Below are 144,179 nucleotides of genomic sequence, written 5' to 3' on the forward strand. Positions count from 1 at the left end.
GTATGACTGCCGCGATGTTTCCAACGCAGTTTTACAAAATCTGGACAATGATTTTAAGCCGTACTGCATGAATGCCTATTGGACAATATCCAGTAAGAATTTCTGTGATTGAGTCAAGATCAACTTTGTTAAGGACAAGTGGTTAACTAGATCTCTTACGTTCTACTCTAGGCCAAAAGGATCTCGCAGTCACATAGAAGCTAATCGTTGATTTCAGTGCCGGGTAGAGAACTAGTACATTTGATAATAAAAAAATGCTTTTTATAGCATGCAAATCAGAGGATTACCTCACACGGACCTTGTACATTATTTGCCACACTGAAATTTGACAATACACAAACTTCTGCGGTTTTTACGGAAATTTTAAGGCTCTCTTCCTGCTTAACACTTTCGCGAGTCAATCCATTCATTCGAGTGGACCGCTCCTAACAGAATTCCACAGTTTCTCAACTCGCCAGCTCCAAGGGCGCTCGATTATATTCTGTTTCCAAGTATAGAATATCCAATTTCTATGTTTTATCGAACTGCATTAACTTTGTATGCGCAGATATTTCACTTAAACTCCATTTAAATTCTAAGTGCTTGAGCGCGATTATTTGCCGAATTGTTATTGAAGTCAAATGTCTTTCTCAAAGCTTGAGCTTTAAAAGCCATTTGGAAATCATGTCACAAATCTGCTAATAAATTGTTTAATCTTATCGCACGCGTTGCGAATCGAGCGAGGAAATGGCAAAAAATGCCACTTCACACACAGAGTTGCATTTGCGCGGCATTTAATTAAGACATGAAATATGGTAGTGCCATTTGCACTCCAACACAACTGCAACTAAACATCTCTGCAGTTGTACATACATAAGTTGCATTCTGATGGGTTTAAACTCAAGCGAAGTCAACTAATCTACACCAAGTGCCTTTCCACTTCCATATTACACAATCGCTGATATGCTTGCGCTCACAAAGGAATGCGTCAATGGTGCAGCCGGCGAGAGACTCTGCGCGGACATATCCAAGCAGACATGTCGCATGCAACAAGACGCCGCTACATATGTATGTGTGTGTGTGTGGTACTCATAAGTGGGGGCCACTTAAATAATTTTCTCGCTTGTTTACACTGTCACAATGTTACAACAACAACAGCGACAATATATGATGTCAAGATGTTTATGGCTAGCGTTCTTGTTGTTGTTGTTATTGTATAATATATGCTGTTATTGGCATAATATTGTGCATTACACTTTCATTAGGCAAGCACACAGTTATACATTAGATGACATGCAATTCCGCACACACACACACACAAACACACTCGCGCATGCTTAGAAGAATTGCGCGTGTATTTGTGTGTACAGCCATGTAAGTGATGCGAAGTACCGGTCGGCGCGCAAATACCACCTTGACTACTGATCACTCCAATCTGACGCTGCACCAGCGGTCGCCACCACCACTACCAGCAACAAACACCATCGCCGCACAGTGGACGCCTTAATTTTTGGGTGAACTTAAGCAGGAATTGACGCAGGATTTCCATTTTTCGTGCTTAAACAAGAAAAAATCGTTAACTTCACAGGTTTATTTCTTGTAGAATAAAATCTATATGCTATGGTGTACCGATCTGAACAATTTGTTCGATGATTGTATCGTTGCTTTAAACAATAATCCGTGCAAAAATTCTTAGAGACATTTTGTCTAAAAAAAAGTTTTTCATACAAAACTTTATTTTGATTGATCAGTTTGCATGGCAGTTATATGCTATCGCAATCCGATATCGGTGGTTCCGTCAAATGAGAAGCTTCTTAGAGAGAGAAGAACGTATGCATGATTTCGGAATGATATCTCAAAAAGTGAGGGAATAATTCGCGTATATACAGACAGACGGACATGGCTAAATCGACTCAAACTGATCATGAATATATATAAATATTTTTTTGCGGCCACTGTCTCTGTTTCTTTCCGAACTCTGCCAGCGGGCAGGAATTACAATTTGCTCGCGGTAAGGCATGCCTGTCGTAAGAGGCGACTAAAATCCATATGCCCCATGTCTGTTTTTCAGCTTTGCCAAAAAATATCAGCATACTTATATCAGAAATAGTACTCAGCATGCACTGCTATAATAAACTTCAATAGAAAAAAAAACCAACCAAAAGAATGAGATTCCTTCTAATGAAAAGACATTTGAAGTTCAAGCGACAAGTGTCACCAGTCAATTAGTTAGATGGATGCTCCACTGGCAGTACCCATATGGTTTTGCCGGAGCCATAGGACAGCAGAGGTTTTAAGGGGTTGCATGGGTTAAAAAAAAAAAAATAAACAGTTCTTTTATTGTCTTCTATAATGTATCTTATATTGTTCTAAATTCTCAAGTTGATACCAGTAATAGTTTTGGAGGTACAGCTATAAGTCACTTAAAACTTTAAACGCGTTTTTTTCGAACTACTCAACCGATCTTAGTGAAATTATACATAGGTCTTTGAGATATAATTTACAAAGGTTTGCAAGAAGCCTTCACCAAAATTTACGTTTCTTTTAACGTCTGCCATAAATATAATTTTCACTTTATTTATTCTTTTCTGCGTCCAATACCTAGTTAATAGTCTTAACTTAAACACGTATTTTTTTCTTTTACTTTTGATGATCCGTTCAGAAGTTCTGCTGTCAACGCCTATTCCCTTTTCCTCGAGAGAAATGACGTCGTAATAACCGAGTTTTGAATATTTTCCTTTAAAAATTTCACAAAATCTTTATCAAATATGTATCTTTGAAATAATAAAATGTCTGAGTAAAATAATTCCTTTTTTTTATGCAAAAAAAGTTATTGAAAATAGGCCATTTTTTGCTCGACGAAACCCATGTAACCCCTTAAGTCGGCCTCGAACCCGACCAAAGTGGTTACTGTGTCCATTCCAAATAAACGCTTGCAAAAAGCTTGCATTGTTTGGGGCAGTGATCCGTTGTGCAATTGGGGAAAATGTTGTAATTAATACTAAATTTTTGCTACCCCTAGCCCACCGTGCAGTAGCGCGTCGGGCGACGCCATTGACTTGACTTCCTGTACTAACTATCTTGGCGGAAAGCTGACATTTCACATGCGAAAATAAATTAGTTTTCCATGTTGCTTTGTCAGTTATCACAAGGCTATGCTTGTTTTATATCGGTGAATTCTAACATTTTCGACCGCTGCTCAGCCAGTGGTGGCAGTAGTGGGTCCATCGCTGCGACGGTGGTGTCTGCAACTTGTTGCTCAGCCCCATCGGTTTGTTGGTCTGTTTGTCGTTCGGCAAATATTATTTATAAATATGTATGTACATTTGATTGTGCGTTTTGGATTAGCTGCGCTCTGCCATTTTTGGCGTTCCAGTTTTGTTGACTTACCGCAAGTCAAAGCGCTATTCTTAGGCACCATAGACCACTTGCAATAGCTGCTGTGACATTGCACTCGGCTGTATACGTACATATATACATATATTTACATGTTGTTACACACATTTTTACCTGGATTTGCCGCACGCAGTTAAAATAAAGTGTCTTCTACGGCTGCTTAAGATGTTTTATGACCAAAAGATTGTGGTAACGCAATGGCATTGCTTGAAAGCATTAGAGATATTAGCCGGCAATGGCAATGGCAATAGTGGGTCTTAGCGCGGCAACACGCTGGCATGCCGGCACGCATGCGCTATTTATCACACACACATTCACAAGTGTGTGACAAGTGCGCCTAGACGCGCCAACCATGCGCTGTGCGTATTATAAAGTTATGCAATCAGCTACGCATGCGCGGTCGCGACGAGTCACGTGAATGAATCGTAATCAATTTCAAGCGAAAAGCAATTTGCTAAATCGGTAAGCGTTATATTATATGTGTGACAAATTGTACTACGGAAGGGATAGCAGAAGTCGCACAGACACATAAATATGTATATGTGTAAATAACTGGATCGGAACCATGTTTTTATGATTCAAAAATAATGAACTGGTACTTATTTTTATCGTTTCGACCAGATTTGCACAGTGCTAAGAGCTTTGGAAGCAACGGTTCATACCTCCGCCGACGCCATGCCAAATTAGTCGAATGCGGCTACGAACTGCTGCTGTTTCGACTGTATTTTCCAGATGTGGTCACGTGCGTTTTTTTTATTGTTTCCATAATGAATAAGTTACACATTGGACAAAAATTAAAGAAGAAAAATAATGTGACCTACTTTACAGAACTCCAGAATATATATTTTTTAGATAGTGCAAAGAAATTGGAGGCACGCTGGTTCAAATATATCGCGCCGAAAGAGGACTAAACCCTAAGTTTACCAAAATTCTCGTTTTCCTTTAGTAAGCTAAGTACTTAAAGACTCGCCCTCGTATATGACACATGCACAATTCACACACACTAAACAAGCATATTCCGCTCTTTTTGCAGTCATTGACCTTGTTGAAATTAAAATCGATGCATTTCTTATCGTGATTGCATCTATGGTTCGTGATGCGAGAAATCCATCATTGATATGACTGTTTGCAGTTTTGCAGTTGTTTTTGCACTGCGCTCTCATTATTTGCCTCTATGCATGCGTGCAGTGTTGGGTGGCCACAGTGCTGTCTTTGACAGCGGATTGTATTGTCTGAGCGCCGATTGTGTTAATCAGATTAACGAGACTTGGCTTGATGTGTTGCAGCATGTGTGCGCCGTCGCAAGCACAGGAAGCTGAGCGATAAGATCGAATTTGTGCATATTTCGTGAAATTGATTTTTTATAACAATATGAAGGCATTAAATATAATACTTATGTGATTTCGGCCTATTGATTGAAGCGTGGTCATTAGAAGTCAGACCAATAAAAATGACCTCGAAATATTCTATTTTGAAATTTTCGTAATTTATGGGTTTACGGTATATTTGCTTCAATAGTATGTAGGAAAGTGGTTGCGATACGAAAAATCGACTTGATCTAATTCTTTCTTAAAGCGTGGCTCAGTGAAAAACTTCGACCGTTTCTTATGTATCTTTTTATAAATTTATTTTATAGTATATATTTGACTTATTACACCATAAAAATATTGAAAGTTTAATAAAATTTTACAGCTGCAGAAAAATGATACTTCAATTCGGACTAAGAAACAGGAAAAATCGTTAATTTCGGCTGCATCGTAGCTATAATATATTTCACAGTTCGATATCGGCAGATCTAACAAAATACATCTTCGAAAATTCAGATCGATATACATATAGTTGCTATTAAAAATGCACCTGTGAAGAGTATTACAACTTTGTGGCAGTCAAAATTAACGTTTTTACACGTTTTTTGTTCGTTGATACAGAATAAGAAATCTAAATCTATAAGTCATAAAAATATGTTGCTACATATGTAAATATGTGCCTATACAATTGATATTATATTATATGTACCATATACTTGCTTAACTACTTATGTGTATACACTAAATTGTTCGATAACAAAATACGAGATAAGCTTCAATACCTTGATATCAATTTACAACTTGAACTGTAGGTTTATGGTTCGATGCTAATATTATGGCTAAGAATAACTAAATTTAACACAATTGTAATTAAGATGCGGCAATTCTACTAATAAACAACAACAATAAACAACCTAACACTAATACTAAATATTTGCGCCGCCGCCATTCTTGTGTACTTCCCATTTTTTACCCAACGCCAAATCGCGCGCTTGACTTCGCAAAATTTTGCCACTACCCGTTTTGGGCAGTTCGTCAAGAAAGAAGACGCCACAATGCAGTTGCTTGTGCATCACCTGCAGGCGCTTGGCCACATACTCGACAATATCTTGTTCCAGCAATTTACTACCCGGTACTTTGACTACTGCTGCTGCTGCGGCATCGCCATCCACCTCATTCCACAACCCGAAAACACATGCTTCTATCACATCTGGTAACTCTGCCACCACTTGTTCAATCTCGTGTGGGCAATACTGCATGCCGTGAAACTTGAGCATATCCATCTTTCTATCCAACACATACAAGTAGTTATCATTGTCGAAGTAACCCAGATCGCCGGTGTGAAACCAACCCTGATAGTCTTGCATGCGTTTCGTCTCATTCGGATTGCCATAATAACCGTTCCAGACCTTATTGTTATGCACCAATATTTCGCCGGTTTCATTATGACCTAAGCTACGTCCAGCGTCGTCAAGTATTTTCACTCTCACACCGGGTACGAGTTTGCCCACGGAACTGGGTTTGGTGATGCCCAAATTGGCTGAAACACCACCGCATTCGGTGAGCGCATAACCATAAGATATGTAACCGTTGGTTAGGTATTCCTGCATCTTTAACAAGGTCGGCACATAACAATTACCACCACCAATGCTGAGGAAGCGCACGCTGACTAATCGCTCTTTGGATAGCAACGGTGACTTAACGAGTGTGGCAATGTGTCGTGGTGCCAAAGTGAGAATAGTAACCTTGTATTTATCGATGAGTTCCAACAGATATTCTGGTGTATAAGGTTTATCGACAATAATGCGTGTGGCGCCATGACCACAACTGAAGAGCATATTGAATAAACCCGTAGACCAGTCGATGGTGCTGAACGACAGCAACACGTCCTTGCTGGAGACAAAACTGCGTGCGAGTAATAGAGGTTTTTTGAGTAATTTAAACGGACGAACATCGTGTAAACTTACCCGTAATCGAAGAGACAGCAAGAGTTAGAAATGCACACATTCTTAGGTAGTCCAGTGGTACCCGAGGAGCAGAGTATGGCTACCGTTTGATCGCCACCAATGGTAAGATTTTCCGGCCTACAAAGTAGAGCATATTTAAATACTTCGTAAAGATGGATTTGTTGACTACAAAACGAGATTGAGATTTTTCGATTTGATTTAGAAAAACTGTAGTGATTATGCTCTAAATTTCAGCGCTGAACATATTTGTCATTAAAAAACGAAGAATAATATCGGCCTAGTTCAGAAAATACAGATATATTTCCATATCCTTTACTTTTACATGTTGAGCATGTACTATATGTTTACTGGGAAACGGTTTTGGAACTACTTTGTTCATGGTTTGACTAAAACTCATGCGTTAGAAGCGCTTTATGGTCTCGAGCCATGCTTTAAATCCTAATAGATTCTTGCAATGACATCGGACCAACTATTACTTACACATAAAACATTTCCCCCTTAGTGGGCTCCAGCAGATCCTCGATTCTCGGCAAATCGCTACGATGCTCCTTCAATGTATAAACATTCGCCTTCAATATTTTGCTGACCGCGCTCACGCGATCGTAGATGCTGCCATCACAAAAGATCAAACGCGGACGAGTAGTGTAGAATAGATGTTTTATAGTAGCTAAAAATAATAAATGTCAACAAATTAATTTCAAAGACGGGCATAAAATATAAACATAAATAAGGGCGATCATCTTCGCCGGCACCTACACTCGTCTTGGTGCGAACTTAATGCATGGAAGGGTGTGCAATTCAGCAAACAACCCAAAACCAAGGGCAGCAGATATGTGGTATTGCCGCCGGCAATGCCGATAACATCGTCTTGCTTCAGACCCATTGCCTTGAAGTGTTGCGCCAGACGTATACCAAAACTAATCGCCTCGCCATTGGTGAGTGCGGTGCCCTCGGTATCGGATAGCTGTTAGTTAAAGCCGAGAAAAGCATACAATTATTTATATCGAAATATATATTATACTATGTGTTTGTGTGAGTGCATTAATATTTGGATTTTTGATTTTCTACTGTACGCTCACCTGACATATATTTCCGGCATTGTTGCGCATAAATGCTAAGAGCACCTTGCCAATTGAACAATCCGGATCGAAGAATTTCGTCGACTTTGGACCGCTCCAAACTTTCATATACTTATCGTACTCTGTGTTGATGTGATCCATAATCCGTTTGTCTGATTTTTACTAAAATATAAATAACGCCAGCGGCAATACGAATGCGCTGCGCCTAAATTTTACCGTCAAGTGGTAAACGGCTTACTCAACTGAATGGTCGAAATCGCATAGTTTTCACTTTGGTTTGGTGATAATACTCGAAATTGATAAGGAATGTGCCGTTGATTACCTGTATTCGTATTAATGCATTGCCGGTTTGTTTGTATGCGTAGCGCTGTGACCCTGGAGAAAATTTTAAAACTTATGTATACAAAACTAAAATTTTGCTAAAATTCTTTCTAACTCTTCAAAAGTTTTTTTTTTTTTTTTAAATAGTGTATACTTCCAATTTCATCATATTAAACTGTTTGTGAATCAGCCCTTGATGTTCAAGATCTTACTTCATTAAAAGATTAAATTGCTTTCATTATTTGGTTCCAGCACGTACTTTCTTGCATGCCTTTGAGACATTCGCGGTTAATATAAAAACTGTTTCATTCTACGCAAATTTTCTGCAGGGTCTTGTTTGGCAATTGTCATTAAACAGAGTTACAAAGCTTTTCAAGCAACAAACGCTCTTTTTGATAAGATTACTAATAGCAAAAAGTAAAAGAAATAAGGCGAGTGAAGAGCAATGACAGCAGAAAATCCGTTCTGTCAAAGAAACATATATTGAAATAAAACGTATTCTGCCAACTAATTTAAAAAAATTGTTAATTAGGACTATATAGATATATATTTATATGTATATATATATGTATGTATATATGGTGAAATGCGTAACGCCGTCAAGAGCGATAGCTTCACAATTTATTTTTTTTTATTTTGAATTCTTTCATTGGCATCGTTAAATTAAGCCAAAAAGTATGCACCAATTTCGTTATGTAAAGAAATTTCGTGTACGTACAGCAACAGGCTGACTCAAAAAGTATTAAAACCTACATCAAATTACAGAGTGTGTCAATGAAAAAACCTTGAAGGTTGTCAACTTGGCTACAACATTTTTTTTTTAATTTTATCAAAGTTATTTGGGAGTCGATTATGAATGCGAGTCGTTGGTTTACAACAAGAGTGTCATAACTCAATATATTAAGTTTCCGACCTCATCCAATATTTAAAATAAAATTATATGTAAATTTATCACAAAACAAAAAGAATTTAATATTAATACATAAATGTTATTTTATGAGCACACCTACTGTGACAGCCGAAAATATGCGATTTTTGGTAATATATGAAAAATGTATTTATATACATATGTATATATAAATATATTTATACGCATTTTTAGTACAACAAATTCAAAAAATTTTCGTGCTAAACGTGATCTCCGACGGTTCTCCACTGCTGCGGTGAAGTGGACGAAACTTAAAAAAATCTCTACCAGAATATATTATCCGTACAATGACTTATAGTCAATAAAAAATCAAAATTGACAAAATGGCCGCTCAAAAAAAAAAAATAATTGAGTTTTACCCAAAATTTCGTATGTTTTTGACCTGCTAAAATTCCAATTTTCATCAGATCAAATCTATGGTAGTTCATTGTATGAACAACTATATACAAAATATGCAAAAAAAAACTTATAGTAATCTTTACTTTGACTTTGTCTCCGCATTATTGTAGAAAGCGCAATTAAAAACAAGAAAACCCGTTAACTGCCGTTGCGACGAAGCTACAATATAATACCCTTTACAAATACAAAGGAGCCTTACAAGAACTTGATTCCGATGATTCAGTTTGTATGGCAGCTATATGCTATAGTGGCCCAAATTTAATATACCCTGTTCATGGTATAATAAACTACTGTCAGCGTCAAAAGAAAGTGTACACCTTTTTCTCATACATTTCACTCTTTATTTCAGTATAAAAATATTAAAATTTTTTCAAATCAATTATCATTTATGAATGATTAAATATTGTTCTTACAAAAACTTAACAGCAATCCAAAATAAAATCCACAAGTACAAAATAACACAAACAAAACCAAATATATTCAGTATTTCACGCGTCAAAACAAAGTGTACAGTTTAGGAAAAATTAAAAAATTTCAAAGTTAATACTTTGTTTGTCTTCCCTTTGCATGGATAACTGCTTCCAACCTCCTTGGCATTGATTCCACTAAGTTGGACACTACTTCTGGGGAAATTTTGGACCACTCCTCTTGTAAAATGTCCTTCAGAGAATTTTTACTGGTTATGCTCCTTTTTCTTATTTTCCGGTCCAAATGTTCCCACAGATGCTCAATGGGGTTTAGGTCCGGTGATTGTGGGGGATTATCCAGCTGTTTAGGTGTACGGTAAAGCAACCATTCCTTTACTATTCTTGCCGTATGCTTAGGATCGTTATCCTGTTGGAAGATCCAGGATTGACCTAAGCCCAATTTTTCAATACTGGGGAGCAAATTTTCTTTTAAAATGTTTAGATAATCTATTTTGTTCATTGTGCTATCAATAAACACCAGCCTTCCCACTCCACTTGCCGCCATGCACTCCCAAACCATCACCGAACCCCCACCATGCTTTACAGTGGATGTAATATTTTTCTGTTCAAACTCTTGGTTTTTGTTTCTCCAAACTTTAGTACTTCTCTTCTGCCCGAAAACTTCGAACTTGCTTTCGTCAGAAAAAATGACGTTATTCCAGAACGATTTGTCCTTATTTATATATTTTTCCGCAAATTGCAATCGTCGCTTTTGGTTCTGTGTAGAGATGTGTGGTTTTTTCCTCGGTACCCGGCCATGGAGACCATTGGCATGCAACGCTCGCCTGATCGTGCTGGCACTTACGTTCAGTCCGGATGTTCTGGACACTTCCTCAGACATTTTTACGGCACTGATAGTTGGATCTATCTTTGCAGCTCTCACAACTGATCGCATTTCTGCATCACTGCAATTTCGCGTAAAGATTTTCCTTCTTTCCTAAAATTGATCACCAATTTTCTTACATCCAATGAAGTTTGCTTACCCATTGTCAAATTGATGTGCTCGTGGCAAATTTCCAAACGCAAATAAAATTCTATCTACACAAGGATACTAAATAACATTAGAATGAAGCAATTACACAGAAAGAACTATGGATAACGGTATATTTTTTTGCGTAAAATAAATATGCGAGGCCTATTACCGTAACTGTACACTTTGTTTTGACGCGTGTAATACGAGAATATTTGGTTTGGTTCGTATTGTTTTTGTATTTACTGATTTTATTTTGGATTGCTGTTAATTTTTTGTAAGAACAATATTTAATCATTCATAAATGATAATTTATTTGAAAATTTTTAAATATTTTTATACTGAGATAAAGACTGAAACATATGAGAAAAAGGTGTACACTTTCTTTTGACGCCTACAGTATATCAAAATCTAATTCCACACTAGGTGTGACCTTAATCACAAGAACAGACTAGAGTATAATTTAAAACGTAAATAGAAATAATGCAAAAAAATATTAATATATACTTACATACATATTAATATATACATATTAATATATTTTTACATACATATATCTATATATAATATATAGATATTTATATATCTTAAATAACACGATAAAATTTTAATCCAATAATCGAGCTTGGCGTTCACCTATACCGAATTTACGCAATTAACAATCAAAATCGTTGTTCCGCTTTTTGTCTTTGTTTAGAATTATAAAATGGTAACTTTCAATAAAATATAAATTGCGTCGTATGAATAAGTATATTATAATAAATATTTATAGAGCAAATCGACTTTAATTACCAACTTAAGTTTAAATGTTAATTGTCCAAAAAAGATCTTTTGGTCAATGTTACTTGAACTATAATACATATATAATAAACAATAGTTTGTAAGTTTACATTACTTCAACATACTTCCAAAGTCTGAAGTACCCAATAAATATATTTTAGTATACTAAGTTGGCTTAATTTCAACAGAAAATATTTTGATATTTTTTATTAATTAAATATTTATTGTGCAGTTAAAAATGGAATAATTGAAATATTAAACTGTAATAACCAGAATGTCAAAGATTTACACTCAGTGGTTTATAATTTAGAAAACAATAGTGTAAGGTTTAAAACGAAACGCAGAACAGTTTGCAGTTACCTCCTTCAAATGCCTGCCATATACCACTGAATATCTACCTGCTAACCTCATTAACACATTAAATGACAGTTGTCTATTAACCAAGGATACAGATTAAGGTAGAACAAAAACCATGACCTTGAGCAGGTTCTAGACCGGCATCCTTCCGCGAATCGTACCAAATAATGCTAACCTTACCTGACCGTTCGCGCATATATAAAGAACGCAGATACAAGCCTTTAAACAAATTCAAGTATAACTTAGAGAATGTTACAAGTATTCAGACGCTGTATTTCTACTTTAAAAAGTGTAGTGCAGTAAACAGGGAAATGGATTCAGATACCTATATGAATCAGTTTCACGATCTTATGGATGAAATAAGTCCGAGCATGTCGCTGTTGGAACGATTTGAGCAGGAGAGGCGGCAAATTCTGCCTTGTGCTGACCCCACGCAACAAGAACCAATACAAAAGCCACAGCGAATACAAAAACCGATGCAAAAACAAACACAAGCAACAGCAGTGCTAAAAAAACAATTCGCTGAGCCGAACAGAAAGTATGCAAACGCTTATGTGAAAATAGTGGAGCAACCGGCGAGTAAAGCTGTGAGATTCCGTTATGAGTGTGAAGGGCGTTCAGCCGGTTCCATACCGGGTGGAAATTCGACAATGGAAATGCGAACCTATCCTACAATCGAAATTGTTGGCTACCAGGGGCGCTCGGTTTGTGTCGTCTCTTGTGTGTCCAAGGATCCACCATATAGACCGCATCCTCATACTTTAGTAGGTAAGGAGGGTTGTAAAAGTGGTGTATACACATTTAGTATAAACGAAAATACTATGCGTGCCGAGCTCTGTAATCTAGGTATACAGTGTGTTAAGAAGAAAGACATAGAAGCATCACTGAAAGTGCGTGAAGAAATACGCGTTGATCCATTCAAAACTGGCTTTTCACACGTAACTCAACCGAGTAGTATAGATATCAATGCGGTACGTTTGTGCTTCCAAGTATTTATCCAAGGCGAAAATGGACACTTCACGGTGCCACTGAAGCCCGTCGTTACCGATCCTATCTATGACAAGAAGTCGAAGTCAGATCTCGTTATACGTGAGATGTGCAGTTCGGCGACAGTGCTGGGCAACACGACTATCATGTTGCTCTGCGAAAAGGTGGCGAAAGAAGATATAGCGGTGCGATTTTTCGAGGAGATTAATGGTGTTGTAGTTTGGCAAGCTTATGGCGACTTTGAACCCTCTAGTGTGCATAAACAAACCGCAATTAGACTGAGGACACCTAAATATCACAATACCGATATTGAAGAGCCCGTACAGATATTCGTGCAACTACAAAGACCTTCCGATGGTGCCGTCAGTAAGCCTTGTGAATTCAAATATGAACCAGTCAAAAAATCACGACTAAAGCGCAAATGTAGACTTAACGACCTTACTATGGCTTCGTTTAAAGCTAGGGAGAACCAGACGGTTACCAATAAACCGTTACAAAATAACATTATCAAGAATGAAGCACATATAAATTTGGATACGTTCTTCGTGTCTAGTGAGATGACACCATCACCAGAGCCATTATCGCCACTATCATCAATCAAGAGCAATACATCGAGAACACCTTCGCCTGACGGAAAGGTCACGGAGGTGGTTAATCTGGAAAGTGGGACGGCGAATGTTGGTGAAACTCTCAATGCTGAGACAATTCCTACCACACTGGAGAATCATGAGGAGAGTAAAGTTTATCCGGATGACCAACAGTCACAATTTTCAAAAGTTGAAAATATTCAGGACCAACAACAACAACCCCAACTGAACGAGCTGTTACCACAACCGAATCGGACACAAATACAGCAACAACAATCACAAAAGCAGTCACAGCAAGAACATCATCAGTGTATTCCACCACAGTTGCAAGTTTGGCAACAACAATTTCAACAGTTGCAGCAACCAAACATTCTCCAACAGCAGCAGCCACAACAACCACTTCATCCGCAGCCAATAAAGATGACGACGCAGCAACAGAGGGCTCGGCAGCAACCGCAACTGCAGCAACAACAACATCTGCGGTTGATGCAGCAATTGCAACAACCATTTCTTGGTAAACCTGAAATCTCGAACTGGGAAGAGAAATTCGCCAGCATCTTGGCTTTTGCAACTGCAGCGCTGAGCAATAATCCGTTTAACTTGCAACAGTTTCTCAATGCCACTGCAAGCGCCATGGCACAGAATGGCCAATATAATTCCGCTCTAGGCAATCCACAGCAGCCACCTCCACCTCCTCAACAACAACAACAACAACATCAATGTTTATCGCAACAGCAAGCACCACAACAACAAGTCAATTCATCTCAAACACAATTCCAACAACAATCAAATGGCGCCACGAGTATTAACGATGACACTTTGGTGAGCGACGACGATACGAAGAGTCTCGAGGCGCGTGTAGAAGCTTCCTCCATAAGTCACTTGTTGAATTTGGATAGTGATCAATTGGTGCAGATTTGCGATGACACACTACTCGAACACACGATCACGGAGGACTTCGAACTGGCGTCTTTAACCTTATCGGTCTAATCCTTTTTCTGTTTTTGTGTTCTTGTTCCTTTTTACTGAATTAGTTAGCCATCTAAAACGCAAGGACATAAGTTTTGTACTTAAGATTTCTAAAATAATGCTAGCTTTAAGAAATGGTAATATTTTATAGGTTAATATTTTTATTATAATTTGTTTTTGTAAGTTGTCTTTGTCTAAAATCGTTTTAAAATACAATGTCTTTTAGTTAAATATATGCAACAATGGTCGTGGTGCATCAATTATTATACCTAAGCTCTATTTATTTTCGAACGTGTTTGGCATCTTTTATAACCCTTGTCTTCTCTGGGATGAAAGAAACATTTCCTTAATTGTTTTACGATTTAGCTTGGAGTTCCCCAATTTGGGTAGCTCTTCCACAATGATGACACCACCATGTAAATGCTTGTAAGTCGCATTGACATGCTCTTTCACATACTTGATCACATCTGGCACACTTAAAGAGCTACCTGGTATTTTAACTACAGCGGCCGCTGCAGCATCGCCTATTTCGTCTATTGATATCCCGAATACACATACTTCTGTTACATTTGGCATTTGAACAATAACCTCTTCGATTTCTTTTGTATAATACTGCATACCAAGGTACTTCAGAATATTCTTCTTACGATCAATCACATGTAAATACCCGTCCGTATCGAAAAAACCCAGATCACCTGTATGGAACCAACCGTCCGCTTTATATATCGCCACTGTTGCGTTATTATTGTTGTAATAGCCCAACCATTGGCGACTGTGATGGCAACATATTTCGCCAACTTCACCGGGGCTCAAGCGTTTACCACTTTCATTTAAAATTATGCCTTTGTAGCCTGGTTGTAAACGCCCTACAGCTTGAGGTTTCTCCAACAGCTTACAATTCATCGTTATTAAGCCTTCGAACTCGGTTAAACCATAAGCGAAGATCATTCGAGCGTTTCGCAAATATTTTTGCAACCCCTGCTGTATATGCATGGAACAATTGCCACCGCCATACATTAGGTATCGCAAACTGGCTAACTTTTCAACGGTAATCGATGGGTTATTAAGTAATACAGCTAATAGCGGCGGTGCAATCACAGTAAATGTGATCTTGTATTTTGGTATTAGCTTTAAAAAATATTCTGCATCGAAAGTTCGTTCGGTAATAACACGCTTGGCGCCAAAGCCAATGCTTGCGATGAGCATCATCAAGCCTGTTAGCCAATCCATTGTGCTTAAAACGAAGAGTACGTCTTCTGAGTTCAAAAAACTGAAAGAAAAAAGTTTAAATATACTTGTAGGAAATAAACTGAAAATTTAAAAAGTGCGTAATATAGCTTACTGTAACATATCGAAAAACCGCTTATGATTGGAGATGGTTACCGCTTTGGGAACCCCTGTAGTACCCGATGAGCATAAAATAGCCAAAGTTTGATTCGTTCCGTCCTCCAATATAGCAGGACTAGAAGTAACATAATCGTTATACTTTCAGTCAGTGCTGTGGTTCTTTGGGAGTTCAAAATATCGTTAATATCATGTGTTATTGTTTCTCAGAGTGAATACGTTTCTATTCCCTAGTGATTGTTCAATAATCGATTAGGTTTTTATAGACAAGTTTGGACAGAACAAGAAGACGCGCTTTAAGGAATTTTGCTTATAATATTTCTAAATTTGGAAGAGAGAAAGTGTTTAGAAACCCATATACTGGTGTCAATTCACGGTTTCAAGGGTCTGACCATTACAGTATTTTCCACCGCTCCCCAAGAATACATAATAGTAAATACTCAAGCTTTGGCCTTCTTTGTAAGAAAGATAGAATTCGCTAGTGCAGGATGCTACAGCTCGTGGAAAAAGGAATTTGTTGTTGAATAGCTCCAACGACCAGCGTACTGAAGCAATAACCGATGACAGAACACTAAACTGAAATATAGCTAAGGGCTCTACAGCAGTTTTAAACAGTTACTAGCGCCTACAGGCTGTGTATCCTTTGTCTGCAGAAAGGCTCTTATTCCTATCAGTCCATGCTAAGATAATAAGCAAACGTAATCGAAAAGTCAATTTTTGCAATATAAAACGCATTTGGCAGAGGTATGCTACAAGGTTCTCAGCTGTACTATAGTTTAATTGAATTAGACTGAAGCAACATGCATGACTCGAATCACTTCCATAAAACAACTCACGTAAACTTATGTTCCGTGCCAGTCGATTGCAGTAGATCATTCACAGACGGTACCTGCGGCAAATGATTACTTAAGGTGTACAAGGTCGTATCCAACTCATTTGTTGCCCTCACGACTTTTGCATAGTCCTGTCCATCGAAGAAAATATATTTTGGCATTGTGGTTTCGAAAAGACCTTTTACAGACTCTAAAAAATATACTCGTATTTGTAACTTTTCATAAACTTTCCGTTTCAGCACTCACTCTCCTCTAGATTGGGATTAACAGCATGCAGCGCGCTGCCATTGAAGAAGCATGCCAAGGCTACGGCCATGAAGTGGGTGGTATTCCGTGCAACCACACCAACAATATCACGTTGCGTCAAATTCAGCTTACGAAAATTTTCAGCGACACGAATGGCCTGCAGCAAAGCTTCTTCGTAGGTTAAGCTAGTCTGTTCAATATCGGATATCTGACAGGGTTATAAGGATTTAACAAAATTTTTACACAGCTGCAGCTTAAACTTTTAAGCACTTACTTGACAGATACTATGAGGACAACGGCGCATTTGCTCGAAGAGTATGCGACCCACAGATGCGTTGCGATCGTAGAAGTCATAGAACTTCGGACCCAGCCATTCCTTAGAATCGGCGTCGTATGTTGCACCTATGCTTGTATCTATTTCGAACATTTCTAGTTCTAAGTTTAAACACACAATCACCATTAACTATATTCACTTCCTATTTTGCGGAAACGTCTAATCTTACCAAATTATGCTATTGAACTGTTGCAACTCAATGCGGATGCACTGAATCGGCGGGTATATATATAATACATTTTCTTGCGTGTCATACAATAAAAGTTAGATGCACTATATTTGTATCTATGTTTATTTAATTATTTACTGATTGATATCTTTGAGTTAAATGTGTGATGTGATATAATTTCTACTTAATATACGTAAACCTGTATGTAAGTATTTTTTAATAGTTCCGGTAGTAAGGGGTGTCTCCATAGCTTTTGGAAATAAAAACAAAATACTCATTGCCTTAAATAGAAATCAGTACACACGAGCATAATAAAATTCGAAATAAAATGTGAGAATTTGAAAAGTTTTCAACATCCTTAAAACAGGCAGAGAGTATTCTATGGTATTTTAAGGCTTATTGCTTGTTTTAGCACTTTCTAATCTCCATGGAACGTGACTCAATGTTCTGTTACTTAAAGAACAGGTTTATTGAGAAGAAGCTTTAGCCGAATTAAAACACTCGGTACTTATAAATTCGCAATAGTATGTACCATATACTATATTATATAAGTAAGTAGTGCTTGTAACAAAGCTGACCTTTAGATCTATGAAAAATAAATGCGTGTATGTCAAATCAGACGAAGCAATTAGTGTACATATATATGAAAGTAATACACCTCTCTCTTTCTCTCTCTAGTGAACTAGTTATTCATCAGTATAGCATCAGAAATAATTTATATTATATATAATCACTAAATTTGTTTTACCTGGAATAGCAATACTCTCTTCAAATATATTTTATTATTTTTAATAATATTTTAATAGTTTGCTAGTTTTAGCAATACTGGAAACTTAGCTAAAAATTATATTTAGGTAGAATGTCTGGGAACTCAGAGAGATCACTTGAAGCGCTGTGTAGAATTTGAAAATATATTTGTAACGCCCAAAACATTTTTTAAGAACCAAGATTTGGTCAAACGAAGATTTTTTGCCGAATCTGCCACTTATTCTAGTATCTAGTGTGGTACTCTAAAGCACAAATGATTTTCGAAGCAATTGCATATGCAGATCGAGCAAGAAGATTTGGTTATTGAATATTATTTCAGCGAGTTAAGGAAAGTTCAGAAATAAAATTTTCGAAAACATGTGTTTTTTCTACCCATGAAATGGAATATATAACATATTTAGAGCGTCTAACCATAGAGATGACGGGATTGGGGCAGCTGGTGGCGATCATGTTTGTTTCCGGATTTGTAACAAATTTTATTTGTGTGTTCAGTAAGTTTTGCCATCTCATCATGTCACGTTCCATTTTGGTACAACGCTGGGAAATTGTTCAAGATTATTACGTAAATTCACGTTTTCCGAAAAACTCACAAATTCACGTTTATCGAAAAATCTTTTTCTCAGCAACAACAAACTCCAGCAACAAATAAAATTGTCGCTATTGGGATAAGTCAAATCCTCGTGTGGTTAAGGAAACGCATTGCATTACCAAAAATTGACCGTTTGGTGCGGATAGTGGTATGGCGGCACCATCCGGCCTTATTTACTTTCGAAACCGTTATCGATAGCGAGCATTCTAACACGATGTTGACCGACTTTTTCCCACGGAATTTGATAAAATCGACGCAGACGATATCTATTTCTAACAAAACGGTGCGGCGCTTCAATTTTCACGTCTAAACATGGACACATTGCGTGCAAAGTTTGGCGACTCGTTAACTTTGACAAATGGTCTGATCAAATGGACGCCAAGATCATGTTTTTTAACGCCTCTAGATTATTTTCTCTGTGGCTATGTTAAATCAAAACTTTACGCTAATCAACCAGCAATTCTGGAGGTGTCGGAAGACAACATTCAGCAAACTATTGTCGAAACTCCAACCGAAATGCTGCACCGGGTCATCGAAAATTGAAAATATAAGAATGTAAAGAGTTGGGCATTTATTTAAATACGATATTTTATTTAAATTACAAATGGCATTAAATTATCAGCATAACAAAAAAAACACAACCCATTTTGACCAAATTTGAGTGTTTAATTTAATTTTAACTTCACGTCGTTTTTGTTGGTAGTCCCTACATCTCTCATAGTTTAAGGTGTGATAGTTTCACAATTTATCGATTTATTTTGACATCTTTCATTAAGTTAAGGCAGAGAATGTTAATAAACATTTATTTATAAAAACTTCCCACATTCTCAAATTAAGGTATGCAACAATTATAAAACGTAGAGGAATTTCGTGGACATCCATCGGCAATAAAAAAATATATCTTCTCAAGGTGTGTGTCACTGCTAATAATCTTGGAGGTTGGCAACTTCTTTGCAAGAATCTTTTTGTGCAGTTCTAATAAAGTGCTTATACTGATCTACACTCACTGGATTACAATTTAGACATCAAAAGAGTACGGTTGAAAATGCAAGGCAGAATAACTTACTTTGTTTTTTTTCAAACAACAATGGAACACCCTCCTTCAGGTCCTTGCATCACTGATTGTCTACCTGCGCTAATTTCTTTCTTATATCAAATGACAGTTGTCTAGCTGCCAATGATACAGATTAAAGTAGAACAAAAAGAATGACCTTGAGCAGGTTCTAGACCGGCATCCTTCCGCGAATCCCACCAAATAATGCTAACCGTAGCTAACCGTTCGCGCATATATAAAGAGCGCCGATACAAGTCTTTAAACAAATTCAAGTATAACTTAGAGAAAGTTACAAGTATTCAGACGCTGTATTTCTAGAAAATTAATTTCGATTTTGGACTAAAACTTTTTGCTTTAAAAAGTGTAGTGCAATAAGAAGGTAAATGGATTCAGATATTTATATGAATCAATTCAACGATCTTTTGGATGAAATAAGTCCGAGCATGTCGCAATTCGAACGATTTAAGCAGGAGAAGCGACAAACTCCGCCCTGTGCTGACATTACGCTACAGAAACCAAACCAAAAACAAAAGCGAAAGCAAAAGCCGAAGCAAAAACAAACACAAGAAACAGCAGTGCTTAAAAAAAAATTTGCTGAGCCGAATAGAAACTATAAAAACGCTTATGTGAAAATAGTGGAGCAACCGGCGAGTAAAGCTGTGAGATTCCGTTATGAGTGTGAAGGGCGTTCAGCCGGTTCCATACCCGGTGAAAATTCGACACTGGAAATGCGAACCTATCCTACAATCGAAATTGTTGGCTACAAGGGCCGCTCGGTTTGTGTCGTCTCTTGTGTGTCGAAGGATCCACCATATAGACCGCATCCTCATACTTTAGTGGGTAAGGAGGGTTGCAAAAGTGGTGTATACACATTTAGTATAAACGAAAATACTATGCGTGCCGAGCTCTGTAATCTAGGTATACAGTGTGTTAAGAAGAAAGACATAGAAGCATCACTGAAGGTGCGTGAAGAAATACGCGTTGATCCATTCAAAACTGGCTTTTCACACGTAACTCAACCGAGTAGTATAGATATCAATGCGGTACGTTTGTGCTTCCAAGTATTTATCCAAGGCGAAAATGGACATTTCACGGTGCCACTAAAGCCCGTCGTTACCGATCCTATCTATGACAAGAAGTCGAAGTCAGATCTCGTTATACGTGAGATGTGCAGTTCGGCGACGGTGCTGGGTAACACGACTATCATGTTGCTCTGCGAAAAGGTGGCGAAAGAAGATATAGCGGTGCGATTTTTCGAGGAGATTAATGGTGTTGTAGTTTGGCAAGCTTATGGCGACTTTGAACCCTCTAGTGTGCATAAACAAACCGCAATTAGACTGAGGACACCTAAATATCACAATACCGATATTGAAGAGCCCGTACAGATATTCGTGCAACTACAAAGACCTTCCGATGGTGCCGTCAGTAAGCCTTGTGAATTCAAATATGAACCAGACAAAAAATCACGACTAAAGCGCAAATGTAGACTTAACGACCTTACTATGGCTTCGTTTAAAGCCAGGGAGAACCAGACGGTTACCAATAAACCGTTACAAAATAACATTATCAAGAATGAAGCACATATAAATTTGGATACGTTCTTCGTGTCTAGTGAGATGACACCATCACCAGAGCCATTATCGCCACTATCATCAATCAAGAGCAATACATCGAGAACACCTTCGCCTGACGGAAAGGTCACGGAGGTGGTTAATCTGGAAAGTGGGATGGCGAATGTTGGTGAAACTCTCAATGCTGAGACAATTCCCACCACACTGGAGAATCATGAGGAAAGTAAAGTTTATCTGGATGACCAACAGTCACAATTTTCAAAAGTTGAAAATATTCAGGACCAACAACAACAACCCCAACTGAACGAGCTGTTACCACAACCGAATCGGACACAAATACAGCAACAACAATCACAAAAGCAGTCACAACAAGGACAACATCAATGTATTCCACCACAGTTGCAAGTTTGGAAACAACTGCTACGACCAAACCTTCTCCAACAGCAGCAGCCACAACAACCACTTCCTCCGCAGCCAATAAAGATGCCGATGCACCAACAGAGGGCTCCGCAGCAACCGCAACTGCAGCAACAACAACATCTGCGGTTAATGCAACAATTGCAACAACCATTTCTTGGTAACCCTGAAATCATGAACTGGGATGAGAAATTCGCCAGCATCTTGGCTTTTGCCACTGCAGCGCTGAGCAATAATCCGTTTAACTTGCAACAGTTTCTCAATGCCACTGCAAGCACCATGGCACAGAATGGCCAATATAATTCCGCTCTAGGCAATCCACAGCAGATGCCTCCACCTCCCCCCCCTCAACAACAACATCAATTTTTATCGCAACAGCAACCACCACAACAACAAGTCAATTCATCTCAAACACAATTCCAACAACAATCAAATGTCGCCACGAGTATTAACGATGACACTTTGGTGGGCGACGACGATTCGAAGAATATCAGTGGTCCCGAGGCGCCTGTAGAAGCTTCCTCCATAAGTCACTTGTTGAATTTGGATAGTGATCAATTGGTGCAGATTTGCGATGACACACTACTCGAACACACGATCACGGAGGACTTCGAACTGGCGTCTTTAACCTTATCGGTCTAATCCTTTTTCTGTTTTTGTGTTCTGCTTCTTTTTTACTGAATTTGTGAGCTATCTAAAACGCAAGGACATAAGTTTTGTACTTAAGATTTCTAAAATAATGCTAGCTTTAAGAAATGGTAATATTTTATAGGTTAATATTTTTATTATAATTTGTTTTTGTAAGTTGTCTTTATCTAAAATCGGCCTAAAACACAATGTCTTTTAATTAAATATATGCAACTTAACCTCAAGGCCATCAATCGTTATACCTAAGCTCTATTTATTTTCGAACGTGTTTGGCATCTTTTATAACCCTTGTCTTCTCTGGGATGAAAGAAACATTTCCTTAATTGTTTTACGATTTAGCTTGGAGTTCCCCAACTTGGGTAGCTCTTCCACAATGATGACACCACCACCACCATGTAAATGCTTGTATGTCGCCTCAACGTGCTATTTCAAATATTATTGTTTCGACTGAAGCAACATGCATGACTCGAATCACTTCCGTAAAACAACTCACGTAAACTTATGTTCCGAGCCAATCGATTGCATTTATCATTCACGACGGTACCTGCGGCAAATGATTACTTAAGGTGTACAAGGTCGAATCCAACTCATTTGTTGCCCGCACGACTTTGGCATAGTCCTGTCCATCGAAGAAAATATATATTGGCGTTGTGGTTTCGAAAAGACCTTTTACAGACTCTATAAAATATACTCGTATTTATAACTTTCCGTTTCAGCACTCACTCTCCTCTAGATTGGGATTAACCGCATGCAGCGCGATGCCATTGAAGAAGCATGCCAAGGCTACGGCCATCAAGTGGGTGTTATTCCGTGCAACCACACCAACAATATCATGTTGCGTCAAATTCAGCTTAAGAAAATGTTCAGCGACACGAATGGCCTGCAGCAAAGCTTCTTCGTAGGTTAAGCTAGTCTGTTCAATATCGGATATCTGACAGGGTTATAAGGATTTAACAAAATTTTTACACAGCTGCAGCTTAAACTTTTAAGCACTTACTTGACAGATACTATGAGGACAACGGCGCATTTGCTCGAAGAGTATGCGACCCACAGATGCGTTGCGATCGTAGAAGTCATAGAACTTCGGACCCAGCCATTCCTTAGAATCGGCGTCGTATGTTGCACCTATGCTTGTATCTATTTCGAACATTTCTAGTTCTAAGTTTAAACACACAATCACCTTTAACTATATTCACTTCTTATTTTGCAGAAGCGTCTAATCTTACCAAATTATGCTATTGAATGTTGCAACTCAATTGGCATGCACTAAATCGTCTGGTATATAGTATATATAATTAAAAATTAAGTTAGCGATATTATAAATCATGTAAGAAAGATGCTCTTTAAACTTATAAACAATAAATATATAATATATATGTATGTTTGACCACACATTACACACACATTACAAATCACCTGTCAAATCAAATAAAGCAATTGCTGCGTGCATCATATATATAAACATTAGGGTGTGCGTTAATTCCCAAGTTGAAACTTTTTTTTGGAAATGCGCCCTGAAGTTTCAGTTTTTGTCCTAAAGAATCCAACGTAAACCAACTCTGTATTTGCAATTCAAACCATGTCCATATACCAATAATTTTGCTTCTACCATATATTTCAACTGGGAGTTTGGTAATTTGTGCAATAAATTTTTTATCTCCATAACAAATAAACAAAATTAATATTCTAATATAAAATTTTCCGCTCTACAAAAAAGATATTTTTGATTTTTACACCTTCATATAGATATACTTATATACATACATATATGTATACTTATACATGAAGGTAATCCATCTTTCTCACTCTAGTAAAGTAGTTATATATTATATAAACTTTCTGCTCTTAGTGTATATATATATTATATATGTACATATATATTAACTAAATTTGGTTCACTTCGAACTTCATTACTCTTTTTAAATATTTTTTTTATAATATTAATTGATATTTAAATATTTCGCTTTATTTTGAAATGACTAAAACACTTTTTTGGAATCATGATTATGTTGTTCATTGATTTTTGGCAGACTCTGTCAATTATTCCAACTCTAGTGTGGTAGATATCCGAGTGCTTAGATATTTTTCGAAACAATTGTTGAACATTGGAAATCGCGAATGTCCACAGTGTGGACCCCACACTGACAGTTGACTCGACGAATCAATGTGAAACCACTGTGCGCCGTTAGTGTGTAGCATCTTCTCAAGAAAATATAATACATGAGTCATGTGAATGAAGAGTAGATGTTTTGAAGAAAATCAATTTAATAATCGACTTTCTTTCTTGCGAAATACTTACTAATTATTTTAGTCAACCGCGTCTCATCTGTGGAGTATTTCGCTATTTATAATAACATTTTAATATAAAGATATTTTTCCGAAAAATTCACAATAAGTTTTAACTCAAGAAAAGACCGCTTAAATTCTAAATATTAATCATTTTCATTTTTATTCACTAATTTCTTATTTTAATTTAGCTTTAAACATACGCGTACATTTTATTCATTCCGTTTTTCATATGCTTCTAGCTCATCGGAATAACTTCACTATTAATACCAACGTGTAACCGGTTTTACAACAAATTTGCTTTATTTATTAGTTATTTTGTATGCACATAATATAATATAAACATTGTTCATTAGAATTCTGCTTCATTTGTTTCACCTGTTTTATTTTACATTATTTCGGTTCTCATTTATTCTTATATGTAAGCTTACATATGTACACACACACACAGATATACCCAAATGCATGCATGCACATATGTTTACAAGGTATGGTAATATTACAATTAATCTTATTATGTTTGTGATTTTATCTCTGCTTAAATTATTTTCATTGATTCATTGATGAACATCGAACATGAGAGTTTCTACAGAATTCTTTTGTCTTGTGCCGGGCTGTAATTTCAAAGATTTGTGTAATGAAAACTTCACGTGAGATGAAACAACGGTGCAATATGTGGCTTATACTTAACATAATTATTCATTTATTTATTTATTTTTAGTTAGTTAGTTGCTTAGTTAGTTGGTATGTGTGTATGTATGTATTCATTGATGTTGCATGTGCTTAGTAGTACTTGACTTGGGTGTGTGAATGCAGGAGGAAGACTTCAAATATGAAATTTATACAAAAGTACATACATACATACACATAAAATCGTTTTTTGTGATTTATTACACAATAGAAAATATACAAATAGATATTTTATATACTTTTATATATATATATTTTTTTTTTTAATTGCACACATAATGTCTAACATGAGCTTTGATAAACGCTACCAGACTCACTGCAATACTTCATCTGTCATCTGTCAAACTTGTGACTTGGTCATAAAGACTTCGTTTTGTTGTTGTTTGCTCTGTCCGATTTTGATTTTGCATACTTCTTTACAAACATTTTTTCTTTTTTCTTTAACTACAACTTCTTCGTTCAAATGATAAGTGATCGCCAGCAAGTTGTCTATTTTTGGCTTGCGCAATTTTCATTGAAATTTCTTTCTTAGTGGTGAACATTAATGTACATATATGTAAGTATATAGTTTTTCCGAAGTTTATTAACAGTAGTTTGTTTATTTTTGCCTTTTTCAAAGTGTAGTTCGCCGAATACAATGAGCGCTATTAATGTAATAAGAGTACTTGATGCGAAAATGGATTTGTTTTTGTTTTTACCAGTAGTGTCATATATTATATTTGAAAATGTTATAAAATGATGGAAAGCAGTTTCACAATTTCAAACTCTGTCAAAATGTAACAGATATAAGCAATCCTTTTTGAAAAGGAAAATATTTTTACGCATAACAACGATTGTCGACCTCAACGCTAAGCAAATACCAAGCGTACTAAAATATTTATTATAGCAATGAAGTTCTATCAATTCACTTTTTTAATAGACATTAGAAAAGCTTGAAAAATTTTATTTAAAAAAAAAGCAACTACAAAAAGCAGAACGTTATGTGATGTCGATAGCATATTACCTGCGTCCAAAATTCAAATGCTATAGAAATAAAAATCTCAAGATTAGCGGGCGTATGTTAGAGAGTTTTGCCAGCTTTAGTATTTTTTTTTTTTCAGATGAGGCACACTTTCACATAAATCGGTGTCAAAATCCTTGCATTTGACCAATGTTACTGTATTCGACGCTTTGTCAGCAAATGTCATAACTGCTCCCTACTTTCATAAAGTTCGAGGAAGAAGATTTTGTTATTAAATGTAATTTCAGCGAGATAAGAAAAATTCTCACGCTACAATCCAACCAATGGGTGTAGTAAGCGAAATGTTTGACAACATATCGACCTCGTCCGCTAGAGTAACAATCTCGCTCTAGTTGGCAGCAGCGTCAATATAAACAGCGATTTCATAGGAAGAATAAAAAATATAATTATTATATAAAATAATTATATTAAAATTATTTAATGAAAAAAGCATATATCTCTGAAGCGTGCAGCTTTTATAAACGCTTGAAAAGTGAAAATACATACATTTCAGTCACCCTGTGTTAGAACATCCTTTTTTTAAAGGTATTTTTAAAGCAAACCGGTTAAAGCTGCACTGCAATGCAAACCAAGCTTACTTAAGCCTAAACAACAATTTATTGTTATTTATTAAATTTTGTAGTTATTTTTTTTATATACACCGAACTCACATTTAGCATACAAATATTAACTACACAAAGGACGCTGCTTTTTATTTAGCTACAGCAAAAAATTTGTCAATATAATACAAGTATAGTTAGCAGACGATATTAAATACAACAAGTATATGGTATATAGTTGTAGTTATAGAAGTGTTTTATATTATTTTGCTTCGGCGGACCTACTTCTTTCACGTGTACATATGTGGGTGTGTGTTCAGATTTGGCATGAATTTCGGTAAAAAAGTATCTCTATATGTCAATGTGTTTCTATTTGCTTCTTTTTTTTGATGGCGTAGCGAAACGAGCTTTTAGTTGCATCTTGTTAAAATCTTCATTTTGGTTTTTCACCAAGTTGTAAAGTAGTTAAAGTGCTTTTCTCTTTCTCTGTTTTGACATAAGTTTTAGTAGTCGGTGTTCAACGCCAATCTTAACATATGATTATATTGTTTACGACGCATCAATTTATTTTTATATGCATAGAGTAAAGCTTAAAGCTCTTCTTTTGCACATTGGTGCGCCTGCTTGATCACGCCGCGACAAATATTTTTATTGTGCCACTTTTATGCTTGTATGTTCTTATCAATTATAGTTAAAATTTGCTTGATATATTTCAAATAATTATCATTATTATCTTCTCTATTCATGACACATTTAGTGTTTTCAATAGTGTTCAGTTCTTATTTTGCAACCAAATAAGTTATAATAAACTTAATTTTAATATTTTTACAATTCAGACAATTAACACAAACCCATTAAAATCTCGGCTTAGTGAACTTATATTAAACAATTAGTTTTTATATTCATTTGTGTGCAACATTCATATCTTAACTTAATCATCTAATATTTCATTTTTTTTTGTATTTTTTTACACTTAACTAATAGTTGTTACTACACATTTTCTAAATTCAAAATAGTTTGTAAGTAATATTTACATGGTTTGAACATACATATATATGTACGCATTTATATTATGCATATAGTTATATGCATGAATATATATAAATTTTTTTCTTTTTTCAACACATTAAATCTTCTGCATAATTGACGAATCAAATTAATATGTATACCTTATTAGTTTTTGTAAGTACATAATTTGAAAACATGTATAAAGTATTTTTGAACAAGACAAAATCAAATGCTCAATACATACATATGTCATTAGCCACAATTGGCGAATAATTACCACAACCTATTTGCTAATTATAAAATAATTTCTTTGTTTGCAGTTTTTCATTTCGCTTGTGACATTTTTAAACCCAAAAATAATCATGTCAATGGAATCAGAATGACACAACTGTCTTACCACTAAGTCATTAAGCAGTTAATTGAGCTTAAGGCACACCTTGCATGCAACGTCTCACAAGTCTCACAAGTCTCGTTTGTTAATTGAAAATGTGAACAGATGTAATAGTATATTGGCGTTTCATACCCTTAATTTAGAAAATAAACAAATTGTACAAATGAATGAATGTAAAAAATAAATGCTTAATTGACTCAATTAAGGGGTGCCCACCGAACAGGAAACATTTAATTAACACACATTGCGGAGACATACGAATGCGAAATTAAATTTATGTTATTTCAAAACAAGAAAAAACGTTAACTTTGGCTGTACCAAAGCTGTACCTTCACAGGGGCATTTTTATAGTATAAAGCAGTATTAAAGGATCTTTATCTTGATTCCGATTGTGCAGTTTATATGGCAGCTGTATGCCATAGTGGTCCGCCATGAGCAATTGCTTCGAAATTTGCATTACTGCCTTATATCTGGTGAAATGTCGAAACTTTCCGTACCAGCACTTGAATCCGTTCATTTAATTTATGTAGTGACAGCTAAATGTTTTAGTAAGCCGATATTCCGACAAATGAGCGGCGTCTTGGTGAGAAAATGATGTGTGTGAAATGTCTGGTCTCAAAGGCTGAGGAACTCGTTCGCTTATACCATATGCAAACGGACAGACGTTACGCTTATCAATTATATATGGTATATACTTTGTAGGGTGTCCGACGTTTCCTATCTTACAAGCTTCGTGGCAAACTTAATATAAAAAAATGTATTTCCGTAAGAAGAACTTTCTATCATAACAAAAAAATAAATAAAATGGATTTTTACTGTACATAAAGTTTTCAAAATCGTTTTGGTGTGTTCTAACCGTGAATTGTGAATTCCCTAAATAACAAATGGAAAATATATCCTTAGATTAAATATTTATTAATATTCATACTATTTAGGCTCGGAAGTGTTCAAAAAGCACTTAAACCATGTAGAACTCTCCTAAAAAATACATGTTTTGTGATTATTATTGCTGATTAATGAAATAATAATTCCTTCCACAATCTATTCCATATTATTTTGGTTTAAAAAGGTCACATGCGTATTAGTTTATTATATTCATTATTTATGTGCTTTTTGCTAAATTAATCACACTTATTCTCACACTTAATACATAGATTTAGTTATTAACACTTATATTCAAGTCTTCAACAATCTATTATTATTATGTTAAATATGTAGTTATTACACTTACAATGCCTCGGTTGCTAGAAAAAACCCTGTATGCACGAGTAATTATTTCCGCGCTTTGATATTCATCGACATCCACTCATTGAACTTTCCATACACTCCACATTGGAACGCCCAGCATTAGGAGTATCAACTTACGATCCACACGCCCCTCAATTTCTATGCGCTCTCCTTGTAACACATACATATGCATGTATGATTTTATATAGACTTATTTACTTATGTGTACATAATTTCATTGCAAATATATATATATATACCTATATATATTTTTATATATTTACGCTTTTACACAACTTGTGTTACTCACATTTCCAACATAATATTTTCTTATATGCTTTCAAGATGTTACTGTTATTTATTTTGTTGTTTTTGTTTGTTCATTGTTACATCAAGTTCATTTCAACCAACGCTAATGTGAAAATGCTTACATTTGAGCTCTTCAACCAAGCAAATTAATTAACTAATTATAAATGTATTTGAAAATAATTTAAAAATAGAAATTAATTGTAAATGGTTATGTACATAGCAAGAAGACAACAAATTGAAAATAAAAGTGAATTTAATGATAAAAGTAAATGAAAGCTGGAATGAGTTTTGGTTAACTAAACGAGCTCTAGCTATAAATCTCACAACTTGACGCTCGCTAAGGGAATTTGCTATGTAGAATTCATTTCTTTACTTCGTACTTCCGGCATTACGTGCGATCTGGGAGTGGGTACACAAGAGTACACAATAATTACATGATTTTGAGTGTAAGTAAACTACAATTGGTTTATATAGCAAGGGTTTTTAAAATTTCATATTTATGCCATATTTAAATTTATACTTTTAAATTTTTAGTTTAAAATTAATTTGTTTATTTTTTTATACTAACACTTAGTGGCTTTCTTCGATTATTTATTATTTTTTTTACAATTTTGTGTATTCTTTGTATCTGTGTGCGTGAAACCAATATTTTGACACTTAAATATTATGATCATAGTAATGTGATTAGTAAAGCTGCTATTTATTGCATGTTTATGAGTTTTTTTATTTTTTGTTTTCCAGTTACTAAGTAAGTGTTTGTATATAGATTTTCATACTACCCTAAATAACTAGGTTGACTTAAGTGTATACTACAAAACTGAAAACTGTTTAGTATTGAAAAAAAGTATAATAATATATGAAATCTTTGAAGTTGTGAGCGAATTCTGAGGTAAGAACTTTAAATTAAAGAATATATTATTTAAAAAACGCGTGTACCACAAGGAATAACGTGATTGGGACAGCTGGTGGCGGCCATGTTTGTTTACGGATTTGTGTCAAATTTTGTCCGTGTGTTCAGTGAGGTTTGCCATTTCAACATGTTACGTTTCACTTTGGTACAACGCTTGAAAATTGGCCAAGATTTTTACGCTTATTCACGTTCTCCGAATAATTCACATATTCACGTTCATCGAAAAATCATCTTCTCTGATGAAGCCCATTTTTGTCTTGATAGTGCCGTCAGCAAATAAAATTGTCGCTATTGGGATAAGTCAAATTCTCGTGTGGTTCAGGAAACGCAATTGCATTACCAAAAATATACCGTTTGGTGCAGATCATCCGGCCTTATTTTTCTTTCGAAACCGTTATCAATAGCGAGCGTTATAACACATTTGGTTCAAAGTATAAATGGTATTGAAATGGAATTAGTTTTAGACACTACACGGCAATTATGTTAGAATTTTTGGAGGTGAACATGTTTTATTTAAAAAGAAAGAAGTTTAAAACCATTACTGAAGCCATCTAATCCAGCAACGTATTTTGTACATTGCTTGTAGCTTAATCTTCAAGTTGCATACCACTAATGAAGAGGAAGCTCGTAACATTCCCACGACAATCGGGTCTAGGTAACCGCAACGGACACGAATTTTTATAAGACTGGCAACTCGGCACCATTTCAGGTATGGTTTCTGCTGCTACAACAACAACAACAACAACAACAACAACAACAGAAAGCTGGTATCAGTTGTTACAGTCAACGCCTTAGTTTGCTCAAGTAGTAAATTGGCTACATCAACACGTACATGGAAAACTTGTTTGCAGACTTTAAATTAGTCGAATGGCTTTCTGAATCTCCTATAAATTATTTGCTAAAAATATGTTCATAAACTATAATTAAATTGGTAGCAAAGATAATTTTAAGATCTTACTACTTAACAAGAAAGTAAATGTTTTATGTAACATATATAAAAAGTATTTTTCACTGTGTATGTTAAGCAAAAATCTACAGCTTGCATCAAAAAGTTATTGAGAAATGGCTTAAAATTTGTAACTAATAAAATTTCACTAATATAGTAAATTCTACGCATGAACTAATTTATTTTAAATAATTGAATAAAAATTTCTAATTGAAATATTGAATTAATATTTTATTTTACAAGTTAAAATATTAACATCAGTAATTAATGAAATAGAAAATGTATGTACATTTTTAAAGTAAAATCAAACTTTATTAAAAAAAATAAGATTACAACTATGATACGATTCATTTAAATAAGTGCGAACTAGAAAAATAATTCAAACTGAATATAGCAAAAGCTATTTTAATTTTGTAGTTGTACCCACCAGTTAATTGCTAATTTTTAAGCCTCGAAACAAAACGCATTCAACGAATCGGATTAAATTAAATAATTCAATTTTTTGATTTTACAAAAAACATTGACATTTTATTTTACAAACAAATATTAACCTATGTAAGCTTTTAGAAATACACAGTTTTTTGCTTAATTTACACTCTTAGTAACACACTTAAAATAATTTTCAAATATAAATGTAATGCAACAGTTCTGAAATGACATTTTTTTTTTAATTTTATGTGATAACAAATCATTTCAAACATATTTACAAACATAATTGACATTCTGGATTCTAATAGCTTTGTTTGAAAATGTTATGTAAGTTTAAATGTGAGGAAACTCGGTTGAAACGACATAAAACTTCAATGATTGCCTTAACAAATTAATAAAATTAAAGTTTGGATTTTTTTTTTTTTTTTTTGTGAATATTAACACATGAATTTCCAAAATACAAGTATATTTAAAATTGTATACGAATACTTGTGTAGGAAATGTGCGGCAATGGAAATAATTGCAATTCAATTTAGGAACATTGTGAACAACTCGGTTATTTAGTCAATTAGCATTTTCCGAAATTAGTTTATACAATACACTAATTGACTAAATTTAGGGTCTGCGAAACAACTATTAAAAATAAAAACTACTTCATTGTAATGTATATGCCTTCGCTCTTCTTTCAGATTGACATTCAAGGACGTCGGCGTCTTAAATAAATTTTTGAGAGAGAACTACTAATTTCATACATTCTTTCTACTGTGATAACTCATTCTGACTGTCTAACTTGAATTATGCATAATTTCTTCCTTGTATCGCAATTGATATTAATTCAGAATATTTACAATAATTGTATACATTATTATTCTGCAAATGTTGGCAGTTTGAGTTGCTCGTACGATTTTGCTAATCTAGCTTCAGTAATTTTTCTTTAAAAAGTGAGAGAGTAGAAATTTCTTAATACATGGTGCTGCAAGGAATATAAGTACAAACTGGTAAAATACTTTATGCAAGCAAATCTTTAAGAATAATCTTAAATATTTGGTAATTTGAAGTAAAACTACTATAATTAAGTAGAAGTGACAAATAAATTAATGAAGAAAACTCAAGACGATATGATAAATTATGCGCTTTGAGTCCATCATACAAAAAGTAGTTTATACAAAAGCTATGCAATTTATATGAAAAATACAGAGAATTTTGAAGTCAATGCCGAAAAACTCTGTGACTTAAACACATTCCGTTATTAACTCATACAGGTTACCACCTGTAATTGAATGTTGGTCGTAAAAGTTAAATGATTTGAGAATGACTATTTCTAGTACTTAAATAATTGCATGTACAATAATAGGCTTTTCAGACAGCCACTTAATTTAGTTAATTAGCGTATTATATAGACTAATACTAAGAGGGAAAAATGTTTAATTGACTGCATTAAGAGGTTCTCTAAAACACGCATAAAGTATGAATATAACTAAGAAACATCAATTTAATCTAAAATATGGTAAATGTAATTTAAGAAACTTAAATTTAGATATGTTTATGTAAATTATATGACATTCGCTATACATACATGAATTTGCTGCTTGTTAACCTTCTTAGCTTATTTACGAACATAAAATTGCCTATTTCAATTATTTTATCTATTTTTAAATTAATGTACTTTTTATAATTAAAATTAATAATTGTATTTGCTCTTTTTATTGAGCTAATTTTTACCACTCTCGCTGTTACCGTTTACTGCCGATCTTGCTCGATGTACGTATGTATAATATGTATGCATGCATGGCACTTTTTTCAAGTTATAACGCGTGTAATGCTTTTTTTGTTTTTGATTTTACGATTTTTCGATTCTACATAGCTTCTTATTCCTAGTTTTCTGCTCTGCTGTCTTTTCATAGATATGAACATCACAAACGGATCAACTTTAGAAGGTCCTTTAAAATTTCCAATGTATGTGAAAGAAGCCAAATCGATTCAAAGCAAATCAAACGAAGATAAATGATATTGGTAATAAAATAAAATAAAAACAAAGGCAAAAAAGAAGAAATAAAAAATATATAGATTAGCGTTATTTTTTCTTTTCTAACAGTTAGTTATCTAATTTAAAATTTCATTTAATTAAGATTTTAGCATTTACTCATCCTCCTCTTCCCTGAAGAGATATGTGCTCCAGTAGACCAAATTGAATAACGCAAAGACCAGCGGAAACGTTATTCGTGATATAACATCGATTCGCTTCGATCTAGAACATTGTCTTTGTTGAGTGAATAACGCAGCAGGCGGAATTAAAATATGTATACGCAAAGGAATTGATTAGTTGATAAATCGCAGTAAGTTTATATGAGTTTTTATAGCAACATTATTGTAAATTTGAACAAAAAGAGGCTTTCAACATTTTCATGAAAGCTTTGAAAAAAATATAAAAAGCACGATTTAAATTTAATTTAATTTGTAACAAAAATAATTCTTGAACGAAATTTGCAAAAAGCATTTGTGTATAAAAAATAACAGTAAACGTTTGCATACATACGTTTTCATAGCGAATATTTGCAAAGCAACGCAACTTAAAACGGCAAAACTCAACTGCAATTACATTCAACTCAAAACAAATCAAGTCCAAAGTAATCAAAACACTTGCAAGTGAATTATTACAACTTCTTTGTTAATTGCTTACCTTGTAGGAAACTTTGATAGCCAGGTCTTACAGCAGTTTGGACGTTTGGGCGGCTGCATATGCACCTCGCATTGGCGCAACTTCTCCAAGGCCATCGGATCGCCGGGGTGACGCACCAGTGGCTTCTAAATTTGCATTTTTTTGTGTTGGCGCACATTTTTCAATTTCATGAAGAATGCCCACGCACCATTTGTTGTTGTCGTTGTTTGGTTGATATTGTGTTTTGAACGATGATAGAGGAAGGTTTTTTGATATTGATTGTTTTTTTTTTTTTTTTGATTGTTTGATTAAGTTATGCATAATGTTTATAAACGTTTTGAAATCATTTTTTTTAAATTTAATTTAATTAAATTTTTTTTTGTTCGTTTGTTAATTTAGTTTGGTTGGTGGTGAAGATTTGAGGTTGTTGATGTCAATCGGAATGACAAAATGAAAAAGGTTTTGAAATAAAGAATAATTGAAATGTTAATATTGTTACAGTAAATAATTTTGCACTGCCAATTTTATAATTATTTTTTTATAAAACTTAATAATTAAAAATAAACAACAAAATAATTGGTGCTTAAATCTTATTCAGAATAAGTAGATATTAATCAGGTTTTAAAGTTTGTGTTATTTTTGAAGCGGTAATAAAGGAAATACTGTATTAGTTAGAAATAAGCTAAATTAGCTCATTCTGATTAAGTTCAATTCAGGAGGTTAGGACCGTAAGCACGAGTTACCTTGAATGAGCACTTCTACTGTCTCAAATAAAACTATATTTTCCAGCTTAAAAAGATCTATCACAAAAGGCTCAATTTTGAAAAAATTACATACCGCAATATTAAAGAATTTGTCGAAAAGTGACGCTAATTTAGAGTACAAGTATAATAACACCATAAAATTTAACTAGACTTACAAAAATAATATTCATATTTTGTGGGCATATCTGCAATATGCTTAATCGAGTCAATACCAACGAACGATTCTCATTTTTCCTGGAAATATTTCTAAGGATCCGACACGGATATCTCTGTTTCGGAAACGAGTCAACTTTCAGTCAACTGACCTAAGGTAAGGTGGTTGAACTATTAAGTTCCTTGGGAATCATCTCCTAAGCAATCTACTTATGTACTTGTATACTCGACATATACTAAGCAACAAGAAAAACCGTGAGCTTCGGTTGCGACGAAGCTAGAAAATTCTTCAAGAAGTTTCCATACATGAATTTCATTTTGAACGTTCAGTTTGTATGGCAGCTATATGATATAGTGGTCAGATCTGAAAAATTTCTTCAAATGTTGTAGCGCTGCCTTAGAAAATAATTCATGCCAAATTTCGTGAAGATATTTCACCAAATAAAAAGTTTTCCATACAAAAAATTGATTTTGAACGTTCAGTTTGAAGAACAGCTATATGCTATAGTGATCGGCGGTACCAACAAACGAGTAGCTGCTAAATTAACTCAGCTCGTTAAGCTGATCATTTATCTATATATGTATATATTTTATAGGTCTCCAACATTTCTTTGTTGAGTGTTACAAACATTGTGGCATACTTAACCCTCTTCATCGTATAAGAATACAGGTCATTTGGTACAAGATAGAAAACTTTACATAATTATTCAATGCTATAATAAGTATTTAGAGCCACTAGTATGCCTCTAATGCTAATATGAGGATTTTTGGGTTTGAGTTAATCTTAAAGTCATATTTTCGAAGCACTACTTTCAAAGAATGGGACCGAAAAATTTTGACGGATTCTCTTGAGCACGTAAGTTTAGTATATCAGTTTGGAGCTCCTCTAAATTAACTGCATTGCTCGTTTGGGATCCATACTTTAACTAAATTTATGTCTCACTCAAAAGTCTGCAAATGTATAAAGTTTTGTAGAGCAAAACTCCTAACAGCTAATAAGTTAAAGACAACTGAGTTGTTTTTTTTTTTCAAATAGTTGAAGTCAACACATAAAAGCATAAATAAATATACTGCCAACTCTTAAAATTATAAGCTATCAAAATAGTGTTAATATATATTAATATAGTACAAGTATATATGCATGTAAGAATAAGCTTTTGACAAATACCATTGCGAATGTTGCATTACTGTCAGTGTCGAGCAGATCTGAAGCAGCGTCTAAGCTGGCCTGCTCCAAATCGCGACGTTTCTTTTTCAAATTCTCCTTATGTATGTCTGCGGCCCGATCCGTATATAATTATGTTGCATGGGATAAAAAATGTTGGACAAGAATTTATTTGTTCCACACAAGTTTTGTTCGCGCATGTGTGCGTGTGTTTTTGTGCCAATGAGGAAGATTGTATTTACATGCAACATTTTTAGTGTTGTTATTGTTGTTGTTTACGATTATACAAATTTACGGAAAATGCGACAAATACGAATACACCCAGCAAAAAGTGATGTTTTTTTTTAATTTATTAAAAATTTCGTAATAAATGAAAAAAGTAAGGGGTGAAGGGCAAGCACGAGGGAACCCAAAAATAACACAAAAGTGCATGCGCAATATGTTTTAGCAACAAAGACAGAAGAAATCAAACGACACAGATAATTGCACATTTAGCAAAGTAAGTTTTCAGCGTTACCAGATATAAATAAAAAATAATTTTATTAAAAAAGTATACAACATTTATGGGTAAAATTTCAAACGAATTGAATAGCGAAACCATGTAATCAAAATTATTTAAAATAAAATTTAAAAAATGATTTAAAATAAAATTTAAAAAATTATTTAAAATAAAATTAAAAAATTATTTAAAAAAAAATTTTAAAAAATTATTTTAAAAAAATTAAAATAAATTTTTTTTTTAAAAATTAAGTGATTTTTGGAAATTATGTTTGAATCAGCGAATTGTATGTAATGAAAAAGTAAAAAAAGAAATATATTATTTTATTTACCGAAACATAGTAAGAGTTGCAATTGCAATCAATCAATTTAAAAGACATTAATAAAACAAATTATGCATGGATTGAATGTAATTATGTGTAGTGAAATGTTTTGTAATGACAAATGTTTCCGAAATATATTTTACGTTCATTTATTTTCATATTTTATTAGTTATTGGTGTTAGTTAGTATTTACAGTTTGTTGATTGTTTATTTTTTTTGGTGCGAAAAGGGAGGATGAAATAAGAAAATAGAATACTTGTATTAGTAGGGTATCCTTAGCATAGACTCAGAGGTCATCACATATCATTAATTTGGTGATTATATGAAATTTAAATTATGTCAGCTCTTCTATGTTTGTTTACGTGAGACACCAATTGTCTTGTGACTAATTTCAACTTTGTTATGAGTCAACTATATATTTATTGTATTACATTGAGCTTATTAACTAAAAAGATAAACTTATAATTAATTACAAATTAATAACACTTAGTTACATAATAATGAAAAATTTTTGTGAAAAATAACTATTGAAAATCTGTATATTCAGCATATGGCAACTAGAAAAATATGACGGTATATAATAAAACCAGTAACCGTTAAGTGGGAGTAGGGTTTTTAAATGATTTTTTACCTTTTTTATTTTGCCTTAGATTAATGCATAATATTTCATTAATGTTGTCTTTAAAACAATTTTAGCAAAATCGATGAAACAACGAGTATTTTCAGACCTGTCTTATGAACCTTTTACAGCAGTTTTCAAAACTCTGAAGCGTTTTCCCCACAACTCACGTTTTCAAAGTTGTTGCCACTCATAACTTCAAAACTACTACACCGATCGTTTTCAAATTTTGAACACTATTTCTATACATAATTTACGTGGTGACGCTGAAGATTTGTTTAAATTTGTTAAAATTTTTCATTCTGCTATAAGAAATTGATCGATTTTTTCGCTAAAAATTGCGTTTTTTCCTTCGAAATTTTCCCAAAAAGTTAAAATTAATTTTAAATTTTGAAAAACCCCACCGCCGCATTACCTGCGCAAAGCGATTAATTAACCGTATAGTTTTGATTTTTTGAGTTAATTTATCCAGCATCGAGTTTTGAGGAGAACTACATTCTACTTTTTTTAGGGACGCCCCAGGGTAGCTGCTGCCATTGCCGTATTTTTCAATATTTCTTCATGAAAACTCAAGAAAATAGTCTTCAAGTGTCATACTATGATGTACCATTAAAAATAGATTTAAACTGTTTCATCAAAAAAAATTTCACAAAAAATACCCCTTGTTTTACTACTCCCTACTACTTAGGTAAACAAAACTATTATACTCTGTAGCAAGATGTTGTACGAGTATAAAAATAATAATAAAATATATATAATAAGAAGTAATGAAAAACCAAACTAATTCAGCTTTGCCTACATTTATTGGCTTTGCTGCAGCTCAAATGTAATTCAATAAATAATTTACTCGTTCAACATGCAAATTCAATTAATTTTAGTTGTTTAGTTTTAAAGGCTCGCTTTCCGGCGATATACGCAATCTTCATATATAATATGCATCTTCAGTACATATGTACTATGTATGTATGTATGTACATATGTACATACTTATATTCGAATCATTTTAAGTTTACTTATTGTGTTTGCCTAAATACTCGTATTGTTGTGGAGCCACATTTTTTAACTTTAATCAACAATGGCAAGCCTGTGGTGTGTTGTTATTGGTTTTGTTATTTATATTTTTCATAAATAATATTTTTTACTGTTATTTTATCACATCTGTTAGTAAGCTAGTTGTTTGGTTACATTCGCACTCATTTTGTGTTTTTGTTGTTTTATACATATGCATATATTTTTTTTCGTGTAGTAGTAGTAGTAGTTGTTGTGTTGTATTTACAGTTACACACACACATTCAAATATGTGAAGAAAAAATAAACAAAATACACCATCAATTAATACAAATACATTGAATAAGAAGCATATAAAATCTCAATTACTAGCTTTATTCAAACCTGAACGGGAGGCATAGTTCACCAGCGCGAATTCGAGCAATGCGCCAAAGACGAATGTCAAACAGACGCCGGTCCAAACGTCGATCGCCTTCGTGTAGGAGACAGGCGGCAGTGAGGCATTTATGCCAGACGTTTGCGTGGCCATGGTGAGTAGGGTGGTGACACCTGTAAAATATCAATCGAATCATGTCACGAAGGGCTAGCGGTGCAGCCAAGATTATACCTTGCTAACACACACACACACACATAAAATATTGTAGCTAAAGAACTAAGTAAGTAATTACGGCAGATAGAACTTAATTCAAATATTTTGCAAAAATTAGAAGGTTCACTATGAAAATGAAAAACAACACGTAACAAAGGTTTTTTGTTTAAATTTTTGTATTCAACTTTAATTGCTGGTATTCTGTAAGGAGTACTCGAGCCATGAATGCCATAACAAATTACTACTTTTATAAAAATTATATATTTAAGTGACTATGTATTTAATAAAGATGTGTGATAATTAAAAGAAAACTTTTTTGTTTGTAAGTTTTCGTTTTTCTTCTCTTTTTTTACTACGTTAACTCGACTGTGCTTTGTGTTGCTTTATTTATTTATTTTTTTTTTTCGTCTTTTTCTTTATTTCGACTTACCCAATGACACACGTGCTGGTACGGCGCCTTGATCAAGCCAGAATGACACCCATGAGACAATGACCAACATACAGCATGGGATATAAATTTGGATTAAGTAATATGAGAATTCTCGCTTGAATAGTAGATCGACTTTGAGGCAACTGTATTCACCTATGAGTATACAAGGTATCGTTCATAAAAGTCAAAACCGAAAACATTTCGTTGGGGCGCTCACACAAAACATAAAACAGTTATGAAATACACATATACGAATGAAAACATCAAAAATGAAAACATCAAAAAATTAAAAACCTCATAACTGACTTTTTAAATTGGTGAATTTTGAGAAAAAAAAAATATTAATAGTTTGGTAGAAAAATTTTACAAGTACACGTGGTTATATACAAATGCTGCAGTGCTTTTTCACTTTTATTTATTTCCTTATTTTCATTAATAAAAATTTTTTGAAATAGGTGAACTCAGAAGACATTAAACCTTAAGGCGAGTTCACACACGAAGACTTTTGTCACGCAAATTTGTTAATTGCGCGTGAGAGAACGACGAGCAAAGAAAAATATACCGAGTCACTCGTGCTCGAGTCATATGCTTTATGTTCTGGTTCGCAACAATACGCTACTACGCAATCCGGCATATGTTTTAATTTTGGTTTTCTTTCCATGGTTTCAATTGCTCACGTTTTCAAAAGAATATGTGTTAAAATATTTACAATATGTTCGGAGATTTGAATTTTATCATATGCATATAAGATACAAATATGTAAAGGAATATATCTAATGTAATATTAACATTTAAGAAAGTGGTGTATAAGCGTACAAATTAGCTAATGAAAAATATTTTTGCATATCGCTTAAAAACATCAAAAGTATGCTTAAATCTGTTCGACTCGAGTTCGACAACTGAAGTCGCTCATATGAAAAAATTGTCTTCATGTGTAAACCCAGTCTCAACAGCAATTTTTATTAAAACTTGTTTGGCATTTTGCGCGCTGATACGTAACGTGTCTTTAGATAGCACTTACTATACCGAAACGATGTTTGAAACATTTGGGGAATTATTATATTTACAGTAATCTCAATGTACAATATATTTAGTGTGTGGATAACTGAATGTTTTTCTGTTAATAAAAGTATATAAAGGAACGACATTTCAATATTTGAAGAATGCTCGACTACACCGATATCTATAAGATACAATTGAAATATTACTTCGAGTAAAACCCCTTTTGTGAAGCAATCGCTTGCTATATTTTTTTATATATTTTTTGCAGCTAAAAATTCAGAGAATTTTTAACCTAAAATTAGTCACATATCTAGAACTATAAATGTATGTCTATATCAAAAATGTTTACGAAAAGATTTTAGAAAGTACATGACGAGATGCTGGCTTTTCTTGGACGCATAGCTAACGAAACACCTTGCAAAACATTGGAGTAGCGCGCATAAGTCTGCGTCTGGCTTTTGGATTTGCTTAAATTACGACTTTCTATGTATAACTGTATATAGCGGTCAGCAATATGGATAACGCGAAACATACTATGTGCTTGTGAGCTGACACATTGAAACGATATGTGAAATGATAACTTTCTGTTAACGACATTTCAATGCTGATCGCTACATATCCTTAAACGGATTATTTGCTTGAAAGAACACTGCATGTTTTGTAAAAATCAAAAAGGCAATAAGTCAAAAATTATAAGTTTTCTTTTAGTCATAGGCAAACATAAATAACAGCAGCGTTTTTAGATTTTTTTCAAGAGTTTTTCTTCTTATAGCAACAAAAATGTTAACGGAATTGAAACGTATTTTCGAAAATTGTAAATATATGCTATTTTTTAATTTTTAAGAATACATTATATTGTTCATTTCCGTTAATTTGTTGACAAAGCGTTCCATACTCTTCAAGACAAAGTTGTTTATTAGTACACATTCTCATATTTTTGTAACTTCTTTCATTACATTCTTTTTTCAAGTTTTTCTTTAAAAAGTTTTACTGATTTTTTCAAGTTTTAACGTGGCGTTAAATTCGATTTTCCCAATCTATCTCATCAATGCATCTGGCATATAGAATTGTTCATTTATTGTCCAATTTCAATTTGTCTTGCATTGTGAAGTTCTTCGCAGAATTCGCAAAATTGGGTGGAAAGTTAAGTATGTTAGTTTGGATTCTGAAAGTTTTGAGAGTTTCTATGTTATTTGAGTAGTTGCTGTTAGTGGTTATTTAAGTAATGTGCGGGCATTTAGTTATGTATGTGTGTGAGTGTGTATGGCATATGTGTGTATTTTGTGATTTGAATTTTGCTGAGATATTGTCAAATGATTTAGCAGTAGTATTTTTGGTATTTTTTTAGATGATTTTTTTTAACTTGTAGCAATAAAATTGTACTAAAAATTAATTAAAAATGTATATAGTTATATTGTCATTATTAAAGTTTAGTCAGTGTTGTGTACAAAAAATATTCTACTCAAAAACGCTGTTAATATTGCACGATGTCTAATATTTTCTAACTGCTCTAAACATCCAATGCAGAACGGCAACTAACAGTATTAAAATATTTAAACTAATGTTTGTAATAATTAAATTTATCGCCTTACTGCATCATTTCTTCATTTGTATGTGTGTTTGTTTATAAATTCACGTTTTTATTTAAAGCTATTCTATTTCGGTTATTTCACTACATTAAACGAATTTAGTGGTTTGCTATTTATTATTATTTGAGAAATTTTATTTTTGTAAAAATGTTATTTCAGTCTAAGTAAATATTGTAACAAATTCTAAATTTACCCAAAATTAATATTCAATGTTTCTTATGGAAATAATATTTAAAAAAAAAAATATAACTATGTACTATTTAAAATGTTCAAAAAGGTTCATGCTTCAAACTCAAAATGCAAATGAATATTAATTATTGAAAATAGTGTAAAAGTATATTTGCTTGGCTAAGAAAATTATAGGAATTGAGTTTTTGCAAATGTTGAAATCAAATTTTGTTTAGCCTACTTCTCGTTATTCATGGGTATTTTATTATATTATTTATAATCTAGTCAAAAATTGTTATTGTACTTAAAACTAAATATTTTCTTCGCGATATCAAAACCAAACCGTTTCGGTGCTTAAAAAAACTGCGAGCAGCAATTAGCGAGTATGAGGCTTTGCATGCAATTCCTTACAGCCTGTTGTATAAGTAAGCATATAGTTTTAGTTCTAAAGAAATATTTCCCCCTCTTAGTAACATAAACTTTAACCCAATAGAATTCTGAAATATTTTTTAGAAATCTAAATATCACATAGTATATGAGAAAGACCAAATGGGACGCTATATAAATGCATAAATGCGAAGAATTTGCGCGAGTTGTTAAATGTATTTATTTCTAATAATATAAATTCGGTGTGCACTTAGGCATTTCAAAATTTCTCGAAATTTCTCTCGAAAGACATTTCTTGGTACTTTTGACATTAAAAATTTCTTTTGAAAACCACTAGCATTTGAGAGCTTTTTACAATTAATACGCACACAATTATGCGAGGAAGAAACCCAGCTAAACATCTTGCACCTCACCTTTAAAAATTATTTTACATAAATATTTTTCTTCATTTATGTAAAATATGCATATACTGTTCTCTTTCTTACTGGAATATACTTGTATTATAGCTGTCTTCGGTTCGCCAAGCATTACTCTTCAGTGAATCGAACAAACTATACCAGCTGCTCAAATAAACACACATCACTTGTGGTGCAACCCTGCGCACAATAGTAAAACTTATCTAAAATATGCAAAACTAAACGTGGTAGCTATATGCCTGAACAACGTTTACAAATTGTACAACTTTATTATGCAAATTGACGTTCTGTAAAGTATGTGTTTCGCGCGCTTCGCTCAATTTATAGTCAACATAATCGGCCTACTAAGATTACTATTCGCAACACTATCACCCATCTTGAGACGCAGCGTTCATTATTGAATAATATTCGACCGAATAGACCACGTCCAGCACGTAGTGAAGTGAAGAGTGAAAATTAAACTTAACGTATGAACTGTCTGAGGTGTAGCCAAGATTTGAAAGAGATAATCTTCAAAAAATAAATGCCCCTTTCGAATGTTAATAAACGTTCACCATTAAATTCGAATTTTCTGTGTTTTTGCAAATGTTATTTAACAGATTTGCTTGTTGTGCTTAGCGGGAACTCACTCCGAATACCTACATACTATTAGAACTAGAAAAGAAGTGAGTACACGTTTGTTGGATTCACTCTCAGCTCTGGTATAAGTGCTAACGATATAAGAATTTTTAAAAGACTTGATCTACTATAAAACTTAAGGAAACGAGGCATGCATAAGATAATCAAAATTTATATTAATATCTGCACTATACCAGTCCAAAACTTATAGATAAAAATATATTATTATAAATAGAATCACCTACCGCTTGCACATTTTTTATTTTTTGGTTAAATAATCATAAAAATGTAATAAAACTTCCAAACTGAGGATTCTTTTCTTTTTTCACAGCCTACCCAATATGCTAAAATATTATGTTTATAAATTGCCAATCACAAGGCAATTAGCATTTCTCTAGCGCTACAATATTAAATGCCACATTCCCTGCTGACTCATGGTTGGCGGTATAGTACTCGACTGCGTCTAGTGCTGGTGGTGAGTATGCTTAAAATTGGTGTGATGTGTGGGCATGTGTGCGTGTAGTTACTTCTATAAGTCTATATGTGTGTTGGTGGGCGGTAAGCAATATTACTGGTATTTTGGTTAACAAACAACTTCTTCTTGCAATATTTTGCATGTTTTCGAAAATATTATCATAAAATGAAAGTAAGGAATGTAATTAATTACATATTTAAGTAAGTGTAAACAAGCACAACGGAAAAACATCAACAGGTATATAAATTCAAATATTAAATATATAAGTATATATGTAGGCAGGTATATAAAAGATGCGTTTGAATTATTTATTCAACGAAATTAGACAATTGCATAATTATTATAAGTAAATAATTGTATATATTTAGATAAATATACTAAATATTAGAAAAACATTATGTTCGTTAATAGAATATATTTAATTTTAATATGAATGATTGTATGTATGTACCGTTTGGTACAGTTAATGCAACTTGAATGGAGCGTTCACATTTCAAAGATGACACCAACTAGATTCAAATATTACTTGATTTCCGAAAATATTATTTTTTAAACTTCGAATTTTATTTTCAACGCAGAAAACTTTAAAAAACATAATAAGAACTAAAGAGACAACATACCCGTATTAGTTTTACTGTTGCAATAATCAGTCAAGAATTTTTCAAGTGTGAAGCGAGGTAGGTGTAAGTTTTTAACCACTTGCACTGGATCACCCTCCTTCCACAGGAATACCAGATCGTTTGTTGTCCAACCATCTGTGAAAATTTAAGTTGGATTAAGCGCTAAATATTATAATACATATGTTTCTTTAGTTGTGGAAAGAAAAGTATAAAATCACAGCATTTAAGATAGGTAAAAAGTAAGGTTAGCTTACGATGAATCAATAATAAGCTACTTTTAATAATTTGTAAACAACATTTGCTATTATTTATATATGTATATATATTTGTTATATATATGTTAGATATATAAAAAGTAGGGTGGAGCGAAAAAAAGTTATTTTTTTCCAAAAATTTCCTTTTTTTTAAACTACGAATTTTACCCTCAGACTAAGCAAAAAAAAATTTTTTTTCGCTCCACCCTAATATATAGTTAGTGTCATTTATTTTTAAAGGCGCACGTTTCAAATAATAATTCATAATTTCATTTGGTTTTGAACTCACAACTAGCCATGCGCAGTGAACATATTTGTCGATCCAAGGGATATAATTTCAGATTCATTGGACAAGCCAGCGTCAGTGAGATACGAATACTGTATAATACAGAACCATTTGGAAAGATGCGTATATAAACATTCGGCATGATTATGTTGTGGAAATGACCCTCCTTTTCATTTGAGAAAAACAAATCGGGCATCCATACACGATTCGCTTCAGTCAATGTTAAATACTTGAGACGACCTGTCAAAGTGAAAGCATAATGTTGTTATTTGGAAAAATAAATACAAGTATACAAAAGGGTATTACGAATGAGCATTGAAATAAATTTTTATTTTCAGTAACTAAGATAGTTAAAATCTAGTAATCGAGACAGTATCGAAAAAATATTTTTGCAAATAACATAAAACATAAAAATAGTTCTGAGAAATATCTGTCTCTGTAAACTGTTTTTGTAACAAAGATTTGGATTTAAATAATTAGAAAGTGTGTTATAAGTAAAGAACGATCTTTAAAGGGCCCTGAAATGTTCTCAAATCAAATTTTTTAGCGCAGCACTATTAAACGCTAAACATTTTCTATCGGTTGGGAATGAAATCGGACTATTATATTGGTATATCATTTTCCTGATTCAATAGATATCATTATTGGTAGATTGGTTCTATATATGAAATACTATATTACTTGCCATATATTATTATTGAATATCTTTTAATAATATATGTTATATGACTTCTAAGACTGTCTTGATTCTATGTAATAAGGATATAAATTTGTTGCAAACTTTTTGGGGATAACATCAACATAAATTTTTAGTTAAGTATCGCTGTTTATAGCGTCTCACGTTTAGTTATGAAATTAATAAATTTTTTTTTGTGTGGTAAATGGATGAACTGAAAACTCTTGAAGATCCTAAGAATATCAAAATAAGCCACAGCAATGGGGCTTAAGTCACGAATGAATAGTTATGAAGATAAATACATATGTCTTCGAATATTATCCAGTTGTACAAGGTATTAGTGTCAGGAACCACAAGCCATAAAAGAGTTATTTGCAGCAACGAATATAAATTGAACTAGACTCATAGTGAAGTACAAATTTATGCGAAGTGCCTTTCAAATAAAACGTTATACGCAGATCGAGCCTTTCTGAGAGAGTAATACATAAATATATATCCTTAAAATATATTACTTTGCAAAGCTGCTCTCAAACTATAATTTCGCGCCTGACAATATCCCATGATGTTCATGTACTAATTTTTGTTAGCTATGAGACCTTTACTATAATTACGATTACTTTAATATAAATCGGCTACTTAGTAATTGGGACGCCTTTAATTATGTTGTTTTAATATGTATTTCAATTTTTATATTTTTTGTTGTTGTCAGCGCCACAATTCGCTTAGAAGTTTTAGTATGGAGTTGTTTGCAAATAAATTTCTTTTAATAACACAGAAATTTTCCTACTAATCAAAACACGTTAAATGTAAGCGTTTGATTTCAATTTACCTTGTATGTCATCGAATTTCAGCCGCTCATCGGTCCATTGCTCGCGGAAAGTCAATTGCACGCTGTATTCCTGTACACGCACGCACACACAAAATTGTCGATTAGTCGAATTCATATTTGGATAAAAACTTTTATAAGCAAATGTAATTGTTTAAGTCTATGATTTTCGATAATGATTATGTAACACTATACTACAATGGATTTTTCTAATTATCTAATGCGCTCTTCGATTTAATTGGCCTGGTAATTAGCGAGTAAATAGTGAAATGGGTAAATTGCAATTTTGCATAGTCAATTTGTTTCGTATTGGGTTTTATTGTTTTTGTTTTTTCTTTTTGCAATGCATCTAAGTGGGTTCTACGAATTTTGGGAGCTTGTTCAAAGAATTTGCATAAGTCGAAATTTAGCATTATAGTAAGTGGTTTATAAAGCAACTCGAATGCGAATGATGGTGTGGTTGGTGTATATGGGCCGCACAATTCATTATTAATTTTTATACAAATTTTTGGTTTATGCTCGGGTATGTTTTCGATATGTGCCGTTAAGCGTGGTTTTATCGAATTTCATAATTTATTTAAGGGTGGCTTCATTTGTCTGATACGGAATTTCTCTTCTGCAGCGGTTAAGATGAGTTGGTGTAAGAAATTTCTTCGCAAAAATAACAGTTCATGCCAGCATACGAGTACAAAGCATGTGTCAAGCAAGCAATAGTTAAAGTCAAGCAGACAAGCAAGATAAATGCAACATCAAAAGCGCTAGCGATAAGCAGTTTGTTCGGTTAGTACAGTTATAAGATTGGAAAGCAACATGCAGCAGCGGTAATGCAGTGGCATTCAAATATTTCTGTCACATTCACCAATAGCATACATTATACCATATAAGTATTATATTATATTAGGTAATCAGTAATCAGTTGGTAAATACATATACTAAACATTTATATAAAAGTAAATATATTTTAGCAAGTATTGCGTTAACAATATTAAAAGTTGTATGGTATTGAATATATTGTAAGCAGTAGGCAGGCAAAAATTAACTGTAATAAATATACGTAACTTATAAAGTAACTGTTATAATTAGGTAGCAGCTTAATTTATAAATCATCATCATTTAATTGTAAGTACATTTGTAACGTTTCAGTTATTAAATAAAGTGAAAATATTGTGTAAAATTAAGCACTTAAAATACGTGGCAGCATTAAATTAAAGTGCTTATTTTCAGATTTTTTTTTATTGTAATATATGTATCGCACATTACTAAAGTTCAAAACCTTATTATGATTGCGCAGCAACAATATTATGCACTGATTTTATTTCATAGCTATAGTGTTGCTAAGTTAAATTGCTCCAAGTTATGTATTTGCAATAAAATTTTTATTAAAGAATTAATTGTATGTATATATTAAAAGTGTAATTTTTGTTAAATTTTCATTTTCATTAAAAATCCTATATAATTGTAGTAGTGCAGTTTCTAATAGCTAGCGTTAGAGTAATTGGTAGCGATTTGGGTTGTTAAAAAAACGAATTAGCTATAGCTATACGAATTTAATTTGCCACTACGATTAACATAACGAATAAAGCCGTGTTATGACTTTGACATAGCTTGTAGTATCACCCTGACTAGCTTTTACAATATTAAAGGCGTACCACTATGTAGTGTGAAATTTCAAGAAAATCATTATTTTTATTTTGGCCTGTTTCGACAGTATATAGATATAAAATACTTACTTTTTAAATAAATATTTCAAATAGTTTTGAGTTACAGCTTGCTAAAGTGTAGCCGAAAAAAATTTTTTCAAAGACTGCCATTTATACTTTACAACTTTATAGGTAATACCTTATAAATTCATAATCTTTAATACTATTTTGTTTTCAATCACGGCGAAGACCGCAACCACTACAACAGTGGACGATTTGTTTTTTAATTATTTGGGAAATAGCGAATAACTCGCTTAAAATAAAAATATTTCTGAAAGTGCTTGTGTATATTGATAAATTAAGTATTTTCAAATATAAACTCAAAATTTTTATATATTTCTTCCTAGAGCCGTTACTCATTAGCAATATCACAAATTAAAATTAGTAGAAACCATTTTTAAAGTGAAAACTTTACTTGGCTTTCGTTTTAATTTTTCATTAAAAAACACTGTGGTAAAAGATTCCCAGGAAAACGTGGTATTTTGCTATTTTTGGTCAATAATTAATGACATTCTCAGTAATTAACTAACTAGACTATATATTACTCATTTTCCCGGATTCAAATATTAACTAATTAGTTGTAAAATGTGAAAATATAAACTTTTTTTATTAAATTTTCATTTACGCTTTTAACTTGTGGATTTTATACAGAATTACATGAGCATAAATAAATTGAATAGAAAAAATTTATGATTCTTTTAATGATTAATCAGAAATAAAAAACCAAAAACATGTACAGGTACTAAATTACTACGTAGAAACGTGCACATTTACATGCAACAGTGATAAAATAAGGGTTACCGGATAATCTAAAAGCAACAGAGAAAACACCTAAACAAAATATTGAAATAGCGTTAAGAGAAGTTTAGACGTAAATAAAGCAATGAAAAGAATATTGTTTTACGCTGTTCTGCATAATTATACAATAATTAACAAGAAACGAACTAATTAACCAAAACAAAAATGAACAAATGTAATAAAAACCAATTCAACAAGGTAAACTTAATAAAAATAACGCTTTAAAGACTGCTGGAATGTAATTTAGCAGTACGAGTACAGTACTTACGAAGTACAGGTAATCGGATAAAAAATCTGTTAGCACCGTTTTTTAAAGAAAATTACTCACGATTCACATTGCAAGCTTTTTTTTTTTAATTGACGAATTATTATACAAATTAGTTAATTTATAAAATTACTCACTATTAAAGTAAATATTGCAGAATTATTAATAATTAATTAATGCTATTTGTTCAAAAATAACTATTGCTCTGCCCGCAGTTACGTTCAAAGAGCACTCCTGACTGAAATATATATGTAAATAGACTTTTTAGACGAAATAAGTAATTTCTAGTATAAACGCACTATAAAACAGTTAGCTTCTCCTTTTGTTAATTCGATATATGCAATTATGCTCAACAAAAGCTATCAGTTGAAACGCAGACAAAGGTTTCGCAGGAAATCAGATTTCATAATTAAACTATAAAAATTAAGAAATGAAAAGTTGATGATATTTGTGCGCCTAACTGTACATTATGTAAATTAAATACACTATATATGTATGTAATATTGATATGCTTTTAGTGTTGTCATATTGTAATAATATTATTTATTGCTCTCACTTTACGCATATATAAATCTGGAATTTTTTTTTAATATTATGCCTAATATATAACTTAGTTTTTACAGTGAAATTATAAACATATTTACCAGCTTTGTGTCTCTTGTAGACTTGTAAGTATTGCACATATATGTGAGTAAATACAATTGTGTATTAGTTTTGCGGCGTTAAACAACACTGTTTGGTGCTTGATAAATCGTTATGTGCTTCTACTTTATTTATTTCAACACTGATTTTTGCACCAATGCACATTTTGGTTAAAAAAAATATTATTTATGTAATATTGCTGTACACTTTATTGTTGTTATTATTTACGTTTACATTATTGACTTAACTGGTGGACTTTTAGTTTCGTTAAAAGTAAGCAGTAAATCAAACAATGTGGAAATAGCGGTTTTGTACAAAGTGTACTCGAAATAGACATGATGAAATGAGCGAACAGATATTATAGTAAAAAATCATGAAAAATGTGAGATTGATGACTTTTAAAGCAATAATTTAAAAAAAAAGTATGTACAATATAGTATATATAAAAATTTTACTGGAAATTTATTATTTTTTAATTTAATTTTAAAATCTTTTCTAAAAATATATTATTTTTTATTTCAATTTTTTTTTTTAGAAATTTTTTTTTAGCTTAGCATGAGTAATACCACGAAATTGAATACCGCAGCAAGTATAATAACAAAATTTAAATATAAAATACTATTCAAAAAACTAATTTTTGATAACTGCAAATGCGCGAGATTCGCTTGATAATATAGATAAAATCAATTTGTTTTAAAAATATTATTAGACTATGATATGCAAAATGAATATCTTTTATAAATCTTTAGAAAAAACTTTTCGTAAAATCTAACTAAACTCGAAACAACTCCATTATCATTGGCCATGGATTAATCTTTTTAAAATTTTGCATATCTTCCCGAGATCATATTAGATGCCAATGCTTTTAACTAATGAACTAAGGAGTTAAAAAGTGGTTTAAAACTGTAGATTCTTCTTAGTTCAAAACATAGGTTAGGTGAAAACTGCTAACGATCGCAAGGTCATACCCAAATTCATAGGCAAGCTATAAACACTTTTAAAATTCCCGAAAATGATTAAGTAGATTCCTCCTGTTTTTTATGTTTACAAATGTGTTGTGGTTTGTCTCTTGAGCTTTCCTTATTGAAAACAGAAACTATTAATACATGTAATCTCTACCATTTAATAATAAAAAGCTAGCAACAACTATATAGATCTACGAAAGAAAAATCTGTGAAAAACTAAAAGTATGCCCTTTTGATTGTTCTCTTTGTTGTGTTAGGCACATTCTTTACAAGGGCATTTATAAAAAGAGTTTCTAATTTTTCTCAACAAAAACTTAAAAACATAATGTAGGTATGTACTTAGGCTTGCCATAAGTTCTGTTACAAGTGCAGGCTGTTAGAAAAACGATTAATGAAATTTTAGTCGAAATGGTCAACTTTTGCTTTTACACGAACCCTCAAACGATTTCGACATTGTTCAATGTCATGCATCAATTCATTAACTGTTACTCTTGGTATTGACGATGCAGCTTGTTCCTAAGATTAAGACACTCCAAATTTCTGTGTGGTAATCGATGGACCATATTCTTCTAAACACAAACAATATTCCAATGGATTTAAATCGGTACTTCTAGATGATCCTTCATATGCAGTTATGAAACCAGTAATATTGATTTTAAGCCACTGCTTGGTGTCTATTGCTTTGTGTGCTGAAACAGAAACTTGCCGAAAGATGCATTACTCTCCAGCGTAAAGCATTCTAAAGCATCCTGCTGAGCCTCAGGTTTAACTGTTTTTCACAGAAGTGAGTAGGTGTAACGCCTTTACTTCCCACCAAAGCATTAAAACAGCTAGATTGTGAGCACGTTGAACCGTTGGAATAACATTCCTGGCGCTTTGGAAGTTTTTGCTTAATTAATACTTTTTTAATAGTTGACTGACGGTAGGCTTGACTTTGATTTGGTCGATATATCCATATCCTTTGACATAACTTTTTGTTTTCTAAAAGGCTTTCTGTGAATATATTTGCAAATAGTTTTTATGGCTAAATTGGTTTGAAATACGCGAGGACTATCACTTCTTTTTATGTCAACAACTCCACACGTTTGGGAAACACTAAAAGACAGACACTAAGTTTTTTGAGTTGCTCTTAAATTGCGTTTTTTTCCATACTTATTTTCTCGGTGTATGCATTTTAAACTTTGTAACACAACTTATGGCAAGACTAAGTATATATGTATGGTATGTACATATATACTTTTACATTGTAGATATTAATTTATTAGAAATAAACACAACAATAATGGATTTTAATGATAAAAACCGCAGTTTCCGAAATTATGAATATGAGTTTTAAATGTTTTAATTTTCTTTAAAATCAAAAATAATAATTTTAATTTAAAACTCAAACTAAAAAACATTTGAAAATGCTACAATGAACAGAATTGTTAAAAGATGCACACGATTTCGAAATGTGAGAAACGATAAAATCATATGGACTTTATGACACAAACAAGCACAGTTCTTAAACCAAAAAAAACTTATGTGTTTATAAATATAAATGTATGGTATGTATTGGAATAATAGTTGATAGACATAGTTAGGTTAAATATCAATGGTATTCTTCTTTAATTACAATTTACAGCTTTACGTGTAGTCGGAAAACAAGCGTAGACATTAGAATATATTAGTACAGTGGAAAATGTATGTCACTGGAGTGGAGAAATAATAAATATTGTAGTTAGGTTAGTAATGAAAATTGTGATGCTGTTGTGAACAAAAGTTTTTTACTTAAACCATGAAAAATACACATCTGATTTTTTTACATTAAATATTTATTCTTGTATAATACAAATACATTGATATTGTTCATTAGATATCATATACAAATACATACATGTATTGACTTTGATTTCGTAAACATAACTATTACGTTTAGTTAGTAATGAAAATCGAAAACAGAAATATTTATTTATAAAATCATAGTTTATTTAACACAAAAGCAATTTTGGTTTTGTAATTTACATAGAGAAAACGGTAGTAGTTGTTGTTATTACAAGTGGTGAATTGCTGCTTAAAAAGTGAAAGTGAAAGCTGAAATGGCCGAGTAATCGAGTTGTTACGAAAGCGTTGGGTTTTAAGCGTGTCGCAAATTGAACACTTCTCGCATGTAGAACGATGAAGACGGGTGTGATTATTAAGGTCCAACAGCTGTGTGGGATTATAGTACAATTGAGTGTTTTGAGTTTGAGTTTTGCCTTTAGCTGGCTATAAGGATGAGCTATTTGAATTGAAAAGCTGTTAAGTATGGTCACCAGAGCCTGGTAGCAGTGAATTATATTTCTTTTTGAAACGTGTTTTGCGGTATCTTACAAAAGAAGTTTGGTTTTCAGAACATATAATTCTATAAAGCTAAGCAGCAACTTTTGTGTATAGCAAGTTTTTTGATCGAATACGCACTTTTTAGTAAAGGTGTTTTTGGTCAAAAATAAATTATGAAATAATTATATATAAAATTTTTGAAATAGGCAATCATTGAGTAGCTTTTAAACAGTGTGATTGTAGCGACTTAGTTTCCTTTAGGGGTTATATCCAGCTGTGAATTGGCAAAAGAAAAAAAATGGATTTCTCTGTTTTTTTTTCATTTATGGTATATATTATATATTTGCATATATTAGAGAATACTCTCCGAAAATTCGCAGTAAATACGGCAAATAGATTCAGAGATGTGAGCGTGTTTAAAAAAAACACTTCAACCTAGTGTAATCGGTTCTCAAAATTTTAAACGCATTTTTTCAAAACGCTGTTTTCAGTGTCGGTGAAGTAAATTTCTCCGAAACAGCTGCACCGATTGATTTGAAATTTGCACACCACTTTCTTAGAAATAATTATCGGTTAATGAACGAAACAATAGAATTTTTGATAATAATTTTTTATGCCACGCTGATGTGTAAATTTTATCAAAAATAGAAATTTTGACTAGTCCTTCGATCATTACCTGTATTCATCTAGAGTAATAATAATTTATTAATCAAAAAATCAGCAGAAATCATGCTCATCGCCATATACATTTTTTCGAATCTCCTGGAGATCGAATACGAAATCAAGTTAAGCAAAAGTTTTTCAAAATGAATCGCCGATTATTAAAGCAATTTAAATTCTGTAAATGCGCATTTATATACTTATTTATTAAATAAAATGCCTCTTAAAAAAAATTACAAAAAATGCGTTTTTAGACTTGCAAGTGGATATAACCTCTTAGATTGCTATTACTTAGATAAAATATTAGTTTATTATTATTAATTGTGGTTAATTACCAAAGGCATTAAAGCTGCATTTAAGTTTTCTAATTAAATGTAAGTCACTAACTCTTCATGTCAGAAGAAATTGGGAAATATAAAATATTATATAATTCCAAAACACAACAAATTACACTTGCGATGTTAGAACTTTGAACTATTTTACAGAGTTATTTTTAAAAAAAAAACGTTACCCTCCGTTATACTCAGATGTAGATAATAGTTTCTGAACTTGCTTTACAATATCGGCCTATCGTTCCAAAAAGTTATTTGCACCTATTAGTAACAGCTGTTTGAAAAACCACTCAATGATATTCAATATTAATTATACAGTATGTATAACATACATTAATGGCCTCATTATAAATGTTGGTGTTTTTTTTAAACTGTTGATATTAATTTGCTCACTGTTTAAAGACTGGAAAACTCACCATTTTGTAATCGTCGATTTTTGAGATTGACCGTAGGAACATGTTGACATAGACAAGAGTAGGCGCATTTTCTAGAATTTCACATTCGATTTTGACTATTTAGTATAGGTTCTTTGATTGATGAACAAAAAATGTTTCTTATTGGCTCAAAAAAAAAAAAATAATAAATAACAAGAAAAAAACGTTAACTTCGATTGCACCGAAGCTATAATACCCTATATAAATACAAAAGGTTCCTTACAAGCACATCATTCCGATCGTTCAGTTTGTATGGCAATAACTAATGCCAAATTTCATGAAGAAATTGCGTCGAATGAAAAAGCTTTCCATACATGAACTTGATTCCGATCGTCCAGTTTGTATGGCAGCTATATGCTATAGTGGTCGAATATCGACATCGGTTCCGACAAATGAGCAGCTTTGAGAAAAGGACATGTGCAAAATTGCAGATCGACATCTTAAAAACGGAGGGGTAGTTCGTATATACATATACAGACAGACAGACAGATGAACAGATGGGCGGACGGACAGACGGATAGACAGACGAACATGGCTAAATCAACTCAGCTTATCATGCTGATCATATATCGTATATATTTTATAGGGTCTCCGACGTTTCCTTCTGGGTGTTACAAACTTTATGGCAAACTTAATATACCCTGTTCAGGGTATAAAAACTTGTATACATTACTAATGTAATCAAAAGTATTCATAAATAAACCAAAATTATAAATAACCGAAACAAATTGGCACAAACCTTATTTATAAATTTAAAAAAAAAATTTTTTATTTTAATATAATTTTTTTTTTTGTGACAAAATATAGGACAAAAATATACGATATAAATTATGTTTGTAACAAAAAAAGTAAATAATTTTATATGTATATTTCAGGCATAAATGCGCTTTAATATGCTGTACATAAACTATATCAATGCTCGATACCTATTTCCAACTTTAAAAACAATTAAGTATATTAACATTTTTCTCTAAAGCCTATCCGTACGCGCAATTGATGCAGGCTGCTCCATTTACGTTCTAATATTTTTATTAAAAAATTATATTTACTAAATAATGTTTGGCATTATTATATAATCACAATACCTTTTTAAGAGTATTCTTAAATCTAAATTATATCTCAAAGTTATGTTTGAGAAATGTTGTTCTTAAATAATTACACCTCTTGTGATTTTAAATAATACTTTAATTTAATACGTCGCTAAAGTACATAAGTACGATACTAACTCACTTATGTATATCACGTATGTATTTCCTATATACAGTATATGAGTATACCATAAATATTCGTACTAGTTTAGAATATAAATTTTTTTTTTTCGTTTTTGAAAGTATTGATGAAATTGTGAACGAAATGAAAGTGAATGAAATAATTGTAAATTATTTTATGATTGCGGGTACGTTGTTAAATAAGTATATTTTGAAAAATGTCTGTATGGATCTCATTTAAAGTAATCATGATGTGGGTAAAAAACATATGCATTGAAAACACTTGTGATGCGTTGAAATTAAACATAAAAAACACAAATACATATTAATATGGTCTGTAGCACGTTTTATCAAACAACGGTTTACTCATGTCAGTTAATTTTTATGTAATTTCTTCGCTTGCTTTACGTCATATTTGGGTTTGTGCAGCGGTATTTAACTAATTTCATTTTATTTTATATTTATTTAACAAAAGAGCGAAATCATGAAATTAACGCATACAAATGAAAATTAAAAATTAATATAATGACCTTAAACATACTCTTATTACTACTCAAATAATTATAAAAAATAAATTAAAAAAGTGTGTTAGTGAGTGAAACAATTATCAATCGATATATATTTATGTACTGATGATTAGTATCAGCTAATTTCGAATTACACGATTTTTTTTTAACAAAAACGGTATTAACGACGTTTAAAGCATACAAAAACAAATTTTTTAATTAATTAATTTTATAGCGCTTATTAGCATATTTTCACAAAATATAATTTGGCGAACATGTACTGTAATGGGTGAGAAATAAACAGAAATCAATTAATAAAAATTATTGAAAACAAACATTATGCTGTAAACAATTTATAACTAAACACGGACATTTATTTCAACAATTATCCCATTGCACACATGTACCTATGTATGTTGGTATGTAGTTACGCAATCATTGACTTTACTTAAATTCTTACGCCTTTTTCTTACAAGTAATTAATCCGCTATTTTAATTACTATTTCGAGCGTAAACTTTCTATATATTTTATTAACACAACAATGGAAAATAAAAATAACTAAATTATAAACGTTTGCGAAATTTAATTTAAATACAAGTTTAGTTGCAGAGCGAGAGAGATAGTTAATATTAGTTAGAAATAGTTAGATAGAGAGAGTGAAAGAGATCCAAAAGACATTTTACAATAATATTGATTAGATTTTAATTTATGAATAATATAAATTTTACAAGAATATAAAGAAAATTATTATTTTACATTTTTTGCAAATAATAAAGCAATAAATTAAAGAAAATAAAATATTTAAAATTATATGCTAGACATTTGACAAAATATTGATTTACGCAATTGAAGCAACAATTAAATAAATAATAATAATCAGCTAAATTTTAATTTCACCATATTTTATGTGAGCGCTTAAAATCGAGTTACAATGCCTTTTGGAGAATTTTCTGATATTAAAGTTTTTAAAATGAAGACACTAGATAATGCTTATACGATTAGATCGAACGAAAGAATTAAGATCTTGCCGAACAAGTCATACTGCAAGTAGTATATCGATCGAGACCTCATTGGGGCAGACAAAAATGTATTATGCGCCGAGAGGATCAAGATCTTACCGAACATGCCACACTGTATAAATAATTGCATATATTTCCTAGATGCTGTTTAGAAACAAAATTTTGTCATAATGCAGAATACAATCAACTATGTACATAAGTATATGACAAATACGGAAGTCGCTAATGTGTTATTCAAGAACGTGAAATTCTATGAAATCCGTTATGATGTAACAAAAGTTGATGGCGAGTATTTCACAATACTATAAAGGAGTATGTGTTTATGAAATGGATAGCGATTTCTATTTCTAATGTGAAAGGTTTTATTAGGCTACGCAATTTTTTGCTACAATGGTGGCAACTTATATTTGTGGCGACTATATGAAGCACGTAGAAATTATTTTACATCGTCTGTTCTAATGTTAAACGGACTTATGAAACTAAAATATACCGCGATTTAGATTTGCACATTAACTGCCACTACAACTTTTACCGCATACTCTTAGAAATATTTCGCTGCTGTTACAACAACATGAAGGGTCGCATGAGCTGCCCTTATATGAAAATGTAGATCACACAAAAAAGCGAGTGTGCACGCTTAATACCTAATAGGCATATCCAAAACACATTATATTAGCGCCATAACTGAATCGATTTATTTATACTGCTAGTCTGCATTCAATTTGCTAGTTGACTAAGTAAAGGAATAATTATAAATAAACGAAGACTTTGAAGAAACTAAAAATACTATAAAAGGTGAAGTAATAATCGAAAATGTTAAATGTATTCATCAAATGAATCAATAATACAAAAATTGTATTGTACGTCAAAAAAGACATCAATATCAAAACGATTAATTATAATATTAGTAGTATTATTTAAATATTTATGTTAAGATCCAGTGTGGTATAATCATAACACTAAATTATCATATAAATTATAATACCAATTATTTTAATAGTAATCATAACATAATAATAATAAATCACATTTGCTCGTACACTTATAATAATATATGGTATATATATATAAGTTTTGTTTTGGTTTCTAGTTTTCCTTTGTTAGTATGTATGTATCAACCATTCTTACGTTGAGGTTTCTCATTATTTCTTTTATGTCGGTATATTGTATATACTATATATTATATGTATTATGTAATTGTACACTAAACACTTTTCGTTAATTAAGGACGTGTTTAGGACAATATGTAGAGGAAGGCGAAAACGCGACTTTATCCGTATGGAATTCGGTTTTACTGAAAATTCACTGAGAATTCGTTATACATATATGTAGGTATGCATGTAAATAGACACAGCGAAAAATTATATTTAGGTGAAAAGTATGGTAGATGAACATTCGCTGTAGACTTTTCCGCGCTCGAAGTACACATTATGTACGCAGTCTGGTGAGCGTTTCTTTGTGAAATTAAGTGGTTCAATAAAATTGAAGCATAAGAAGAAAATATTAGCTAATAACAGGCCTATTGCTGTGAGGAGAAATTATTTTGAGCCTAAAGGACATATTCACCACGCGTTCAGACTTCTTTGCAGGGTATGCGGAGACACTCGTTTAATGGCGCTTTGCTAACTGTTCTAATTATGGTTTAATTAACATTTTACAAAATACACACTACAGAATACGAAAGTACGAATATTTGTGTTTTAATGGACTGTTGTTTGTTTATATACATATATTTATATATATATATTTTTTTTTGTTTCATTTTTAGATTTTCTTTTAGTTTTTGTAAACCTAACACGCACTTACCATAGTGACATCATCGATTTTAGATATACTTCTTATGTAAATGTTGACTCGCACAACAGCGGGACCATCTGTATAATACACACACACATATACATATATATTCATACATGAAAATAGATATACGTCTAAAGTGTTAAGGAAATACACCAATAACTATAAACAATTACTTGTCTACGAGTATTTAAGGTGTTTTCTTCATGTATACAAATATTCTTATTATATAACAACCAACAAAACTGATGTTTTGTTAATACTTTTATAATTGTATATTAACTTGTTTTGGATTAGATGGGAATAACTGTTGCTGCTTTTTAATTACTTGCTCTTTCATAGTTGCAAAAGCTTTTTGTGAGCTTTTGAAAAGGTGTACGCAGTCAAAGTGCACGAAGCAACATTGCTTGCGAACTTAATACAAAAATGTCGAAATAATTCTTTCGGTAAATTGGTAAGTACTGGTGTTATTTTGCACATATTTTGACTGAAAAAAAAACTCGCAGCTTGAAAATGACATGATTTGAGTTTTGAACGGATTTACCAATATTTTGAATATAAAAAATCATAACCTAAAAATGTAATATTAAACAACAAAAAATAATATTAATAACTGAATTGATAAAACTATATAATTTATGAATATTATTAAAAAAGTAACAAGAAAATAATATATGATTAACCTGTTTATTTCCAAATGTGATTGCCGACAGTGGCAGTGACAATACGTTAAGAAAAACATGAATTTCACGAGACTTCACCGTACTACATCACTTCGATGCACAAAACGATGTTGTGCAAAAAAAAAACACAGAAATTATGGTGTTATTTACAATCCAACAAAAGTTGTGAATTAGCAACCCAACTAAGTTAAGCCTATTTGCCGCAAGTAAAGTACAACATTTGTTGAAGAAACGCTTATATTAAATAAAAAATTAAATAAAAAAACAATTTAAAAGAAAACTGTACAAACAGCTTTGATGTATTGACAAAAAAAAAACATTTGAGAAAATCAAACAAAAAGGCAAATTAACGTAAACATAATTAAGCTAACAGCAAAATACACTTATAATTAATTAATATAAACTGTATATAGAGCGTATATTATGTAGTATATAGAAACTCGTCTTGCAGTTTGGAGCACATACATATTAAGAGTTATGCACAATATAAATTTTCTCTTTAAATTTTTTTTTTTTTTTTGGAAGGATTTTACGTAGTAAAGTTCACTGTATGTTAAAATATATATAGTTGTGGATACATTTTAAAATAACTATAAATATGATAATGATTAAATATTGTTGTTAGCTAAAGAAGTATTTATAACTGTTCAGTTCCAACTTTAGAATATACTTTACTGATTTAATATTGTATATTGTTCATGAAACAGATAAAAATTACAAAAAAAAAAAACACAAATATGAATATATTAAATAACGTAATTCTAAGAAACTGCGTACAATTAAATTCTTTAAATACAGTTGCAAAGGTGACTTTTTGAACTGATGGGGTTCAACGATGTGTGTGTTTAAATCCTGGAAAACATGATTTTATGCAAAGTCTTCTACTGAAGGTCAAATAAACATATGACATATTTATTGTCAATCATTTTCAGTTTATTATCAATACTTTGTGTTGCAGAAATGTTATACGAATAGACTGTAAAATATGTACAAAATACGTACATTTGAGTGGCTGAAAAAATATGAATGTTTTCACCCCACCCTAATTAACATACATATAATATGTTTAACTGTAGTATTGCTAATTTAGACAAAAAGCCAGAATACAATATTACTATGAATTGGCAAGGAACAGCATAAACTTAGCTATAAAATTTCACATAACGAAGCGATCTTTCTGGAAACTGGCAGAGCAATGCTGAAGCAGAAGAAACGCTTCATATTCTTTTCAATTGGTAAGCAGCGAGTTAATAAAAACTACGCGAAAGCGCTTAGCAATTCGCTGAAGCATAGCATTTTCTGAAAATATTATATATTTAGCATCAATTTACAAACTTGCTTTCTGAAGACTGGTAACTTTTGAGAAAATATCTTATTAGGAAAAAGCGCTAAAATCAATTCAACGAAATCAACTTAGCCGCGAATATTGTAGTTGAAGCATAAGTCTTTAGTTTCGTTTGGATTGTTTTATTTTACGATTTCCTTAAAAATGTGAAGAAAGAAATTTCTGTAATGTTAAAGGAAATGTTTTTTTTTTCTATAACGCAAATATTTTTTTTCAACTGCAGCAAAGACTTTGCATTTTGAGTTTTGTATTATGTATATTACTGGATTGTTTATTTTCAAGCAGCCAATGATGTCTTGTGTATGTCAAAATGCAGAAAATCAGCTTAACACTATTTGTATAGAGATCATTTATGATGTATGTAAGTAAGTAGTGGTTTAAAATAATAATGTAGTGAGCAGTGAGTAACGCGGGAATTGCATGACAATTAATAAATTTGTTTTTTACAACCAATCGGTGAGAGTGGAAGTTATCATAAGGTTGTTGTTATTTGCTTTACTAATAAGTATACGATAGTAAAAAAGTGATGATGGCAATATATTCGTTTATTTTTTATTTTTTTTGTTTTTAATGGAAATGTTGATGATTTTGCTGGCTAAAAGTGTTTGAAGTCTATCTAAAATTCTCTGCACCCGCTGCCAACTATGTTTGTAATAAATGCAAGCTATTTTTAAATTTATTTATAGATTTATTAAATTTTAATCTTTAAAGCATCTTTACTGTTTATTTTTTGTGGTATTATTTAATGGCTACAAGAGCAAAAGGGTTTTTGAGTAAATGCGAGTAAATATGTTTGTTAGGCAATTAATGCAATGCTTGTTTTTATTTGTGAGCATTCCATAAAGGGGAGAAGTATATAGTTCATTCAATGTAATATCTTGGGAATACAAAATAACTTTTCTTGGTTAAGCGCTTTTCTTGGTAATTTTATGTGATGAGTTTTTGGGTATTTATTTTTTGAGTAATTTTTGCTTATATGGCTTGCAAGTCAATAAATATATTAATTTGAAATTTTTTATTTTGTAAAAGTTTTTATGCTATTTTTATAAGATGACTTTTGCTTGATATTGTGTGCTTTTTGTAACTTTTTGCTAAACTTACCATTTTTATATCACTAATCGTCATTATACTTCGTACGAAAAGATTGATTCTGACTATAGCGGGGCCATCTGTTTCGATACAGTAGGTGCACACATACACATATATATATATAGATATTTAAATGTAGGTATTGTTTAAATGTTTGTACATAAATAGCAGTTAATATTTGTTTAGGTGAACAATGATGTATGCTCATATGAATTTTAAAATAAAAAATATATGCTAATGTTCGTAAAACTGACATAACAAGTAACTAGTAAGAACTTTACACTAAAATGCCGTAACGTAATATAATTTGATGCACAGCTTTATGTGTAGTAAATGACGTAGTTATTCAATAAAATGCATTTTAGTATTAAGTAAAATACTATAAATGCTAACGTAAATATATAATTATAAAACTTCTATATTGCCTTAAATGAGCACTTCCCAATGATATTTATATTACTAAAATAAAAACAAATCATGTATGTATGTTAAGTATGTTCAGCAAATTGAAAAAAATTAAAAATAAAAATCTTTATCGTTTACAAAATTCGATATTGGTAAATTCAGCCTAAATTTTAAGCGCTTATCGCTTAAATAAACAAACTATAACTATACTTTTTATTGCCGTGGTACTAACGTAATATACATAAATTTTTTATTTTTATTTTTATAATTATTATTTTTTTAAACCAATTCTTTTTTGGAAATATCACATAATTTTTAACGCATTTTGGAATTTCTGTTTTCAATATTTTCCCAGTGTTTAATGCTAAGCTTAAAACTAATTTTAGTATAAGAATATAATTATAAAATATATTTACTGCAAAATGAACAAAAAAAACTCCATTATCACGAATTGTCGCATAAAACTAAAAAACTTTAATATTTGCTAATAAAAATATGTATGTAGGTAAAGAGAAATTAATGTTTACTTAATTTATATATTTGCCGAATTTTTTTTTTTTTTTTTTTTGTTAACACGATTTACTTAATTTCATTAAATTATTATGCATAATGTGTGTCATTTGCTCCTTTAACACAAATGCGAACTAAATACTACACAGCACTTTGTGTATTTTGTATTATTTGTTTTAATTTTTATTTTATTTTTGTTTTTTGTTGTTCTTACCCGTGCCGTTTATTCCGGATGGACGTATTCTGGCATCATATTTTCCTGCACCTAAAATTTGGTCTAAGACTTTTTTCTCCTTTTCTCGGAAATTTATTTTGGCATTATTAGCTCTGAAATTATGATATGTACGTACGTATAATTGTATTAATCGTTAGTAAGCCATCCATAAAATAAATTTTGTTTGTTTATTTTGTGAAATTTGCTTTCATTTTTAAATTTTTACACAGAAAATACCAATAATATTTGCATAGTTTACAAATTTGCATATAAATATTTGAAAAAATGGTGGGGCATCAACAGTACAATAGTGAACAAATATCTATATTATATTAAACAGTTAGAATAGTATATACAAAATTTTGTGGAGAAGCAAAAAATTTCGAATCTTTATCTGTTTTTATTATTATATTATATTAAATTGAACGTTTGGTTTCTTCCAGCATACTGTTAAACCAGCGTAACGGTTCTCAACATTATACAGTCGCACTTATCATAGTATTTTGCTCACAGCCAGAGCATATCTGTTGGCATTTAAATTGCATTTGCTGTAGCCTGTGATAGATATGCTTTGTCTAGCGTTTGCAAATAATTCCAAAATTTATGCTCCGACAAAAATTAAAAAAACATTGCAATTACAATTATTTATATAAATATGTATATATATATAGATATATATATATATAAAGCATGTATAAGTTGATAATACAAAGAGATTGAATAAAATGACCATATAAATATGTGAGTTTGTATATGGGAAACACTAATGCGGTAAAAGTGTGCAGTGTGATGGGTAATATGGAACTTCTGGAAACGCGCCGATTTAGTGCATTCATCGCATGAAGTATTCGCAAATTATTCTCATTTACCATACTTTTGCTATATATTTGGAATATTTATTATTAAAAGGAGGTGATAAAGATTATTGCCCGGTTTCCATTGTGTCAAAATCAATGACGCTACACTAAAAAGTTTGCCCTTGCGTTGACACAAGTTTTCACTGTATCAAGTAACTGTAACATTAACATGACGGCAATTAACCCAAACCATCAAATAAATTAATAAATTAAAGCAAATTTATTGCTTCTAGTTATTTATAATAAATTTTTTGTTTGTTTCAACGAATCAATCAGAGGAAGCGCTACTGTGTATACAGGTTGCTTGAAAAGTTTCTCTTCACACCAAGAAATAGCACTATTAGCTATTTTTTCTCAAGTTGGTACATCTGTCGTGAGAACACATGCAAAGTTAAAAATCTTTCTGTAAATTAATTCTTTGTTTACAAGCCATTTGAAGTTGACGTGTCTGACGATTAGATTCTTTGTTTTGAAACGCTTAAAAGCAAAGGAAATTTATGAATAATTGCTAGAAGTCTATAAGGAGCCCTCATCTTCAAAACGCACCGTTGAATTTTGGATTGGTGACCAAAAACCGCAACCACACTAGAAATCATTGAGCAAGTTCATAATATTGTTAGAAATCTCACCTTCCTTCTTCCCTCAGAAACCTGAAATAATTCCTTCGTGGCAAGCGAAGAAGCTATTACAGCCGTAGACGGGTATTTTGCAGAGCTTCCGGAAAGCCATTATAGCGATGGCATAAAATTATTAGACGATCATTGGAATAATTGTATTGAAGTTAAGGGAGATTATTTTGCATAAAAAAATATATTTGTACCAAAAACAGTATTTTTTAATTGCGAGCACAGAAACTTTTCAACCAACCTGTATGTGTAATAAACTTTAATATCTACTCGCTCTCACTCTCAATATTGAGCAATGTTGCTGTTATAAAAATCGTGGAAATCTATTTTAATATCACTGTAAACTATTTTAGTAAAAAATAGAATCAAAGCTAAAATCTCTCAATCAAGAGCCCATCACATTGCAATACTCTCTGCCTTAGTTCGTTATTGAATTGCAAAATGTATCCATAGTTATAGTTTTTCTATAAATTAGACAATTCAATAGCATAATACCATTTTTTGTTTGTGCATGAGTTTGTACAGTTGTTGTTGTGTGCAATAATATGCGCAAATGCTGTTAATATAATATTATCGTGTTACGATATTCCTATTTTGTATTTACATACGCATACCAAATGAATATGCATAATATAATAGTGAAAGCTTATATACTACGCACAAACACACACACACGCACATGTGATATAATTACATAATTTCATGACTACGGTACTTACAGTGATGCACTACATAAACTGGCAAAAAAGAATATCGCCCAAATGTAATGACCGGAGCCCATGGTTTGAACGATGAGAAAACACTTTTTATTGTATTTAGCTATAATAATTTTTTGTGTTTGTAATTTACAGTTGCGTTGAGTGCCTGAAAAGTGAAATAAAATGGAAATTAGTGATTATGTTTCTGTAATATTTAGTGCCAGTGTTGTAAAGCTATTGTAAAACCTTAAAATTTTCAAGTTCATTCGAAGCTCTAGGCATTGCAAGTCGTTGCTTTTGTTGTCCATGCAACATATCTGTACAAATTTCAAGCTCCACAACATAACTTGATAATGTGGCAAGGAAAGGAAACAATAGTCACAATCTATACCAGATAACCGCATTCCGAAAACCACACAATCTTAAAGTGAAGCCTGAATTGTTAAATTGAAAAACGTCCGGCATAAATCACAATTTTGACTACAATCCCTGTGTACGGTAATCAAATTTTTTTATTACATACATATTATATACCGACTACCTACACAACTATTCTGCTTAATTCATTTCATTAAGGTCGGAAATGGCAGAAAATTGGCATAGCCATTTGCACCAAGTGGACGAAAGCGCTGGAGGTCACACTCGGTTAATAACTACGTGTGCATGACCGCTTATGTAAGAGGTCGCACATGTGTGTGCAGATGTTCGTATAATATTTCATTAAAATAACTATCAACTGTGATTCTTACGTTTGAAGGTCAAAGTATTAAAAGAAAACTTATTAACCAGTGATTTGACTTGAATTATATAATAATAGTACATAATTTTTATACTCTTGCAAGATGTTGCTACATGGATAGATAGATTTGTTCACCTAACGGTTGTTCGTATCAACTAAAACTAATCGAACTAGATATAGGGTTATATACCTAAGCATATATAAGTGATTTGGATGACCACACGAGTTGAAATCCGGGTGACTGTCTGTCCGTCCGTACGAGCTGTAACTTGGGTAAAAATTAAGATAACTTGATGAAACTTGGTAAAAAATATGGACGAGTTCGTAGATCGACGTAATCGGACTACTGCCACGCCCACAAAACGCCATTGAACGAAAACGTATAAAATTTCATAACTAAGCCGTAAATTAAGCTACAGAACTCAAATTCAGCACAACGAATCACAATAAGGAGGGGCAACAGGGGTTTGAAAATTTTTAAAAACTGGAAGTGGCCCCGCCCTTAATAAGTTTAATGTGCATATCTTTCCAACCAATTAAGCTATAACAACAAAATTTGCACAGGACTAATTGTTTCAAGCACACTTACGCTTGTGTGAAAATAGGTGAAATCGGACGATAACCGCGCCCACTCCGCATAAAACAGTTTTGTTAAAAACTACTAAAAGTATGATAAATCAATAACTAAATGCGTCAGGGACATTAAATTTTACATCCAGAATGGCACGAGAAGGCTTTGTAGGAGCCAGTGTCAAAATTGCACGATGGGCGTGGCATCGCCCTCTTTTAGCTGAATATTTCGGCACCTGCTCGAACGATTTCAACCAAATTCGGTACATAACATTCTTCTAATATTCCTATGTTACAGGACGAAAATGCACGAGTATGAAATGCTCGGTTACACCCGAACTTAACCCTTCCTAATTTGTTTTTTTTTAACTCTGCTCTAAACAAATGATTTTTTAATGAATTTAAAGCCTAACAAATGTGATAAATTCAAGGTTACTTGCAAAGAAAGGCGTTTCTATTTGTACAACTTTTATGGCCGGGGTGAAAAATTTACCCTGACGGTTGTGATTTGGCAATCATATTTAGCAATTTAATTTAATTTTTAGCATTAATCGGTTTTAAGTTTTTATAAATATTTAAAATATCTTAATATTTATATTATCTTAAATTTCTATAGAATATTGACTAGACTTTACATATCCCCACAAGAAAAAGTCCATTGAGCCAGAAATGCGTCTCATCGCTGAACAAAATGTGGCTCGAAAACGTCGGATCTTCTCTGGAACTTTTCGAGAGCCCATAGAGCGAAGCGTTTTCGCTTGAGAGTGAGAGTATTTCTTCCATATACGAGTATTGGTGCTGATTTGTATGCAATCTCTGCAACCTCAGCTCTACAGCAATGAGAATCGTGAATAATCAATTTCCAATACTGGAGAACAATAACATTTGCTACATTCGCATATGACCATATTGTTTATTGCATTGCCGACAGTATGTTCGTATTAAAGAATTATTTTTATATTTGAACTTATTACCATTCCATAAATTTATGTGCATTAAATGTGCAATTAACAGGAACATACACGGAAATCTGAATCGTTCGGAGAATGCTATAACGTGGGTTGGTAAGCTCTCAAGAACATTCGTTATGTGGATAATGTTCTGCTGTAGTAATTTCTTCTATAGCTGCTGCGATAAACACCTTCGTTTGAACACAAACAAGAAAAAATGAATACTCTTCACAAATAAAAAATAATAATATGTATACAAGAACTTTTTTCTGATCTGAATAATTTATACGGTGATTGTAGCGTTGCCTTGTTCAATATTCTATGACAAATTTGGTGAATCAGACATTTCCTTTTGAGTGTCACAAACTTGGTGGCAAACTTAATTACACCCCGTTCAAGGTATATAAAAGTAAACATCAGAACTTTAAGAGGCAAGACATTTACAATAGAGTACATATTTTATACGTTTATTTGATTTTAGCAAGCAAAGCCTGTTGAAATTAAAAGTCTATGTTTATGTTTATTTGACACAAAAATATAACGAAACAAATAGAAAGCAACGCAGTATATATAGAAATAGCTGCAAAGTTTTTATTTGCATTTTACTTATGCACCGTTGTGCATATAATTTTATATAGATCTGTATGCATTCATAATTGAGCGTATGCACGGTGGTATATTTTTAGATTTATTTAACTAAAATTTTCCAAAAAAAACCTATATATATTGTATATACATGCATATGCCATTAATGCAGTTATGTAAGATTCTAAATTCAAATATCAAAAATTCAAAATTGGTTAAGATAGTGTAATTATCTTTTAGTATAAAAAAATAGAGGCGAAATTAAAACATTCAACTTTCACAGTTGTCGTTCATCTTAATTATACTTAGAACAGCGTAGATAACGTTTGCCTGAAAGTTTGTAGCACTAAGAAGGAAATAACGGAGAATATATTGTACATATACATTAGGGGTCCTCCAAAGCAAATAAACCTATAACCTTATAAGGCCCGATTTCAGTTTTAAATAAAGAGTTTGTTTACGCTAGATTTTTTTTTTTTTTGGCGAAAACTAAAACTACGGGCCGTTGCAAAAAAAAATCAACTTGGAAAATAACGGACCCGTTAATATATGTAATATAAATGATCAGTGTGTTGGGCTAAGCCCATTTAGTCAGGCCCCTTAAAGACTTATATGTCTGTATACGCGCGAATTAGGCGCTCAGTTTTAATAATATCGACATATATTTTGCACACATCATTTTCTCCCCAGTATGCTCCCTATTTTTCGGAACCACCGATATCGGCCCACTGTTACATATAGCTGTCATACAAACTGAGCGATCAAAATCAAGTTCTTGTATAGAAAACTTTTTTATTTGATAAGATATTATCACGAATATTGTTCAGGACGACGCTACAAACTCCGAACAAATCGTTCAGATCGGTTTACTATAAGGTATTGCTGCCATACAAACTGATCGATCCAAATTAATATAAAGATACTTATGAAAGAACTTTTTTTTTTAATAAATAACCTTTATTCGACTTAAAATTGTTTATTTCTAACAACGTTGCTCGTTTTTAAAACTATCGAAACGTTTTCCGTTTTATGCAAACCGTTGGCCGGTTACGTTTGAGGATTATTTATACGTAGTGTTGAGCACATCCACTTTGGTAACGAAAAATTTGAAATCAACCAACTTATATATACAGACATATGTACTTATATCATATATGGTATATTCTACGTACGTATATATAATTATGAACACGTAATGAGTGCAATGCCCTACTTTTATACTTTATCTTTTATATTTCACAAACTATGATTACAGCTGCAAAATATATAATAGTTTTTCCTTTGCACATTTCTATTCATAACCACTGTTTATTGGCGCACCGTACACGGTTGACTGTTGTGAAGCCAAAATGTTGGCAATATGTGTATTTCTATTTTTCGGTTTAAATTTATTGTGCAGCCTTTGGCCGGACGGACTATATAGGTTTATTTATGCCTAAACAATATGTAAGTAGGTGTGTATTTGTACAGAGACACGGCTGTATGCAAATTTCTGTGTTTAGTTGCATAAAGCTGTGTGCGTGTATCGTAAAGCTGTTTCGACACACTTTTCACAGTCAGCCTTTCAGAAACGCACACGAGAGTACCTTGTTGCCAACTGTGTAGGTTGTGCAGGTTGAGTCTGTAAAAACTAAGATGTATGTATATATGGTACATGTGTATGTGAGCAATGAAAATAAATGTGAAAGCATGTTATTGAGGCCGGTGTTAAGCCACTGTTACGAGTCATACTAGAGAAAACCGAAATTGAAAACATTTAGTTTGTAAAATGACTACGAAACTTAAGCAAACATTTTCCAGCTAGTGCTTAGGTTATTTACCTCAGCTAATTAATATTTAAACGAAAACGATGATTTAGAATATTTTCCGATTGATACATATTTCAAGGTAATCTCTCAGCTCGCTTCATGAAAGTTTTTCCTGCTGGGCTGCCATGTGTTACTAACACATGTAACATTTGTGAAAATGCAGGCCATTCGTCCTTTTTGTTTGCACAATATAACGGTATGTGGTACTCCATAGCGGTTGTGTAGGCGCTCAATGCTAAAACTATATTAGTTTTTGTTGTAGGCTGTAAGCTGTTACCAAGTTGTTATGTTGATTGGATTTTTTCTCTTCTTTCTAAAAGCGGCCGCTTATCGCACCGCAATTTGTTCACAGACTAGCTTTACATATAGAAATGTGTGCGAAGCTTTTGTGAAAATGCGTTACTCTAGCCACAACAGTCACTTTCGCCTTTTGTATTTGCATTTGTATTTGTAATTGTGTGTATTTGTGGCTTTGTAGGCTAGGATAGGTAGACGAAATAAAGTCAAGTGTTATGTGTGCCACAAAACTGTTTTCTCAGCTTGCATTTGCTTGCAACGGTGCAAATACAGTAACTAAGTAATCTTAAATGCACTATATATCATTTTACGCTGAGAAATCAGCTTAAATGGCTCAGCTAACTGTATTAAAATAAAAGTGAAAGGTGTACTAAAAACTATTGAAATGAGATTAAACTCTAACTAAATTATTAACTAAATATTTGAAGCGCGTTAATTAAATGATAGTGACTTATGAGTGCACGAGACCTCACACCTAAGCCCTACTAATGTTATTGCGGTGTAATTTCAATTATTTCGAGCGATTTTTCGAGCTTTGAGTGTCCGCACAGGCTTTGAGTTTCAATCGTGGCATGGCTTGCTTTTCAGAGCATAGATACGTTCATTTTTGATGATAACTAGCAGGTGATTTAAGGGACACAACTAATGTGAAATTTTGAGAATATTTATTTCGATAGTATGAAAATACTATGCTACAATTTCGAAACGATATCTCAAATAGTTTTTGAGTTGCAGGTATTTAAAGGGTAGCCGCTTAGCTCAAACAGCCCAATCAGTTAGTCTTTAAAGACGTTTTTCTCGAAACAGCATTTTTCGAATTTGCTGAAGTGATAGCTCGAAGACAAATGATCCGTTCAACAACAAATTCTCTCTGTCTGTTTTGTATATAATTCTACACACAAGAACCTACCGTTTTTTGATCTGATCGAAAATCGAATTTTGGCTGGCCAAAAAACGAACAAAATTTGGTGTAAAATTCAAAATTTTTTGTAAAACGACGCCATTTTATTATTTTGTAATATTTTTTAACGGGTTTTATTCTCCATACAAATCAATAACTTTTAGTTTAACGAAAATTTTTCAATTTTAGGTTTCATCTACGGAGAAGGCCGGAATAACTGCAGCAGTGGAGCACTTTTTTTTTTGGCGCCGTCGGAGATCTCGTCTAACTCAAAAAATATTAAATTTTACTATGTATTCTTAAAGTATGTATAAATATACCCCGAAAAGTTAAAAACAATCGTTACGTAGTTTTTTTTTCAACTCACAAAAATCTACGTTTTTTAGGCTGCCCTTAACTCTAAAATCAGCAACCCAGCCGAACAACACAAAACCGAAGCTTGCAGCATATTCTTAGTCATACAGTTTTACTGGCATTTAAATAACAACTTTTATTTAAGTGTCGAAATTGTTGAGCGTTTCTATGTAAAACCGGACATGTCAAGTTAAATAATATTTAAGCAATGATGCACTATTATAAAAGCCGCAAGAAAATGTGTCGAAAATGAGGCAAAATAGCCATCAAACGCATTCTCACGCAAAACCTCCCATTTCCCAGGCTTTTGAGTTGCTGTTATGTACTTCACGTGGTTTAACTAACATTGAAGGTAATTAAGAAGTCAGTTATACGTTTATGGCCGTTAAGCTCACTTGGTCCGTTTTCGGTGACGGTGAGGAGCGCGAGAAGGCGGTCGCGGCGCGGTTTCGTTGAGGACATCGCGAAGGTTGCGTACACGTTGGCATTTCGTTTTCAGTTGTAGACGCATATGTTACACACACATATGGATAATATCTGTATAGTGGTAGCGGCAGCAACGCACTTTTACACACGAATACACGTTCTATATATTAATGGGCTTAGAAAGGCTGTTTGTGCTATAATATATACACCGGTGTTAACCAATTCACCCACAAGTTCTTCTCATGCTTCTTGTGATTACGGACACTTCATTTACTGTTATCCACTTCTCATTCTCTCACTTGTAGTTTCGACAATAAGAACTTACATAAAGGCACAGGAAGTGTCGCAAACAGTGGAATTTTGGTTACCTCTCCATATCGTTAACATTTCGCTTTAGTCAAAACAGGATGGTAATTGAAAGTGCTGCGATTTAGTTTGCAATTTTGGTGTTTGCTTAATGTACACATCAAACAATAAGTATTTTTGTAGGCCATAGATTGTTAGTTTGTTCGGGCCTAGTTGGAATGCGGTTTTGGAAGGATGTTTAACTTTATGCAGATCAATAATTTAGAGGCTTAGTAAGCAATGTTTAAGGCGCTCGTAATTTGTAATAATATGTTGATGGATATGTGAGACGTTTTAAAAAATATATACATAAACTCGAACAGTACTACGAGACGTAAATTAATACAGCTTCCAAAAACATACAGAACTGTAAGTAATAAAAATAATAAAATTAAGCAAATAAAAATATTTAATATGTTGCCAAATGAACTGAAAGAACTTGATATAAGTATGAAAGCTTCTCATAAAAAATTAAAAGACTGGATTAGTGAAAATATATATATATACATATATAATTACTATTAAAACATGAACAATGATCTCAAAGACATAGATTATAAAATGGGTAAAGTTAAATAAAATAGGTTTTCTTGTTTTGGGTATTATATTTCGTTAATAAGTATATATAGATAAGACTTGATCCTGTAAGTGTTTAACAGATGATTTAAGTCTATAATCTAAATAGGAATTATACCGACGTTGTTAAAATAAATATTATTGTATTTAAAAATGTATGTACTGTTACTTAGAACATAACTGTTTATATTAGTTTTAAGTTAGTTTTTAAGGTGAACAAGCATGGTTAAGAGAGTCTTGCCGTGCTTGTCTTACGTCTCCAGACTGACGAACAGGAAACTCGTTTTCCTCTGTCGGATTACTCTGTGATTTGTATTACTTTGTAATGTAATGTACTGTTACTCTGGTAAATAAATAAATAAATAAATAAGTATTAAGTACTAAGTGTTAAGTACTAAGTATTGAGTATTAATTATTACGTATTAAGTTTTAAGTATTAAGTATTAATTATTAAAAATTAAGTATTAAGTATTTAGTATTCAGTTTTGAGTATTAAGTGTTAAGCATTAAGTGTTAGGTATTAAGTGTTAAGTATTCAATATTAAGAATAAAATATTAAGTATTAGGTATTACGTATTAAGTATTAAGTATTATGTATTAAAAATTAAGTATTAAGTGTTAAGTAAAAAGTATAAGAAACTAAATAGTTTAATGTAAACAAAATGTAAATTAGAAATTTGACGGTAGAAAAGTATGAATTTACGAAAATTAACTATTTTTCAAATATCTTTTTTAAACAGATTTGCATTTAAAGTAATTGCAAAAACGTGACAGATGTCAATAACCCTCAATTTTTTACAGCGTGTTGAATAAAACGAGGCTATAAACACGTAAACATGTCAGTCAGCACCCAACCGGGCCAATACAAATGCTTTTCATTGCTACCATATATTTACATATATACACATACATGCATGTACAAAAGTATGTGCACATGTAATACAAAGAAAATGATAATACATGGGCATGTCTGCCATTACATTGCACTCACACACACACACACAATAGAGCAAAGCAAACCTTATTTGAAAGCCAGTGGGCGACAGTTGGGCAGAGTAGTTGTCTACGGATTTTGAGCCAGGTGTCGATGGATTGCAGAGCGCATTATACATACATATACCAAGAAATGACCGCATAGCATGACATGTGAAATCAGGTTAAAAGCTTTGTGAAAAATGACATAAACACGAGCGAAACAGCAGGGACCTCTCAACCATGCCACAAATGCCTGATTTGAGGGCAGTCACTATACCAAAGGGTTAATTACGAGATTTCAAATTTCAGTTGCATTTAATAATAATACAAAACTATGGGTGTATATCTCTTGTATCAACGCAGACTAGAAACCACATTTTGCGACGCAGTTAAATGAAATACAAAGCATTTCCACACAAAAGTATTATTAGCCACTAATGTGTTGAATCTGACGACTAATGGCTTGTTAAAATTAATGCAATTGCGAGTGTTGCATGTACATAAAATGCAGAGAAGTGTGGAAAATTCCCGATTACGCATGCATATTTCACAACACAACAGCACAAGCAAAACAGCGAACCGGTGAGAAAAGCAGCCTGGTGGCAAAACCGATAATTTGCGGATGTTGTAAAATTTCTAATAAAACCTGTGAACATTTCAAAATACGTTCAACATCTTGCTGAACTTTGTTCGTGGGTAATGAAAAAATATATATAATATATATAGATAGGAGAATTACCAGATATATTGACAAAAATTCACCTTAAAAATATAAGTTTCCTACAAGTATAAATTTGCTTCTATACTCAATGCATACCAGCAATTGTTTGATCATTTGAAATTCATATTAATATAAATATTTTAAGTGCATGTAGTCTGCACACGCAAATTATTCCTAACGTAAATTGGAAATTTACATGCAATTTCGGTTGCCAGCCCTTTGAAGTGTATCGACATGTGTCTATGTTGTTTACATAAATTTACATTTGTGCATTGTAATAATAAAGTATTTTAAAAATAAAAATATATATATGTATTTATATTAAGTACTATTTAACAAACAGGCATAGTAATTTTTATGAAATTTTTCTAGTGTAAAAATATCGTATAAAGAAAAGTTTTACTATCGAGTAAGTATGATGCATGATTTCATTTATTTCATTTACATTTTATATATTTTGCCGCTTCTTCAGCCCTCATCATATGTATAAAAAGTGTTGAGTTTGCAATATACCTATATATGTCACTGAGCCTTTGCGGCATGCAACAAGTGTCGCAACGTATTATGCACTACTCATGGCAACGATGGGGCAACAGCAAAAGCTTCGCACTTAAAGAAATATTCCTTGGGATTTCTTGATAAGCGCATTACTACCCTGCTTGCAATTTAGAAATTGTGCGCCTGAATATAATATAAAAGCAACTGAATAACCGCCAGCCCCACCTGCGAAAATTGCCCACCAGCCAGCTGCAGCTAAGCAGTGAAATTTTGCCGCCTTTGGTAGCGCTGAAACTTCGAGTGCCATTTGTCAGCGCTATTCAGAAGATTGTATAAATTGTGCAACCTAGGCAGCTTTATTGGTTATATGCAGTGATGACAACAACACCGACAACAGCGCGAACAAGCATAGATAGCGTTAAAGATGCATGTACGTATGAATATATGCAAGTATGTGTAGGTATCGTGAGATCGGTCGCCTGCTGCTTGGGTATATCAAATTAAAAGCACTTGAGGAAATTTCCACTCGATAATCATATTATGTTTATAAAGATATTTGGCAAATATTTTGTGAAAATATACTATCTGAAATATATAAATGATACATACTTACATATGTATACATATGTATTAATGACATGTGCAAATACTTGTAATATTCATACATAATCACTGCCATAAGCAGTGGCAGTGGGCGAAGAGAAGACTATATTTAGAATTAACTCTCCGAAAATATGTTAATTTCGTCGACACTGAAGCTATAATACCCTACACAAATACAAAATATTCCTTACAAGAACTTGATTCCGATCGTTTAGTTTGTAATTTTTCTTCGGAAATTACATTGTTGCCTTAGAAAATAGCTCATGCCAAATTTCGTAAAGATATTACATCAAATAAAAAAGTTTCCCATACAAAGACTTGCTTCCGATTGTTCAGTTTGTATGGCAGCTATATGCTATAGTGGTCCGATATCGGCCAGTCCGACAAATGAGCAGCTTCTTAGTGAGAAAAGGTCAGGTGTAATTTCAGATCGGTAGCTTAAAAACTGAGGGATTAGTTTGCATATATACAGAGGGACAGACGGACGGACGGACAGACAGACGGACATGGCTAAATCAACTCAGCTCATCATGCTGATCATTTATGTATATATTTTATAGGGTCTCCGACGTTTCCTTCTTGGTGTTACAAACTTCGTGGCAAACTTAATATACCCTGTTCATGGTATAATTATAGCAACAAAAGCGGGGCGAATTTAAATTCGCTGCTCAGTGTTAGATATATTTGTTATATTTACGTCTACTATTCAGCTATTGCATGTACTGTCACTATTTTACGCTATGAAAAATATTTCCGAACTGAGACTTCTTAATTTCTTCAAATCGGTAATCAGTAATCACTAACATCTTTGATGTATTGTAATATGACTGTAATTATACCTCTTGGTATTTAATTTAATTTTAATTTCTTTTTCAACAGCAAATCCCTAAAGTCACAACCTTAAACACATACTTCCTTATAAAGTATTACTTGCTTAATTACACATAACATTTTATTAAATTCCTGCTAATGCGTAGCAAAGCTAATAAAAATTGCAGCTATTCATTCAAATCTATCGGAACATGTACTTATGTGAACTCTCATTTCTCAAAATACTTTTTTCTCGCACCCTTGCTACACATCAATATAGTATCGTACAAAAACAAGCATACAGAAATGAAATTGAGAATGAAAAAATCAGCAAATAAACTGAGCGTACGGCAAAGAGATGAATAAAGTATTTCTTGAGATTTTTGTTTTGTGTGCATTTTCTGCAATTTTCTTAATTAAAAAATCGTTTCGATTACCTTGTTAATGCGATGACAAATGTAGACAACAACAGCAACAACACGCAAGTTCATCTTCAAGGTGAAATTGATAACCAATTCGATGAGCAGTGCAGCAGGCTAGTCGGAAGTGAATCATTTTGAGGACTTGTTGTTGGATTTCCACTGAAGAGCAGATGTGCAAAGTTCATTTCTTGCAGTGGGCACTTGTAGCAAGAAGGCCAATAAGATGTTTTAAGTGCACAAGCAGATTATTATATGGAGGTATGTGCACGTTTATGAAAATACCATGATTTTTTGTATGTTTGTAGAAGACAATTTATGAAAATAATTCAAATCGCAAAAAAGTTAGAATTACATTTATATTTCCCCGAAGGTGAACATGACTGTAGAAGCTAGATGCTTTAAATGAAATTGAATGGAATATGACAACTATTGGAGATATTCAGTGCGTGCCGTATGAAACTTTGAATTCGATGCCATTTTGCTTACTCCCGCACCAAAATCGCCCAAGGTAACGCCTCTTTCCAGTGCAATACAGCAGGGACTCCTACGCATATGTACGTAAACATGTACAATTATCGCCCAGTGTAGTGGGTGTAGACCAGAAATAAAGACCAGATATTATGATTGCATCGTTCATTCGAAATGAGCAACTTAATGTTCTATAAATTGGTCAGCTTTCTACCTAAAGGCGCTCATATGTGTATTCCAACTAAGTATGCGCCCATGAATGCAACGGATATTGCATTTTACGCACACGAAATTGAGATTTTCAGAAGCAATGCAATATCAAGTGCTTGCGAATATGCGACGTATTTCAGTCACATTGCCTACGCGACCATTGCACATACGGTGTGCGCATTTAGTTTAACCCCACATGATTTCTTTTCGTTTTCGAAGAAACCTAATGCAATGGCAACTAATGTTAATTTTTTTATTTTTTTTATTTTTTTAAAACTTTTTTTTTATTATTATTATTTTTACATCCCATTAACATAAGAAAAATATTTTAGACCTCAAATTTCTATAATCATGTGATAGAATAATGATACTCAACAAAAAAAGTTGAAAAAATAAAAAAAAAAACCATTTCACCAACATTCACAAATTCATATCTTTGAAACAAAAAAGAACACCCCTCTAAAAATTTCTTTAGATATGTTAGAGGTATAATATAAAAAATTTTGAGGTCAAAATTTTGCAGCTATGGTTACTTTTTACGATTTTGAAAAATTCAAAATTTTTTAATTTTTAAGTTTAAGCACCAGCGTTCTTTATTTAATATAAAGTAGGTTCTGAAATATCAAATAAATAAACTCATAAAATCGGAAAAACGGTGAAATTTTAAATTTTGCATAGCTCTTAGGAAACATTTTTTCCTTCAGCAGAACTTCGTTCTTTGATAAGACAAAAGTTTACACCAAAATTCATTCGAATCGGTGAAGTGCGCGTCCAACTCTTTGTCGATTTGACATGGAATGACCCTCTTAGTAGACTGGTTTCCCGAAGGTCATTGCCAAAGTTACTGAATCGATGAGGTTCGCCCGAAATTATATATATTTTTGGTAACAAAATCATCGGTTCCACTCGTGTGCTCTTTCATAAATTAAAATCTAACTGTTGTGGGCGCTTGTAAAGGTTGGGGTTTTTTTAATACTTATTTTTTCCAGCTTCATAAGTATATATATACAATGCACAAATGTTCCTAGCTGTCAAAAATTTTCACATAAATACGTAATTTTCATGAGATTGTATTTATACACCATACAGACTGTTTGCATATACGTTATTGGCAACTTGGGCAAACAAATTTTATTTGGCTTGCACTACATATGGCACTCTCTCTCGCTCGCATGCCAAATTCACATCACTCTGTATTCATAACAATGTACGAGTACACAAAAAAGACGAACAATGGGCGCTGACTGTAGCCCACATATAGTGACATATTCCACAACGCCGGGCAAAGTTATTGTGAGCATACGAAAATGTTCTTTGTCAGTTTTTAATTAAATTTAAATGCACTTTAGCACTGCTTTAAACGAATCGCATAAGCGACAAAAATATAAATATACATATATATGTGTACAAATACGCAAGTGCACACATACATACATACATACTTGTACATGTACGATTGCATATATGCATAATGCAAAATTATCTTTAATGCTCAAATCGGGATATAGAGCATCTAGTTTTGGGTAGTTAAAATTCAACGTAAACACTAATTAATTTTGCGGTTAGCTCATTATCGTAAAGTAGCGTGTAAATATTCGTCGTTTTGGGTATTTCTTAGTTATTGGAATTTCGAGAACTATTTAATCCTTAATTGGGGGCAGCACCTGCATCATAATAATCAGTGAAATTACTACTAATTGGACAGAACAGTAATTTAAATTGGAATAATACATAAGGTGTTACAGCTCTGCGTAAGCTATACTTAAATTGAACGTACACTCAAATACGACAAACAGACAGGAGAGACATATTCTATGTAAGTGGTAAAAAAATTTTAATTTTAGGCGTGACCTCTTCTCCTACTAGATTTAATAATAGAACATCCAAGTGAAAATTAAACCATAGTGACGCCTATATTCGAAATTACTAAACTGCTGATAACAACCAGAGTCATGCTAGAAATGTGAACTTTATATACCTATATTAGTGTGGGTCCAGCAAAAATTATGTTTCGCTTGGCCTTTTGAAAAATTGATAGACACCTCTTAGAAAGGCTCTTCAAGTATGTGCTCTTAATTTTAAAGGGCGGACGGGAGGACCTTTCCGTAACTAACAATTTTCTATATTTTTCCTATTATCAGTTATATTACTTATGTTATGAGTAAAACACGCTCATTCCTTTTCCTTGAGATAACTCACACATTGGCAAATATATGCGGCATAAAATCACCCGCTAGTTCAAAAATCTTTATATTAGGTATATGGGAGCTAAGAGAAGTATTGACCCGCTTCATTGCACTTAGACATACAGACATACTATTATCAGGAAATGATTCCTTCTGAATTTCAATTATATACCTCACACATTGATTGATATTTTCGGTAAAAAGTCAACTATTCGGTACCTAGGGGCTTAAAGAGTATAATTCGATTTGGACAATTTTTACTCAGAAGGTGGCATACTTTAAAGGCATTATTCGTGCAAAGTTTTATCCCGATACATGTGTTAGTGCATGATTTACATACTGGAAAGTGAAAGTATCAGATGGATTAATGAGAAGTAGGCGAGGTTGTGGTTCAATTTCGCCCATCTGCACTGTGATATAAAAATCTCAAAAGAATGTTATATACCGAATTTGGTTGAAATCGGTTCAGCAGGTTCTGTTACATGTGATTTCATCTAAAAGGTGGCGGTGACACGCCCATTATACACTTTTGATCGCGCCTCCTATAAAGTCCTATCATACCATCTCGGGCGCAAAATTCAATGTCTCTGGCTTATTTAGTTATTAATTTATCACGCTTTAAGTAGTTTTTAACAGTACTGTTATATGGGAAGTGGGCGGGGTTATCATCAGATTTCATTCATTTTCAAACTGTCGGTAGGGGTTTTTAAATAATTTGTCTTAAGCGAAATTGGTTATTGTAGCTTAAGCGGTTTAGGAGATATAGACATTAAACTTATTAGAGGGCCCACTTTATAAGAAATTTTAGTCTTTACCATATATAGCAAGTTTCATCAAGATGATCATACAAGTATATATGTATATATATAACCCTATATCCGACTCTATTATGTTTAGGTGATACAAACAACCGTTAGGTGAACAAAACTATTACAAGTACACTCTGTAGCAACATATTGGAAGAGTATATATATATATATCCATAAAACGAAATATGTGGAAGCGAGATAAAATTTGATCTGATAATAGAAAAAAATAAAAAAAACCGCTTTCGTTAGTCAATCAAGAGCTCTTACGTGGGGAGCCTTTCTAAGAGGTGTCTATCCACCAATTTTTCAGAGTACAAACGGAAAAAACGTTGTATTTTTTACACATCCTTATATATATATATATGCCATTTATATATATAGGTATGTGTATATACGTATATTTTTACTAATATTTACTCATTCACATAATCGCCTCAGTTTGTATCCCACTAGAAACAGTTAAAATAATAATATAATTTTAACTCGGCGTCGATTCATACAAGCACATTTCTACGCAGTTGCAGCATGTTACGGTAGCAACATAAAATCCGCTTAGACAAATACCTACATATCTTGCTTGCAAGTCTTCACACAGGCTAGCATATGTGCATGCTGAGGTGTAACGGTGCGTGCTCGTGCTAGTCTTGTAACTAGGCAGACATCGCGTTAAGCTGACATAAACACTTCGGGATTGGCGAGTTTCCTTCAAAAGACGCAGATTGTTGCAATATTATAGAATTGCATAGGATGAAACTTAACGGAAAGCGCTTTCAAAGTTATAAACATTAAAGGGTTTATAAAGCCTAGAAATTTGACCTTTAATTTTGAATAGCCGCCATTTTTAACATTTTTTTCTTTCTATTTTGTTTTTTTTTATTGTTTTTTTTTTTTTGGTTCATACGATAGCGACATTTATAGTGTCCAAAAATCCGTCATTGTTTTATTTTTCAAATTAGCCTAAGGATAGATAACGTAATGACGAAGACGCGACTTTCGAAGTGGCATAACTTTATAAAAATGTATTTAATATTTAATTTTTTCTCCTGTGTACTCTTGAAATATTTATAAACAAATGGTAAAAAGGCGGATAACACAAATATCAATTGCAAAAACACGCGCGAAATGCGGGGTTCTAAACTAGAATGCACTCTTAAGTTATGATATCATTCAAATACTTTTCCAAGGTAGAAATATTTGTTTTATGTGGCAACTACTGCCAACCTCGCTTGCAATCATCCAAATGTATTATCAAAATCTCGGGTTCGCCAATTTCAAGTTGCCCACATCTCTAACATAGTTCGTATACGAGAAGCATGTTACTTATACGACACGTTGCACTGCTGCTTATTTCCATTTGTGCGTACAAAAAAAGCTGTAATATATTTTGTATAGTCACCTACTAATTACAATTAATCCGCTTATGCATAACATGACACGTATCACTTTATATAAGTGGTTATTTATATTTGAATGAGCTACACGTGTGTGAAGTCCATGCATTTCTTGTGTGGCGCGCTTCTAGTTCAATTTCTCATATTGGGGCAAGCGTCGTTGCGCTTCTGTGTGATAAAAGTCGGCGCAGCTGCATATTTATCGCATTAAAATTATAGAAATGTATAGATTTCACTGTTTTGTTAGTTAATTGTGGTTTCATTAAGCCATTTCATTAACATTTGCTCAGCATAAAAGCTGGCTTTTTTAGCATTATTTTTTTGTTACTTTAAGTAGATTATTTTCATATTATTTCTACGCATGTAGTTAACAGTTAAAACTATTTATTTATTGCTTTTCTTTAAATGTGTCAATTTTAATGCGAGACATTTGTTTATATTGAATCTAAATAGTTCATTTAAAATATTGATTTGTGGCGTCTATGATATGAGTTAATAATTTTAATGCGTGAAATATTTAATAATTTGTATAATTACATTTTTAATTTTAATTACTATTAAATATATAAATATATATATATACTATTAAATATATAATATAATATATACTATTAAATATATATAAAGATCAAACTCTACAATTCCCTCATCGATCCCGTCCTGTTATATGGTGCGGTGGCTTGGACCATGTGATTTATTGCAGTATTGTTATATTCAATAAATTTACAAAATTTTAAAAGTCGTATTGTATCATTTAATCAGCTGGTAAATATATAAATACAGTTATTGATTGATAGCCTATATTTAATTGTACGTGACTGAAGCGAAATTTGGCTCAAATGTCTAGGTAGTCACTTACACATTCATATACAAAAGCACATATGTATTTATGTAGTTTGCAAATATCCGCACAAACATACATGCGTACATAAATGAGTACTTGAGTAAGCACAGAATCCCGTTATATACAAACGCATGCATTAATATCGAATTCAATTCACATTTGTAATTGGAAACTTACCGTAATTTCTAGCAATTGTTTCGCAGTTAAACTTGTATTCCTCTGAAATCAATCAGTATGTATTTTGCTCTCCTTTTGTATTAGCGGTGATATTGTGTTGCATTGTCTATATTGAAGCTATTTTGTTGCCGAATGGAATTATGGAAATGCCTGCCTCGTTTAGTTATTAGTCATTTTGGTATTGTAACTTTTGTTAGCATACCGTTATTGTTCTTCTCTTTGCTTGTAGTATTAGATGGATATGGTATGACTTTAGCAGTTTAACATTGCTGTCTTGTTAACACTCTAATCCATTTCATTTGATCTAAGAAAGCTAATTTTACTTAGTCAGGTTGTTTGTCAGTTGAAGTCAAGCCAATACAACTAGTTTATGGTTGTTGTTTGTGATGCACAGTAAAGACCTAATAAGAAGGTGGATTAAGGGGTTAATAAGGTAAAAGTGCACAGAATTTTTCGAAGCTAAAGACAAGAAACTAAAAAAATATTTTATACAAATAAAACGATAGCTTCGGCTACACCGAATCTATAATACCCTTCACAAGTGCATTTCTTATAGCAACTATATGTATGCATAACTAAATCTAAAAATTGACAAATGGTTTGCATCTAACAGAAGACGTTTTGCTATCTTTCTAACCATTTTGTTTGCTATAAACAACCTTCAAGTCGAATAAAGTTTACTTTGTAAGGAAAAGAATATCTTATGAAGACCTTTATCATGACTGTGATTGGTTTGAATAGCAACTATATGATATAGTGGTTCGTTCTATGGGGAGATTCAGCTGCTTGGGCAGAAAAGTACATGTGCAAAATTTCAGAATGATATCTCGTAAACTGAGGAACTAGTTCGCGTATGTACGGACAGACAGACGCACATGGCTAATTTGACTCTTCTCGTCCTATATACATATACAGCATGTACTTTATAGGATCTCCAACGTTTCCTTCTAGGTTTTACAAAATTTGTGACAAACTTAATATAGCTTGTTTAGGATATAAAAAAATGTTTCGATTATTTTGGGCAAAACGACAGATGCCGAATGATGACAGAAAATTTTTTCATTGGAATAAATATTTTCACGAAATTTGCAACAACATCATTATCTAAAGCAATAATGGTATCTCCGAAGTAATTGTTCAGATCGCACCACTATAGCATATGGCTATCATACAAACTGAACGATCGGTATGAAGATGTTCTAAGCAACTTTTTGTATTGTGAAAGGTATTGTATCTGAGGTGCAACCGCAGTCAAGGTGTTTTCTTGTTCATTAACTATTTTTTAATCACATACGCAACAAGTTTTTGAAATAGCCCGCCTCTGTTTACACTGAACGAGTATTAATTCCCTTTATTTCATATCACGATTACACAGCGATGATATTTGCATTCAGAAAATATATCTATTTTCCGTTTTTTGACCTTATTTTCTATTAGTGGCATATTCAATCAACTATTTGCAACTCATTTTTGCAGTACTTTTCCATGCTAATAATAAATTCAATTAATTTTCCACAATCAAATATGTATTACTTTTCTCTTTCTTCAACTTCAACTTGCCAAATTGACTTAACAATCAACCCAACCCGCAGCAGCTGTCAGCAGGGACTCAATATAATTAACTTGTGCGCAAATTTTTCTGCCACACTTCTTTCTCCTATTACACTGTGCTTTGACAAGTGCTTCCCTGCATATACACATACATACATATGTATTTATTTAGATATTTAGATATAAGCTCTGTGCACCAAAATCGCTTTCTCTATGGACTTGATTGGTAACTGTAAACTATATTCACATTACATACATAGCACTGGTTTTGTGGAAAGTGCGCAGTACAAGTGGCAGGGTAAGAAAGAAGGCAAGAAAAGATGTTGCTAAAACTTGATCCACATGGTTTTCGAAATAATGTCAGTTTCCGGCCATTTACTCGCACATCCGTTGGCATTGCAACGACCAAGTGCCAACTCTTGAGTATACAAAAGCACACACACACTACGAATTGTAATAGTTATATACTCGTATAAGTGTATGGAAGTAGAACCAGTGACTTTGGAGTTGACAAAGTCTGATTATTTGCATTGGCGCTTATGGTAGTCCACTATTCGGTTACTAATAAGTATGTACTTCTAATCAGTTCGTTAACCCTAGTCCATATAAATGTGTATATGTATATACAGAGATGTCAAAATATTTGCCATATGAATATTATGAAATTTTTTATCTATTAAATTTATAACGTTAAAATAATAAATAATTTGAAAAAGTTTTTCAAACAAATTATTTTCCTCAAAATATGTTCGTACTGAATTTGTTTAAGCTTATTTTCCTCGAGTGAAACGTATTCAACTTAAAATCAATCCCTGACTTGCTCAGCAAGCAAGCAAACGTGGCATGAATGGAATATGAAACATGCCGACTATTTTAAATTTAAAAGAATTTATATAAGAATTCTTGTAGGAGTACTAATAGGTCACTGTCTAATAGGCAGACATGCCAGTAGACTAAGAACGCCATACTCATATAAAGACTATTGTAGAAGCTGTCAGGTTGTAGAAGAGGCGGAGACTATTAAGCATCTTCTATGCATCTGTAAGGCTCTATATAGAAAAAGAATCGCAACTATCGATCGACGGTTTCTTGACGACGTCTTGAAGGTTGCACCGATAAAACTTTTCGTACTGATAAACTTCAACAGAAGCACGGGGTAGTTCAGAGAGTAGCCTTTAGTCCCGGTGGTATCGCAATAAGCTTACTAAAGGCCTTAGTGCGTCGTTAGATAGCCACTTCTACCTAACCATCCTCCAAAAATCTGAAAATGGAGTAATTCAAACAGGTGTCAACTCTCCAAAAATGTTCCCTAATGTAAATGGTTTGTTTTCTGACCATTATTATTTTTTTTTCTTATCACTTTAATTGCAGAAAATTGCAGTGTGCATATAGAGTGTTAAATTTTTTAAATTTTATTTTCATTTTTGAAAATTAAACCGCTTCCAGCAGTTTATTACTACAGTTCTAAAAATTCAAAAATTCTACAATTTCACAGTGTTTGTTAGCTTTTGAAAAATGATGATATGATATGCTACAAACAAGTGGCAACTCTTACCAAATATTTGCTCAATTGCATATATACTTAAACATTGTTTGTTTGATATTCAATACAATTTTTACAAAAAAATGCTAAAAATATTTTTTGTAATGAAGTGACAAACGAATGCACAACTCAGTTTAAATTTTCTTGTTAATATTTAACAAGTAAGCGTCATTTTGTTAAGAAATTCCGTGAAATTTAATTTTTCATGTCCCTATGCCACATTTGAGATCAATATTTTATAAAACTCGCGCAGTTTGGAAAAATATTATTTTGGCAAATTTAAAATTTTATAAAAATATCAGATTATCACATACGTAGCTGGTATCTCAAGTCGTACTTAATTTATTTCTTGCACACATTTCCTATTCACTTTTTGCATTCCGGCAAAAGTTGGTTTGAAATGATGTACTACTACACAACATTTAGTCGAATCATTGAGATTTTATTAAATCAAATATTGGATTGAGCATAACTAGATTTACACTTTGCAATTATTTTAGCTTTTGAATAGCACACTTGTCATAAATTAAGTTTTATTCTCACTTTATGTTTTATCAGTAAGTAATCAGAAAAGGTCTACGACTTGCACAGTATATGTTTTTATGTCACTTTACAATTTTAATTTTTAAGCATTATAGAAATTACCAACAATTCATTTTTTTTTTTTTTAACATCTGTTTTAGTTTCATTCAACAAACAACACTAACATTCCATTACCGCCACTTGCTATTTTCCACTTTTGCGCTTTCATCTCTGTAATACTATCTCCTGTTGCAGTGAAGGCAATGCAGGAATCGTTTTGGTGTATGCCAGTTATATATGGTTAATGCCGACACCGCAATACTTAACCGAGCGGGTAGAAGTCGAAAGCTGCTGAAAATTATTTACCAGCCATGACTGAACTTTAACAACTGCACAGAACTTCGGTACTTGGGTGGTGGTGCGCACAAAAGTAGGCAACAAATTGAAGTCTACACTTGCAGCCGCAGCAATTGCCACAGCAGTGTTAGTGGGGGAGGCTATTACTATTACTTGCATTCAAGTGTGTGTGTATGTAAAAAAGTGATGACGACAAATTTGTTTTTACTGTATTTTTAATAACACAAACCACGGTTAATGGAATATACAAATCGCATGCGAGTATTCGTACTAACTCGTCACGAGTACACGTGCTCATGCTTCGTTTGTCGTGCTATCAAAGTGTGCGTGTGTGTGTGTATCTTTTTTAAAGTGACAACTCGAGCACACAGTTGCACAATACAACATTAGGGTGTGGTGAATATAATTCACAAGGTACCAAACATTTGTAAAGAGAGAGGAAATACGAGCGCGAGTGCGTAAGTGAAAGAGAGCGGCAAAACTGTGCCTATACGAAAACTAAGGCGAGGTAAATGGCCAAGTACCAACAACTAGAGAAAATGTACCTTTATAGAAAGTTCATAAGCAGCTGAAGACGCCATGAAGCAGAGCAACAGTGGCAGCAGCATACGAACGTGCTGCAGAAATCACCACTGAGGGAGAAGGGTGATAAAGAAAAGCACCAGTATGCTAGCCGAAGTTACAACGACCATTGCTACTAGCAACGCGTCAGCATAAGCGGGAGAAGTTGAAGAAATTTAAAATGTATACGTTAGCAGTCACTACACATCCGTTTCCACATTTAACATCATATCCTTTTTGTAATCAATTTAGGTTTTTTTATTTCAACATTTTTCACCTGCATACAAATATATATAAATACTGATGCTTGTGCGTTGTAAAAAAGAAAGTGTGTATTTTAGTTCTTCACAAAAATAATCCTCAAACCTACATAATATCTTGTAGTGTTATCCATAGAAATTTCGTTTTTATCAGTGCTGCTTCTCTGAGCTTAAAATCTAGCAGTGCCTACTTCTAGTATGTATATTCGCAGACGTTTTTATGGTTTGTGCACGTTTTCAGGCGTATATGAGTTAACTTGAGTCAAATGGTAGCAGTTTCTTTTGCACCACTTATTTTATTCAAATTTAAAAAATAAATTGTTTACCGTTTACTTTTATTTTTTATTTTGGTATCCACTAGTATAGAAACGCCTTTTTCATACTTTCTTCATGCGCCCCAATTTGCGAATTATGTGATATGTGTGCGTGTGAATGTATTTCCTTTTCACTGGATTCTCTTTTTCCTGTAGGTTAGCTCATTTTCTTTTGACTGTATAGACAAATTTTACTTTTACAATAACGATTTTACAGCTTAGTAATATTGTATAACTAGTTTTCAGTTATTTCATATATATATAAATTTCAACAGTTTTTCTAGCTGTTCACAACTGGTGAATAGTTATTTCATCCTATTTGTTGTTTTTTTTTTATTTTTTATTTGCAATTTTTCACCGTGACGCGCTTGATTTTAAACCGTTTAGCATCCGTACACGTCGACTGTCTCCACCTGACTGAGAAAATCGATGGCCAATCTCTGCAATTTAACACACACGGAGCATAGCATGGTGGATTTTGTGACACATTTTCAAGTGTTTGTATTCGCTTGTGTGTGCATGTGCGTATTTGCGTCTGTATAACAGTATTTAGGTGGCGGCTGCTGTCGCTCAATGTAACGCTGCACAGCATCCCTCGTGTGAGAGTGAGCATTCATTTGCAATGGTACACTCTTTTTCAGGCGCTCTTTCGCTCTCCCTTCGTACATTTCGGCCTATTATGTATGTATGTATGTGCACAATCGTGTGCTCCATATTTTAAAGCTCTTTTTTATAACGGTTTTTTACTATTTGTTATGAACGGTTCGTTTATAAATTTTATGTGTTTAACTTTGTTATAGTTATCGACATAATTGAAAGTTTAGAAAACCGGCTGCATTTAACACCATATCGAAAGAAAGTTAGTCATACGCCATGTCACAGTGAATGTTGCGTATACGCCCCAGACATTAAAGTACTATTAAACATGGAAAAACGTTAACTTTGGTTACACCGAAGCTTGAATACCCTTCACAAATAACGAAGTTTCCATACAAGCGCTTGATTCCGAGCATTCAGTTTGTAAGGCAGCTATATGCTATAGTAATCCAATCAAAACGAATTCTTTGAAGAGTAAACCTTTGCTTTGGGCAATAATATTAGGTAAAGTAAAAAGTTCGTTCCAACGAGATGCCAACTTCATTATACCCCTCTCGTAGAAGACTACGTCCCTATTGCCAAAAAACTCGGAGAGCCAATTTTCACAGGCCTCTCTTGAGGCCAACTTCTCACCATTCAGCGCGTTCGCCATGGACAGGAAAAGATGGTAAACACTTGGTGCCAGGTCCGGACTATAAGGTGGGTGCATTAGAACCTCCCATCCGAGTTCCAGGAGCTTCTGGCGAGCCACCAAAGACGTGTGTGGCCTGGCGTTGTCCTGATGGAACACAATTCGGCCTCTGTTGATCAAAGATGGCCTCTTCTGGATGAGTGCTGCCTTCAAGCGGTCCAGTTGTTGGCAGTAGAGGGCCGAATTGAGCGTTTGGCCATAGGGGAGCAGCTCGCAGTAGATAATTCCTTGCCCATCCCGCCAAACACACAGCAAAACCTTCCTGGCCGTCAATCAGGTCTTGGCCACCATCTGGGCCGCTTCCCCGAGCTTTGACCACGACCGTTTGCGCTCGATGTTGTCATAAGTGACCCATTTTTCATCACCAGTCACCGCTTCAGAAACGGGTCCATTTTGTTGCGATTCTGCAGCGATTTGCAGATGGAAATTCGGTCCATCATGTTTTTTGCGTTAGTTCGTGACACCCAAACATCGAGCTCCTTTTTGAATCCAAGGTTATGCAAATGGTTCCAAACGGTTTTCTGGCTTATCTTTAGTTCCTCAGCAATTAAGTAAGTGCTCACGTGACGGTCTGTTTCCACTATTTCCATGATTTCATCGCAATTTTCGACGACAGGCCTCCCGACGCGTGGTGCATCTTTGACATCGAAATTACCGGAACGGAACCTAGCAAATCACTTTTGTGCTACACGTTCGTTTACAGTATCGGGCCCATAAACTAAATTAATGTTTTCAGCCAATTTGGTTGCTTTTTCGCTTTGATCGAAGAAAAATTGTAAAATATAGCGAATTTTCTCTATATTGGTGACCATCTTTGACCAGCGCTCACAACGAACTGAGTAAATCAAGACAAACTTTTAGCGCGAATAAACACGTTTTCAGCGCCGTATAGTATGACATGATGCGACACGTAACACTAATACTATGGACAATAACGCCATCTTTTAGATAAAAACCGAACGAACTTTTTACTTGACCTAATATATGCCAAATTTCGTCTAGGTATTTCGTCAAATGAAAATATTTTCCATACAAGCAATGCTATAGTGGTCCGATATTGGAGCTTCCGACAAATAAGCGGATTCTTGTGGAGAAAAGAACATGTGCAAATATATACAGACAGACAGACACACGGACAGAAAGATTGACAGAAAGATGGACAGACAGACGGACATGGCTTAATCGACTCAGCTCAACATGCTGATCATTCAGATATATATTTTATAGGGTCGCTGACATTTCCTTTTGAGTGTACAAACATCGGGACAAACTTAATATTTGCAGAAACTAACTTAAAAGTTACATACTTGTATATTGTATATTATAATTGTATAACTACAAATAAATTTTTTATTTTTTATTTTTTGAAAGCACTAATGATTTATAAAATTATATAATATTTCAAAACCAAACACATATTTTCTGAGTAAGTAAAATAAGTTTTTCGACTAGAACGTATAAAAAACATTATTAAGGAAAAAAACAAATAAATAATTAATACGAGGTGTGTTCAAAAAATAACGGGAATTTTTGTTTTTTGAAAAAAATATTTATTCATTTGTCTACATTAATGTTGTCGCCTTCAAAGTAATCTCTATTCGATATGCACTTACGCCAGCGCTTCCTCCAATCGTCGAAACACTTCTTAAACTCGAATTTCGGGATAGCCTTTAGCTCTTTCAGCGGTTTTCAACTATCTTGTAAACGACAGCCCTTTAAGGTTCTCTTTATTTTTGAAAATAAAAAAAAGTCACACGGAGCCTGGGGTATTGTCGCAGTATTGTTTTTGGTCAAGAGTTCATAAATAAATTCTTTGATTCATTTCTTTTAACAAAAGAGAAACGCCAGCAAATAAAAACACGTCTAAGCTTAGCGGCTACTATAAACAAAGTAAGCAAGGAATATATCTGAACAAAATTATTTGACAATTTGGTTCTCCAAACCTGCGAAATTTTAATTTCGAAATTCCCGTTAATTTTTGTACACACCACGTAAATATAATGATATGTTAATGGCGAAAATATATACAAGCGAAATAATCAAGTTTGTCAATTTTACCAACATCGGACACACTTATTCCGCGCATATTATTTCCTTCAATACAACACAACAGCAGTAATTGCTATCGCCTGTGCCTTTACATCGCCGCGTACATAAAACAAACTTCGAAATGAAAAATAAAATGCAACAACAATCAAAAGTGTATAGCAATGTGTACGCTAACCGTGAAGAGCAGTCAGAGGCGTGCTTATCACTTGCCACCTTGCAGAGTAATTATCGTCAACAGCAACACAATTCATATTATCCACACCAATGTAAAACTAACAATGCACTACCGTACTGTCGACAGCACAGTCCGCAACGTCACTGTCATTGTCATAATCGATGGCTTTGTTATGCGACAGCGCTGAAAATACATACATATATATGCAATGGTTGCTGTAGCGTAGCAACAAACTAGCCGTATACCGGACTAGTATGCAACTGGAAATTCAAATCTGAAAATTGGCAAGTTAGGAAGCTTACACTTTGAAGTAAAGAGTTTCCTGCGTGAAAATGAATTGGACGGAAAATCCTGAATCTTCGAGCAGTTATAGCAGCATATATGTTATTCATGAGTTATTTGATTGGACCAGTAGTATTGCGCCATAATTTTCATACAAACGTAAATTGGACTACAATTCGTTGCCTTCATGTAGGGTATATATTGTAAGCGTTATTATGTTGGGTACGCGAGTAGTTTCCATTTTTTTCTTACGATATACCCTGCTCTACCATATCTATATATTGTTATTATTTTGCATTTTCCTATTATTATTTTACTCGGCGTCGCTTGCGTTGATGCAGTGGCTTTTGTTATCACAACTGAGCATTTGCTACGCACGCGATTCTCGTTTTCATAAATTACACACTTCAAACTGACACTTACCAACACATACATAAATATTGTATTGGTTACAGCTATATACGAGAATATTGTATGAGCGTGAATATGAACACTTTAGTTGCACTAAAACATCCCAAACACACATACATCCATTCACGCAAATCATATCACATCACATCACATCGCATCGCTTCTCATCACATCACATCTGTTGAAGTACAAAATATCTTGTGTTCTCGCCTGACAATCTGCGATTTATCCCATAGTACCAATACATGTGTCAGAAGCTTCGTTACGCTTTCTTCTATAAACCAGCATAATATTGTTTTAGCAAAATGATTCTCATTACTTTCAACATTATATGATTAGGTCGTAGGATCGATGCAGAATCGATGAATCTTACTGGCACGGTTAATATTAATTCCAGCAACTTCGCCAGGTCGGTCGCCAAAGGTGTCTCTAGAACTCAGATGACTTCTTACGGTTCGATCTGGTTCAAAATAATCTGGAAGTCGCTCAAGTTCTGGTCGTTGACCAGCACCTGCTTAGTTTACTGAAGGTCCAACTGTAGAACGCAAGCAGACATTGGAAAACCGATTCAACTCCTAACGGATGAAATTGGAAAAAAGTGGCCCCCCCTAGCCAGCTCTTCGGCTTTGCAGTTTTCAGCGATTCCTCAGTGACCGTGCACCCATACGAGTCTAATATGGAAGAAGCTTGAACCTGTTGCTAATGATATAATGCACTCCTTGACTAGTTTTGAGCGCACAGCGTCAGCGAGCTCAAAGCCAGTTTAGCCGCTTTTGTTGTCGGAGTGAATTCGCTTTTCTCTTTAGGAAACTGCACTTCAGAGCAGTACATCTACGGCTGCCTTGATGGCAGCCAACTTCGCTTTAAAGGCGCTACAGTGGTCGGGCAATCTTAAACTAGAGTTGATGGAGAGCTCCCGACAAAAGGCTCCACCACCTACTCTCTCCCTTAACCTTCATACATCAGTGAAAAAGCTCACTGCAGCCCTACTCCAACGGGTACACCCCGCCTACAAATCACTCACAGGTGTGTGAGCAGAGAAGAAACCGTCAGTAGAGGGTTTGTGAATTTTGTTTTTTTTTTTTCTTCTTTGTACTATCGCACTAAAACACTACTTTTAAAGCAATTACCAGAATTTTATACTCGCCTTGCCAATTTAAACGCACTACTCTTACTGTCAAACAGTGTTATTTATTCATCTCACGGATAGCTCGATTTTGACACCTTAAGCTAACACGTTTACATTTTTAAAACTTCCTTCCGCTTTTCATTTTACAACCCTGTACACGCCTATCCCGAGACATTGGCATCTCTCTGAGCCAATTGTTCTTACGTTGCTTTTAATTTCGAGCGACAGGCAGGCTTTTGCTATGTGTGTATTGGCATATATCTGACAATGTGCATATAGACTAACCTATTTACTTTCAAGTGTAATTGCGGAAGCATCGCCAACGCAGCCTGTTTACTTGACTGACAGGCCTCTCAGTAATGACATTCAAAATGTTAATTATCCAAATTCGTCTGTTAAATTAGAGTTCTTGCTCTTATCTGCCTAAATACAGTAGTCGCACACTCATAAATATTTATATGGTATGTATTTTCATGCGATTTCTTTTGCTTTTAATTCTTGTAATCTTTTCGTCTGCAGTATATTTGCGAAACATAACGTTATAGCAATAGAACTTCTGCAGAACCGAGATCTCAACATTTTGTGAGTACGTACGGATTTGAAATTTTAACAATACTTGGACAATACTAACTATTAAAATTATTTTTTTTTTTGGTTTTGTACAATAACCTAAAATTACAAACTGTGTTTTTTTTTTATATCAGTTGATTTCACTAATTAACACCGTTTGTTGGTAGAAAATCGCACAAACGGAACGTAGTTTCATTTTGTCAATGGTAAATTAATGGGCGTACAGCCAAACTCTTTCTTTTCGCCACTTGATTATGCCTGTGGTTGGTTTTGTCGTTTGATTTGCTATTTTGTTTTCAAAATAATATTCTCAAGTTTTTAATATGAACATTAAACAATGTTGCCGGTATTTTACTTACATATGTATGTTCGACGTTGGTTAGAAGTTCACTTCATAATAGTCACTTAACTACTGACCGTAATCCCAGTATCGGCCAACACTTATAAATGTAGAATGTCAAGAGCATCACTATCGACCTTATCGTTGGCCTTGAATTCTTAATATTCGCCACAAAGCTTCACATTATCTGCACAACTGAAATTACAATAAAAAAAAGTAAGGAAGAGCTAAGTACGAGTATAACCGAACATTTTATATGCTTGAAACTTGCAATAATCAAAGCTGGCGAAATACGTTTAGGTGTTGGCAATATTAAAACATGTAGCGAAAAGGTTCAACTTCATTGTTCAGCAATATGGTGAATATATAACAATAAAATTTGGTATCATATTGGCTTATTTCAAAGGTCATAGACTTGCTTAGTTTTATTACTATTCTTTACTTATCGTCAGCAAAAATTATTTGAAAATCATCCTCAATTGAAATATGTATGGTATATGTGATATAAACTCAACCGTAGAGGCTAGTCATTTAATAAATTGAGTTGATGTGAAAAACGTCAACCATAGGATCGGAATTCGTTATATTAGGGATATTAATATAATTTGTTTAATATTTAAGAAAACGTTTCCACTCAATTTCATTTAACTATCACACATTTTGATCAACCTACAAGTTTTAAAGTAGGGTGGCAAGTCGGAAATCTCTATATAGGATATTGTATTGAAGCAGAGAAATGAAAGGGTTGACTGCATTAAATTTTGGCATTGCTTAGTTATACTTGAGAACTTATTTGCTAGTAATTTTATGAATATAATATATAAATATACTTAAACATATACATATATACTTGTAGAACAAAGTCAGCCGGACGTTTCAAACTCGTTATATGGGGAGCGGGCGGGGTTAGAATCCGATTTCATTCATTTTCACACTGTCGGTAGGAGTTCTTCAGAATTTTTTTCCTAATTGGTTTTTGTAGCTTAAGCGGTTTAGGTGATATATGCATTAAACCTAATAGATGGGCTAAGCCCATTTTTTCAAAATGTTTAACTCACAGGTACCTCTCCTATACCAAATTACTGTTTCATATCTTAATTTAGTGCTTAGTTATGGCATTTTATAGATTTTCGATTAATGGCCTTTGCGAGCGTGGCAGTGGTCCGATTATGCCCATCTACTTCCATCGTACCTAACTCTTTTGTCAAGAAACACGTGTACCTCATTTCATTTTTTTTTACGTAACAGCTTGCACAGACAGACGAACGCACAGACAGTCACTCGGATTTCAACTCGTCTCTTCATCTTGATCATTTATATATATATTATATAACCCTATTACCCGACTCTATTATTTTTAGGTGATACAAACAACCGTTAGGTGAACAAAACTATTATACTCTGTCGCAACATGTTGCAAAGGCATAAAAATATTTCAGTAGGATTTAATACTATTATGTTTGCTTGCTAAAAAATAAATATTTTGCCTGACACGGCCCATATTACCATTTTCTGATGCGTAATTTTCAAGTTAATTAAAATAAAGGTGAGCATAACCAACACGGTCGGAAATTTATAGCGAAAGTATTGCACAAAAATATTTGATGATGACTTTTTATTAAAAATATCAGCGAAAACTGAGAGAGCTGTTAAAGCAACTTACAGCTTTAGAAAACACTTTACTGGCTCTCCTCACTCACACTAACCGACTGTTCCATAAAAAAACTACAGTCACACGGTTGCTCGACATTAATAATGTAACTAATATAAATTAAAAAATAATAATAATTAAAATTATAAAACTAGAGAAAAAAATTCAAATAAATTTCAAATAGAAATTAATACTAGAATCCAAAATTTTTTAAATAACGCATTTCCTGCAAGGTACTTGTGCTTGTAAGATACGCACGAGTTGTGTTCAAAGGAAAAGGGGATTTTTGAATGTTTTTGAAAAGTACTTAATCATCATATCGATTTTGTACCCTTCAAATGAAACCCACTCGGATATAATATACTTGTGCCAACGCTTCTTCCAATCCTCGAAGCACTTCTGAAATGCGCTTTGCGGCATGGCGATCAGCTCTTTGTTCGATTCTGACTTGATCTCAGCAACTGTGGCTTTCGTTTCATGAGTTTCTTCAGTTTTGGGATTGAGCAAACCCGTATCGTTGTTAACGACATTCAACAACTTCTGAGCGATACTAACGCGACTTTGCTTTTGCTCAAAATTTAGCAATTTCGGAACAAACTTAAATAAATACTTTTTTGAGATAAAGTGGACGCACCGTATGCCACAGCCAACATCTACTTCGGAGCACTTTATTCTATTTTTATCGCAAAATTTAATACATATTCTTCGACCCATTTCTTTCAAAAGTCAAAAATCGAAAAGCACACAAAAATGTGACTAACACCTCGGTTGTCGAAAACAAACTACGAATCGAAATTGGCTCCTAATGCAAGCACATGATAAAAATATGTATTCGATTATAACAAAAATAAAATATCGATAAACGAAGGTACACAGCCTGCGAAAAATCAAAATTCACCTTTTCCTTTGAACTAACCTCGTATGTATGGAAGTTTACACATATGCTCGCAATTTCATTAAACGCACAATCGAATTTCGCCTTTCAATTTTATGTATTTATGTAAACAAAGTGGAGCGAAACAGGTGAACACGCAGTATATGTTAAAAAAGATCAACGATCACAATAAAAATAACAAATAAAGTAAACATGTGAAAGTTGTGTCATGGCGAAGCAAAGAGTAGTAGCAGTAAAAGAGAGGCAAAAGCGCAAGTAGGTATGCCCTGTCGGCCATGATGAACACAAATAATGCAATGTAATATGTTAAGAAACAGTTATTATAGCACGCTTTTACAGAAATTGTTGTATATGATTGCTGTAGTACTTACAAAATGCTGCTCGGTAATGTGGTATTACATATCTTCAACATGGGCTTAGTCTCTTCTGCAAACTGCCGGTTCTGCGACATGGAGCCGAAAACCCCTGAACACCTGCTAGTGGACTGCACAGCAGTCTGCAGACGCGGAATTAAGGCCCTGAGATTCATGCTTCCAAACAGGGATCGCATCGCTTCACTAGCACCTAGCAGAATATTGGAGTTTATCAATATGCTGGAGCTAGATGAGTCAATGTGACTTAGGTGAGGGCACAATAGACCATAGGTCGCAGTGCATACCTCTACCCTATCTATCTATCTAATGCAGTATTAAGGCCGCTCTATACTCTATACAACATAATCAGAACAACTGTCGGCTTGAAACGCATTAGGAAAGTGGAAATTCAGAATGTTACGTGAAGTTTGCAATTATTTGCCCTTCATTATAATATACCGGGTAAATCAGTATTTTCTGTCTACGTGTAGGTATTTACACAAGTACATATGTCGAAAGATATGAAATATACAATAAATAAAACTAAAGTTTGCAAAATCGAGAAGAATCTTCTGTTTTGTGAATAGCTACGAAAGTAATTTCACGTAGCGTACAGCATGGAACCATGAAGTCCTTTAACGTGAGAAAGAGTTGGTGCAACTGAGCCGAGCCTAGAACATCACCATGCTGATTGGACCATATAGTACATACATATGCCATATGCTTTGTAGTTGATTTTAGAGCACTCTCTGCTATATGTGGATTAAATAAACAAGCATGCATTAAGAACATGCACTCCTGCCAGGGAATTTCACACACACACACACACATACACGAACATAAAAATAAATAGCTGTAAACTATACACATTTGCCGGCAATATACAATGTTGGACATGGTCAAGGCAACTTGTAATGCCGGCGAACGGACACACCCGTAAACAAATCTTACGTACGCACGTCGCACACACACATACACACACTCACACAAACAAGCATAACTATACACTTGTGCAAACTGCAAGTTTTCCGGTGTATTACCAGAAATAGAGGATATTGACAGTTTGTCTGCGTGTCGCCTTTGTGTTGTGCTGTGCTGTCGATATTAATGCTCATGTTGCTATCACTTTTGCTGCTGCCGTTGCAGTTGGTGTGCATGTTGTTTTCGCTACTTTTATAGCTATCTTTGATATTTTCGTTATTTTCATTGCTATTGCATTCAGTTCAGGCACTTGTTTATGGACGTTTGTTTGTGCGCCCCCAAAGTAAATATTTGACATTCACTCACACATTACCGTCTCGATCAAACTGCGACGCTTCGAATTTCATAGCTGTAGAGAAGTATAGCAAGCAGATATTGGATAATGTGCTTAATTTCGTCTCCATGGAAAATCAAATATGCATATGTTAATGATGAAATATTTCATTACAGCGGTATATTTACTACTATGTAGTAAAATTTAATTATGTTGAGAGTAAATGATAAAGTTAATTATTTGTTGAAGAAGAAAAAACGTTAAGAATTTGTATCGGTCAGTTTGTATGGCAGCTATATACTATAGTGATCTGATCTGAACAATTTCTACGTAGATTGCATTATTGGCTTAGACAATATCCCATGCCAAATTTCGTGCAGATATCTTGTCAAACAAAAAACCTTTCCATATAAGCATTTGATTCTGATCGTCCAACTTGTATGACAGCTATATGTTATAATAGTCCGATATCGGCTGTTCCAACAAACGAGCAGCTCCTTGGTGAGAAAAAGCTCGGTGCAAAACTTCAGATCGATAACTCAAAAACTGAGGGACTAGTTCGCATATATACTAACCTTATATATTATATATATATATGTATATACTTTTTAGGGTATCTGACGTTTCCTTCTGAGTGTTACAAACATCGTGGAACCTGTTCAGAGTATAATTTATTATCGTAGGCTATTATTTTAAATAGATCTAATAGCAGTTTGTGCCTTTTTCTGCTCTTATACAAAAGCAAAATATGAAATACCTATACCTTATATAGGTACTGTTTTAATTGGAAAGATCAGCTCTATCTGACAATCACAATATTAGTTGGCGTGAAAGTTTAAATCTCACAAACCGCAAATTAACGAAAAATTGGTACGTTTTTTATCTATGAAACCCACTGTAAACATTTTATAGTGTGAAGTTTGAAGTTTGAAAGTGAAACACAGAATTACATACCTCGTATATATAATACATATGTTAACATTATTTTGTAGAAAATCATTTTTATTTACAATACATACAAAACGTGTAGCAAAAGTTTTTTCAAACGAGAAGAAAGGATCGACTAGCTACGTGAAATATTATACAATATAATATGTATACTGCAAACACTAATGAATATCACTAACAATAAAAGATATTTGTATTTAGATGGGAAATCAGAAATTTCAATAGAACTCGATACATGTCCGTTCTTAAAAAATAACGAAAGAAAGCATCTGTCAACTGTCAGAATTATAATTTCATATGACAGTACGTGAAATACCAGAGGCAAATTTTTTAATATTATTTCCGCCCAAATTTTTTTTTTCTTAACTCTATTAAATTAAGTTAAATAAAATTTTTGCAATGAAAATTATAGTTATTTTCTTTTTAACATACAACTTAGGTGTCACAGTATTCCAAAGTTACTTGATTTACAAACTAACATATATGTTTTAAATAACAAATATGTTTTTGATAAAATTTTTGGAAAATTAAACGTTTTGCTCTTTAGTAAATTGGACGTTTTAAATTTCACGTACAAAGCATAAACGATCTTCTACTTTGAAACGTCGGGGTTATTACATAGCGAATACACATTTCCTCAACACTAGAAGAAAAGAACAACAAGGCCATATACTAAATCAAATATTCATTTAAGAAACCTTAAGATTTACAGCAAAATAGTTATGACCACAGCCACCGCTTCATAACGACCACTTCATGTGGCTATTCCCCAAATGTCATGCCATTCCGTACAATTCATATGTGTAAATCCATTTAAGTACTCACTGTTCATTTTCCTTATTAGTACATAAATGTTATTTAATACCTTGCCTGTGCTTCTAACCACTACGTGCAGCCAAGTCAGTGCGCTTCCCTTTACTCATAAGAAACACTAACAAGATCTAACTGGCTGGCATTATGTCAACGGGTCGTAAATATAAAACCATGTCACGATTTGTTTTATGTGCCATTTGATACAACCCCTTAGACACCACATCACTTGTGATTAAACCGGTAGAGGTGCTACACTGACCTCAACAACAGCAACACAAGCGATTTTGGACCAATGGCTGCCTACCACTCAAAGTGATGGGCTTTGCTCAACGTCAACGCTGCTATTTGGACTTTATTATATGTACATATGTTCTCTGTTCGCTGCTTGCTGTTGCTCTTGTCATACGTTCAACAATTAATTACAAAATCACAACAATAACAAGAAATTTAATGCATTTGATGCCGACAGAAACTCATAAGGGGCAACAAAGGCGCAATTGCCTGTCACACAGTTACCCATAAATGTGTGGCATTCTGTCGAAGACATTTGAGTAAATCAAATAAAGAATGCGAACATATTTTATGTGTTTATCCACCGCTTCTGCTTTTGCTAATACACCACATATTAAGCAATGACGTCATATACCGCTGCGAAAATACATACGTGCAGACACGTAAACATACAACATATCTTAAATTTTTACCATTTTCTTATAATTTTTTTATCATTTGTATGAATTTTTTAAGCGAACTTCTCTGGTTTTGTGAATCTTCATTCGTTCATTAATAATTGTGTGGCATTGTGTAGATAATGAGAGAGTACTTGGTCCTAATTTTGTGTATTCAAGACATCTTGTTTTTGAATATGAGAAAAGCAAAATGTGAAACCAATTTTAGAGAGCTGAATGGCGAATAAAATATGGAGAGACACACAATTGCAGCCCACTTATTTAAACTCCTATGTAAGACTACTACAGGACTATGTATAATAATATATAATTTATTGTAGTTAACACTATATCTTCACATAATAACCAGGTTTGTTTCCACACTTTGTTTCCATTCTAACATCGAAACACTTCATTCCACTATGATTTTTGTTCACACAATAATAATAATAATTTTATGCTACAAAATTTGCTTTGAAATTGTTGTTCCTATTATTCCACTGCGATATTATGTCAAAAAAATGTAAGCTAATACCTCGAATGAATATCAACGACTGTTCTGTACACTATGTTACTTCTTTAGTTATTGTAGTTACGATGAGAAAGTTTTACTAGTCCGCAATACATCTCTTATACCCTGTATAATTTTGGGCACAACGGTCACTGGCAAGGCAACATTTACGCCGAACACTCACAGCAACCACAATGATTCCCTTAATTAAACTCGTACAAACGGTTAAGTGGTCAACTGTTTAATTATCAAGTAGTCTCCGTTGCACCAAAGTGCACAGCGCCTAAGTAATAAGCACGTCTTAAGAAAGCTTCATTGATGGGTGGAGAAATGCAGCTGCCTTCAATTATATAGTAATTTATCTTTTACAAAGTAGTATTAAAGTCACTGTCACAAACCAAAGCGCTATACCGTTCGAACATGAAAGACCAGAACCAGAACTATGATAAGCTGTGAGAATTTTTGTAGAATATTTTTGTTGTATGGTTGCAAGCGCGAGCAATGTAGCACAAACTTAGTTTATGGTTCCCATATTTCCAACGAATTACGCTGCTCTACACCAGTGACCTAATTTCAATTACGTCATGTGAGCTACTCAATTGGTTTACGATGAAGTTATGACTGAAATCGCGCACACACACAACAAACTCACACGGAAGCATAGGCCACTAAGCTAAATCTAGCCATAGCAGTCAGAAGCAATAAACTACCACTCGGTGACTATACGTCACAAGCATACACGTCACAATGCGTTTTGAAAGCTTGTTAAGGGTGTCATTGGTGAGTGCAATGCGCCATGGCGTATGAGTAACATATGAATGAAATGTTGCTACGGATAAATTTAGAGTTCATAGATACTGATAATAGCTGAGGCAACATAGCCGTTTTAAAAATGTGTTAACGTGAAAGGTAGAGTACGATGCAGCACGTCATAACATACGAGTTATGATTGAGTTTTACATTACATTAATATTGTAAAATAACTGGGGAACAGTTATATTGTAGTTTTAGTTTACTTATCCTTTACTATGGTTTGTTTGCTTGCTTTGAGCAAATAATAATTTCGTTTTAATAAAACCATCACTGAATTTCTTTGCATATCTGCATATCCTTAGCCGTAGTGTCAACTATACTTTGAAGAAAATTAAATTTTTAAAAAAGCACTTCTTTGATATCTCTAAATACAAATGTTAACAATAACGAAGTCAGCAGTGAGTTCTACCCAAATATACAGATCTATTGAAAAGGTCTAATGATGTTATATAAAATTAGAAATCTGTTGCTGCCCATTCACAGTCACGAGCTCTGAGTGCTTCTAAAATCTCTCCACATTTTAAAAATACTCAACTTTACCAAATACCCAAAACGAAGCACACTTACAGGCGCATTAATGAGCGTGGCGCACAACGTTACGTCTTTGATGCACGTATTCTCTATCGCACTTTCTCTTTACGTTCTCTTTTTACGTTTTCCGCTACAATCTTCGGGATGGCACTCGCAAAATCCTTTGTCAACAAGAAGAGTCCGGCATAAAACTCGGGTGAAGTACACTAGCACTTGACACAATATCAGCAAGAGAGCGTGTGTCGCTCTGTGCGTATGTATGTATGTTTATATCTATATATGTATGTGAGTAATGTTTCACAACAATCATGCGGCAATAATAGCATGCCCGATAAATGAAAGAAATATGTGATAACAAAACGGAATATGCGATAATGGCAAAAGAAAAATCTTTCTCCAACAGACAGACAAGAAAAACATATTGAAAATGTTCAAAGCAAACAGCGTACATAAAAAGTATGAAGATATGTATTTTTGGCATGTGTGTATGTATGCTTCAAATGAAAATATCAAAAGGAAAAATCTAAATTTTTAGTAGTTTGAGTGTCTGTGTACGCGAAGAACATGAAAACCTGTATTGCGACAGACCTCCAACTGTGCTGCTTCCTCGCCTCACTAAGTTCTTGATGTTCTTGTCAAAATCAATTTGTCAGAAATCACGGACAACTGCTTTGTCATAGCATTCCTAGTTATAAATAACTTACTTCCATATACTTATGTACATAGATTTCAAAGTAGGTACGCATTTGGTTACAGATGCTCAGAACATGCTTGCCATCAACTTCCGGTGCAACAAATTTCTAATGCTAAATGCAATGCACATTTTCACTTATTTAAACCAAATATACATTTTCTACTTTCATATCGCTGCACTCTTTAGCTCTTCATGGTTACATTTGTAGAGATTTTTCGTTAGTAATATTTTATACATTTCCGCTCTGGAGTTGATGGTATCAATATTCAACTCAGCCCGATGTTCACCAAAAATAAATTTCAAGTGATTGTCAATTTTTTAGTTGCAGGGATGCGACCATTTCTTCAAATTTTAAGTGTTTTTTTTTCTGCAGATATATTTTTACTTGCATATCCTTTGAAAGTTTGAGAAATTCGAACAGGCATATCACAGGAGTTCTTCAAATTATCAGTACAAGAAATGCTGCTTATTCACTCCCCACTTTCTGCTCTATTGCAAGCATTTTTTATAAATTTTATAATTTTCTGTAATAAGTTCTCAGCACACTTGCCGGCTTTTTCATTATTTTCCACGTTCCCTTTTTAGTTGATGTAAATTTTTACTGCAACTGCCACACAGCAGCTTTTTTGACTTTTTTTCACGTTTTTCTGATTAAAGCAGAAATATGCCGTTGCAGCAACCCCGAAATGAGAGCGCGAGTAATTCGTATAACCTACAAGTATATATGCGTACATGTATGTGCTCATGTATAATGTATGTATGTTAAATAAACGCATAAAAATGAGAATAAATTGAAAAATGGATTTTTATGTCAGCCGCTTTGCCTTTAACATTTCACATTTGTGCCAAGCTTCACTCAGCTATGTGGTTTTAAAGTATTGTGGTTTTGATGTTTCTGTGTCAGATGCCGAAACCATTTTCATACATACTTATTTACCATGAACATTTAAGAATTTAAATCAAAATTTAATGCGCATTTTCACTCTCTTGTAAATGCTATATCTTCTTAATATGGTTTTTGAAATAAAATAAATTTCTACTCAAGTTTTCTAATTTAATAAACCTTTTTCTTTTATCATTTAATTTATCAATTTACCAACAGCTTGTTCAACCTTTATATAAATTAACCGAAAATTACTACTTTTTTGATGCAGTTTCAGTTGGTTTCGAAATCTGAAACTATAATTTAAAAAAAATTTAATTAATGCATACGAATTGTTAGACAGAGCTGAGGTTCAACTAAATTTTCCAATAGTCCATGTTCTTCATATTTTCCATTTCCATGAAACTTTTATATTTTTAGACATATAATTGTAGAACTCATAATGGTTGAAATAATCAAGTTAGATTTCTAAAATCGGTAAAGTATAAAAATACTTTGGAATCCCACGATTTCGCAAAAGTAAGTGATTTTATGAAAATTTTACAACTGATTTTAAATTTTTAGTTTATAAGACCTACAAAAAAAACGTCGGAGACCTTATGAAATATATACATAAATGATCAGCATGATGAGCTGAGTTGATTTAGCCATGTCCGTCTGTCCGTCTGTCGGTATATATACTAACTAGTCCCTCAGTTTTTAAGCTATCGATTTGAAATTTTTAACCTGTCCTTTTCTCACTAAAAAGCTGCTCATTTGTCGGAACGGCCGATATCGCACCATTATAGCATATAGCTACTATACACACTGAACAATCGGAATCAAGTGCTTGTCTGGGAAACTTTTTTATTTGACGAAATATCTTCACAAAATTTGGCATGAGTTATTTCCTAAGGCAACAATGTAATCTCCAAAAAAATCACTTAGATCGGATGACTATAGCATATAGCTGCCATACAAATTTAACGATCGATATCAAGTTCTTGTAAGAAGCCTTTGTGTTTGTGAAGAGTATTTTAGCTTCAATGTAACCGAAGTTGACGTTTTTTCGTGTTTAGTAAAAAATTGAAATAAACATACTAGTTATTTTTAATTTTTTTTTTGTTAGTAAGTGCCAGACCTTACACCTGTTATTCGTTCGTGGGTGCTTCTGTTACATAACTGTGAATGCTGACTTGAATACTATAAGTATTACAAATATTACAAGAATATATGCATATTTTATACAAATCTAAATTCATTTACTAAAGCTGCTTGAACGCTTCTTCCTCTTTTAACCAATTTATTTTTCGTACTTTTTATTTTGGACAACCAAAACTGCAGAAAAATACTTTCGGCTTAGCTCAAAATGCGCAAAAACATTAAATAAATCGAGTTACACTGCTGCCCAAAATATCGATCTAATGGAGGAAAACCACTTTTCTCAAGCAACGCGAATATCAACAGAACAGCTGCCAAGTGCCTCATGAAAAGCAGCACGTATGGAAAAAGTGCAGCAAACTCCTAAAAAAGTCCATCCACTCACACAGATAGTCTTTGCTTAGTCAGCATAAACACTCACTAACAATTTTAGGCGAATCTTCACACACATTTCAGCTGTGCCATGTAGCAGCAAAACACATCTCGCAATCAACGTTCTAGCATGGCTTCAACACACAATAGCGTCAAACGGCACGCCATGTGAAGGGCAAAGTTTAGTTTCGTCCACTGCTGCCTTTTTATAAGCGGCGTTGCAGCGCTTGCTGTCATCGCCGATGTATGGTACCTATTTTCCGTCATTCTAAAGTAATTCCAGCTAACTTGATATGCTTAAAATCTGTTATTGTTGTTGTATTTTCTTTTAATTACAGGGGTAGTTAATAGGTAGATTCGCTCATTTCTCATTTGCATTTATTTTATACTCGACTTTGCCTTGGTTAGACGAAAACAACATGTTGCACATAAGATAATAGTACTGCTCATCTAACTGTTATTTGCAATACCTAAGGCCGATCGAAATAGATTAATGTATTAATCAAACTTACAAGGATGAGCAGCCAAATAGTTGTCTGGATGTCTTAATAAAACAAAGCGAGATTATTTCGATAAATATTATGTCATCCTTTTGTAAAAATGAGTAACAGAACTTATATAATATGATGAATAAGTGATTTTGTTAGGCTGAGTTGATTTTAATATATATACGAGTATTATTATTTTGCACGAAAAAACTTTCACTCAAAACAAATAGTGCTACAAACAGAACTTGTGAGAAACTAACTAGTCGTTGCTTTAAGCGCTTGTTTAACATAACCTCTACAAGGCATTCGTGCATACGTAGAAGTCAAAATCTACACAAGTATATGACTGACTTTGTGGGGTTGATTATTTTCGTTGTTGCCGTGCAAGTTGCACAACACATGTTCACATAAAGATGGTATTTGAGTTTTCCCAGCTTGCGAGTGTTTACTTGATTAATTGAATTTTATTTGTACGAACAGCCGTTCGTGAGTATATAGAACCCTATATGCATAGCCAGGCATGTGGGAGTTTATGCCTAACAAGCATTTGAGTTTACTTTAAAAAGTGATTTCAACCAAACTGCCGAGTGCAAACACAAATTCATACTAAACCAATAACTCAAATGTGCTTTTTATTGTATTCCTCAAAAATGTCGTTTAATTTTAAGTTTATTTTAAAAATTACAAAATTTTTTACAAAAATTAAGGTAGAAAGCTGTAAGTATTTATTCCGTATGTTTGAAATACTTTTATAATCTTGAGACAAACTATTTCTGATTACCGTATATCTAAGTTTAGTTAAAACAAAATTCAGACTCAATTGTTTATAAATATATTCGCCAAAGAGCCGTTTAAGATATACATAGTTTTTTTATTATTTTTTTTTTCGATCATATACCATCCAACCTTCAGCGTTCTTTCTTAACGGGTTCGTAGATACATCGTTTTGGAATTCAAACAATTCTGTAGAGATCCTGCAGCCGCTCTTGCCTCCAAAAAAATCTCGTGTGGTTGGCATGCTGCAGGTCTTATTCGTCCACATGCGTTTAACAGTGAATATTTGCTAACTTTTTGGTAAATAGTGAAGGAAGGAAAATTAGTTCCTATTTATTTTAATATCAAACGTATAAGCGCTAAACCGGTTCCAGCAAATCGCGATGCCGTCAAGCTAATCATTTGATGCTGATAACAAAGTGATTAAATGCGGAAGAAGATCGGTTATGCGCAAAAAGTTGTACAAAATGTGACCGAAATACAGTTCTAGTAATATACGATTTTCGAACTAATAACTCAAAATAGTTAAAAGACAAACACCCATTAAAAATGATATAGAAATAATTCGTGGAATACAGAATTAACGCCAAAAGTTTCAAATACATTATGCAAACTTAAGCGACGATGCACACAAACTTGCACCCAAGTCCCACATGTAAATATGTATGTACACTTCAAAACTGTTCCAATTGACTCTTTCATTTTCCAGCACTTTGTTAGATTTATTAACGCAATATTACCACATTGTTCGCGTTAGATTTGCGTAAAATTATAAACCGCAATAACCAACTTTTTATTCCACGCATAGTACACGCACGTTTGCACATGAGGGTGGGTAACAAAAATGAAATATTTTGTTTTGCTTGTTACTCTGTAAAATAGGTTCTTAGAAACTTCTAGGAAAGTCTCTACTAGTATGAGCTCTTAATTGTAACGGGAAGGTCCTCGTCCCATTTTGTTTTTTTTGCTTAGCCTGAGCGTAAAATTTACTTGTATGATATGGGGATGATTGGGGTAATACATCAGCCTTCGCTACCGCCTGCCTCCAATGTCATGACCTTAGGCTAGTGCAGGCTTGAAATCATGACATTGTAAACAGCGACACCCATTGCCCAGTCGACAGCCGCGCGTAGGTTACAGCTAAGAGGAATTTTTGCCGACCCAGTAATTACATTTAATTTTTAAAAAATGTCTACAATGTTCAACAATAAACTGTTCCTCTATCTATTATAAAACATTTCACTTTTCACAACCCAGCACAAAAACTATAGCCAACAGATTTAGATACTTGGCAAAGAAACTTGAAAGCTAAATCAACAACCCACCAAAACGAAAACAACAACAAGCCGTCATACCCTGTCAGCTGCAGCATTTCTTGCGACATATCAACATAAGCAATAGTAGACTTGGCTCAATTCAACGTTTACCAGCAACACTACACTCTAAATACATCAGAGCAACAACGTAGCTGGATCCATGTCCGTCAACAACAGCAACATGCAACAACCACGCTCACCATACATTTTTTTGTTTTCTCTTTCCGAAGCTGTATTCATGGAAAATATGTAGTGAATGCTGCCGTAGTATAACTGTTAAACTCGACCACAACTCTAAGGCATATCACTTTGTTGTTAGATTGTGTTGATACCACAAAGGATCTTCCACCGTAAAGTCCAAGCAGCCACTGGCACATTGCCAACTGCGACGTGACAGTGATACCAATTTATGCACATACTAAGTTACAAATTAAGAAAACAATAACAGCAAAGGACCAAATGTCCAAGCTGCAGAAAGCTTCAAGCACTAAAGAAACATAACGAAAGATAAATCGCATTGTCATGTTTTGTTTATGATAACTATGGTGTCAATCAAAATTTAATGTTTAGTATGTTTAAGTTTGAATTTTGCTTGGAATCCAGCGCAGAGCTTTTCTCCACTATAAGTCTTGAGTTGAAAAATGAATGATGCGTACTAAAATATGTGGAAGAGATAGCAAAAAAAATATCTACTTTCCTGTAAAACTCCATATAGTTAGCTATGCATGCAACATCAGACCTTCTTATTCGCTTAAAGGATGCCAAAGTCCAAAGAGCTTATACCTTATCGTTATTTTTGATATGCTAGTCTCCAGTCGATGGACGGTTTAAGTTCACGACAGGAATCTGAGTGTTTTATGTTGATAAAGATTACTTTCTTTAGATCCAGGAGCCGTTGGTTTAGAGCTGAAAATTTTAACGAACGAAATGTGTGAAAGCGTTCATATATACGAAAACTCTTTATATTATTTTTGAGCCTTGAGTGTTTTCACCGTAAAGCAAGCTGTGAAACCAAAATGATAACATCAGAGCAGTAGGCTTAATATCCACTTTAATCGCTAGCCTAGATAGTGCGAGTGCCTTAAGAAACCCCACACCAAACGACTGACGACATCAAGTCTGAGCTGCGGGGTGGTGTTTTGACTTTTGAGACGGCTGATAATTTCAAAATACTCAATAATGAGCATAGTAGCTACAGAAATATATTTTTTTCTATGGGCTTCTATGTAATACTCTGACAATATCGAGTCACGCAAGACCACCGCTACGTTTTGCTCCCTTAGCATCGTAGGAGTTGTCGCTTATTTGAGGTCTTCTCAAGTTATAAAATATCACTAGTCACTTCTCACATTTTTAGACCCTGACGGGATTTGCGCTAAACCAGGAAATTATTAATTAAAAGAGATAAAAATACATTTTGTTCACGCATAAACTTTTTGATTGTTTACTAGTTTTATTCAGTACTTAATATGTCCACTTTCATTTCACACTCAACACAATTTACGCTCGTTTTATTAAACGCATTCGAAATATACATTAAGATGGAGCGAAAAAATAAATTTTAATTTTTTTGCTTAGCCTTGGGGTAAAATCTGTAGATTATAAAAAAAGAAAATTTTTTAGCATCTAGAGGCGGCCCGGCCAACACACTTTTAAAGTAAAGTTTTGATTCGATATTTCGTAAAAAAATTTTGATAAATGTTTTAGAAGCTGTGAAGAGTCCTCTTTCTGATCAATTAAAATTTATCAACTTCAAACAAATTTTTGTGGTCATTATTGGAGTTTTAATAAAGTCTTAAGCGTTAAAATATATTTTGAGTCAAAACCCGTCAAATTCGGTATATTTTATATAAACGTGAAGAGTTTAAACCAAAAATTATTATTGTTGTCCAAAAAAAATTTTAATTCGAAATTTAGTTTAAAAAAAGTCGTGTTAAAAAAAATTTTTTTTTGTCCAAATTAATTTTTTTTTATTATCTAAAGATTTTACTAAAGCAATAAAAAAAATTTTCGCTCTACCCTAATATACATATATATATTTTGTTTTCTTTTTTTGATATGAAGGGATTATATGTTGTGTAAATGTAAGCGCTACATTTGTAATATCACGTGCGATAGATTTTAAATTTTCACTCAACTGCATTAACAATGTTACTTAGTATATTTTTATTCTTATTTTGTATAATTTAAATTACGCTTTTTATTTGTTTGTTATAAGTTAAAATAAATTAAGTAATATATTTCAATAAAAGCTTAGCAGCTACTAAATATTCGGATTTGTTTTGTCATTTAAGTATTCTACCTCATAGGAACTTGAGTTGGATTCTTGAACTCGTTAACTTTTTTTTCTACTAACTTTCTTGTATTAACCATTAGAATATATGTATGTGTGTATGTTCCTGGTGCATATACGTAAAGCCGTTTATTAAGCGTTTTCGTAGGATACTGGAATAATTGCGTTATTTTTGTATTTATAACTCGGCGGTCTTTTGCTATCAATGAGCATCTAAACGCCATTTAATCAACTGGACGTATGCCATTGCGCTGTGAAAGTGCCGAGTCGGGATTCTTTAGTTCCATTGCTAGCTTGTAACCAAGCTCTGGACGTCGATCGCGGCCTTCGATCATGCCACGCACCTGCATGGAGAAAGCATTATGTTTATATTATTAATTATTCTATTTTTTATTTAGTTTTAGTTTTAGCGTTTTAATATACTTTCCTAAAACTCTACACAAATTGATAACGCCAACTTTAAAAATAATAAACTTTACGAAAAGAATACGTATTTATTATCTGCAAGTTTGCTCTAAATCAAACTATTAGCTAAACAGAGCTACTGCTTGTTGCTGTCTACGACAATTACGGATGGCTAAATGTCCGGGTTTGCTATTACTTCTACCATACAAGTTGGCTGAAAAGTGTCTGCACTCGAAATGAAAAAATACTGTTTTTGGTAAGAAATATATTTTCTTATTCAATATAAACTCCCTTAACTTCAATATACTTATTCCAATGATCCGCCAATAATCTTATGCAACCCCTATAATGACTTTCCGGCAGCTCTGCAAAATACTCGTCTACGGCTGTAATAGCTTCTTTAGTCGACGAAATACGCTTTCCACGAAGGAATTGTTTCACGTTTCTGAAGAGGAGCAAGTAATGCTATTTCTTGGTGAGAGCAGAAATTTTTAAACCAACCTTTATTGTGCTTGTATTTTTGATCACTAATAGCATGTCTAATCAGAACACTAATTGCGTATACCTATAGCTTTGTTCAGAGTAATACAAACAACCCAGTACTAACCCTCTCTCTCTTTATATGTATGTATATCAGCCAACCGGCATCGTATAAGCTAAAAGTATTTGTCAGTTAGTATTCTTCTCACCTCATTCGAGTGCACAACCACACCATGATTGCTTATCACCTTCTCTTTGGTGTGTTCGATATCGTGGAAATCGGTGCCGCGACAACAGTCGTCAATTAAAATGGTACGATAGCCAACAGACAAGGCGTCGACAGCGGTTGCCCCTGAGAAATAATAAATAAAAATATTAAAATTTAGCAACAAATTCAGGTAGAGGAAAGAAGAAAACGAAATTATAATACAAAAAGTTGTTCGAATCGTTCGCTTACCCACACACACATCATATGCCAGTCCACACACATAAATATCCGTTGTGCACTTCATCTTCAGCTGGGCATTCAGTGTTGTATCAGAGAGCTTTTTATTGTCCCAGAAAACGGAATACGAGTCGACTTCGGGGTTTGTGCCTTTATAAATTTTTATACCGTTATCCACCACTTTCAAATCTTTATGCAACTCGGCACCCCATGAATCCTGTACACAGTGGCGTGGCCATAAACGTTGTTTCATCGGCGGTGGGCCGGCAAAGATAACTGTATCGAAAACTTGCGCGGAGTCTGCGTCGACCTGTGGTGATTTAGATCAGCATGGCAGCAGCACGTATTAAAATACTTTTGTTTTTTAAAATATAAAATTTATAGAACATTTTAAATCTTACCGGCGACGACTCATCCATGGGTCGCATTTTCACATTATCAATAAACGAAACGTGATCGCTTGGATGCCAATCCAGAGAGTAGAAAATGGCATCAAATTCCACCGTATCCAACAAGTTGTTGATGGGCTCCAAAATCTAAAGAGCGAAAGACAAAAAATAAACTTGAAATATTTTACTTTATCAGCTATACGCTGATAATATTAAGAATTATGAGACTCAGCAACGAAACATCAAAATAAGTTATTGAGTCAAAGCAACAAGCAAGGAAGCGACTCGAATAGCATATTTCCGTTTACACTTTCCGGCCAAAGCTAATGTTTTTGTAAGAACATGTCGAAAGACACGCGACGCACTTGCAGCATCCGTTTCCGGTTTCAGCACACTGACGCACAGACATTCGTACAAAAATCACTTGCAAAATTGCTACTATCAACTAAGCCATGTGAAATACTTGGAATGCTTTATATTTAAATACGAACTAAAGCTGAACGTAGTTAGACGCAATTCTTCGGTCTGTCTGTCCGTACGTCTGTATATATAAGTACTAGTCTATCAGTTTTTGTGTTAACGATGTGGAATTATGCACCCGTCCTTTTCTCAGCAAGAAGCTGCTATTTTGTTGGAACGGCCTATATCGGACACTATAGCATATAGCTGACATACAAATTGATTGTATGTGACCCTCTTATAACTATTAAACTGCTCAACCGATTTGAATAAGCTAAACGCCATTCCAAAGGGTTTCATTGCACTTGAATTTCGTGTAAGTTTGGACCCAATCGGACCAGTAGATTTCGAGAAATCTCAAAAATAAAAATTTTGAAAAATCGTTGACCGATCGACACCAAAAACTAATCAGTTCTAAACCTTGAAGAAACACATCGTTTGCCGCAAACCGGGTCAAAATCGGTTGATTTACTTGCGAGATATTGAAAACGAAAAATTTCGAAGAGCTCAAAAGCAGTGAAAAAAGCGAATTTTGAACGTTAGCGTATGAAATTAGCGGGAAGTTGCAGGGATGGCCCTTGAGGCCAACCGTTTTCCACATTTTTTTATTTGACGTAATATCTTTACGAAATTTTGCATGATTCATTTTCTAAGGCAGCAATGTAATCTCCAAAGAAATTTTTTAAATCGGATGACTATAGCATATAGCTGCCATATTAACTAAACGGAACGGAATAAAGTGCTTGCATGGGAAACTTTTTCATTTGACGAGGTAACTTCACGAAATTAGGTTATGTTAAATTATTGTCTATGGCAACAATGTAATCTCCGAAAAAATTGTTCAGATCGAGTCACTATAGTATATAGCTGCCATACAAACTGATCGATCAAAGTTCTTGTTAGGGATCTTTTATATATGTGAAGGGTATTATACATAGCTTCGGTGCAAATGAAGTTAACGTTTATTTGTTTTAGTTTAAGTTCATATCAGCTAAATATCATAACGCTTGTACCAAATCGATGAAGAACCATGAACTCAGCATGCTTATCGGCAATTCATAGCTGGTATAAAGAATTAAAAAGTTTTGTTTGTTGTTGTCGTGGTAGTTATGCTTATTTTGTTGTGTTGTTTTATTTTAATTGATTTGTTCAAGATTTTCCTTTAAAGTTGAATCTTTAGTTCTAACAAAATAAACGTATACCCCGAAATTCAATTACGTATTTCAATTACGTTTTATCAGATATTTTTACCAAAGCAGTACTAACTAACTGCTCTTCCAAGAGAGTACCCGAATAAAAGTAGCACCATAGGTAGCCATTTGTGTGTCCGAACTTGCGCTATCCAGTCCAACCCTTGTCGCCTTGAATGTTCGCGCACAGGATATATTGTACTTATACGCCTTCGTTTTGCTTTTGTCTGTCTTACCGCTTCTTCTTTTCTATATTATATACAATTTGCAGTTTTTACTTTATTTCACTTTCTTCATTATTGCTGTCAACTAACCGCAAATACATATATATATATATATACCTACATATATTATATTATATTCACATATATTATATTATATTTAACAGCGAACATCCTTGCAACTCGCCGAGACACTACGTGTACCCACTTGAGTACACTAAGCGTGCTCCTAGCACTCACCTCATGTCCTTTTTGCTGTGCACTGCAATTACTTATATCCAAGGATCCACTTATAAAATCATTTTGTACATCAACAATGAGGAAAGCGTTCACCGGTCGCACAATCTGCGTTGATGTTATTATACGTTTGTTTGTATATGCGCGCATAAGGAAAAAGTAGAAAAATAAAGTTAATGTTAGATGTTTTTCGGAGTACTGACACATTCATGCACACACACACACACACACACGCTAGCGTATATAATGTCAAAATTATACACATGCTCGCAAACGAACGCAAAAAATAAGCACGAAAAATTAAGTTTAGCAGAGAGTCAAGTGAATTTTACAATAGCCAGCAAATAGCGGAAGGATGCCGGCAGGATATGAAATTTGAGTGCGGCATTGTTGATGTTGCTTGCAACATTTGCAGTTGGGAATATAAAATGTCGGATATTTATGAAAAAGCAAATTAATTTACTTGGCATATTTTTGGCAAATTACTTCTTGTTTTTACTTCATTTTTTCACTTTCTAGTTTAAAGTAAATGAGATCATAAACTTGATAGAATCTAAAATTCGGTATGAAGAGTACGAGCTCTTAAATATTTAATGAGTTTACGAAATGATGTAAGTATTTTAATATTTTTGAGTATATTTTTAATAATAAATATTTTCAAAGAGGAGGATAGCCTAAACTTAGCTGACCATTTGAGCCGGTTTGGCCGGGACAGTACGGATTCCGACTTAAGCGTCCCGGCCGTACCGCGCTTAGATTAAAAAACAAAAGAATGTATTGAATAAAATTGTATTGCGCTCTCACTTATTATATGTCGGGAATTTCAGTGAATTATAATATGGAAAAAGTAGATGACTAAAAAAACCCGTACCCGACTTTGCTGGGACAAATATGGTCACTTAAGTCTAGACCCCTTCCTATGCTTGACAAAAAAAAAGACTCGAAAACCACTAGGGAATTAAGTAGCGTTAAGTAATATAATTCTGAAATTTTACATATCATACACAAATTTAACATATATTACACATTATACAGAAAATTGTATACATTTAATTTTATATATTATTCGACAAGGACATGACATATGGCCATACTTTTTTTTGCTTAGGTTGGCAGGACTGTTATATGATTACATGTCAAATTTGAGCGCTCTCCCATAGTTTTTTTACGGCACTATAAACAAGTCAACCTCGAATGTGTTTTTCGAATTTTACTATGGAAATTAACGTTGAGCAAAAAGTGTTTGTTTGAAATTTTGTTATTCCAATGGAATAAGTGCGACGGACGCAATGAAAATGTTTCAGAAGGCATATGGGGAGTCTTGCCTATCACGTGCACGTATTTTTGATTGGTATAAGTCGTTCAAGGACGGCCGTACATCGCTGGAAAACTTGCCCCATGATCGTCGTCCAGCAACGTCAATAAACGAAGAAAACGTCGAAAAATTAAAGAAAATTGTGTTGGAAAATCGTCGTGTGACTGAAAGAGAGATAGCTAGTGAGCTCAACATATCAAATGGATCCGCTCATAGCATTATTCACGATGTTTTGGGCATGAGACGTGTGTCTGCTCGACTTGTTCCAAAATCCAGCTCATACGTCTCGTCTTGTACGCGATTATTTGACCAAAAACAACGTAAATATTGTTCCGCAAGCACCGTATTCACCCGACATGGCACCGTGTGACTTTTTTCTTTTCCCTAAACTCAAATTGCCGCTTCGTGGAAAGCATTTTCAGTCGATTGAAGTCATAAAAGAGAATTCGAAGAAGGAACTGAAAGCCATACCTAAAGCGGCCTACCAGAAGTGTTAGGAAGATTGGAAAAAAGGTGGCATATGTGTATCGCCTCTAATGGTGACTATTTTGAAGGGGATAAAATAAATATTGAAGAATAATTAACCGTTTTTGTTTTATTGAGCCAGTCTCGTTTATATTTGAGCAGGAGATATGATGAGCTGCACAAGTTTCAAGCTACCACCGCATGTTTACAAGATTTACATAGGTAGCCTTTTGTGTTTGAAATATTTCAAAGCTTATTGAACTATTTGAAAAGAGTACAAAATTTTAAAATTATACCCGAGTCAGTTTGTTAGTTTGAAGACGAAGCCGCTGGTCTATAAGGTTTCTCTAATTATCACGAGGTATTACAATTTTTATTGTACTTTTATTATACTTACATTTTATATTTATGTTTTATATTATACTTATACATCTGGTGCATATTATTATTTTTTTCTATCTATTATTCTATCTTTATGATGATTAATCTGATTTTTAAAACGAATTTATCTACATTAATCGACGCGCGCGACATCTAATGTTTAAAATCCGTTGGCAAGTCGCTTTTTGCGACGAGTGCTCCCTTTTTCTTTCGAATGTATTCAAGCATTTTCGTACGAGTTGTTTACGCGTTTAACTGTCATATTTTAGTCAAACTTCACACGAATATGAACACCGACCCGGAAAAATCTCTAACTGTATCGCTCTTTAAAATTGGGTAGCTCACGCTATATACAAGTACATATATTATTTATTTACTACTTGTCCACTAATTTAATTATGCATAAGTCAAGTCAAGTCATAATCTCGACAAATATTTTTTGTATTCTTATGCTACATTTTTTACTATTATTATGAGTCGTACAAAATTATGTAATATCAACACACTACTTTCGTATATTTTCCCATTTCCGTTGGTATAGCACATTTCAATGATTGCAGCCCACTGTGATTATTAGTAAAGCGCACAGCAGGCAAATAACTTTAAAATTATAATGTGCTAACACAGCTACGCTGCTGGCATCTATGTACAATGGGTAAGGTGGGTATTTATTAAAAAGTTAATAGTTCATGACCTCAATTGAATCACAGGTCAGAGAACTGTTAAGTAACCAAAATAAGCAAAATTACATAAATAAAAGCAAAAATTAATGCAACGCAGTAACTTGAGCGCAGCAAGGAAGTTAAAGTTATGTAACAAGAAATTTTGTGCAAATTCAAATACTCTGCGAATTGTCACAAGAAAAATGTGAGGTAAATTATTTTATAAAGAAAATAAGGAAAGAATGTCTGTGTTGTGCCTCATACCCCAAGAGGAAGAAATAAAAAGTTATTAGAATTTATAAAACAGAAGGACATGTATACATGTAACTATATATAATACATATATGTTTACTTCATATATATACATACATATAAATATACATCAAATTAATTATTTGACAAGTAATTACATATCAATAAATAATTGCTTTGTTAATTACTATATACTCAACATATTTATTCATTACAGCTTTGTAGCGTAACTAATTAAGAAATAAGACTCAATTTAGACTTTCCACAGTGCGCGCATACAAATTGCATATGCTTACATACGTGCGAGCCTGCAACCATCAACAGCCGGAAATTACTTTAACACCTTTCCTCCTCCACACATTCTAACTCAAAATTCTGACACACACACAACAGCACAAACACGACACACGTCCACACTTCGCGCACGTCAACTGCAATAATTTTACGCTTGCCACTTTCTACCCTCGTTAAGTTTACCGCCAACTTCCCCTTCTCGACAATCACTGTTTGACATTTGCTGCATTGTAGACGTCATGGCAATGTCAGATTGAAATTGAATTGAGCTGCTTGCCAGACAGGAAGGCGCACACATACCCACATTAATACAACGACAGGGCTAAATGTCGAATGGGTAAATAAAATCCATTTTCAATAAAAAGCCAATTCCGGTAATATTATAAAGTTAAAAGAAGCAGCAAAATGTTTCCACTTGTTTTTCTAATTCAAAAGTTCCACTTCCACTCAATAAACAAGAGGAACTGCTATTTTTATTTATGATTTACAAAACTTAATTTAATAAATTTATCGCAGGACAAACTTTTATTTAAAGCTCATTTGATTAGAGAGAATATTTTGTTTATTATTTTTAAAGAAGTGACATTTAGCTTTGGAATAATTTTGATAAAAGTGGAAAATGAACAGTTGTTTTATAAAGAGAAATTTTGAAACGTTGAAAATAATTTTTATTTATTTTCGTTTTTAATAAAAGTTGCGATTTTCCTTTTCTTTTAACGCAAATCAAACGACAGAAGACTCTTAAAGAAATTCAACATTTCACATAGTTATAAGACATTGAAAAGTTCTATTAAATATAATCGTAAATAGGCGATCATCTTCTCTTCGCCAAACGTTTAGAAAAGAGATAGTGCTATTCGCTCATGGAAAAATAAATAAATAATTCTCATAATTTATACCGTCATTTATTTGTACAGTGACACTTTTTCCGGATCCAGCAATATACATAAATAAATACGCCAAAGGGCCAACATATCCATTTGAAAAAGTAATTACCAGCATAGTGCTTATTGAAGCGCCTTCAGCGATACCACGACCAATATACATATGTACTCATATATTCTGTGTAATGTAGAGTGGCACAAAACAACTAAATTTACACGGATTGACAAAAGTTACGAAGTATATATATAGTACATATACGAAAACGACTTTTGACAAAAATATTATATACATACATATATACAAGTATATATACGAGTTATATTAGCGTGTGTAAAAAAACAACGAATATTTTTTTCGCTTGGTAGGTTCACGAAATATCGGAAGAGAACTTTTTGAGATATTTTTTCAAGCAGTTAGAAGCGAGATATAAATTTTTCTATCTGATAATAAGAAAAAATAGAAAACTGTAAGGCGACAGACCGTTACAATAAAGACCTCATACTTGGAGAACAGTAGCAGCAAATGTATTTCATTAACATTTAGCTTTTAAGTATTTCATTTTTATTTTTATAAGAAAAGAATTGTTTGTTAGTATTTTTTTTATATTAATTGCAACTAGAATTGTAAAAATAATTTTTAAAAAATATTAAAAAAAACAAAAACATGGAGAGACTTTCTTAGCGTTGTCTAAGAACATCCTTTTCAGAGTAACAAGCGTAAAAATAGATTAGCTTTTGGCCCACCCTAATATATTATATAATATATATATATTTACATTTGACAAATTTAATAATTAATTAATCATATTTACAACAAACCTCAGTATAAGCCAAGTGGTCTGAAATTTGCATATTTAACGATTTTGTATTTGAAAGTGTTTAAATGCAGTAAGTCTGCAAGCCTTTAACCACAGCGAACAGCCACTGGTAAGCACAAAGTGGCTTTAGTCCACATGCCATACATTGATCCATAAGTAAATTGAATTGCAAATTGACCGTCAGCGCTTTTGCGCGCAATATGTGTAGCCTTATGGATTACATGTTCAGAATTCAGTAGAAATCCGTTGAAACGCAGTATTTTCACTGCAAGCAATACGCCAACATACTGCAACGCATTTTCAAAAGGCTGGCAAAGTCCACCCGTATTTACATAGTGGCAAGATGTGGAAATCAGGAAAAAAATAATAAAATTGTTGACAGCTACATTACCAAGTCCTGATTTTTATGAAATTTTGACGTTACCAACGCTTTGTAGCAGCGTTTAATAGAATAAAACTCACACCAACACAATTCGCTGTGACATAACTCAATCAAGTTGCATGCGGCTATATGTAAATTCGTTTTTTATATGCTCGAAAGGCACAAAAATTAATATTGTATACTTCACATATGTACATGCCTTACATATTCATATGCAGCAATCAACCAAATACATATTTACTACCATGCCACAGTAAAGCCAAACATACGCTCAAATGAACTTATAGCTTTTAACGCTTAAACAGATATAAAACCATATGTTTATGTGCATATACTAACTGTTTTAATCCAACGATTCCAGCAGAATTTAAATTCCTCTCTGTCAATATAGCCATCGCCATCCGTATCGAATACTTCGAAAATCTGCTGCAGCCGATCAGCTGGCACATCGTAAATATGCCCCTTATCGTTTCGGAATAATGCACGACAGATTAATGTAAATTCAGCCAAATTCAGACGGTCATCACTGTAAGAATAAACGGCAAAGAATTACCCTGAGGTAAATATACTTCAGATACATATATCATATACACATACACATGTATTTATAAAATCTTTAAGTAGGTATATACATTTGAAGAACAATATATTTAATTGGGGTTTGTCAGTGAAAAGCTATGGCCTACAAGTTTGAGAAAATGCGTAACATATCTTTATTGCAAAGATAGCGCAGTTTTGTACCATTATGCTTTGATATTCATATTTCACAAGCAATTCGATCAATCTCAATAAAATGTCTGGCGTCTATATGTAATGACGATGTGTTAGCACAATTTAATAGTAGTTAAAACCGAATATACGAATACATAATACCGACCGTGCTATATCATATTAATTTAAATTCCAAAAGCTTATTTAATAATTATTTATACAGCAGAAGTTTTTAGAAAAGTTGCCAAACGCTAGCGAGCAAATTTATCTTAAGAGCTATAGAGTTAAAATAATCTCGAAAATTATTTACCAGAAAATGTTTAATGGATCTGCCTAGGCTAAGTCTCTACACAGAGAACTAAAAAGTATTAACTAAATAATAGCAACTTTTCAATAGCCAAGCTACTGTCTTCATCCTACAGTTGTTAGGTGCCAAAATTGTTGGAGACTAAAAAAATATTAACACATAGATTCTAACAAAAGTAGTCATAGTTTTAAATATTTTGCCAACAATATGGCTAAAATATACTTCTACTCTTGATATTATTATTAATAATAATTTTTGTACCCTGAACATGGTATATACAGTTTGCTACGATGTTTGTAACAGCCAAAAAGAAACGTCGCAGACCCTTTAAAGTGATCAGCGTGACGAGCTGAGTCGATTTGAAGTCCCTTTGTCTATACATCCGTCTGTATATTCGCGAACTAGTCTTTCAGTTTTTGAGATATCAATCTGGAATTTTACACATGTTCTTTTGTCCCTAAGTAGCTGCTTATTTGTCGAAACCGCCGATATCGGACAAATATAGCGTATACTTGCCATATAAACTGACCGATCAAACTCAAGTCCTCGTATGGAAAACTTTTTAATTTGACTGTACATATATCTGCACGAATTTTGGCATAGATTATTGTTTAAAGCATCGTTACAATCTGTGAAGAAATTGTTCAGATCTGACCGATCAAAATCAGAAAAAATATTTTTTTTTGCATTTTATGCTATAAAAAAATGCACCTATAAAGGGTGTTATAGCATCGGTGCATATATATATATATATATATCTTCCTTTGTTTTTGTCTATCCTAAGTATTTAACCTCAAGGATATTACACACCATATTTATACATTATATGTGCTAGTTATATTCCATACTTTTCAACTCCAATATATTTTATTTATTTTTCACATTTACTTTCGTCTAACTACTGAAATTTATATAATCCATTACAGTTCGCACAGCTTCTCAACACATCACTAAACTTCAAAAAATTAATTGCGCCAATTTTTGTAGCTGTTAACTGTAGTTTCACTTTTTAATCACATTTTTGTCGCCATAAAATTTGTTACTGAACTTTAAATATATTTTTATTACAACTGAACTCACCCGTCTTTATCGAAAGCGGTAAAACAAGCATCCATTGCTGAGCCGTTTGGATCGTCGATTACAATTGGCGGTGTTGGTGAGTCCATTCTCACGGAAATGTCTGCTTGCAACCAAATTTTATATCGCTTACAAAGTCAACAACAAACACAACAATGCACCTGCAAGTAGAAGTAATGCTCAAGCCATGTATTAAGAAAACACAGTACAGCCTTGGTGGTTAAATGCCACTAACACACAAACACGCCACCCTTCCACACATACACACACACACACACACATATGACTTCAAAACTCACGTTCGTGTGTAGTTAAAACCTCAAATTGAAGTACAAAATGATTTCCAGTTAAAAAGCTATAAATCGCCACCTCGTCACAAACACATATCATAAGATATGAAAACAGCGAGTGGTTCGATGACGTCTGAAGGATATCAGTATATGTATAGTAGTGAAGTAAAAAGTTCTATACAATACGCTGAATGTGCTCAAGTCTACCAAAAATTCATTATATCGACCTGTGACAGCGCTAGTCAGACGACTAACTGCTAAACGCTTAAGCGGCAGCGTTTTTGTTGTCACCATGAAGCATATTTTCACGCTAAATGCTTCAATGATTTATCGAAATAACAAAACGCGCTGCACCCATACGCTGAGAAAGTGCGATGCCGTGGGTGTGGTCGCCATAGCGATCAGTTGGCTTCTTTATGGTCTGCGTATATATATATAGAACGTAGAACACTTCGCGTATAACTTTCGAGCGTTTTCATTCAGCAGCTTTGTGGGACTTCAATGCACCTAGCTAACTATATGCATATCTATATAAATTCACCGCAATTTTAGCTATGTTAAGTGGCGCGAAACATGAGCAGCGATGAGCGTGCAAGCTATGTTCAAAGCGTCCGAGGCGTTAGAGGCGGGCGATAGGCGTATACGAACGCCTGCCGCATCAAATGAGTAATACGTACGCAAATGATGAATCGTTTGAAAGCATTTAAGTTACTTTTTTATGCGCATACATATATATGTATGTGTACTCGTACGTGTAAGTAAATAATGACAACGGAAGGTGTTAGTGGGAAAGTGATTTAAACAATTTCAATAATACACCTACATACATACATATGTATATTATATAATACTTCTATTATTTTAGGCTTTGTGGACAAAGTGCTGGCGTCGTAAACAAACAGCTGCTAACACACACACTAATTGACGTATAGAGATCAAACTGCACGATAAAACCGCTGGTACCAATCTCGGAAAACCAAAAACAAAAACATTAACTATAATACCCTTCAGAAACACAAAAGCTTCCAGCTATATGCAACAATGACTTGACCTCAACACTTTCTGTGGAGATTGCACCATTGTCTTGGACAATAACCGCTGGAAATTTTCGCGAAAACGTCTCTCATCAAATGAAAACGATTTCCATACAAACACTTCATTCCGACTTAGTGACAAATGAGCAGCTCCTTGGTGAGAGAAGGACGGGTGCAAAATTTCAGATCGATGTCTCAAAAACGAAGTGACGGACGAACAGACAGACGGACATGGCTAAATCGACTCAGTTCGTCACGCTGATCATTTACATATAGACTTTATAGGGTCTCTGACGTTTCCATTTGATTGTTACAAACATTGTGGCAAACTTAAAATGTATACCCGGTTTCGGGTTTGCGTTTGGTTTTATCGATTCGGCTTGCGCGCAGGTCAAATAGACCAGTCCGGGTCATATTTAATTCGATGGTATATCAAGAAATAACTTGAAATCAACGTCATTCGTTCAAAAAATACAGAGATTTCCGAATTCTACAAACAAAACAATTTATTTTCTTTGCAAAAATGTCCACGTATACGAATAGTTGTGTTTTGAAATGTATAAAAAGAGAAAATAATATAAAAAAAACTTATCCATGAAAATGAAAATTTTCGCCGAATTTTTGCAACGACACACTGACCAACACAAATTTCTGGACAGCCAAATTTCATTATAAATACAATTAATTCTGTTATGACAACAAAGGAGTAGTTAATTAAAAATAGCTGACCAAGGATTTTTTAGTTCATATTTCGCTAAAAAGCTTCCCTTTTCTGCGTTAATTCATTCAGTTTCTCGATGATATTGCCGTTAAAAATATAGTTTCAATAACTCATGGTTTCCATTGAATGATTTATGCTAAACAAAGTCACTGGATTATTTCCATGGCACACAAGCCAAATTTCATTAAAAAATCAGTAATGTTGCATGTAGGAAAGAGTCCCCAATTAAGTGCACAGTAGATCTGTGTGCCTAAAATTTAACGAGAAAAAAGGTGATCTCTTTCCGTTTTATTGGAATAAGTGGTCGGCATTTCATGGAACAATTGTGTAAGCTAATTTCACAAGTACGCTTATTAGGATGGAGCGAAAAAAAAAAGTTTGTTCTTTTGCTTGGCCTGAGGGTAAAATCTGTAGATTAAAAAAAAAATTAAAAATGTTTAACATCTAGAGGATCTCAGTTTTAAAGTAAATTTCGAGTTAAAATTTTTTTGGAGAAAAAAAATAATTTTTGACTTAAACTCTTTACATTTATATAAAAATTACCGAATGTGACGGTTTTTGACTATTTATTTTAACGCTCAAGGATAGCATGTTGTCGTTTAAGACTTTTTTTTAAAACTCCAATAATGACTTGTTTTCGTCCAAAAATTGTCTTTTTTTTTAATCTACAGAATTTACCCTCAGGCTAAGCATTATGCTCTATCGTTCAGTCGCTGTCGCGACGTCATCCTTGGCCAAAACAGCGATGCAACAACATCGAGCATGGTCATGCCGCTAGGGAACATGTGCCCTGTGTATGGTTTTTTACGTTATTTAAAGACAATAAATTGAAGGTTTTTAGGATCTAATATATTTATTTTATTTTATATAAAAATCAAGAAGCATGAAAGTGGATGCGTTCGACTTACGTAATAAGTAGTTCTTGTTTAAACAAAAAATTTAAACGATTCAGCATATTAAAGGCAACAGAGTTCTCAATGAGTGTCTTTAGTTTCGTGCTCAACTACAAAGTCGCAGTTCCGCTTATACCGACCACTGATTGGATTTTGATTTAATAAATCAAAATTAAGATGCTGTACAATACAATGCGAAAGCAGTAGTGTCATTCAGTCAATTTTTATATAAAAGTATAGTGAAACAAAAAAAAAATTGTACAAAGAGCTGCTTTGACTTCGAAGGAACCTTAAACGATTTCAGCTTTTAAGCTGCAACCAAGCGTAACAATATAGGAATACTATGTAATTTTATATAAAGTTTAACAATAAATCAATTTTGTTGTCAACGATTGCAAAAAATCAATATTTCTCACTTTTGAGCAGCCAAAAAAAAACTTGTACACTTGCGTTGGCAACACTTTAAATGCAGTTATCAAGCAGGTATCGTCATTTTTGTCTGGTATTTTTTGAGTATGGTCAAAATGTATTCTTTGGTAAGCAAATTTACTTTGTGCAATTATAGTTTTTGAAGAAAACATGGTGAATAAACATCTAAAGACTTACAGGCTCAGGTAGTCAAGAGAACGAAATTACGCGGGAAGTACTTTATTGCTAAATTCAAAAAGGCTGGTGAAGTTAGAAGACTTGAAGGTAGTGGAACGCTAAAAAAATTTACACGCCACAGGATGAAAGTAAAGTTGCACGGAGTGTCAAGTAACACCTCAAAGTATACGCTGTCGCTAACGCCAAGGAGTTGGAGGAAGCTGGCATTGAAAAATCCTCTCTCAAACTGTATAAATTTCGTTTTCTCCTATTAGGTTTTTTTTTTGTGTGTGGTTATGTATCTTCTATCATATAATGTTCTCTCTACCGATTTTGTTCTCTTAAAAAACAATGATAACTTTTCTCTTAACTTTTCCTTTAAATAGAGAGTATTTTTACAGTTACCTTCGGAAATGGTAGATAGATTAATTAGTTGAAAACTGTAGAAAACGATGAAGAACGCTCTGTATTGTCACTGTAACCTTATTAGGTATTGACTACATACATACATAGTTTCAAAATTATACTAAACTGAATAAAGTGTTCATAAGCTTACAGCGTAAACTTATTTGACTCACTTCATGGAATTGATTATTTCCGAGTTTTTGTGACTATTCCTGGACTCTCATGATACTATTTAGTTTGGAAGAATCTTTCTCTCTTTCGATAAAAAAAAATCTTGATGCATGCAGCGCGGTTATGAAGAAGTAATGATACGGGGGTACATAACTAGTAATGGTGTGGACCGAATGGAAGTTATAGAGTCCACCAATTTGAAGGAAAGTGCGAAAAAATAGGGTCTGGAAGGGATTACTATTTTCTATAGGATAACGACCTGAAGCATACAGCAGACATAGTTAAGCTTTGGTTGCTCTACAACGTTCCAAAACAGCTTCAAACAGCACCAGAATCACCAGATTTTAATCCTAAATAGCACCTATGGGATTCACTGGAAAGTAAAAGCCGTAAGCGCACCTACAAGCCTATCTATTCCATGCCAAAATTCCTAGCGGAAGTTTTGTTGTAAAACGTTGGGGATAGCCGATTTTCTATTTAATTTTAAGAAGAATTCGGTTTAATAATATCTTTGTTCAACTTATGTACCTTGTACGCAGACTTTTTCTGCCCCGAGAATGTTTTGTCGGAAATTTAATCACTTTTATTTTCATAAAACTATATTTTTTATATCTCTTAATGAATATCAAATAATTTGATTTTTTTCTGTCTAGTGAATGTGCTTTGTATAAGGCATGCACTTCAGATTGCCTATTTGCAGAAACTTTCAATTTAAAAATACATTGTTTAACCTGCCACAGATTGACATAATATTACATAGTGTGGGATTTCAATAGTGTACTTAATCGCGACACAGAATATTGTATTTTGCACTCGCTTCTTGGCCGACCATCTTGAACGCTTGAATGATATTTAATATTTGTAGTCGATAATTAAGCCAAGAACAAAGAAATGAAACGTGAAGCAAAACTGGCAATAATGCGCGCGTTAATGACGTCATATGTATGTATATGAACTTGCAATTCCAATAATAATATGAATGTGATGAAATGTCCCACATATTATTTACACAACCTTCAATGGCGGATACAAGTTTACTTTCACTACAACCGACGCAAATAGATAGGACTGTGTAACAGAAACTAATTATGGCACAGAAAGTGTAGCACAAAGAACACAAGTCGAAAACAATTGCAAGAGGGCTTATGCATAGATAAGAACACATTCGCAGGACATTTTTCACAGCACGTGCATACTCGTATGGACGAGGAAAAGCTGAATGCTTTGTTGATCGAAAGCCTTTGCTGCCTTTATTACCAGGTGACTGCAAATGATTTAAGTAAGTTTGAGGCTTGCAAATAATAGCTGATTGTTGATTGCTGTTATTGTTAAAGCCAAAAGGCCGGTTGGAACATTTATTTGTGAGCCCATCTCGCACGAGCGAACAGTCAAAGTTACAGCATTGTGGTTTTATTTGATTGTGTACATGTGTGCGCACACATGGTTTGAGGCAGCGTACATGTGCTAAGCGCCGATGAGTGTCTACTACACATGCACACACACACACACACACACTTGCTGCAATCATTTGTTATTGTGCAGACGTGCGGTATTTTATGAACAGTGTCGGTGTATGTGTGGCAATAAAAACATAAAACAACAATAGCAATAGCCAGAAATATGCAACGCACACGAGTCTGCCACAAAATATTCAGTTTTGCCGAGCGTAGCATGAATGCAGTGGCAGCTGCATATGGAATATTTTATGCAATACTCCAACACCGGAGATATGATTTTACTTGTTTGTATATGTGCGTGTACATGTGAGCACAGCAAATTGCATTTTCGCTAGAAAATTGGCATGATTTGGCAACCACAGCTCATTGTTCAATTTCCAATACAATTTTAATACGTTTCATTTAAGATGCCGGAACTAGGCATTTAAGCTATCCCAAACTCTTGGTAGGTTTGGTCCATGCGTGATGGTCTCGTTTGTTGATTGGATGAAGCATTTATCAATACGTTAACTAAGATCAGCCGCATGTGGGGCTAAACCATATATGTATGTATATATTTTGCGGTTTAACTTTCATTTAAAATTTAAAACATTTTTCACTCGCACATTAGACATAAACTTTGACGAAACCTCAACTTTAACCTTAAATTTTCTTTTTAGAATAGTAGGATAGTAGGAGACAGTAGAATTTCAGAAATAAATAGAGAGGTAATGTAAAAACAGAAGATGCATATGTACCTCAAGTAGTACATGCAAATTTTCAGAAAAAATCAAGTACCTTCCAAGCACCTAATTTATTTACATTTTTCATATATGTTACTGGACTCCTATCGGAAATATTGGAGACCCTCAAGTCTCGCATAACAGTATTTCGTAGACTCACAATCAATTTGTAAACACTGCTTTAGAGAAAACTTCAATCCACTGACAATTTAAGGTTTTGTAACAGAGAAATATAAAATAATTCCAATGTAATAACTTTCAGTTAAATAATATAATAAAAAATAAATTGTATATAAAGTAAAGTCTGAAATTAAATTAAAAAATTATATCTGCTAGATTAACCAGACATCATTTACACGTGCTTACATGTCCGCAGTACCCGTAGTTCGACCCACGGGGCGTATGAGTGACATGCCATTCATGCGAAAGCGCTGACTCGGCGAACGCATTGAATTTTTGGGGCAATGCTGCTCCAACGATACCCACTGATCTCAACAGCAGCGCACCAAACAACAAAGGAACAGTTGCCATTGCACACTGACAGCAGGTATTTGTGCAAGCGGAATTTATGTTGCTGCAGACAAAAGCTTTAATTGCTTTTTTGTTTATTGGTGTATGCGTAGCGCGCACGCAAATTTGCATGCGCACGGACTTGGTCACACTTTATGATGCAGTGCTGCTGTCCGGCAACACAGGCCAGCAATTCGTTGAATGCCTATGGGTATTAGTGTATGAGAGAGCCGCTTGCACGTACTTGGAATTGTAATTGCTGGCTGGGAATTATTGAAAATGCAAATTTGCTTTTGTACCATTTTATCTTGAAAACCATACTATTTCTTTCGCCTCCTTTTGTAATTTGCTGCGCAAAGGTCACACATTGCAGAGGTTGCCAGTTCTCGACTGTCGGTTGCAGTTTGCAGTGGCAAACTTTAAGTTCACTATTGTTTGCTTGATTTTATCTTTATGACTTCTAACCTTAATCGAAATGTATGGGTGAGCTGTCACTTCAAGGTTAGTCTAATTTTGTTGACATGCCTTTGTGAGGTGTAAATGCTTAATGGGAGTTTTAGTGGAGAGCGTGTTTTATAAATTCCAACCCCAGATTTTGCAGTTAACTTAGAAGTTTGGATTTGAACTCAACAGGTGGGGATACTGTTACTCATCGAAACGGAAATATATATTTCCAGTAAAAATATTTTGCTGCCCACATAAATACATACATTTATAATTTATTTTAAGAATAAAGTTAGATAAAGCACAATATAGCTGTCTTCCATTCGCCATTGCTTTGCTTGCTTCTGCTCTCTTGTCAAAGAAATTCCATGTAAAAGCAACAGCAACGTTAGCGAGTTGAATTCGTACAAGAGAGTACACGGAGACCTTATTATATATATTATATTTCAGATCAGTTTTACTATTGTGAATGAGATAAATAACAAATAAAAATACAAAATGATTTTTTTCTTGTATTTTTAAAACATAAGACTTAAAATCAATTATAGTAATTTCTAGAAAACGAAAATTAAAAATTTACAGCAATGTTTTTTAACGCGACAAAATGAATTTATCTACTAATAAAGAATTATAACACTATGCGGCATGTGTCAGAAGACACCACAAGCGCTGCCCGTTTGTTTGAGCATCTGGTATAGTATGTTCGATTTGCTGGATTGTGACGCTTCGCGAATCGAAGACAGCTTATATTCAGCAATTTTAAGCTTTTTATGTACAAGTACATAGATTTTTATACTTTGAAAAGATAAATATTATATTTGCCACGAATACCTTGTAATACCTTGAAGAAAACGCCGGAGAATCTATAATATATATATAAATGATCACCGTAAGTAGCTGAATCAATTTAGCCACGTTCGTTTGTCTGTCTATATTTCGCTTGCATAGTCCCTCAGTTTGTGAGATATCATTCTTTGAAATCGCCGATATGTGATCACTGGAGTGCCACTAAGCTGTCATACAAACTGAACAATCAAAATCAAGTGCTATGCACAACTTTTTATTTAATAAGATATCTTCATAAAATTTCGAATAGATTATTGTCCGAGATAACAGTACAATTTTTGGGGTTATTGCATACATATTTCAGAGTCATACTGCAGTAGTTGGAAATGCGCGCTGCCACTTTCTTTATTGAAACTGCATTTTCAACTACAAATTCCAGATGTTGGTGATGCTACACTAAGATCTGAGTATGCAGATTTTTTTCTGTTCGCTTACCGGCGTGTTCGACAAAAAATTTTATTATATAATTATTGTAATAACAATAATATTTAGTTAAATTTGCCGCATTCATTTTATTTCAAAATCAACACAGAATTGTCGTTGCTATGTTTTTTTCGTCACTTTTATTTCGATTCGATTTTATTTATACGTACACATTTACAATTCAGTCAAAAGTAATTTATTATTTTGTATTACTTAGTTTGTCTCACCTATAGGCGCAATTTGCCGCAATATAATGTGGAAGGCAAATTTATTGACAAACAGGAAGTGACGAAGTCGATGCGGTTAAGCGTCAAAGCACAGTAGCGTGTAGTAAAATAATATTATTTGAACCAAAATAGTCAGCTAAAGGTAAAATATTGTGTATTTATTTAAATAAAAAAAAAATATTTAAAAAAATTTTAATTAATTTGAAGAGTTCTCAAAATAAACACTTTACACCTAGATTCTACACATTTCTAATAAGAAAATGATTTTGTTATATAATTTGGGCAAGATCTTTAAGCACATTTGTTTTATTTTTGACCTATTTTTATTAGACTAGCTAAACATATGACAGTAATATGAAATGTAGCAAACACCAATATTGAACTATCAATCATATGCATATCTACGCACATAACTTTTGCCATTGCTTTACTTCATTTCCACTTTAAATAGTTCGACATGTCGCTGTAACTTCTAGGAATGGAGCGAAAAGTGCGCTTATACATATGTATGTGTATGTGGTTGTATGCGTATGTGCGCTTGACTTGTGCTGCCTTGACACTGCGCTCATCCATCTATGTAAATAGCCACCCACGGTATTTCAACTTTACCGTTGTTTATGTAATACGAGTATAAACTAAAGTTGTCGCAGTTGTTTTTGCGTGTGTGTGAAAAGTTTAAATGCTTTGCAAAGAACACATCATTAACTCTGGATTTTTTTGCATTTTGACTCGCAACACACACATACGGTTTTATTCCGAAAATAGTAGCATCATACTTTGTGAGCAGGTTTTAGCGTGCATATATACTTTTTTACTTTTCTCATTTATCTCGCTTACGTTTCGCCTCTATGAATGGTTGAATAATTGCATTTCAGTAAGTAAACCGTCGGCTAAAACGATTTCATATAACAATGTGAATAAATTTGCTCGACGAATTTCACGTGCAATAAACGTGCACATATCGCACACATACTTGACATAGAGAGTGTAATAAATATATGTAGCTGAATTTGCCCATACTTATTGCAAATAAATTGGAAAAGTTTCCTTTTTTCGCATATGAAAAGTATTTGAGTTTTCAAATATTTCATGTCATTCAAGGCATGTCATGACCAAACCATTTTAGAAGTGTTTTTGCATGGCTTGGCATTTGGTACCAGCTAAAATTAGTTATAGCTGACGTTTATACCAATATACCATAGTATGTACATAAATTCTAATTATATATTCGTTGAGTAAAATGAAATTAAAAGTTATGTTCGTAAGTTACTCAATTATAGAAAAAGCGTTTTATTCTAACCACAATCTCTGCCATATTTATTTATTATTCGTTTTAAGTGTTCAACTTCGCAAATTCCAGCACTTATGAGTCAATATTTATTGCTTAATTATTGGCATTTTTAAAAATTGCGTAACTTTTATGCCCAAAAATACAATTTTCTTCTTCTTACTTTGATGCCTACTTGCCTATACGTCAATACTTTCAACATTCCAAAATTTGGCATAATTTGGATACACTAACAAAAGTCAAATCTTGCACCCATGCATCTTACGCAGTAGCTAACTATTTTATCGACGACTACCACATGTAAAGACCAATATTGGAAACATTTAGAACTGACTGAACTTGACTCCCACTTCAAAATAATCTGAAAATAATTTAATGAGAATCGATAAGAAAATATTTTAGCCATGAAGTGCACTTAATAATAAACGTAAAAAAAACAACAACAACCATTCAATACTTTTCAAAAACAAAAAAAAAAAACACAATAGAAAAATCATTTTACTGTCGACTGCTTTTGTCAAACTAACTACAATTACAACGAATCCCACCCATTTAGCTAACCCCAAACCACTATCACTCACATCACATCATGCTAATTGCAGAGGTTGCAAATTAATTTGCGGTCAATTCTTGTGTAACCTCAGCGCACAACTTTGCATAACCTCAACCAAACAACGCTATAGTCACATTCTCACATTCTCAGACGCCCACACAATTACGTCAAGGTTTGCACCTGCCTACGGATGTTTAGTATGCACTTCTATCTACATACATACATATGCAATAAGTAGGGGTGCATTCCACCATTCAACCATCAATCACAAATCAACAATTTCATAGTTACAGTAAAAAGACATGCATGACTAAATCGTCTGGGGCTATTGAATTTTGTGCGATTCTGTGAGAAAATTACCAGCGCACAAACATGTAAAACACATACGAGTATACTGTACATTAAATTGTAGATAAACACAAACTAATTGACACAATTAAAGACGCGGCAATGTGAGAATTTGGAATTTGCAATAAAAAAGGTGTGAAATAAACAAAGATCAGTGAATGGAACATCATAATTGACCGGATAATATAGTTAGAATAGAAATTACTAGTATGTAGAGAGTGCAACATCTTTTTTTACGGTAGGTAAATAATATTCAATAGGCATGAGAGTGAGAAGTGTAGATATATAGTAAATCAATTCCGAATACCCATGTGTTCAAGAGAGAGATGCAAACTCACACATACACGTTTGTTTACATCAGTTTTTGCACAAGACTCTTAAGAAAATGATAGAAACTTTGTTCTGCGCACTGACAAAATTTTTTCAGCTGTGACTGTCATAATACCGGTCAGTTGACTGTCACTGTTCTTGTAGAGATGCTATGAAAATCTGAATTCATTGCAATTCGAACTATGGATCGCTTTTACCGAAACAAAGCCGCAAAATAGTCAAATTTTAAATCAAAAATAATCGTTCAGTTGATTAATCATCGAAAATCGGTTTATTGTTTTTAAAAATATTCTCCATTAAGCTCTGTTTGCATGCTTTTGAACCCATTGTCGAAGCACTTTAGCCACTCTGATTGAAGTGTCGCCAAACCATGCATTCTAAACGCAACAATCGCTAGTCCAGGTGTCGAAAAACGTTGAGCTCTTAATTTTTTTTACGTACGGAAATAAAAAGAAATCATTCAGTGCCAAGTGAGAACTATACGTTGAATGACTCTTCAAATTGTTGTTTTGAGTGCACAAAAATGATCGAGTTTCTTCGCCAAAAATTGAAATAAGCTCATCGTTACACTGTTGCTGAGTTAATCCACGTCGAAAATTCTAAAAAAAATAATGGCAAATAATGACTTTCGCAAATGTTCACGATTTAATGCCATTTTTAATGAATAGTTTAAGTTACTGGAAACAACACAAATAGCGCTCGTATGTCAAAATGTTCTGAGTCTGTATAACATCTTCATTGTCAAACTTTACGATAAAGTTGTGAGTTGCCAGATTACAACACTAGCGTTGCCAAATCGCGAAATATAAAAGGCAACCTAAGTATTTATCCAATCTACATACCGATGTAAACGAACAAAATTTGCTTGAAAATTTTTGACAATTAATGATTTCACGCCGCACTGTGATGAGTTCCACGCAAACCCCTTTGCCGAAATCTTCTCTATAACGCCGGTAATATTTAAAAAAGTAATGCAGAACGCAGCAAAGACTTGACTTGCTTGACTGATATTGTAACCAAATTATTGCAAATATGTTTAAAAAAATATCTATATCTATTTATTTCGACTTCTACTCAAACATTTTTCGCAGAGTTATCACAGGCTGACATGTTGATCCCTAACAGAAAAAATCTGAAATTTAAAACTAATTTTAATAAAAAATGCTTTAGCAATATGCTAAAATTCGTCTACATCAACTTAAACTTTTTGAATGCAAATGCCTTTTGCACCTTCCATAAGTCCAACCAATCAACTTTGAATGAGCAAAAGTAGAAAGTTCGGTACCATGTGGTACCAAAGCACGCATGCTGATTTGCCACTTTTTGGCGCACCTATTTGACAATGGAACCCATCCGCAGATAACATTGGTGCATAACACATACTCCCGCTGCACAAAAGAGTCAACTTTATTCGGTTTTTGTTCTTTCAAAAGGGTTTTTTACCGGCCAGCGCTTTGTGCGCCATATCCCGGCGGTAAAAAAAGGCTTATGTATGTAGTGACAATAACAAAAGCCGCAGCCACATACACACACACACACACACACACTTTCCTGTGCACATTGGTTGGCACACAAAAAGCTGGCTAACACACACAGATGCATTTCTAACATTGTTAACAACGGGCAAACCGACTTTGAGCACTTTCGACCAGCTCAAATGTCAATATGTCAAAAACGCAAAATTTGCAAAAGGACTAACTGTGTTTGTAACCCAAAGCATTGAAAGCCAGCCATAGCAGTAGAGAATGTAAAAGTGTGTACGACACACACTTAGCTGATAAATATTCACTACAAACTCTGTTACGTCAGTCTGCTAGACCTTCTTGTCTTATTGCCACTTTACGTTTCCCTTATTTTCTGAATACGCATTTGTCGGTTAGATATTGAATATTGAGGTTTGTGGAGTAATAATGAGCAGAAAATCCAACTTTTCGATTAAAATGTAAAATATAAAACTGAAAAGTTCAATGAAGTTATGGTAAATGCAAATTTAGGAATTAGTAATATACTAATACTTCTTTTAGGTCTTAGTATTAATAATTAGAAATATACGTTTACAGTCAAACGAACGTGAAAGGTTGACATGTGAAAATTTCACTTGAAATTGCAAATAATATTTAATGTACAGATATATAACTACAAACATAAATATAAATAAATATATATATAAATATAAATAAAAATATATATTTATAAGAGAACTCACTTGCATGTAAAACACAAAGGTGGGTTAAAAATGGCCAATCCATGAAAAACTACACTCCTCTATGGAGCCACAGCTGCCAAATTACTTTAGATTTAACTTAATTTATCTCTCAGTGAAGAGGAATGAAGTGAAAAATGGTGCGAATCGGTGAGAAAAACCAGCCGAAAATTGGAAGGCAGTAAAATTGTTTTGGCAACTTATCAAGGTAATAAAATTCCGTAAATGGTTACAAGATTGATTTGGCAATGTGTTTATTTTATTTTCACACCGTGATGTTATGCACATACATACATACAGCATAAGTACGCATGGTGCATAAGTTGAAAAGTGATGGTATTGAAAGCAGCCCGGAGGCATTAAATCCTGAACAGGTGTGGACAATTGCTCACTTCAGCCATTAAATAACCATTCCAGCTGCTTGGTCAACAGCTGTGATAATAAAATGTTTGCCGCTGGTAGCTGAGCTAAGCCACTGTCGACATGTTTTAAGCACTCTACAATTTTTATTAACAGCAGTGCATAGCATATAGTAGCAATTAAATGGCTAAGGTAACGATTGAATTTCACTAACTAGGCTATAGACTATGGCAATCTAAGACTTACAGGTATCAGAACGCTACGATATCTTCATTCACCTCTGAAGAATCGTTTCGCCATTTTAGATAATAAATTCCGCAACGATTATTGCTGAAAGAGCACTGTAGATACAAACCATATAAAATAGATACAACTTTTTCTTAGAAATCCCTTTTAAATGCATAAATCTAACAGCAAATATATCAGATTGAGCAGCAATTATCTAAGCGACTATGACATGTTAATTTTCTGTGACGAAAAGTCTGCTTTGTATCAAGATTGTTGACACATCGGATATTAGAGATAAAAGTTATTACTACTTTTACATAGCTAATCAAGGAATTAATAGTTTTTATTATTGAAACAGAAAGCGAATTCGTCCTTGAGCGTTAGCGAGAGGACTATAGAAGATCTAACAAGTGTACGTTGTCCACCCAAGTAAAAGAAACATATGTAGGTCTACGCGAAATGTTCCTCATTATGAGGATGAGTGAGTGATCTTCTTTGACCCCATTTGAACGTAGGGAAATACCGGATATTCAAACATATTTGATAATTACAGGCTTTGTCGCGTGGTACTATGACAGCCACTCGTTGATTGCTCGTGATTAAAATTACGTATGAAGCAAGTTTTTATATAAATATAAAATATATATATGTACATATAGTAATAAAGATAATGATATAAAAAACATTTTAAAGTGTCCAACTGGCTTTTTAAAACGGCTTAAGATTATTCGGATATAAATTTTAAAACAGTTTGATTGCAGAAATATTTGAACATATTATTATTTTTATATTTTTTCTGATGTATACCAGCATATTACGTTTTTATATGTCATTAATTTTGTTAAATTCATATACATACATATGCATTTATTTTGTATTGCTGCGCTTTACTTGCAAATGAAAACAGAGCGCCCTCTATGTGGCATTAGCGCACGAAACCTCGACTTTATTGTCTCATAGCGACATCTGCTTATTAGGCATTAAAGTTGGTGTATGAAAATAAGAGTTGCATTAACGCTCGCACAGAATATAAACATAAACTATATTATATTGAAATTAATATAAAACATATGTACGCCCACCTTTTTGCAGAAAATATCGCTTTTTATTTAAGTTTTATAAAAATTACGAAAGCTTTGATTCTGTATAATCACACATGACATTGAAAAATATTGCAAACGGCAAAGCATCAAATTTACACCACTATTTTTAATGTAAACAAGATGTACTCAGCTCACATACTCTTATCGTTGCAAACTATCGTTGTCATGCCAACGCCGAAATATATATGCGCTTGCGGTAACATATTTATCATACATCTAAACTCACAGAATACACACATACAGCAACAAGTTCTTATCATTCTCGGCAAGAATGCCTTCTCATGCTCCGAGAATGTCGGAAGTCTCTTTGCATTTAACTACATAAAACCGGCAAAATAACTATGACGTTTTGTTAAAAGCTATATACAACAACAACAATGACTGGAAGCAAATTACACGATTTGACTATATAAAAAGTCAAGTGCGTGTGTTTCATCATTCATCAGTCAGAGAGACACTATAAACCATTTGCTATCTGCAACGTGCTCGCTCACCTTGGCTATTGATTTATTCCTAAAGCAATTTGTTTACACCCAACAACAAATACAACTGCTTATTCATTTCACAACGATTTATACTGTGACGTAAACACTGTCTAATCAGTAACGCACTTCTTTTTAATTATTTATCTTTTTATATTATTAATTTTTTTTTTGGCCCGCACACTTTAAACATTTAAAATAAAGGAAACTGTAATTAAGTTTTTATACACCGTCATTCTCCCGCGCGAGCAAATGCATTGCCAATAATCGAATATAAAATTCTCATTTATGAGTATGAGAATATGTGAAAACACTTTGCTCCGGCGAATTTTGCCAATTCCGGCAGCTTTGGGCGGCCGCTTGCTACTAATGTGGAACGTTGGCGCAAAGTTGGAGCGAGCAGCTGTTGCTGTCAGGGTAACCAATGAGCCGATGAAAATTGTTTTTTGCTGTATTTAAATTTTTGGTCAATTTTATTTCCAATTTAGGTCTAAGTTGATAAAACTTTCAAACAAATTATAAATTTGTGATAAGAATTTAATTTTAGATTTTCTACAAAGAATTATTAAATTAATAGTATTTGAATATAGAAAGTATTTGCAAATACATTAGATAAGCAAAGTACACACACCTCTAAAATGTAGCTGGTTAAAAAGAAAGATATAGGAGTAGAGTGTCCATAATGTGATTTCCATATACCTATACATATATTTACTATCATATAGCAATTGAACCATCCAAAGTAGCTAGCCATATAAGAGGCATTGTGTATCATCTGGACTACTCCATGTCACACACATCGCAAGTGAATCGCCAAAAGCTCCGGGAGTTTGTTTGGTATGTTTTTATGCATTCATTTTATATTTTGTAGCTGGTATTGAGTGATTACTACTTGTTTATGTTCATGGCGAATAATTTTGTTGGTGAAGAATACGCATCAAAAGCAGCTTGTGAAAACGAGGGTTTCTATAAGAGTGGCATCATAAAATGAACTTCAAAATGCTAAAAACTTATCGAATAAAAGCGTAGGTACTTCACCTTAATGCGATAATTCTAACTATGCTTAGTAAAACATTTTATTTAGTGCAAAAATAATGAATTTCTTTTGATCAAACCTTATACATATATCAACACATACACGCATATTTTCACTGCAACGCTTTTTTGACTCTATTTCCACATTCTTTATATTCTTTATACAAAAATAACAAATATATTACTAATCTTTGTTTTCTAAAACTACCTTTGGCAACTCTGATCCCAACCAGTTGCCAATACCGGCAAGCTCTGAAGTCTTTTTGCACGTTTAATTTAAATTGCACGTTGATTTTGTTTCATTTTTTCTCTCGTACGTTTTTTTTCACAGATATTTTTCGCAACAAATCGCTGGTGTTGATTGATCTTGACAAACCAAAGGGACTTTTCTAAAATTCCGAAGTTCAATTAGTGATTTTTTGCCATGTAATGTAATTAGCTTTATTTATCACTCAGCCGCAGTGACGCTTCACTACTGTTTTTCGTCTCGTCTTCTAAAGTAAAATTAGCAGCTAATGACCTCTAAAGAGGTTAAATAAATGGATTTCATTTAAATGAGCTCTGGAATCCAAAACAAATCGAACGAGTATAAATAAAATCACAAAATATTTCGCTGATATTGGATGTTCTGAAGATATACATATGTATATGTAATGAACGATTTTGGTTTTTTTTTATATAAATAAGTAAGTAATTTGGTATGATAACATGAAGACAGTACGATACCTGAACGCTATAATATAGTCATACATCACTGACCTCAATTTCACTACTAATACGTAGCAAATTTATTCCTCAGTATGCTTTTACGTATGGTTGTTCTATACGAAAAAACCTAGCTTCCACTGCTGCGTACCTTTCCTAGAGTACCTTACCGGCAATAATATTTGTTTCACCGTTGTTCTAGAATCAATTTGTATCTTTACCTTACATCTCATTAAACTTTGCCTTTAATCTGATTAAAACAGTTTTTCTATTATTTTAATATGTCTATATTAACTTGTCAATAATTTATGCATTTTATACAAACTAATATGAAGTTTTTTTCGGAAGGTTAATAAATATCGAAACTATGTAAATACGCGATGCACATAAAAAATTATGTAGACTAGTGATTCGTAACCTTATTTAAATTAGTTTAAAAAACATTTACAACTAAAAAACATGTTCGATAACAATACATTGTTTCTAGCGCCTAGTCACGCGTGTGATCACGAATCCAATCCAAGTATTGCGACACCCTTGTATAAACGCCAGGATATCCAGGTTCGCCGCATTTATTGCCGAACGACACAACGCCGAGTTGCACCCAACGCGACTCAAAACGCATCATAAGTGGACCACCAGAGTCGCCCTAAGAAAGTGGTTCCATATAGTGTAATGATAAATTAAAATGAGGTATATAGTATATTAGGTTACCTGACATGCATCTACGCCACCATCCGAGTAGCCGGCGCAGACGAAATTCTCATTTATTGGTTGGAAGTACGAACGATCACAGTCTTCGTTACGCCAAATAGGCAATTCAGCTTGGCGTTGCGTGGTCGATTCCTTGCCGCCATAGTATGTGGTGCCCCAACCAACTACCGTCGCACGACGACCCGGCAGACGCTCTTTGGGTGGCGCACGTCCGGCGCGCGGTAAACAAACCGGTATAACGTATTTGGATTTACGCACTGGCTTGTCCAGCACCAAAATAGCGATGTCGTTATAGAAGCCGATGCGTGAGAAACTGCAGCATGTAAGAGAGATAACACCATGTTAAATAGCAACAAACAATTTACCAGCCATCTACGTACCGTTCATGCGCACGTACTTCCTTCACAGTAAATGTGACTGGCGCCGAGGGCTCAGCATCGGTAGACAAGTCAATATCGCCTAGTCGGACAGTGAATTGTCGCGCGGCGAAACTGTAAAGGATTGTTTAAAACATATTCATAAAGTATTAAGGCTCATAAAATTTCTTACGGTTTCTGACGCGAGTCTCGCGTACAATGAGCAGCGGTTAAAATGTATTTAGTACCAATGAGCGAACCACCACACCAGAACTCGGTACGTTTGGGTCCATGCAAAAAGATAGCTGCCATCCATGGCCATTGGCCATTTGGCGCTTCAACACCACCCACAATACGGCCAGATGAATATTCCTGCTGTCCACACTCTTCAGGGTCCACAATATTGTTATTGCCGATAAGTTCCAGTTCATTACCTAGTGGACTTTGCGTTGTAGTTGTTGTTGTAGTAGATGGTTTCAGCTGCGGTATTAAAACCAAACTTGGCGAGGAAGCTGGTCTTTGTGTTGTTGGTCGTTTCGTTGCGAGTGCCGTAAGAGGCGCTTTTGTTGTCAGTTTGAGTGGTCGTTGCGTCGTAAGCACAACTGAAGACTCCGTTAAAGGACAACACACACCCGGTACGAATAGGCTCTTAAAGCAGAGCGACTCGCGTAGACTACTCAAGTTCAATAATAAAGCAGGGCAGCTGCTTAAATCTTCACAACGCCCGGGTCGTCCACCAGGTGTTTTACAAAAGTTCTCTGCATCTTTAGCAGAAATATCTTCCGTAGTTGCGGCCACCTGATCTGCGCGGTCTATTGATTGGGTAACCGTTGGCATTGTCGTCGAGGTCGGTCTTAGCGTTGTTGACACTTTGTTTAGATGCTGTAGTTGACCGTTGGTGCCACTAAGCGCTGAATCGGCTGCCGGCTTCTTTACCTTGTTGCGATTCTTCTTCTTCTTTTTCTTTTTCTTGATTTCTTTAGTCTCCACAAACATCGGTTTGGCTGGTGTACCTGTTTCTCCGACACGTTTGTCTGCAGTCAACAATTCCGTAACTTTCTGTTCTGTTATTAGATTGCTCTCATGTGGTTGCGGTGCGATAATTTTCGCAGTCGGTTTGATATCACTGAATTTCCTAGATGGAGTTGCTGTGGTCGTAATAACAGTTGCAGTACTCGCAGTACTAAATGTGTTTAGAGTAGAAGAGCCAATTACACCAGCACTGGCGTCATTCACTACTGACTCTTCCTGTATTTCTTGTTTTGGTTCATGGCCACCTCGTGTAATGTCAACCAGCAAATGACCCATTGTATTGAGTGCGCCCAAAGTTTCAGAAATGCGATTAAAAGCCGATTGCGACAACAAACGAGGCAGGGTTTCACCACTACTGCTATCTGTGCTGCTTTCTTCATCACTATCCTCATAATACTCCTCTCCATCCTCATCCTCATCATACTCCGAACCAGCATCTCGACTCTCCGACTCCGACTCCGAATCAGAAGAATCAGAATCAGAATACCTTGATTCGGAGTTAATTTGTAAGCGATTCGATTGCTTCACCCTGTTAGTATCCACACGTCCCTTCCGTCTAACTGTACCATCATCCTTCGCGTAGTCTTGTGAGAATGGTGAGTCCGATTGCGACTGAAAAAAAGACGCTGCCTTAAAAGTAGATGTGAATCCAAACTATATGTTTAACTAAATACAACGACACTTAAGCATCGTAACTTACATTGATCGTTGGTCAAGTGACGCGGCTCATAGTCATCATCTGAATCGGCCTTGGCCGCATGGCATAATTGTTGGGCGAGAAAGGTAGCAGAAAGCGCTGAAATTGAAATGCAAATCAAATGTTTAAGTTGATTGATATAGTAAAGAAATCATGCAACAAGGTTACCGCAAATACTTGCTTACTAACATAATAACGCATATTTTTTAAAGCCTTAAATCTGTTGAGCATTTCAATAAAAATTTTAAAATAGAAAGCAACTTAAGTACTGGCCTAAACAATAGGATTTTCATATTGAAGTTATCTGCTAAATAAGGATTTTAAAGACCTATCAGTCATTTAGAGCCGTCAAATAGCTAACAAAGATATTATTGTCAAGTCTATTATGTGCGAACTTTCATTTTCAACCGATTGAGATTTAAAGAC

General features: G+C 33.5%; 8 protein-coding genes and 2 long non-coding RNA genes across 44 annotated transcripts in view; 4 read left to right on the forward strand and 6 right to left on the reverse strand.

The window, feature by feature from the left end:
* Positions 1-4,976: 4,976 nt before the first annotated feature.
* LOC106616642 (uncharacterized) lies at positions 4,977-8,095 on the reverse strand. Its single transcript, XM_014233396.3, has 5 exons — positions 7,729-8,095; positions 7,406-7,613; positions 7,130-7,316; positions 6,650-6,766; positions 4,977-6,587 (listed from the first exon to the last, which is right to left on the reverse strand). Exons 1-5 carry the CDS (start codon positions 7,867-7,869, stop codon positions 5,609-5,611), a joined length of 1,632 nt encoding a protein of 543 aa, XP_014088871.2. The 5' UTR covers positions 7,870-8,095; the 3' UTR covers positions 4,977-5,608.
* A 4,088-nt stretch (positions 8,096-12,183) lies between these two features.
* On the forward strand, positions 12,184-14,759 carry LOC106625949 (embryonic polarity protein dorsal-like). The gene has a single exon (XM_070111460.1). The coding sequence runs from the start codon at positions 12,262-12,264 to the stop codon at positions 14,512-14,514; it is 2,253 nt and encodes a 750-aa protein (XP_069967561.1). The 5' UTR covers positions 12,184-12,261; the 3' UTR covers positions 14,515-14,759.
* LOC106616623 (luciferin 4-monooxygenase-like) lies at positions 13,142-17,491 on the reverse strand. Its single transcript, XM_036363055.2, has 5 exons — positions 17,191-17,491; positions 16,917-17,124; positions 16,674-16,860; positions 15,836-15,955; positions 13,142-15,763 (listed from the first exon to the last, which is right to left on the reverse strand). Exons 1-5 carry the CDS (start codon positions 17,374-17,376, stop codon positions 14,800-14,802), a joined length of 1,665 nt encoding a protein of 554 aa, XP_036218948.2. The 5' UTR covers positions 17,377-17,491; the 3' UTR covers positions 13,142-14,799.
* A 2,435-nt stretch (positions 17,492-19,926) lies between these two features.
* Positions 19,927-22,705, forward strand: LOC138857756 (embryonic polarity protein dorsal-like). The gene has a single exon (XM_070111464.1). It carries the CDS (start codon positions 20,214-20,216, stop codon positions 22,458-22,460), a length of 2,247 nt encoding a protein of 748 aa, XP_069967565.1. The 5' UTR covers positions 19,927-20,213; the 3' UTR covers positions 22,461-22,705.
* On the reverse strand, positions 22,464-23,616 carry LOC138857782 (uncharacterized). 2 transcript variants are annotated; one of them, XM_070111560.1, is made up of 3 exons: positions 23,464-23,616; positions 23,190-23,397; positions 22,464-23,132 (listed from the first exon to the last, which is right to left on the reverse strand). In XM_070111560.1, the coding sequence occupies exons 1-3, from the start codon at positions 23,614-23,616 to the stop codon at positions 22,999-23,001; spliced, it is 495 nt and encodes a 164-aa protein (XP_069967661.1). In that variant the 3' UTR covers positions 22,464-22,998. The 2 variants fall into 2 exon arrangements, with proteins under 2 accessions (XP_069967661.1, XP_069967659.1); XM_070111558.1 differs by having other exon boundaries at positions 22,464-23,144.
* A 1,413-nt stretch (positions 23,617-25,029) lies between these two features.
* Positions 25,030-89,984, reverse strand: GluClalpha (glycine receptor alpha 1). 33 transcript variants are annotated; one of them, XM_070111491.1, is made up of 15 exons: positions 89,588-89,981; positions 84,670-84,868; positions 84,468-84,584; positions 66,824-66,968; positions 64,622-64,734; positions 55,827-55,897; positions 47,751-47,820; positions 46,249-46,485; positions 45,706-45,840; positions 40,431-40,583; positions 39,781-39,960; positions 36,967-37,073; positions 34,903-35,027; positions 34,366-34,482; positions 32,292-34,162 (listed from the first exon to the last, which is right to left on the reverse strand). In XM_070111491.1, exons 4-15 carry the CDS (start codon positions 66,883-66,885, stop codon positions 34,153-34,155), a joined length of 1,380 nt encoding a protein of 459 aa, XP_069967592.1. In that variant the 5' UTR covers positions 66,886-66,968; positions 84,468-84,584; positions 84,670-84,868; positions 89,588-89,981; the 3' UTR covers positions 32,292-34,152. The 33 variants fall into 33 exon arrangements, 32 of the variants coding, with proteins under 32 accessions (XP_069967648.1, XP_069967651.1, XP_069967592.1 ...); XM_070111496.1 differs by having other exon boundaries at positions 34,903-35,024; positions 84,468-84,868; positions 89,588-89,982; XM_070111503.1 differs by having other exon boundaries at positions 34,366-34,470; positions 84,468-84,868; positions 89,588-89,982.
* Positions 30,054-40,326, forward strand: LOC138857783 (uncharacterized). The gene is made up of 2 exons (XR_011396964.1): positions 30,054-30,383; positions 39,784-40,326. It is a non-coding gene; the product is annotated as an uncharacterized lncRNA (long non-coding RNA).
* Positions 44,006-46,344, forward strand: LOC138857785 (uncharacterized). The gene is made up of 3 exons (XR_011396968.1): positions 44,006-44,657; positions 44,942-45,085; positions 46,255-46,344. It is a non-coding gene; the product is annotated as an uncharacterized lncRNA (long non-coding RNA).
* A 21,351-nt stretch (positions 89,985-111,335) lies between the features above and the next one.
* On the reverse strand, positions 111,336-139,576 carry Naam (Nicotinamide amidase). Of its 2 annotated transcripts, none has more exons than XM_036377677.2 (8): positions 139,227-139,576; positions 123,595-123,752; positions 121,836-122,022; positions 116,047-116,151; positions 113,949-114,083; positions 113,560-113,857; positions 113,312-113,454; positions 111,336-112,561 (listed from the first exon to the last, which is right to left on the reverse strand). In XM_036377677.2, the coding sequence occupies exons 2-8, from the start codon at positions 123,678-123,680 to the stop codon at positions 112,442-112,444; spliced, it is 1,074 nt and encodes a 357-aa protein (XP_036233570.1). In that variant the 5' UTR covers positions 123,681-123,752; positions 139,227-139,576; the 3' UTR covers positions 111,336-112,441. The 2 variants fall into 2 exon arrangements, with proteins under 2 accessions (XP_036233570.1, XP_069967665.1); XM_070111564.1 differs by lacking the exon at positions 139,227-139,576 and adding an exon at positions 123,891-124,123.
* Positions 139,577-141,243: 1,667 nt separating this feature from the next.
* The window catches only part of LOC106616669 (uncharacterized), a 12,274-nt gene continuing 9,338 nt past the window's right edge, over positions 141,244-144,179 (reverse strand). Inside the window, exons 2-6 of the mRNA XM_014233458.3 lie at positions 143,757-143,852; positions 142,218-143,682; positions 142,049-142,159; positions 141,669-141,981; positions 141,244-141,603 (exon numbers count right to left, since the gene is read on the reverse strand). Of these exons, the coding sequence (XP_014088933.3) occupies positions 141,445-141,603; positions 141,669-141,981; positions 142,049-142,159; positions 142,218-143,682; positions 143,757-143,852 (2,144 nt within the window). The 3' untranslated portion in view covers positions 141,244-141,444. The remainder of the gene's footprint in view (positions 141,604-141,668; positions 141,982-142,048; positions 142,160-142,217; positions 143,683-143,756; positions 143,853-144,179) is intronic.

The sequence above is a fragment of the Bactrocera oleae genome, chromosome 2 (assembly GCF_042242935.1).
Source record: "Bactrocera oleae isolate idBacOlea1 chromosome 2, idBacOlea1, whole genome shotgun sequence".
NCBI classification, from domain to species: Eukaryota; Metazoa; Arthropoda; class Insecta; order Diptera; family Tephritidae; genus Bactrocera; species Bactrocera oleae.

Coding starts and splice junctions, on each gene's coding strand:
- LOC106616642 (XM_014233396.3), bottom strand. CDS start 7,869: ATGGATCACATCAACACAGAGTACGATAAGTATATGAAAGTTTGGAGC. Junction 7,317..7,405: donor AAGTTCGCACCAAGACGAGT/GTAGGTGCCGGC, acceptor TATTATTTTTAG/CTACTATAAAACATCTATTC. Junction 6,588..6,649: donor TGCTGTCTCTTCGATTACGG/GTAAGTTTACAC, acceptor ACTCGCACGCAG/TTTTGTCTCCAGCAAGGACG.
- LOC106625949 (XM_070111460.1), top strand. CDS start 12,262: ATGGATTCAGATACCTATATGAATCAGTTTCACGATCTTATGGATGAA.
- LOC106616623 (XM_036363055.2), bottom strand. CDS start 17,376: ATGGTGATTGTGTGTTTAAACTTAGAACTAGAAATGTTCGAAATAGAT. Junction 16,861..16,916: donor TAATCCCAATCTAGAGGAGA/GTGAGTGCTGAA, acceptor TATATTTTTTAG/AGTCTGTAAAAGGTCTTTTC. Junction 15,956..16,673: donor GGCACGGAACATAAGTTTAC/GTGAGTTGTTTT, acceptor TGTTACTTCTAG/TCCTGCTATATTGGAGGACG.
- LOC138857756 (XM_070111464.1), top strand. CDS start 20,214: ATGGATTCAGATATTTATATGAATCAATTCAACGATCTTTTGGATGAA.
- LOC138857782 (XM_070111558.1), bottom strand. CDS start 23,616: ATGTTCGAAATAGATACAAGCATAGGTGCAACATACGACGCCGATTCT. Junction 23,398..23,463: donor GTCCTCATAGTATCTGTCAA/GTAAGTGCTTAA, acceptor TAACCCTGTCAG/ATATCCGATATTGAACAGAC. Junction 23,145..23,189: donor TAATCCCAATCTAGAGGAGA/GTGAGTGCTGAA, acceptor TATATTTTATAG/AGTCTGTAAAAGGTCTTTTC.
- GluClalpha (XM_070111480.1), bottom strand. CDS start 66,885: ATGGGCTCCGGTCATTACATTTGGGCGATATTCTTTTTTGCCAGTTTA. Junction 47,821..55,826: donor AAATCGACGATTACAAAATG/GTGAGTTTTCCA, acceptor GTGCGTGTACAG/GAATACAGCGTGCAATTGAC. Junction 39,961..40,430: donor ACCAGCACGTGTGTCATTGG/GTAAGTCGAAAT, acceptor GATATTTTACAG/GTGTCACCACCCTACTCACC.
- Naam (XM_036377677.2), bottom strand. CDS start 123,680: ATGGACTCACCAACACCGCCAATTGTAATCGACGATCCAAACGGCTCA. Junction 116,152..121,835: donor GGAATCGTTGGATTAAAACA/GTTAGTATATGC, acceptor ACATCAACGCAG/ATTGTGCGACCGGTGAACGC. Junction 113,858..113,948: donor CCATGGATGAGTCGTCGCCG/GTAAGATTTAAA, acceptor AAATCACCACAG/GTCGACGCAGACTCCGCGCA.